The sequence below is a fragment of the Mauremys reevesii genome, unplaced genomic scaffold (genome assembly GCF_016161935.1).
Source record: "Mauremys reevesii isolate NIE-2019 unplaced genomic scaffold, ASM1616193v1 Contig43, whole genome shotgun sequence".
Classification (NCBI taxonomy): Eukaryota; Metazoa; Chordata; order Testudines; family Geoemydidae; genus Mauremys; species Mauremys reevesii.
Window position 1 is genome coordinate 1 of NW_024100855.1, and position 134,419 is coordinate 134,419.

Below are 134,419 nucleotides of genomic sequence, written 5' to 3' on the forward strand. Positions count from 1 at the left end.
ATCTGGCCTCACCCCAGCTCCACCGCAGACTCCCGGTATGACCTTGGACAAGGTCACTGTGTGCCTCAGTTTCCCCATCTGTAACAGGAAAGCGAAGGTGAGGATCCCTTCATGGACAGCTGTCAGGTGCTGGGATATAATGACAGGCACCAAAGGGAAGTTAGTGAATAATGCTTGTGAAAAGAGGGAGCAATTTATTTTGAGGGAGAAGGTATTTGTGGCAGCTTGGCCCTGATTCACCACGGTGCTAGGGAGGCAGCGTGGCCAACTGGCTAGAACAGGCTCATTTTAGGTGGGCTCAGCTGGAGCAGAGCTAGTGCGTGTACAAATTACAACGCTGAGCTGTAGTATAGACATGAGGCGAAGGGATCAGTGTTCACGTCACACTCCACGGCGGTAACCAGACCAGGCCAACAAATGATCCGATCAGCAAAGTGAATTCGGTGCTGAATCTGGTCACGTGCTGCCCAAGGCACGTTGCACATATGCTAACGTGTGTAGACATGCCTCAGACCGCTGGGCACCGTCCTGGCGGTGGAAAGGGGCCTCAGAATTGGAGCTAGGAGGAAATTTTTTAACACTTGGGGGGGGGGGGGGCAAAAATTGGTATTTTTGGAACATGGAAATGTACGTGATTTTCTCTAAATTTTCCCTTTTCAAAGAAATCCAAAAACGAACAAAATCATTTGGTTTTGCTCCCCCCCAATACATCAGTCTGAGGCAGACATCCAGCATGGGACATTTGACCCCAAAGGGCTAACATTTGGCAAAGGCCTACGCACCTGAAAACAGGGATTTACAGTGAGACCTGCCTGGCAACCTCAGCTATAGGCATCACTTGCAAACTTGTCTATGATACCCCTAGGTACCTTTCCCCATCATTGGCGCCCTGCCGCCCTCGTGCGGTCATTGCACAGTACAGCTGTCCCTGCTTTCCGCCCCACAGCCCCTGCCACCCCCGTGCGGTCATTGCACAGTACAGCTGTCCCTGCTTCCCATCCCATACTCCTTCCTTTCCCCCCTCTGGTCATTATATAGAATAGCCGCCCGTCACCTATGTCCCCCCTGTGGTCATTATACAGACCAGCGCCTTCACCTGGTTAAAATGATCTGATCCAGGGCGGGGAAGGGTTTGGAGCCTGGGGCATGACCCCCACCTTGGAGATGAGGCTTAAGAAAGGAACAGAGGCTAATGGCTTCTCTGTGCTGCGGCAAAGCTTTTTAAGAGCACTGTACTGAGGCATGACCTACCCTGCCCTCCACTCCAACCCTGAGCCAGCCCCCCAGAAAACACCCCCACCCCCGCTGCTAATGTTTACAACCCTTCAGCTCCTTAGGCACCTGATAGCACGTAACCCCCGACTTTCACTCCCCCTGCATCAAACCGTCCCATCAAACCGTCCGCTCACAATCTTCTCCCACCTACCCACTGGCAAGAAGATAACTGCTGTCCCGGGCTGGCCGGCCCTTTAAGGGGAGCTGGGCTCATCCCCACATCCCAGCCCCAGCTGATCCTCATCAGCCAGCCCAGGGCCCAGCTGGGAGTGGGCCTGAAAGCCCAGAGCCTATCAGGGACAGCAGCTGCTGGGATTACACCAGGCCAAGGGACCTAACTCTGGGAGAACAAGGGTGTGGTGGAACCGAAGCTAGTTCATGAGAAGCTGGGTGTCCAGGCAGCTGGCCCCACAAGGGAGCTGCTGCTGCTGGGGGAACTGAGGCAGGGTGGGGGCTGTGCAGTCCTTTGTGTTCAGTTTGGACTTCAGCTGCCCTGGGCAAGAGTTTCTGGCCGGAGGAGCTGCCTCACCAGCACCAAGGAGCAGTGTGAGCCAGAGCGGGGTGAGTGATGCTCTGGGGCAGTGTGTGATAATGGCATTGAATGGGGGGTGGGGGTGCTCTGGGGCAGTGCATTATAATGGCATTGAATATGGCCAGGAGGGTGCTCTGGGCTGGCCGGAGTCTCCCATCCTGGATAATGAAGTTTTTTCCAATGTAATTAAGGCCCAGCTCCTCCAGGGTTTTCAGATGCCCCTGGGGAGTTGGGCACCCACGTCCCATGAGGGGCTGGGTCTAAGAGCTGGGGTTTGGTACAGCCTGGCTGGGACCAGGGGGAAGCTAAACCATCGTTGGCCCTAGCCTGGCTCTCGCATCCTCCGTGCAGCAGCTGGTGGCCACCTGGCTGAGCTGGGCCAACCAGGCTGGTGTGAGTCCGAGTCTAGATGGGGAGGGCGCCCCCCACTCGCCGCATGTCGCTGCCCATGCCCAGGGCCTGTATCAAGACGAAACTATAGAAACCTCCCTGGGCGAGATCAAAATGAGTCTGTGTCAGCTGATGTTCACCACCACCGAGGAGCCCAGGAGGGGAGAGACTTGGGGTGGGGGTGGAGAGGGCCCAAGGAGGGGACACCCGTGGGGGTTCTGGTGCTCTGGGTCATTTCCCACTCTCAGATTTGCCCTCCCCCCGGCTGATGGGGGCAGGGCACTTTGCCAGGGGGATGGTCTTTCTGCTCTCCAGGGCCTGGTGGCTGCTCTGCCCCAACCCAGTCCCCTGTGGGGAGATTCTGTGTCTCCCCCCACGGTGCCCCCAGCCAGTGCCCTTCATCAGATCCCCAAGTGCTTTACTAGGCAGGTCAGCGGTGTTATCCCCATTTCACAGAGGGCCCTACCGGTCCCCCATACGTGAGGGGTTTGAGAGGAATGTAGCTCTAATGGAGACGTGTGGAGGGGGCTGCGTGTATGGGGGGAATCTGGCTGGGGGGGGCTGTTCATGTGGTGGGTGGGGCACAGATGAGGGAAAATGGGCTGTACAAGTCTTAAGTGTGGAGGGGTGAGGGTGAATCTGGCTGTACTGGGATCCCCTGTGGGGGATGGGAGCATGTGTGTGTGTGTGTGGGGGAGATAATCACACCTCTCCTAGCACTGAATTCCCAACTCAACACTGCACACCACGGGTGCCCCCCAGTGGCCAGTGCTTGTATTGCAATTTCCCCTCTTCAGGCTGTTTAAGGCCTGCAGCAAGGGCAGTGGCTGGTGGTTAGTATCCACCCCCGGCTCCATTATCTTGGCTGGGCTGTGTACAGAGCGAGGGCACCACCCACTGGTCAGGGCTTTTATTGCACCTCCTTCTCCCCCCCATTCGTTCCCATCTTCCTGGCTGTCTCTGGCTGCTGGTGGCAGAATCCGTTGGGTCTCCCTCGGCTCGTGCCAGCCGGGTCCCGAGAGCCTAGGCGAGAAGGAAGGTGTGTTAGGAGCAGGGGGTGGGGAGAGCCCTGCAGACACAGGCTTTGCCCTGGTGGAGGGGGGCTGGATGTAACAGCATTATGGGGGTGCCCCAGATGAGCCCCCCAGGCAGTGACTCGGCTTTGCTGTGGGGGGTGGGAAGGACGGATCCTCGGTTGTGTGGGCAGGGGTGCCCCAAGGGTTAGTGAGCAGCACACCCCGGTTCAAGGGGGTGTGATTCCACTCCCCTGAGCCGGCCAGTCCCCTGCCTTGGGGTCAGGGCCAATGCCCCCTAGAGGGGAAAGGGCCTGTGCCCCATTTCCCCACCCTCCTGAGCCGGCCAGTCCCCTGCCTTGGGGTCAGGGCCAATGCCCCCTAGAGGGGAAAGGGCCTGTGCCCCAATTCCCCACCCTCCTGAGCCGCCAGTCCCTGCCTTGGGGTCAGGCCAATGCCCCAGAGGAAAGGGCCTGTGCCCCATTTCCCCACCCTCCTGAGCCGGCCAGTCCTGCCTTGGGGTCAGGGCCAATGCCCCTGGAGGAAAGGGCCTGTGCTTCCCTAGAGGGGCCTGCCCCAGCCCCTCCCCTCAGAGGGAAAGGGCCTGTGCCCCATTTCCCCACCCTTCTGAGCCGGCCAGTCCCCAGCACTGAACATGTTGGAATAAAGACACCTGAGCAGCTCCGATTCCGGCTACCCCATCGGTAACTCTCCATTCCGGTTAATCTGCCTCCGGTTCTTACGCACCCGAACACGGGGGGTCCAGGCACGCCTTTGTGGGAGGGCACCGTGCGCTAAGGCGGGAGCATCCCCTGCCCCACACCCCTCTGCCCCACTGCGGAGCAGCATGCAGTTCAAGGTCACAACGTTTTAGCTAGTCACTGCCTTGGGGTTTGTTGTTTTTAAACTTACCAGACAAAACTGTTCGCTGCTGTGAACCGGTGACAACTGCTGCTCTCACATTCCTACCACCCTGTCTGCTTCCTGGGAGTTCAGCATCCACGCAGCAGGGTTTGCGGCAACGTCCTCTCCAGTGCGTCCCACCCCAGAGGTGGCTGCATTTCAGCAGCAGGGTGAGTGATCCCTGCCCCCCCACCTTGCAAGGCAGGCTGGGACCTTGCAGGTTTGGAGCTAGGAATCGGTGTCCCTGGAAAGCCGCATCTCGTTGTCATGGGGACTCCATGCCGAGGGCGCCCTGCAGGGACGGCAGCCATCCTGCTGCAGCAGAGGGGAGACGTGTGGCACAAAAGGGTACAAATAAGGCAAGCCCCCCCCCCGTGAGAGAGCCAGCCCTTGCAGGGGGACGTGTAGGAAGGGAAGATATAGGAGCAGCCCAGGGAGCAGCTGGCCCGTTATTCGTTCCTGTCAGTGCTTTGCCTCCGGTTCTTACGTGCCCGCTCAGTGCAGGGGACGGGCACGCCTTTGGGGGAGGCTACTGCAGGGAGTCCTGCCCCCTCCCCCTGGGGCATGGAGACCGAGAGGGGACCCAGGCGTCCGGGAGGGCAGTGCAGGGCGCTCACCCCTATGGGATCAGAGAGACGAGAGGGAATGGGATGCAGGGAGGACAGGGAAGGGGGACCCAGGTGTCCGGGCTGGCACGCAGGGTGCCCCTGTTCAGGCTCCTGCGGCTTCACTCAACCAGGCACCACAAAACCAACCCCAGTGCTTCGGGAGGAAGCAGCAACCCCTTAATCTCACGCCCTAAGGACTACAACTCCCAGCATGCCACGGGAAAGCCGGGGATTAACCCTTTCTCACCTTGGTGAGAAACAGGCAGCCCGCAATTCCCAGCCACAGTAAGAACATTCAAGGACACTGGGTTAAAACAGAACCCAGGAGTCCTGGCTCACCCCTGCCCTTAGGCTGACCCCCCTCCCAGAGCCAGGGAGGGAACCCAGGCGTCCTGGCTCCCAGCCCCCCCTGCTCTAACCACCAGCCCTCGCTCCCCTCCCAGAGCCAGGGAGGGAACCCAGGAGTCCTGGCTCAGCCCCCGCCCCGCCTTGGGGTCTCTAGCTCTGTCCAGCCGGGCCTCTCAGGGCTGATCTAGGGCCATGGTGACGGCCGGTGTCTCGGGCAGCCCCCTCGGCTCGGTCACCTGGAGATCGCTGGGCCCCGGGACGAGCCGCTCCGGAGCGGGGCTCCTGGGGCAACGCAGGGAAACAGCCGAGGAGCTGGGACCTAGGGCGGGGCGGGCGTGAGAGCCGGGATTTAGCGACGGGCAATTCCAGAGAGGAACTGGGGTCACCGGGACCCGCAGCCGCCGGCCGCGGGGTCTCGTCGTTCTGTGCAGCGCCGAGCACAGCCGCGGGCTGGCCCCCACCTCCCCGGTGCAAACCGCTCACCCCGCTGCTCTCGCTCAGGCCGGCCGCTCCCGCACCAGTCCCCAGGCTCCCCGCTGCCGGGCCGGGCCCCTCCCGAGCCGGGGCCCCCTGCCCCGGGGCACGATGCCAGCGGATCCTCCCGGCCCCCCGGGTGCCCCCCGAGCCGGCTCCAGGGCCGTCCGCGCCGCAAAGCATGCCGGGAGGGCGCGAGTGCCAACAGCAGGCAGGGCCCCTCCTCCCATTGGCTGGCTTCCCCGGCCTCCTGATTGGCCGGCAGCCGGGGGCGGGCTGTGATTGGGGGACGCGGGGAGGGAGGGCTCCGCCCCGCGCTGGGGCCGGCTGGAGCTGGGCTGGTCAGTGAACGGGAGGCGGGGAAGCGCCCCCCCCCTCCCCCGGAGAGACCCGCCCGCTGGGGACAGCCGGGGGGGGGGGGGGCTGGGCAGGCAGAGGGAGGGGGGGCTGGATGCAGGCGGGAAGGAGGTGGGGGCTGGATGGACAGGCAGAGGGAGGTGGGGGCTGGATGCAGGGAGGAAGGGGGTGGGGCTGGATACAGGCAGAGGAGGGGGCTGGATGCAGGAGGGAAGGGGTGGGGGCTGGCAGGACAGGCAGAGGAGTGGGTGGATGGATGGATGGAGGGAAGGGGTGGGGGGCTGGATGGACAGGCAGAGGGAGGTGGGGGCTGGATGCAGGGAGGAAGGAGGTGGGGGCTGGGCAGGCAGAGGAGGGTGGGGCTGGATGCAGGAGGAAGGAGGTGGGGGGGATGGACAGGCAGAGGAGGGTGGGGCTGGACAGAGGGAGGGAAGGAGGTGGGGGGCTGGGCAGGCAGAGGGAGGTGGGGCAGGACAGGCAGAGGGAGGGGGGGGCTGGATGCAGGGAGGGAAGGGGGTGGGGGGGCTGGCAGGACAGGCAGAGGGAGGGGGGGGGGCTGGATGCAGGGAGGGAAGGGGGTGGGGGGGCTGGATGGACAGGCAGAGGGAGGGTGGGGGCTGGATGCAGGAGGGAAGGAGGTGGGGCTGGGCAGGCAGAGGAGGGCTGGATGCAGGAGGAAGGGGTGGGGGCTGGGCAGGGCAGGGCTGGATGCAGGGAGGGAAGGAGGTGGGGGGCTGGGCAGGCAGAGGGAGGGTGGGGGGCTGGATGCAGTGAGGGAAGGAGGTGGGGGGCTGGATACAGGCAGAGGGAGGGTGGGGGGCCTGGATGCAGGGAGGGAAGGGGGTGGGGGGCTGGATGGACAGGCAGAGGTGGGGATGACTTTGTACTCAGAGCCCCCCCACTTTCCGATCCTCTGCTGCCATCTCGTGGCCCTTCACTCAGTCCACCCACCGCCCGGCTCCCCTCTGCCCCTCTCTCAGCCCCACACGCGCCCTGGGGACTCCCGGCTGCCGCCATGTCCCTCCGTGTAGCAGCTCCCCGAGGACCCGCTCCCAACCCGGGGGCCCCTGTGTGCTCGCTCCCGTCACCCTCTGCAGAGCCTGGCATAGAGCAGCCCCCTTTCCGGCTCCCATCAGCCCCCCCACTCACCCCTGAGCCGTGGGGCACGTCGCTAGCGAGCCGCAGCGCCTTGCGGTTCCCAGGCGCCGCGCCGTTCCAGTGCCACATCCCCCGCAGTCTGCAGGGACCAGCTCCCGGGTAGCTCCTGACCCGGGAGCTGGGGCCTGGCCTGGCAGCTCACTGGCTCTTTGTTCTTTTTGTACAGCACCTGACACAGCGGGGTCCTGCTCTGCGATGGGGCCTGGGGCTCTAGTGGGTCACACACACTGTGCTCTCACTCCTCCAGGTGACCTGACTTGAGGTCTGTCTGCCTCTTCCCCAGGGCACAAGGGGTCGCTCCTGCACATTCTTGGCACTGGGGCAGGAAGGGGAGGGATTTTGCAGCCACACTTAGATCTGTATATTGCGGGGGGGGGGAGTGTCACTGGGGTACATTTAGTTTATTAACAGGGATGGGGGCGTTACCTGAATTCAGCCCCCCCCCCCCCCCCATACACAGAGGCCAGGCCGGGTGAGACTGGAGGGATTTTTGATAGGAGGCAAAAATGAGTATGAATGTATCAGGGGGGACACAGGCAGGATGGACCCAGGGGTCTGATCCGGGCGGGGAGGGGGGATGCCGGGCCGGATGGACCCAGGGGTCTGATCCCGGCAGGGGGGGAGGGGGGATGCCGGGCCGGATGGACCCAGGGGTCTGATCCCGGCAGGGGAGGGGATGCGGGCCGGATGGACCCAGGGTTCCCGGCAGGGGAGGAGACACAGGCGGATGGCCCCAGGGTCTGATCCTGGCAGGGGATGCCGGCGGATGGACCCAGGGGTCTGACCCCGGCAGGGGGTAGGGGATACAGGCCAGAGGGACCCAGGGGTCTGACCCCGGTAGGGTGGGGAGGGGGGATGCCGGGCTGGATTGCCCCAGGGGTCTGATCCCGGCAGGGGGTGAGAGGGGTCTGTGGGTTTGATCCACACGTTATAATTTTGCATTGAAAATGGAGCCATGGGGATGTGGTGGCGCTACCTGATCTGGGCACCAGGGGTCACTCTCGAGCGAGAAACTTTGGCTGCTTGGTAAATCCCTTTGGGAAGAGGCTGCGGGTAGGGTCCCCGCCCCCACGCTCTGGGGCAGGGGTGGGCAACCTCTTTGGCCTGGGGGCTACAACGAGGTGGGGAAATTGCAGGCAGGGCCAGAGGGTGGGGGTGCAGGCAGGGGGTTGGGGTGCAGGAGTGTGGGGTGCAGCAGGGGCTCAGGGCAGGGGGGTGGGGTAGCAGTGGCTGGATGGGGGGAGGGGAGGTAGATCTTCCCCCGCTGCAGAACTGGCCAGCTGGCACTGGGCCGGGCCAGTCCCCGCCTCCCTGCCCCCGACCTGGATCTGAGCCAGGGGCTCCTGGGTACCCCCCCTCCCCGGGGCCCAGCCAGCCGAGGCCAACTCCGCTTTCCCACCCGGCCGCTCCCATGACCCCAGCCGAGAAACATCCCTGCCCAGGCCATGAGCCAGCCCCGGCCTGGGGCTGGGACCCCGGTGCCCGGCTGGTCCTTTGGGCACAGGGCCACGGTGGGCACAAATCGTCACTGAAGGGGAACGGGCCACCTGCTCTGCCCTCATGAGACCCCACTGCCCCACTCCCCTCCCAGAGCTGGCAGAGAACCCAGGAGTCCTGGCTCAACCCCCTGCTCTAATCACTAGCCCCCACTCCCCTCCCAGAGCTGGCAGAGAACCCAGGAGTCCTGGCTCAACCCCCTGCTCTAATCACTAGCCCCCACTCCCCTCCCTAGATCCTTGGTTCCATAATCCCACGGGGAGCGGGGCCTCGTCATGGGGCAGGAATTCCTGAGAGGCGCAAATTATCCTGCCGGGTGAGTGGGTGCGGAGCCGGCTCTTAAAGGCTCCCTGCCCTGGCACGGGGGGAGGGGGGGGGGGGAGCCCAGAGCCCTGGCTGGGAACCAGAGACATAACGAGCTCGTCAGCCAATGAGCCCATGGGGCCTGCAAGGGGGAGGGGACCCCCAGGAACTGTCCCGTTCCCTGACTCAGCTGGTCTCTCTGGAGCCTGGGGTTGGACCAGGGCTCCTGGGTTCTCTCCCCAGCTCTGGAAGGGGCGTGGGGCCTAGTGGTTAGAGCGGGGGCTGGGAGCCAGGACTCCTGGGTTCTCTCCCCAGTTCTGGGAGGGGAGTGGGGGCTGGTGGTTAGAGCAGGGAGGGCTTGGAGCCAGGACTCCTGAGTTCTCCCCAGCTCTGGGAGGGGAGTGGGGCCTAGTGGTTAGAGCGGGGGCTGGGAGCCAGGACTCCTGGGTTCTCCCCAGCTCTGGCTCAGGCACCTGGTGTTTCTAGGCAGCCCGTTCCCCTTAGGGGGCCCAGGGGACCCTGGCTAATGGCTGACCCGGCAGCTTCAGCCTCCGCTGATCTCCCCGCAGGGAGCCGCCTGCCCGTGACAGTCACGCCTGGGCCGGGAAACAAACGGGCTTTTAAGAACCCATCAATGTCAGTGCGGAATGGATGGGGGTGTGGGGGGTGGTGCTGACCCCAGGGCGGCGCTAGGTGGCGCTGTGCTGGGCAGGGGCACGGGGCGGGGAGGGGAGCGGGGAAGCCAGGACTCCTGGGTTCTTTTCCCACGCTGCGTTTGTGGGCTGGGTTTGGCCAGATCAGAGGACAGGGCTTTCCCCACCCCACCTCAGCTGTTTCCATCACCCCCCAGCTGCTCCCTGCGCCCCCCCTCACCTTGATCCTTCTACAGCTGTTCCTGAGAGACAACAGGGAGCAGCTGGAGCAACAGTTACGCCCCGGGACGGTGGGGGGTGAAGGGGGAGACTGGCTGGCTCGGGGGGTGGGGAATGGGGCAGGGGCCTGGCCCCTCTGGGGGACGCTGGCTCCCCTCTGTCCCCAGGGCAGGGACTGGCTGGCTCAGGGGGGCAGGGAATGGGGCAGGGACTGGCTGGCTCAGGGGGGCACAGAGGATGCGACATGGGGCCTTTCCTCTGGATAAAAATCTCCCCCTGGCCTTGGCCCTGTGCTGGGTCTTGGTTCCCTTGGCCGGTAGCCGCGGTGACCCCGGCCGGTAGCCGCGCCCCCGTTGGCCTGGGGAGCCCTGGAGCCTGCGGGTCTCTCTGATTCCCACCCGGGGCTCTTGGCTGGTTGATGGGACCAGCGCATTGTTTGGGGGAAGGATCCCTGTCCCCCGCCGGAGAGACTGGGATGGGGAATGGGACCCAGGCGTCCGGGAGGGCAGTGCAAGGCGGGACAGAGAACCGGACAGGACCCAGGTCTCCCTGCGGTTCTGATGTGCTCGGAAATCGATGGCTTCCTCTCTGCAGGGATCAATAGCGGCTGGAAGCAAAGCTGATTTAGTTACTTTTATTTGTGGAAGGGAGGAGAAAACACGGATAATCATTCGGAGCCCAGGGCTGGGCTGGCAGGGGCTGCGGGTCGGGAGGGCGGGGCCCCGGCAGGGCTGGGCTGGCAGGGGCTGCAGGTCGGGAGTGAGGGGCACCGGCAGAGCTGGGGAGGGCAGGGCCGGGCTAGCAGGGGCTGCGGGTCGGGAGTGAGGGGCATTCAGAGCCGGGGTGACTGCATTACACTGCTGCCCCCAGGTATTTTTAGCCTACGCTCTTGTTTGCACCGGAGGATGCAAAGGTCACTGCTGCAAACGAGCCAGTAGGTCACCGCTCATCCATTCCCGGCCCCCTGCGCTGGTGGCTGGGGGCAGGGCTGGGAGCCAGGACTCCTGGCTCTGGGAGGGGAGTGGGGTCTAGTGGTTAGGAGCGCGGGGGCTGGGAGCCAGGACTCCTGGGTTTTGGCTCTGGGAGGGGAGAGGGGTCTAGTGGTTAGAGCGAGGGGGGCTGGGAGCCAGGACTCCTGGGTTCTGGCTCTGGGAGGGGAGAGGGGTCTAGTGGTTAGAGCGGGGTGGGGCTGGGAGCCAGGACTCCTGGCTCTGGGAGGAGGGGGGTCTAGTGGTTAGAGCGGGGAGTGGGGCTGGGAGGCAGGACTCCTGGGTTCTGGCTGTGGGAGGCAAGTGGGATCTAAGTTGCTTCTCACCCCTCCTGGCTCAAGGGGGCAGGATGGAGCCAGCTGCCCCCCTGGCCTTTAGGGCTGGAGGCGGGGTTAACCCTTTGGCTGCTGCTCTGCCAAGAAGTGAAAAGGGAAAAGCGACTGTCTCTGTGGCTGGGCGGGTGCAGGGGTCGGAGGAGGGGTTCTGGGGGGGGGGGGGCGCAGCGGCTCATCACCTGCTCCGGGGATCTGCTGATGCAGAACGGGCGTTATTGGCAGCGCCATCGATCCATCGATCCCACCCCGCTCGCTTAGGTTCCCATTCGGCTCCTCTCTCTGTTAACCCTCCGGGGCTGCCTGAGCACCAGGGGCAGAGCTGGGAAAAGAACCCAGGAGTCCTGGCTCCCAGCCTCTCCCCCTGCTCTAACCACTAGCACCCACTCCTCTCCCAGAACCGTGGACAGAACCCAGGAGTCCTGGCTCCAAGCCCCCCTCCCCTCCCCTCCCCGAGCTGGGGTACCCAGGGGTAATGTGGTTGCCTTACATTGATTACCCATCATGCAGTTCAGTGTCTGTGTGTGTGTGTGGGGGGGGGGGGGAGATCAGAGCCCCCCAGGCGGATCCTGACCCCTTTGCACTGCCGTGCTAATATCACAGGGCGAGGGTGAGAAATTTCACACATGGGGCAAAATATTTCACAGGCGTCAGCGTGGCCTGGATCTCTGAGCCGCCGCCTTCTGTGGCCAAATTCCACAGCTCAGCAAGGTCCCCCAGGACTCCTGGGTTCCCGCCCCAGCGCTGGGAGTGAGCGATAGGGGTTAGCGGAGCCAGGACTCCTGGGTTCTATCCCCAGCTCTGGGTGGGGAGTGGGGTGGGGGGAAGGAAGCCAGGAGTCCTGGGTCCTAGCCCTGGGAGAAAGTGGATGGCGTGGCTGTGTGCCTCAGTTTCCCCACTGGGAGGGAATGGCACGGGGCTGCATCTGTGTCCCAGGCCCCTTCCCCGCCCCAGGCCGGTTCATCGATCGCTGGCAGCTGCTTTCCTGGGGCTTCTGAATAATTCACCAGCTCCCCCACTTCCCGTGGGGGGCTCATTTCACAGCCCGGCTGGTGAATAATGGATGAACGAGTCCTTGCTAATGGGGGCTGCAGACCCGCGGGGCGGGAGCTTCAGAACAGCCCCCCGCCAGGAGAGCGGGGGTGGGGGAGAGGTGAGTCCATTCCAGGGATGGGAGGGATCCGGTGCCGGGGTTTCCTTTAATCCCTCACCTGCCGGACCCTAACAGGTCTCTCGCTGAAGCTCGGTGGGAGGGAAAACCTGGACTGGATCCACTAGGAATCTGGAACCTGCCCATCCTGGGTTCTAGAACAGGTTCTAGGTGCCCTGGTCTGGAACGGTGCCTGGGAATTTGGTGGCCTTGAATGTGTGTGTTGTGTGGGTGTGCGGCCTGTAGCTGCCTGCCCCAGCTGGAGCTGTGGCTCAAGGGAGCGAGGGGTGTGTGTGTGTGTCCCTGCCTGTCTTTGTGTTCCCGTGTATGTGGTTGTTGCCTTGTGAGTCTGTGGGTCCTTGTGCCTCTGTGTTGCAGGGTACCCGTGTGTCGCACCGTGTGTTGCATTGCGCATCTTTGGCAGCGGGTGTGCGTTTCCTGCTGCATCGCTGTGGCCCGTGACGTGTCTCTGTGTGGGTTGGCTTGTGCGCCTGTGTGTGTTTGTTTCGTGTTGAGTGGTGCGTTGCACGTGTGTGTGTGTGTGTGTGTCTGTGTGTGTGTGTGTGTCTGACTCAGCCTGAGCAGAAAAACCGGACAAACCAGAAACTTGGGAAGGAAAACAGAGAAGGAGAAAGTGACTGAGATGGGGGTTGGGAAGAAATGATCTCAGCGGGGTGCGAGTCTGTGTGTGTGTGTGTGTGTGTGTCTGTGCAGGCATCTGTCTGTGTCTCTGTCTATCCCCCTATCGCCTCCCCCTCCCCCCAGCCTGTGTCTATATTTAACAGTCCGTCTCCAGCCGCCAGGAATCTCTGCTGATAAAAACCCACTTGTCAGGCAGGGCCCCCGGCTGCTGCCTCTCCCCCGCGCCCTGCCCGGGCTGGGCCCTGCCCCGTGCCCAGGGCTGGCAGCGCCGGGCACCAGCAGGGCTGCTGGGGGGCAGGAGTGAGGGGGGCTGATGGAGCTGTGGGGTGCCTGGGTAGCTCATTATCTGCCCCCCCATCACGGGCCGCATGTGTCCCCGTGGAGATGGGCGCAGATGTGGAGCGAGAACTAATGAGCTCGGGCCGCTCCCGCTGTCTGGGGACGGTGCGGATCTGTGGGCGCGTGTGTGTGGAGAGAGAGATCAGCGCTGTGCTCGGCCGCGGGGATTCGGGGCGGTGTCTGTCTGCAGCTGTACCTCTCGCTCCTTTTCTGCTTCAAGGTCTCCCCTTCTCGCTGGGAAAAATGAGTTTCAAAGCCCTGGGTTGAAAGGTGCTCCGCCACCCCCACCCTGCCCTGGAGGGATGTGGGGTATGAGCCTCCCTCCCCCAAATCTGGGTCAAAATCTCCCCCTTGCATCCTTTATTTAAAAATTCTTGCAGGGTTTTAGCTCTCTGCTCCCCACCGCCCCTTCATATCAGGGTAAAATGCATTTCAAATCCCCTTTCTTGCTGGGTTAAAAATCGGTTTCAAATACCCTCCTCCCTCTTCTTGCTAGAGAGAGAAGTGAGTTTCTAGTCCTGCCTTCATGCTAGGATAAAGTGAGTTTCAAATCCACCTTCCTGGGTTAAAGGTCAGTTTCAAATACTCCTCCTCTGGGAAGAACTAAATGAGTGTTACAGAGCCCCCCACCTCTCTTCTGGGGGACAAAAGAGTGTTTCAAATCCTCCCACAGGGACCATGTGAGTGTTAAATCCCGCCCACACCTTTGTTAGCACAGGCTGTATTCTGCCCCTGCCCAAGTCCTCCCCTCCAGTGGGGCAGGGATGTGTGTTAAAATCCCCACACCAGACTCACTGCTATCGCTAGCGGTGGCGGGGTGGGGGGAGCCTGGAAACAGACCCCGCTGTCCCCTCGCACTCGCACCACACTGCTCCCTGCCCCACTCCTCCAGCCCGGCAGCCAGGAGATCGCACCTGCTGGGGATGGGCCCCCGCACGCCTGCCACCGAACCCGGCACCTTCCCTGGCTTTATTGGCAAAGGTGCCCAGGGCGGAGCCGGGACAGGGCCTGAGCAAACAGCTCAGCTGGGGCCGAATTCCTATTAACCTGCTGAGTGCCAGTGCCGGGACCTTCGCCGCTAGGGGGCGCCGGCTCCAATGGCTGCGGCAGGGACGGGTGGGTGGGGGAGGAACCTCTCTCATCCCTGGCTGGGGGATGATCTTGCTGCCTCCTGCAAACTGGCACCAGCGCTGATCTCGCATCCGACTCAGCTCCGGGCAGCTGGGGGAGGCAGCCTGGGAGCTGGCCAGAGATAAGGGGGAATGTCGGTGCCTCTGCTGGTGCCCCTCACTCCCGACCCGCAGCCTCTGCCAGCCCAGCTCTGCCCCCCCCCAGCCCTGCCGGTGCCCCTCACTCCCGACCCGCAGCCCCTGCCAGGCCAGCCCTGCCCCCCCCAGCCCTGCCAGTGCCCCTCACTCCCGACCCGCAGCCCCTGCCAGCCCAGCCCTGCCGGTGCCCCTCACTCCCGACCCGCAGCCCCTGCCAGCCCAGCCCTGCCCCCAGCCCTGCCGGTGCCCCTCACTCCCGACCCGCAGCCCCTGCCAGCCCAGCCCTGCCCCCCCAGCCCCGCCGGTGCCCCTCACTCCCAACTTGCAGCCCCTGCTAGCCCGGCCCTTGGCTCCCCTCAGCACTGCCGGTGCCCCTCACTCCCGACCCGCAGCCCCTGCCAGCCCAGCCCTGGGCTGACCCCAGCCCTGCCGGTGCCCCTCACTCCCGACCCGCAGCCCCTGCTCGCCCAGCCCTGCCCCCCCCCAGCCCTGCCGGTGCCCCTCACTCCTGACCCGCAGCCCCTGCCAGCCTGGCCCTGGGCTCCCCCCAGCCCTGCCGGTGCCCCTCACTCCTGACCCGCAGCCCCCTGCCAGCCCAGCCCTGCTGGTGCCCCTCACTCCCGACCCGCAGCCCCCTGCCTGCCCAGCCCCGCCCCCGTTCTGCGGCTGCAGCAGACCACGGCCTGCTGGGCTATTCATGCCCCTTGTTCTTTTGAGCCCATTGAAATCTCAGCACAAAGCCCCCGTGTCTGGGATTCTGGGAAACCCGCTTTTCATGGCATCACGGCTCAGTGGCTAATCCCCCCCTTGCAAACCCAGCCCCCCCCCAGCGCTGCTGGAGCCTCCAGATTAACCCTCTGCTCTCTGAGGTTGGTGTCGGGGGTGTACAGCGCCTAGCGCAGGGGTGCTGGTCTGGGAGGGGGCCAGACGTTGCCCTGGCTGGGGGGGCAGAAGGGGGCACACAGAGCAGAAGCGGGTGAGGGGCTGCAGTAGAGGGGGATGGAAGGTGGCTTATGGGGGGCCTGCCCCCCCTCTGGTTGCCATGAGCACAAGCTCCGAAGCCTGCGCCCCTCTGGTCACTAAGGCCCTGGCTGGGATGCTCAGACGCTGGAATCGAGCCCCGTCCCAGGGGCCAGGGGGCACTCGCTTGCCCAGGCCTGTCCAGCCCAGGGTCTCCCTGCTGCGGCTGCCGGCCACGAGGGTCCGGAGGGGGCTGGCTGGGCTGGCAGGTGTCCTATGGAGAGCTGATGGGGGCAGGGCTGGGAGCCAGGACTCCTGGGTCCTCTCCCGAGTTCTGGGAGGGGAGGGGAGTCTAGTGGTTAGAGCAGGGGGGGGGCTGGGAGCCAGGACTCCTGGGTTCTCTCCCCAGCTCTAGGCAGGGAGTGGGGGCTGGTGGTTAGAGTGACGAGGGGCTGGGGCTGCATGCCAGGACTCCTGGGTTCTATTTCTATTTATTGTTTCCCTGTCTGGGCTGGGGGCTCTTTATCAACCAACCCCCCCTTTAACCCTGCCACCCCCCACTTTCCTCTCCTTCCCTAGGAACGCCCCCACCCCCACCCCCACCCCCTTGGCAGGAGCGCTCCCAGGGAGGACGCGGGAGGGGAACAGGCGTCTCTGCCGGGTGCCCAGCGCCAACGTGCCCAGACAGGGCCGGGCAGGGAATCTGCCGCACGTGGGGCAGCGTCTCCTGGCAGCTCGGACCGCGGGCGCTGGCACAAGTCTCAGCGCCTCCCTCCCGCTGTTTGTCTCTTTCTTCCCCAGCCCCTCCCCTCCCCTCTCTTCTTCGCTCCTGCCTCCCCAGGCCCTCCCCTCCTCCTCCCTGCCTGGCTTAGCACGGCCCTGCCCCGGTTTTCCCAGGTCTCCCGCCCGGGGCCAAGATTTCCACCTCACAGGACCGGGAGACATGGCCCCAAAATCTCCCTTCCCTCTGCCCACCCCCGGCCTCGCCCTGCTCTGAGTCACCCCAGCGCCAGGGCCCGGACCTGCCTCGGCAGAGCCGCCTGCTGGGAAAGGCGCCTCCAACCCGCTGGAGCTCCCAGCTCGGCCCCGGCGCCTGGCTGGGGACTGGGAAGGAATCTGTGTCTTCAGACCTGCCGCCTCCCCCGCCTGGGGCCGGATCGGGGCCGGCGCCCCCTAGAGGGGACAGGCCCCTGCCCCATTCCCTTCCCCCGAGCCAGCCAGTCCCCGCCCTGGGGCGGGTGGGCGGCGGCCCCCCCGAGAGGGGACAGGCCCCGGCCCCAATCCCGGCCCCGAGCCAGCCAGTCCCTGCCCTGGGGCCGGATGGGAGCCTGCCCCCCCGCGAGGGGACAGGCCCCTGTCCCATTCCCTGCCCCCTTGAGCCAGCCAGGCCCTGCCCTGGGGGCAGATCGGAGCCGGTGCCCCCTAGAGGGGACAGGCCCCTGCCCCATTTCCTGCCCCCCAAGCCAGCCAGTCCCTGCCCTGGGGGCAGATGGGAGCCGGCGCCCCCTAGAGGGGACAGGCCCCTGCCCCATTCCCTGCCCCCTTGAGCCAGCCAGTCCCTGCCCTGGGGCGGGTGGGAGCTGGCGCCCCCTAGAGGGGACAGGCCCCTGCCCCATTCCCTGCCCCCCTTGAGCCAGCCAGTCCCTGCCCTGGGGCCGGGTGGGAGCCGGCGCCCCCTAGAGGGGACAGGCCTCTGCCCCATTCCCTGCCCCCGAGCCAGGCAGTTTGGGTCCGAGTTGGTGCCCCCTACAGGGGACAGGCCCCCATGGCTGTAGGGAAAATCCTCCTCTGCTCTTGTGCTTTCTAATCCCAACTTTCACTCTTGCTATTTTCCTGTCCCCAAAGCCACGTAAGGCCTGGAGGGTGGATCGAAGCCAAACTGAAGGGCCAGCAGGAGCCAGGATATCCGAAGATTGACTCCTGCATGATTCACACCTTCAGCTCAGCTCTCACAAACATTGACTCCGGCCGTTGCCTCTTGCTGGGAATAAATGAGTTTCGAAGCCATGTCTAGTTACTGGGAAAATGTGAGTTCCCTCTCCCAGCTGTTGGCTGGGGAAATGACTTGTGATAGGAAATGTGAGTTTCAAGTCCCCCCCCCCTTCCTTCCTGGTGAACATGTGAGTTCCAAATCCCCCATCTTGTTAGGAGAAAGTGAGTTTTAAATCACACCTCTTGTGAGGACTACAGACTTTCAACCCTTCTGTCTTGCTTTGGGGGAAATGAGTCTCATATCCTCCTTTTGGCTGAAGGGAAAATGTGAGTTTTCATATAAAAGTTCCCAGCACAGGGACTAGAACCCAGGTGTCCTAGCTTCCAGCCCCCCGACCCCACTCCCTTCCCAGAGCTGGGGATATGACCTGGCACTACTGAATTCCAGTCTTGTGACTTGGTGACACAACAAGGCTGCAAAAGAGGGGGGCTCTTTTCCCAGTGGTGGCAAGAATTTGGGCTGGGGCAGACCCGAGGCCAGTGCTAGTGCACAGGGGCGACTCGAAACTCACATTTCCCCCCAGGCAGAAGGAGGGCGTGAAACGCTTTTTCCAGCAAGCGAGGAGGTTTTTCCTCACTTGTCCCATCAAAAGGGAATATTTGAAACTCACATTTTGTCCCCCAGAGGATGGACTTGAAACTCATTTTTTCCCAGTGGGAGAGGAGATTTATAACTGACCTTGTTCCCAGCAGGAGGAAAGAACTGAAACTCCGAATTTCCCCACAAAAACCACAATCATTCAGACAACAAGTGGGAGGGATTTGAAAGGGATGAGAGAGAGAGAGAGAGAGAGAGAGAGAGAGAGTGTACACAAAAGAGAGTTGGGGTTAAAACTCACTCCTTTTCCACAACAGGAAGGTAAGAATTTAAATTCCCTTTATCCCAGGAATGGGAGGTCAGGGGTAGGGGAGAATTTGAAAATCACTTGATCCTAGCATGAGGTGGGGCTGGAGTAGGGTGACCAGACAGCAAGTGTGACAAATCGGGACAGAGGGTGGGGGGTAATAGGAGCCTATATAAGAAAAAGCACCAAATATCGGGACTGTCCCTATAAAATCGGGACATCTGGTCACCCTAGGCTGGGGGGAATTGAAATGTGCCTGAGGCTAACATGGTGGGGGGGAATTGAAACTCACTTTATCCTGGCATGGGGCAGGGGGAGGAGGGAATTGAAACTCATTTGATCCTGGAATTGGAGGGGGGAATTGAAACTCACTTGATCCCAGCATGAAGTGGGGGTTGGGGTGCAGAGGGGGGGACCCAAACTCACTTGATCCTAGCAAGGGGGTGGGAGGAATTGAAACACTCTTTATCCTGGCATTGGAGTGGGGGGAATTGAAACTCCCTTGATCCTAGCCCTGGGCAGGTGAGCAGAGAGAGAGAGGCTCCTTTTCCCAAGCCAGCAGGTGGGGATTTTGCAAACAGCTCTCAGACCACGGAGCTGGGATCCCCCCCCCCTTCCTTTCTGTGCTCGGTGGCAATCCAGGGACCCCCCCGGAGAGCTGCCTCCTTTCGGCCCGGGGCTACTAGACGCAGCCCCCCCCCCCTGCAAGGGGCCCTCCCGTGGGAAGCCCGCAGCCAGCAGCTGGGCGGGGGGGGGGTGTTAATTCCAGAGCAGAGGGAGGCGGGGTGTGTGGGAAGGGGGTGGGGGGATTTCTGGGCTTTCTGCCCAGCCTCTGCCAGCGAATCGCGGCCCCTGCAGCAGGCACCAGGCTGCGGATTTGCATAAACGCCCGATGAGCTCAGGGGAGCAGCTGGGGAGACTCCGGAGCGGCAGGACTCTGGGCAGAGCCGGGCGCCGGGATTGTTCGGAGCCGCCGGGTGGATCTGGGGTTCGCTCCGGAGCCGGCTCCCGCAAAGCTGGATTTACACCGCGGAGTAAACCCGGATCTTTCCCTTCCCTGCCGAGGGATTTTCCCCTTCCTGGTTTCCAGGGGATTTCATGGTGTTCGGCGCCCGCCAGGCGGAAGATCGGCGCGGCCGGGAGAGGTACCGTGGTTGGGCTTGACCTTGATTCGGGAGGGCAGGAATCCGGGGGGATCTGGCGGCTCCCCAACACTTCCGGGTGTCTGACGGGGGGTGGAACTCCGCTGGCTTCTGATCTCGGTGATCCCGGTGTAAATCCGGAGTGACCCCGCTGCAGGTCCCGACTCCAGGCTGGATTCTGCTCTCAGTGACCCTGGTGTAAATCCGGAGTGACTCCCCTGTAGGTCCCGAGTCCAGGCTGGATTCTGATCTCAGTGACCCCGGTGTAAATCCGGAGTGACTCCACTGCAGTTCCCGGAGTCCAGGCTGGATTCTGCTCTCAGTGACCCCGGTGTAAATCTGGAGTGACTCCCCTGCAGGTCCCGAGTCCAGGCTGGATTCTGATCTCAGTGACCCTGGTGTAAATCTGGAGTGACTCCCCTGCAGGTCCCGAGTCCAGGCTGGATTCTGATCTCAGTGATCCCGGTGTAAATCTGGAGTGACTCCCCTGCAGGTCCCGAGTCCAGGCTGGATTCTGATCTCAGTGACCCCGGTGTAAATCCGGAGTGACTCCGCTGCAATGGGGTCCAGGCTGGATTCTGATCTCCAGTGACCCCGGTGTAAATCTGGAGTGACTCCCCTGCAGGTCCCGAGTCCAGGCTGGATTCTGATCTCAGTGACCCCGGTGTAAATCCGGAGTGACTCCGCTGCAATGGGGTCCAGGCTGGATTCTGATCTCCAGTGACCCCGGTGTAAATCTGGAGTGACTCCCCTGCAGGTCCCGAGTCCAGGCTGGATTCTGATCTCAGTGACCCTGGTGTAAATCCGGAGTGACTCCTCTGCAGTTCCTGGAGTCCAGGCTGGATTCTGATCTCAGTGACCCCGGAGCAAACTGAGCTCAGCGTCCGCCTGTTGCTATTTCAGGTTCCGCCCGGGCTGTGAAGTTCCCAGACGGCTCCGAAAGGGACGTGCGGGGGAGACGCCAGGTAGCGCCTCAGACCTGAGCCATTTTTAACCAGCCACTTCCAGGCGGGTCCCTGCTCGCCAGCCGCTGCGTCCCACTCAGCCGCTCCCAGCCAGCTGCTGGGGCCAGCGGGGTAACTGCAGGGGGGACCTGCAGGGTGACACCCGTTGTGCCAGGGTCTCTGTGTGGGTGTGTAGCGTCCTGCGGCATGTTCCTCCGCCTGCATCCGATGAAGTGGGCTGGAGCCCAGGGAAGCTGGTGCTCGGATACGGTTGTTAGTCTGGGAGGTGCCACAGGGACGCCTGTTCTTTTAGCAATGACAACAGCGTGAACAAGGACCCTTATCCCCTTGCTAGGAATGGGGGGGGGGGGGAGAAAATCCAGCACCCGTGGGCCCTGAGTCCAAAGGAACAGGCCCGAGAACCAGCCCTGCCAGTGGTGACGGCAAATGTGAATTAACAGCGTTGCTACTGAATGAATAGAGACAGTAATAACTAGAGCCGCTGCTGCTGCTAACAGTGAACAAAAGAAAGTAGGAAGAAAAGGGAATATTAACAGCGAATGCAGCAGCACCTTGTTATGGCATCACAGGTGAGACGAGACAATAGAATCGACTGTTCCTATTACACTCATGTATCTAAGTATTTATTACTATTGTTAATGTATTTATTTGTGTATATGCTGCAGCTGAGATCAGGGCCCTGTTGTGCCGGGCGCTGCACAGACACAGCGAGAGACAGTCCCTGCCCCAGCTGAGATCAGGGCCCCGTTGTGCCGGGCGCTGCACAGACACACAGCGAGAGACAGGCCCTGCCCCAAAGATCTTACACACAAGCCAGACAAGGGGTTGGGCTGGAAACTGAGGCCCAGAGAGCAGGGCCGGCTCTAATATTTTTGCCGCCCCAAGCAAAAAAAAAAGAGCGCTGCCCTGCCCCCGCGAGCGCTGCACCGCCGAACCCCCCCGAGCGTTGTGCTGCCCAAGCCCCCGCCCCCCCGAGCGCCGAGCCGCCTAAGCCCCCTGCTCCTCCTGAACACTGCACCGCCGCCCAAGTCCGCACCCCCGAGTGTTGCGCCGCCAGTCCCCGCCCCTGAGCATCGTGCCGCCCAAGCCCCAGTGCCCCAGTCACCCAAGCCCCGCCCCTCAGCGCCACACCACACCGCCAAGCCCCGCCCCAGCGCCACACCACCCAAGCCCCGCCCCCCCAGCGCTGCCCGGCCGAACCAAACAAAACCAAAACCAAACCCTGAGCGCCGCCCTGTCCCAAGGTGCCGCCCCAAGCACGTGCTTGGTAGGCTGGTGTCTGGAGCCGGCCCTGCCAGTGAGGGCACAGAGCCAGGAGCAGAACCCAGGTGTCCTGCCGCCCAGGGTGGAGCCCAGCCCATTGACTGTCGTCATGCAGATAAGCACTGATAGTAGCAATGACAACGGGCATAGTCAGTTAAGCCGTGGGGTGAAAGGTCGTGATCATTTCTGCAGCAAAGCCCCGTTTAGGAGTGAATCCACTGACCCAGCGGAAATGGTCTGCATGGGTGGTAGCCTGGGGTGAACACAAGAGGTGGATTTTTCGAATCTAAGTAATAGTCTCATTTTGATTTAGCTGAAAACAATTAGGAATTGATTTGAGTTTCAACCAAATTAAAACCCACACCGGGGTTTGGCACCCGGCTAACACAATTGTTTAACGGTGGCAGAATTGTGGGCAGATAAAGCTGGGATTTGAGAGGGGCCTTGAGACTCACTTTGTCCCCCAGCGAGACGGGGAGGTTTGAAACTCATTTTTTTCTCCAAGGAAGAAAGAGGGGGATTTGAAACTCACTTTTCAAAGGCCCAAATCCCATTTTATTTCAGCAAGAACCTAGTGCTGTCAGAAATCTGACCTGGCATCCTAACTGCTGTGATGCCACTTAAGCATCCATGGTCTTGTCCTTGTTTCTTGTGAATATATTCATTGCAATTGCGGTTGTGTGTGGTGTCGTTGTTCAGAAGTGTGTGTGTTGCTGTTCTAATTGTCAGGGGGCATTGTGGCCTGTTGTGTATCTTCACGTTGTGGTTGGCTGTTGCTACTGCGGACCTGCATCATTGTTTATCGCTTGCTGGAAGTACATACGAACATAAGAGCAGCCAGACTGGGTCAGACCAAAGGTCCATCTAGCCCAGTATCTGTCCACCGACAGTGGCCAATGCCAGGTGCCCCAGAGGGAGTGAACCTAACAGGCAATGATCAAGTGATCTCTCTCCTGCCATCCATCTCCACCCTCTGACAAACAGAGGCTAGGGACACCATTCCTTACCCAAGTTGTTTCTTGCTACTATTTGTGTGTGTTGCTATTGTAATTGTGTGTTCTCATTTATTGTGTGTGTACCTGTATTGGTGGCTAGCATTGTGTTTCATGCACTGGTTTCTCATCTTGTGGTTGTGTGTTGGTTCTTGTCCTGGTTCACGTGTGTGCGATATGGTTGTGCATTGTTGTTTATTGCAATGTGCGTGTTGTTGGGAAGTGTTGTAACAGTGACACATTTTGTTAGTTTTGTGTCATCGCCTCTTGTCACAGGTTTGGTAGATCTGGACAGGAACTGCCTTCTCCATTTTGTGGGAAATTCCACAATGTTGAATTTTTTTCCTGTTCTAAAGTGAAACAAAAACACATTTCTTTAAAATTTCCCATGAACCAAAATTCCCAAATAACGCCATTTTCAGGCCAATCAAAATAGTCCATTTCAAGGGCTGTGAAAGATTTCATTCTGCCTTTGAGCGTACACAACTTTTCATTATTTGTGTCTCTGAAGAAACAAGGCCCTGTGTGTCCAGGTGCAGTTTCCGAACGAGAACGCCAAACCATTCCGAAAACGTCAAAACCGGGACATTTCCGCAGGAGCCAAACGCTTCGTTCCGGGTGGTACCAAAATGAAATGTTGTTGAAATTGACACGTTTTTTTGAAACGTTTTGGTTGAGCCGAAAATTGTGCTGGCGATGAGGGTGGGGGTTTTGTCACCAAAAAGAAAAAAGTTTAGATGAAAAATGTCCAGCTTTGCTGATCGTCCTGGAGTGTCGGGGTTTATTGTGCGGATGTGAACAGCAAACGGCAGTAAGTTTATGCCGAGGACTGGTAAATGTCTGAGTGGAATGAGACACTGGGGCTGGCTGAAATAACAGGATTGGTCCCAGTGATCCTATGTTCCTCTTATCAGTAGCTCCTGTTGCCAATACAGGATCTATATTCTCCTCCTTGCTAGCATGCCAAGGTACGTGTTGCTGTTGTGGTTTATTGTGTGTATCCGTATCCGGTTGGCAGTGGCTGCTGTTGGTTTGTGTTCTTGTTAAATATATTTATCGTCGCTGGTGCGTGCGTTGTGGCATCTGTGTTTGGTTGTGGCTAAGGTTGCCGGCGGCGGGTTGTGTATTTGCTGTTGGTTTGTTAGTGTTGGGTCTGTGATTTCGATCCAGAACTCTCCTCTCTCCATCCCCGTCTGCGTCGCTCCGTATCCGTCCCTGCACGCCTCTCTCCCGATCCACCCCAAGCCAGTTTCACGCCCTAGGCCGGCCTCCCATCTGCAGCCCGTGGCCAAGCGCCAGCTGTCTGACACGGGAGCTGTCCCCCACGGTGCACGACTCCGCGGGCACCAGGGTCGGCTGAGCATGTCGGGGGCGGTTACGGGCGCTCCGGGGATGCGTGCGTGGGCCGGGAATCCCAGCTGAGGGGGCCCCGGGGCCGTTACGGCAGGTTTCGGAGCAGCACACCGGTCTCCTGGCTGCTCCGGCCGGTAGGGGCTGGCTGGACGGCTCTGATCCAGGCCGGGGGGAAGGCGGGAGGCTTTGCAGCGGTGCCTGGGGAGGGCCGGCTGGGAGGGGGCGTTACGGCTGCGTGGGGAGCACGTGGGAGGTGGGAAAAGGTGGCGATAAACGCTTAGATCAATAGATCATTAATTATTAAGAATTTGTCGACTGCCCAGCTGGCTGTGATTAACCCGCATTATGACGACTCCAGAGCCCAGATCAATACGTTCTTGGTAATACTCACTCTAAGGGCTGGATCGCGACGTTAGGAAGAATTGGTGATAATTTCATACTCGTTTACGGCAGGTTGACGAGCGAAAGCACAATTAGTGTGAGGAATGCCTAGATTAACACTTCATTAATTACACATGAACAGTTATTAACCACTTAATGACTAGAGCAATGCCTTAATACTTATTAATGACGAGATTAATCCTTAATAATTTGACTGCATTGATACATCATTAATTACTAGTTGAGTCTAATGCCTAGATCAATACATTAATTATCTAGTCATTGGTCATAATTATTAATCATTAATGCATTGAGCCAGGCATTAGAGTAATTATATATTACTCTAATATATTAATGTATTCATTAGAGTACTAAATATTAATGGGTTGCGCTAATCATTACAGGAATTAATGTATTGAGTCATCATTATTAATGTATGTATGTAGTCAGTCAGTTATTAATATATAACAAATGTATGTCAGAGTAATAATTAGTGGATTGCGCTAATCATTCGAGCAATAATTAATGTATATTTATCTAGTTGTTAATCATAAATATTAATAAATATATCACATGAATAATTATTCTAATGACTAGAGGGAGCCATTGTAATTATGATGCTAATGGCTAATATTTGATCAATGATATATTAATAATCACTCCAGTGCCTAGATCAATGCATTATTAATTACTCATCCGCTGACGGGCTCAATACTCTATCTCTTGTCACCCGACCAGCGGTTGGCAAACAAGAGCTGCACATCTCCGCAGTCAGCAGGTCTGTAGCGTGGGCCCGGGTCCCGAGAGGATCTAGGCACCTCACTGCCCCCTTAGCCCCCAAAATCCCAGCACCGGGCCCCACCTCGGCGCCCAGGTGTCTGCCGTAGATGCTCCCTGGGCGTGGCCGGCTCTGCGCCCGTGACCTGCAGCGCCCCCTCCCTTCGGCATCCGGACACCTCAACCCCAGAGCGCTGCCCCAACCTGCGGGGACACGGACGTTCCCTCACCGAACTCGCCTGTGGCCCGAGCCGGCCGGCGAGCTCCCAACACGCTTCCCGGATCGGGCCATAACGCAGCCCTACCTGGAGCTCCCTGGCTGGAGGGAACCTCGGTTCAATCCCCCCGGCCTGAAAAGCCGGGCTTTCCGGAGGGGATCTCAGGTGAGGGCTCCAACCACCGAGCTCCGGGGAGACTCGGCAGAGGGCGATTGGTTTATCATTTTGACAGACAAATCGATGTTTCTTTTTAAGCATCCCCCCCGCCCCCCAGTGTGGATTGATTGACACTTTTGCAGTTGTGTGCACTCCTGGGGGGTTCAGTATTTCCCCCCTCCCCTCAGTTTGGTAGCGATTTTAGCTGTTCACAGTTGCAGGAGATGTGGGGGGTGGATTTAATGCTGGCTTTTTACCCACATTAATGCAGCATTCTTCATACAATCCTAGAAACGTCGGGCGGGGAGGGACCTCGAGAGGTCATTGTCCAGCCCCCTGCGCCGAGGCAGGACCAGTAAACCTGGACTGTCCCTGACAGGTGTTTGTCCAACCTGCTGTTAAAAATGACGGGGATTCCACAGCCTCCCTTGGAACCTGGTCCAGAGCTTAACTCCCCTTGTAACTAGAAAGTTTTTCCTAATATCGAACCTAAATCTCCCTCAGAAGAAGCCAATTAACCCTTGTCCTGCCTTCAGTGCATACAGCAATTGATCACTGTCCTCTGTAACAGCCCTTAACAGATCTGAGGTCACTTTGACCCCCCTTTGTCTAGCTGGGAATTTGGATTGTTATCGGCGGGAATAACTTTTCTTGTCGGTTTCGCTGTGCCCGGATGGTGAAATTGACATTTACCGACATTGACTGAGAAAAATCGACTCCCTCCAGGCCTGGATGGCGTGCGGCTCCCTCAGTCTGTCAAAACTTGGCCACTAGGGGAAAATATTTGGAAGAAGCAGTTGGAGCGGGGGGGCGCTGGGGCCTGACTTTCCCATATGAGAGCTCCCGCCGCCGGATGACATGGTCGTTCTCCTGCTTGCTCTCCTGCTGATCCTTTCGCTCCTTAATCCAGAGTGGCACCACTTCCACAGGAGAGATGGAGGGAGCCGGGCAGACTACCCTGGTGCCCCGTGGTTCGGGCACCCCCTAGAGAGGTGGCAGAGTCCAGTTCAAATCCCGGCAGGCAGAGCGGGGAATTGAACCCGGGTCTCCCAGCTGAGTGCGCGAATGACCAGGCTAAAGGCTACGCGGGAGACTCTCTGCCCCCACCCGGCGGAGGCCCCCAGGCGTGGGTTTGCGGCTGAGGTGGCCGAGCGGCACTAGACTTTGTCACCTGTGTCGGGGAGAGGGGCGGGGCTTAGGCCACACCCCTCTGGTTGGTCTCTCCCATTGGCTGATTTAGGCTGCTTCCCACTGAGCCTACGTTCCGTTGTGAATCTGGCCCTTAGACGCTACGTGCCTCAGTTTCCCCGTCTATACATTGGCTCAAAGAGCACTGCCTGTCACAGGGCCTTGGGGAGGATAAATCCCTGAGTCTGTGAGATGAACGAGAGCTACGGGTGAGAAGTGCTGCCTAAGAACTAGGTATTCCAATTCCACATCTCGCCTGTTATCAACACCAATCAGCAACATCAACAATTAGAGAGATTTTATTGTTACAATCCACATATTCATCTGTGGCCAACAATGAATGCGATCAGCCGTTAGCAGCTACACGGTTCTTATAATCATTTCATGAAACCAGTATTATAACTAACCTTATTAGCAAGAACTCCTTTGACTGGGTTTTGTCGATTAGCGTTCAGTACGTTGCTGTTGCTATATCAGCTAGTGGGCGATAATTCCTAAATATCACCTTGCTGTTATAACTGTAATTAGCAAAGAGTCAGTCTGTATTTGTCACTATTTGCTCTTAGAAGCATTTATTCGTGCCAGGCAAAATTCTGACCCCGGTGTGAATCCGGAGTGAGCTGAGTGCCGTCAACGCAGTCAGAGCCGGCTTCTGATCTCGGTGTCCCCAGAGTGAATCCGGCGTGACCCCGTTGGGCTGGGTGCGGGGTGGTACCTAAACGGGGTGGGGGAGACAGACGTTAGAACAGGACAGAAATTGGTACGTTTGGATGGAGTTGCTGGTACCTGATCTGGTTCTGGAGTCAGACTTTGATCCCCATTTTTTTTCTTTCTTTCTTTCTCCCTCCACCTGCCTCCTGCCTGAACCCCAGAACCCCAACTGGAATTGGGGGCGGGGGTAGAGTCTGACCGCTCCCATGCAGTGACTGGCTGGCTAGTGTGCCGCTTGCCGGGCAGAGGTGTATTATACTGGGAAAGGGGCTTGGGGGTGGGGCTGGCGGGCGTCGGAAGCGGAGCTTGAGAGGTGGGTGCGTGTAGGTTGACCTGCAAGCAAGTGTGGAAAATCGGGAGGGTGCGTGTGTGTGGGGGGTGGGGGGACGAATAGGCACCTATATAAGACAAAGCCCTGAATATCGGGACGATCCTGATACTGTACGGCCGGGACGTCTGGTCACCCCGTGTGTGTGCCTGGCCTGGTCTCTGCACTTTCGGGCTGGTTGGGAATTTTTTGACAAAACGTTTCTTCCCTCCCCCGCCGAAAAATGTCAATTTGGTCAAGCTGATCCCTCCTGCCTGGAAAACGTGGGGAATTTTGTTCCCGTAACTTTCCAAAGCTCCGGTGTTGGTATTTTCGGAATGAAAAGTGTCGGGTTTTTTTTTCCCCCGGCGAGAAACAACTTGTTGCTTTTAACACAGAACTCGGCAGGACGTAGGGAGAGGTTGGACTGGGAACAAACCGTTTGGCTGCTTTCCACTCCCCCAACCCGCCACTTTCTTTGTTTTGGGCCCAGTTTTAGTTTAGTTTTGAAATTTTGACTTTCGGTCCCGATTCGGGTGGGAAAATCGGCCCGAATCTCAGGGTTGGGGTTTTTTTTTTGCGTGACGGGGGAACCGGGATAAGAAAAAGCCCTTTTGTGTGTGTGTCCGTGCGGCCGCGCCGAGCACGAGGCTCTGTCTGGCCCTGCCCTGGGCCTGGTTCCCAGCCAGGAGCCTTGGCTGAAGGTTAATGAGATACCAGGGGTTGTGTTTGCAGGAGCTGCTCGGGGGGGCGTGGGGGGGGGGGCATGTGGACCCACCTGGTTCCCCAGGTGCAGAGTCTAGCTCAGGCTGAGCGCACTCGCCCTGCCCCCGCCAGTGTCTGGGCTCCCCCCCCCCCGAACCAGCCAGGCCATTGTGCTGGTCTGAATAGAGCCGGGGGAGCGTGGGCAGCATGGCAATGAGATCGGGGGAGGGGAGACATAACATGCTGCTCACGGCACCGCAGGGCGCGCTCAGGGCCCCACTGTCCCGACCCGCGCAGAGCACTGGTACCTCATAGCCAGTCCCCCACACAGCCAGCCCCCGCTCTAACCACTAGGCCCCGCTCCCTTCCCAGTGCCAGGGAGAGAACCCAGGAGTCCTGGCTCCCAGCCCCCCCTGCTCTGACCCACCAGACCCCACTCCCCTCCCAGAGCCGGGGAGAGAACCCAGGCGTCCTGCCTCCCAGCCCCCGCTGCTCTAACCCACCAGCCTCCACTCCCCCCTTCCGAGAGCCGGGGAGAGAACCCAGGCGTCCTGGCTCCCAGCCCCCCCTGCTCTGACCCACCAGACCCCACTCCCCTCCCAGAGCCGGGGAGAGAACCCAGGAGTCCTGACAAGAAATCGCTGAAGTTCGGCAAGTCGCCTGTGGGCCCCTTCACCCTCCCCTGCTGTCTGCTGTGTCACCGTGGCTGCGCCCCACATACCCAGCTGCCTCTGACATTCAGCCAGGCCGCCAGCGGGAAATGCCTTGTGCTGTAAGGGCCTTTGCTTGGGAACCACCCGAGCCAGTCGCCCGCCCTGGGGCCGGATCGGAGCCGGCGCCCGGAGGGGACAGGCCCCTGCCCCATTCCCTGCCCCCTGAGCCAGCCAGTCCCAGCCCTGGGGCTGGGGGGGAGCCGGTGCCTCCTAGAGGGGACAGGCCCCTGCCCCATTCCCTGCCCCCCTGAGCCAGCCAGTCCCTGCCCTGGGGCCGGATCGGAGCCGGCGCCCTGAGGGGACAGGCCCCTGCCCCATTCCCTGCCCCCCTGAGCCAGCCAGTCCCTGCCCTGGGGCCGGATCGAGCCGGCGCCTGAGGGGACAGGCCCTGCCCCATTCCCTGCCCCCTGAGCCAGCCAGTCCCAGCCCTGGGGCTGCGGGGGAGCCGGTGCCTCCTAGAGGGGACAGGCCCCTGCCCCATTCCCTGCCCCCCTGAGCCAGCCAGTCCCTGCCCTGGGGCTGGGGGGGGGAGCCAGTGCCCCCTAGAGGGGACAGGCCCCTGCCCCATTCCCTGCCCCCCTGAGCCAGCCAGTCCCCGCCCTGGGGCCGGATCAGAGCCGGCGCCCCCTAGAGGGGACGGGCCCCTGCCCCATTCCCTGCCCCCCGAGCCAGCCAGTCCCCGCCCTGGGGCCGGATCAGAGCCGGCGCCCCCTAGAGGGGACAGGCCCCTGCCCCATTCCCTGCCCCCCTGAGCCAGCCAGTCCCAGCCCTGGAGCCAGGTGGGAGCCGGCGCCCCCTAGAGGGGATAGGCCCCTGCCCCATTCCCTGCGCTCCCCGGCAGAGGGGTGGGGGTGGGGGGAGGGGGGTCTCATCTGGTGCTCTTGGCAACTGGAAGGTCCCTGAGTTGCTCCGCCAGCATCTGAGGCTGGTGACCCGGCGACCTCCCCGGGCCCCTGGGCTGCGGGAGAAAAGGAAACTCATTGAACGGAGGCCAGGGCGAGGAATGGCAGCGATGTGCCAGGAATGCGAGGCAGCCGCGAGCAGCGCGCCAGCCCGCACGGTGCCCTGCGTGAGAGCCACCCTGCCCTGCGGTGCCCCTCACTCCCGACCCGCAGCCCCCCGCCAGCCCTGCCCTGCGCTGCCCCTCACTCCCGACCCGCAGCCCCGCCAGCCCAGCCCTGCCAATGCCCTCACTCCCGACCGCAGCCCCCGCCAGCCCTGCCCTGCGGTGCCCCTCACTCCCGACCCGCAGCCCCCCGCCAGCCCTGCCAAGGCCCCTCACTCCCGACCCGCAGCCCCCCGCCAGCCCTGCCCTGCGGTGCCCCTCACTCCCGACCCGCAGCCCCCCGCCAGCCCTGCCCTGCGGTGCCCCTCACTCCCGACCCGCAGCCCCCCGCCAGCCCTGCCCTGCGGTGCCCTCACTCCCGACCCGCAGCCCCCGCCAGCCCTGCCAATGCCCCTCACTCCCGACCCGCAGCCCCTGCCAGCCGTGCCCTGCGGTGCCCCTCACTCCCGACCCGCAGCCCCCCCCCAGCCCTGCCCAGCGGGGCCCCTCACTCCGACCGCAGCCCCCGCCAGCCCTGCCGATGCCCCTCACTCCCGACCTGCAGCCCCCTTTGGCCTTGGCAGGTAATTTGTGCTGGAATCCAGCTCCTGTCTAATGCCCAGGAATCTCCCCACCCCGCTGGGAGCCGCTCCAGCCCCTGCGTGGGACCCAGCCTGGATTTGAGCAGCTTCAGTGGGTACAAAGGGACCCGCCCTCCATGCCCTGATGGCTCCTCTCCCCGTCCAGCTTGGCACCGGCCCCCGCCCCAGCCTGTCAGCTGCTGTTTACCAGGGCAAGAGCCAGGCAGCTGTTGGGAGGGACATTCCAGCACCGCGTTGTCGGAGCAGCTGGCCCGGGGCGCCCCACACCCACCCCCTCCCCTCTGCAGCCAGGGGCTCCTGCTGCTGGGAAGGGGGTTAGTTTGGGACACTGAGCTGCAGGGAGTGGGGCTCACTAGGGGGCACTGGACTGTGGGGAGTGGGAGTGGGGTGGGGCTCAGTGGGGGTTGGGCTGTGGGGCAGGGGCAGCAGGGGTGCTGGGCTGCAGGGAGTGGGACGGGGCTCAGCAGGGGTGCTGGGCTGTGGGAGTGGGGCAGCGGGGCTGTGGGAGGGGGCGGGGGCTCAGTGGGGTTGGGCTGCGGGAGCGGCAGGGGCAGTGGGGTTGGGGCTGCAGGGGCTGTGGGGCGGGGGCAGCAGGGGGGGCTGTGGGGCGGGGGCTCAGTGGGGTTGGGCTGCGGGAGCGGGGGCAGTGGGGGTTGGGCAGCAGGGGCAGGGGCAGCAGGGGCTGTGGGAGGGGGTCCTGGTGAAGGTCCCATTTTTTTCCCCCAAGGTCCTGACTCCTTAATAGAGTCCAGGCGTGAACCCCGGTGTCCTGGTCAGACCCCAGTGGGGGTGAGGGTCCCATTCACGCCCGGGAACTTCCGCGCTGTGTCAAGCGAGGTTGGGAGTCACTTCCTGTCCTAAACAACTCTGCCGGGGTGTGCGTAGGGGGTTGTGTAGTGGGGTGTGTGTGTGTGTGTGTGTGTGTTAGTAGTTCATGTGGGGAGGAGGCAGTGTGTCTATGCGTTTGTGGGGGTCAGTGGTGTCCGTGCAGGCACGGTGTGTGTGTGTGTGTGTTGGGGTCAGCGGTGTCCGTGCGTGGGGGCGGTGGTGTCCGTGCAGGCACGTGTGTGTGTTGGGTAGTTGGGGCAGTGTGTGTGGGGGCAGGGCTGTCCGTGTGTGTTGGGGTCAGCGGTGTCCGTGCATGGGGCGGGGGCGGCGGTGTCCATGCAGGCCCGTGTGCACATCCCGCTGGCCGGTCTCTCCTCCGCCCGACGTTGCTCCAGGGCAGCGCTGACAATCGCCGGAAGCCGCGAGGCTCTGGCTCGGCAGCGTGTGTTACTCAGCCCTCGGGGATTCCCAGCGCGGGGACCTGCAGGAAACATCCTTGGCTGGGGAGGGGCAGGATTTCCCATTCATCAGCTTCCCCGGCCCTCTGCTGCACCCCAGAGCTGGCTGCATTTCCCCACCGGGGTCTACACGGTGTCTCTGCGTGGCTGGTACCCAGCTGCCGCACCCCAGAGCTGGCTGCATTTCCCTACTGGGCGAACTGCATCCACGCAGTGTCTCTGCATGGCTGGTACCCAGCTGCCCCACCCCAGAGCTGGCTGCATTTCCCCACCGGGGTCTACGCGGTGTCTCTGCGTGGCTGGTACCCAGCTGCCCCACCCCAGAGGTGGCTGCATCTTAGTGCTGGGCAAACCTTCCCTTTGCAGAGCTGCTCTGCGGGGCTGTTCCCCAGTCGCCCCACCCCAGAAGCAGCTGCAGCCCAGTGCCGGGCGAGCCGTCCTGGAGCAGCATTGCTGTGCGGCGGGTAACCCAGCTGTTCCGCCCCAGAGGTGGCTGCATCTTGGTGCCGGGGCGAGCGGTTCCCGCCGAAGTGACCCTGCTTCCTCCTTTCCGCAGGCATGACGAGCCTGTTGCCGGCCTAACCTGGCCTGAGGGGCTGAGACCGGGCGGAGCACGATGAGACCCATAATCCTTTGCAGCTTCCTCTTGGCGTCTGTCCGGCCATCAGAACTGGAGGGGCACTTTGATCTCGGTATCTCAAGGCGAAACCGGCTTGGGGCTTGTGCAAAGGGGCTTGTGGCCAGCTAGTGCCATGGCGGGGTGGGGAGGAGGAACGAAGGGATGGAGGGAGCGATAACCGAACGCAGGGGTGAAGGATCGAAGGGCAGCGGCAAGGCCGGGGAGGTGTGGATGATGGGGAGGGGAAGAATGGGGTGGAGCAGGGGATGGGGTGCGAGTGGGGATGGGGTGCTGAGGAGGCGAGGGACGCCGGTGAAGGGGTGCCGGGGGCTGGGGATGAGTTGGGGAGCGGGGGCTGCAGGAGGAGTGTGGGGAAATGGGATGGGGATTGGGGTGGGGATGGGGTGAGCAGGAGGGGTGCTGGGTGTGGGGATGAGTTGGGGAGCGGGGCTGCAGGGGATGGGATGGGGTGGGGAGGAGCAGGGAGGGTGCCGGGTGCGGGGATGAGCAGGGGCAGCAGGGGATGGGGTGGGGTGGGGAGGAGCAGGGAGGGGTGCCGGGTGCAGGGGAGGCGTTGGGGAGCGGGGGCTGCAGGAGGCGTGGGGGGGGAAACGGGATGGGGATTGGGGTGGGGATGGGGTGAGCAGGGAGGTGCCGGGTGCGGGGATAAGTTGGGGAGCAGGGGCAGCAGGGGATGGGATGGGGTGGGAGGAGCAGGAGGGGTGCCGGGTGTGGAGGATTTTGTATGTTCTGTACATGGTAACACACACGCACGAATATGCTGTGTATATGCTAAGCCACAGAACAGATCTGATTCCCACCAGCAGGGGGCGCTCACACACACACAGAAATGCCCTGCAGCTCCTCACCCCGGGCATGGGCGTGAGGTGCCCCCCCCGCGTGAGGAGACCCCCACACCTGCCCCTCCAGCTGTGCCCGGGCGAGCAGAGCAGCTCTGGGGTGTCAGGTGCTGCTGGTCGGGAGAGGGGCAGGGCAGGGGCGGTGCGCAGGCCATGGGCTGCATGAGCCAGGAAAGGAGGGGAGGGGAGAGGAGAGGGGATGGGAGGGGAGGGGGAATGTGGGAAGGGAGGAGGAGGAGGGAGAAGTGAGGAGGGGAGAAGAGTGGGAAGGGGGAGTGGGGAGGTCAAGGGAGGGGAATGTGGGAAGGGGGAGTGGGGGTGTGGAGGGCAGGGGAGGGGGAGAAGAGAGGGAAGGGTGAGTGGGGAAGGGGGTGGGGAGGACAGGAGGGAGGAATGTGAAGGAGGGGAGGGGAGGAGGGGAGTGGGGAGGAGGGCTGCAGTGAGTGTGAAAGGGGAGAGTGGGGAGAGGGGAGTGGGGAGGAGGAGGTGTGGAGGGTGGGGAGGGGAGTGGGGAGGGCAGGGGAGGGTGAGAAGGGGGTGGGGAGGGCAGGGGAGGGGTGTGGAGGGCGGGGAGGGGGCTGCGGTGAGTGTGGAAGGGAGGGGTGAGTGTGGAAGCCTCAGGACAGGGCCATGGCCAAGTGTCTTGGCTCATGTGTGGGGCTGCGGTGCCCCCTGGTGGCCGGATTGGGGCTCTCCCCCTCCTGCTGCTAGAAGACCCCCCCCCCCAGCTGGGCAGCGCTCCCCCCCTCGGGCTGGGGGCGGTGGAGGGGGCTGGGGCGGGGACCGGAGGACGGGGCGGGAGGAGGGGTGCAGGGTCAGGTGGGCACGATGAATAGGGTGTGAGGGGGAAGGCAGAGGAGACGGGTGCCTTATAGGGACAGGTACGGGGTGTCGGGGGGGTGTATAGGGGCTGGATGTGCTATATGGGCCAGGTAGGGTGAACATATAGGGGCTGGCTGGGTTATAGAGGCAGGCGAGCTATGGATGAGCTTATAGGCCCAGGTGGGCTATAGGGGATGTATAGGCCCAGGTGGGCTATTAGGATTTATTGGGGTTGGGGACTATAGGGGCTATAGGGGTGTATTGGGGCCAGGTGAGCTATAGGGACTAAGTGGACTATCAGGTATATTGGTTCTTGGTGGACTGTAGGGGGTATATAGGGCCCAGGTGGACTATCAGGGATGTGTTGTGACTGGATGGGTTATAGGGGGTGTATAGGGGCTGGGTGGGCTATAGGGGGTGTAGAGGTTATAGGGGTGGATGGGTTATAGGGGCTGGGTGGGCTACAGGGGGTGTATAGGGGCTGGGTGGGTTATAGGGGCTGGGTGGGCTACAGGGGGTGTATAGGGGCTGGGTGGGCTACAGGGGGTGTATAGGGGCTGGGTGGGCTACAGGGGGTGTATAGGGGCTGGGTGGGCTACAGGGGGTGTATAGGGGCCATTCTCCATTCGCTCTCTCTCTGCAGCCAAGTGTCGCTACGCGCTGGGCATGCAGGATCGAACCATCCCCGACGAGGATCTATCTGCCTCAAGTGCCTGGTCTGACTCCACGGCCGCCAAGCACAGCCGGTGAGAGTCCCCCCTCCCCCACTACGATAAGTCTCAGCCCTCCAGGGAGACCCTACAATAACAAACCAGCCCCAGATCTCCTGAGAGACCCTACAATAACAAAGCAACCCTGGTCCTTATCAAAGACGCTATGATAACAAATGGGCCTATGTAGGACTGCGAGGCAACCCTACAATAACAACCCAGCCCCAAATCTTACGGGAGACCCTACAATAATAACCCACCTTCAGATCTTATGAGAGACCCTACAGTAACAAACTTGCCCAGGCAGCCCCAGCGTTTCCAAGAGACCCTACAATAACACTGGGGCTAACCCCCCTGTGCGTGTCATGTCCCCCCCCCCTCGGGCGCAGGCTGGACACGAGCGACGGGGACGGGGCGTGGTGCCCGGCGGGGCCCGTTTATCCCAACGACGCCGAGTTCCTGGAGGTCGACCTGCGGCGCCTGCACTTCCTGACCCTGGTGGGCACCCAGGGCCGCCATGCGGGGGGCCACGGCAAGGAGTTTGCCCGACCTACCGCCTCCACTACAGCCGCGACCGCACCACTGGCTCGCCTGGCGGGACCGCTGGGGCAGCGAGGTACGGGGGGACAGACGGCTGGGGCAGCAGGATGTGGGGAGGAGCAGAGGGAAGGGGAGGGGACAGGGAGGGGGAGGCGTTGACGGGGTGGAGGAAGAGGGGTTTAGGGTGTGGGGAGGGGGCGGTGGCAGGGGAGGGGGCAATGGAGGGACGGGGGCAGTGAGTTGGGGAAGTAGGTTTCATGCCCAGGCTCTGTCATGCTGGACTTCCCCCTTCCATCGCCACCCCCTGTGACATCATAATCGTCTCCCCGTGATGTCACGGCTCCATGTGACATCACTGTCTGTGACCTCATGACCCTCTGCGAGGGCTCCTCAATGCGACTTTGACATCATGACCCCTTTGTGACATCATGACTTGTCTGTAACACCACAGCCCCTTGTATATTACATCACAACTGCCTGTGACATCACAGTCATCTCCGTGATGTCATCGCCCCTTCAGACATAGTCTTTGCCCACCTGCCTGTGATGTTGTCATGCCATGTGACTCCGATAACACCGGTGGTGGCGGGGTCACAATGTTACAGGGCTCATAAGGTTACCGCAAGAGCGTGACGACATTCAGATTGTCACAATCAGAGAACGATGACATCAAACGGGGGGCGGGGGTGGCAACACCGTGGTGTGATGTGCTGTGATGTGATAGGGCCCAGGGCTGTGATGTCCGGCAGTGGGGGAGGTCCCAGCAGGGGTGGGTGGAGCTGGCGCGAGGAGCGGGCTCGCCCGGCCCGGGAGTGATTAACCTCCCTGCCCAGGTGATCTCTGGGAACGAGAACACCAACGAGGTGGTACTGAAGGACCTGGGGCCGCCATCATCGCCCGCTACGTGCGCTTCTACCCGCGCGCCGACCGCGTCATGAGCGTCTGCCTGCGCGTGGAGCTGTACGGCTGCATCTGGCGCGGTGAGATGCCCCGCCCCCCACCCCCGACTTCACTCTCCCCTTCCCCCCATCGTGTGGGTCCCGGTGGCTGATGCACGTCCCTCTGTGTCTCCCCCTGCAGACGGGCTGCAGTCCTTCTCCGCCCCCCGGGGCCAGACCATGGGCCTCCAGCCGGAGCCCGTCTACCTCAATGACTCCACCTACGACGGCTACAGTGTCAGCAAGTGAGTTCTTACCACCCCCACCCCCTTCTCCCATCCCCGGTCCCCCACCCCTCCACCACTGACCCACCCTGCTCCACTCTCTGCTGACCCTGCCACCCTTGTCCCCGAGCCCCCATCCCCCTGAGCCCCATGTCCGCCCTGGTGAACCCCCCCCAACCCCTAAACAAACACTCTGCCATACCTGACCCCCCTGCCTGGTCCCCTAAACAATCCCCTTCCCCCTCGGCTAAATCTGAAAATGGGTGAGTAAATGGATAGGTAGGTCAGAGAATGAGTGGATGGATGGATCTGACAAGGTAGAACTGAAGATGGTTTGACAGATGAATGGAGAGATAGATCTGAGGATGGATGGAGAAATAGATCAGAAGATGGATGGATCTGGTGGGCGGATGGATAGACTGGAACATGGATAGATCTGATGGATCTGGTGGATAGATGGGTGGATGGTTGGATGGATCTAGTGGGTGGGTGGATGGATGGGTGAATCTGGTGGGCAGATGGATAGACCAAAAATGGTAGATCTAGTGGATCTGGTGGATAGATGAGTGGATGGTTGGATGGGTTAACCAGAAGATGGATGGATCTGGTGGGCGAATGGATAGACTGGAACATGGATAGATCTGATGGATCTGGTGGATAGATGGGTGGATGGATAGACTGGAAGATGGATAGATCTGATGGATCTGGTGGGTGGATGGATGGAAGGGGGGAATCTGGTGGGTGGATGGATACACTGGAAGATGGGTGGATCGGCCTCTCCTGTAGGTCCCCGTTCCTGTTCCCCAATGTACCAGCCCGATACACTGGTCTCCCCCATCTCACTCCCCCAGTGCAAGAAACCAGGAGTCCCAGCCAGTCCCCCTCCTATGGGACTGGAGGGACCCCTGGGGCCATCCCCCTCCCAGTGCAGCACCTGACTCAGGGCAGCTGGGGAGCTGGCATTATTACCTATGTCCCTGGTGCTTTGTCTCCTCCTGGCAGGCTGCAGTTCGGGGGGCTGGGGCAGCTGACGGATGGCGTGGTGGGGCTCGATGACTTCACCCAGACTAAGGAGCTGCGGGTCTGGCCGGGCTACGACTACGTGGGCTGGAGAAATGACTCCTTCCCCAAAGGCTACGTGGAGATGGAGTTTGAGTTCGACAGCCTGCGGGTCTTCACTTACATGAAGGTACCATCTGGCCCCAGGACAGGGACTGTCTGGCTCAGGGGGGCAGAGAATGGGACATGGGGCCTGTCCCCTCTAGGGGGCGCCGGCTCCCATCCGGCCCCAGGGTGGAAGAACTGGCTGGCTCAAGGGTGCGGGAATGGGAGAATTTGCCCTCTATGGGGCACTGGCATCCTCTCCACGGCTGACCCTCCTTCTCCCCCCAGGTCCACTGCAATAACATGCACACGCGAGGGGTGAGCATATTCCGGCAGGTGGATTGCAGGTTCAAACGCAGCCTCCCCACAGCCTGGGAGCCTGATCTCATCTCCCACGTCCTGGCTGTGGACGTCAAGGACCCCAGTGCTCGGTCAGTCACCGTGCCCCTGGAGGGGCACCTCGGGCGTTTCCTGCAATGCCACTTCCACTTCTCCGGCACTTGGATGCTCTTCAGTGAGATCGCCTTCCTCTCGGGTGAGTGGGCTTCGTTCGTTAGCTAGCTCATCCTTGAATCAATTAGTTTGTTAGCTCATTTGTTCATTCGGGGTTGTTGGATAATTTTTGTGTAGGTTCCCTCATTATTTATTTATTAATTCTTTCATTAATTGGTCAGTTCTCTTCATTAATTGGTCAGTTCTCTTAATTAGTTGGTTAGTTTGCTGGTTGGCTGGTTGATGGTTGGTTGGCTTGTTGCCTGGTTGATTGGTTGTCTGGTTGGTCAGCTAGTTCATTGGTTAGCTGTCTGGTAAGTTCATTGATTGGCTTGTTGGTTGGTTGGTTAGTTTAGTTCATTTGTTGAGTTCATTGGCTGGTCAGTTCCTTAATGAATTGGTTGGTTGGCTTGTGCTTTGATTGGTTGGTTATGCCATTGTTTAATGTGTTGGTTACTTTGGTTCGTTTGTGGTGGGTTAGGTGGTTGGTTAGTTTGCTGGTTGGTGGGTTAGTTCATTGGTTCAGTTGGTTGGTTGTGTTGATTGGTGCGTTGCTTTGTTGGTTCGTTAGCTCTTTATTTTGTTCTTTCGTTTGCTAATTCTCTCGCTCATTAATTAGTTGGTTCTTGTTGGTTGTTAACTCATTGGTTCTTCTTTTCCGCCCTCTCATTCTTCAGTTAGTGCGTTCCTGGGTTCATTCTTTCATCTGCCATCCATTAATTCGCTCCCTCTCTTCCCCAGATGTGGTGGACGACGCGTCCGTTTCTGGAACAAGTCACTGGCCCCCGATGGCTGGTCCCCGGCCCTCGGGCAGGGGTGCTGCAGCCCCCCCTGTCCTGGAAGACCCTGGCTCCACGCTTCACAGAGACACCGAGGCCACGTCCAACCTCACACTCCAGGGTAAGCCACTCGGCAAGGGGTGGGACAATGCAAGGGGCTACTGTGGCCTTCTTCCCTGGGATCCACCCACCGAGAGGCTGGTCCCACATCTTCTCCTTGCTTCTGTCCATTTCAGACCTCGAGATCCAAGGAGAGTCTAAATCTGGCCAGCCAATCGCCAAGGATGATAACAGCAATACCTCCATTCTGATTGGCTGCCTGGTGGCCATTATCTTGCTGCTGCTGGTCGTCATCTTCCTCATCCTTTGGAGGCAGTATTGGAAGAAGATCCTGGGGAAGGTAAGTGAGATGGGGCCGGGGGGCTGCAGGTCGGGACTGAGGGGCCCTGGCAGAGCTGTATAGGGAGGTGAGAGTGTGTTATATTTGCCATTCGGTGGCATTACAGAGCATATACCTATCGATCCCTTAACATGCTTGCTGCTCCTCTGTCTCATGGGGCAGACATGAGTCAGGACATCTGGGTTCTGGCCAAGCTCTGGAGGTTGGGACTGGGGTCTAATGGGTTACAGCAGCGGGGGCTGGGACCCCGGACTCCTGGGTTAATTCCTAACCCTTGGGGAGGGAGTGGGGTGTTGTGGTCCGTGCCGGGGGCTGGTGTGATCTCTCTGCCGCCCCCCTCAGGCCCAGCGGCGAATCTCCGACGACGACCTGACCGTGCACTTGTCGGTCCCGGGTGACACCATCGTTATCAACAACACGATGGGCTCCCAACGCCACTCGAACCGCTACGAGCGCATCCACTCGGGGGAGACCGAGTATCAGGAGCCCAGCCGTGCCCGCATGAAATTGCCCGAGCTGCCCCATGGTGCTGAGAACTCTGGTGAGAGGCAGGGGATCGGCGGGACCCACCAGCCATGCCGTGGGGAGAGAGGATCCATCCAAACATGGAGAGCCAAGGCCAAGGGGACTGGGAGGAACAGGATGGTAGAAGGAAGGGGTGGGAGAAAGAGGTGGATGGGTTGACAGGCAGATAGACAGATGGATGGACAGGCAAATGGATGGATGGAGAGATGGACAGGTGGGTGGGTGGATGGATGGATGGACAGACAGGCGGATGGTTGTATGGACTGACAGGTGGAGGGATAGGTGGACAGACAGGCAAATGCGCAGATGGATGGCAGTGTGGGTGAACAGGTGGATGAAGGGATGGATAGATGGATGGACAAATAGGTGGATGGATGGATGATGACCACTCGGATGGATGGACCAACAGTTGGATGAAGGGATGAATGGATAAATAGGCGGATGGATGGATAATGGACAAGTGAATGAAGGGATGGATAGATGGCTGGACGGGTGGGTGGGTGGATGGATGGATGATCACACAGATGGATAGACCGACAGGTGGATGAAGGGATGGATGGATGATCGACATGTGGATGAAGGGATGGATAGATGGCTGGACAAATAGGTGGATGATGATGATGATCACACGGATGGATGGACTGACAGGTGAATGAAGAGATGGATGGATAAATAGGTGGATGGATGGATGATGGACAGGTGGATGAAAGGATGGATAGATGGATAAACAGGTGGATGGATGGATGGACTGACAGGTGAATGAAGGGATTGATGAATGGATGGACAAATAGAGGGTTAGGTGGCTGGATGATGGCCATGCAGATGGATGGATGATGGACAGGTGGATGAAGGGATGGAGAGATGGATGGATGGACATGTAGACAGATAAACGTATAGAAGGATGATTAGCTGGATTGGCTGGCGGATCGAGGGAGAAGTAGAGAAGTGGGCAGGCAGGGAGGGAGGGAGGGAAAGGCGGAGACAGAGCGGTGGAGAGACGTGGGGATTTCAGGGGGTGGAGGAGGAGGAAAGAGCAGGAACGAGAGCGATGGGGGCCTGGAGAGATGAATGGGGAGGGCCGGCTGGAGGACAGGAAGCCCGTGGCAGAGAGCAGGAGGCTGCAGGAAGGAGGCAGGGAAAGCCAGGAAGGAAAGATGGATGGAGGGAAAATCCGGGGTGGGCAGAGAGATGGAAGGGGGAGGCGGTTTCCTCCCATGTCCTCTTCTCTGGTGCTGCCCCTCCCCCCTCAGCTGCAGATTTGGGACCCCCTCCCCCACCCTGCTGTGTTTCCCCCTCCCCTCCCATCTCATCCTGTGTGTCCTCCTCCATCCATGGCCCCAGAGAGTGACTGATGCCCGGCTCTGGGAGGGGAGTGGGGTCTAGTGGTTAGAGCCGGGGGGCTGGAAGCCAGGACTCCTGGGTTCTATTGCCCCAAAGGAGGGGCCTGGCTTTATTACCCTCATGTGTCGGGAATGTCCATCTCCCTTCCACTGTCTCCGGAAAGATGGGGGCTAAAAGGGGAGGGGCATAATGCAGCCCCGCCCCTTTCCCCTGCCCCACCCCTCTCGTGTGCGTCTGTCAGTCCGTTCTCATCCATCCGTTTGTCTCTCCCTCCCATCCCCGCCCCACATCCCCTTCTCCCGACAGCTCTGCTGCTCAACAACCCGGCCTATCGGCTCTTCCTGGCCACATACGCCCAGCCAATGGGAGGGCTCGCTCGCCCGCCAGCCGACGGGGCTAAGCCAATCAACACAGATGGTAAGGAGGGCGCCACCTGGCGGCCCGACCTGGGAGCGCAGCAGCTCGTGGGCTGCATTCCTCCGTCCCCCTCTAGGGGGCGCTCTCTGCTTCCCACCTGTCTGACCTTCCGCCCTGTCTGCATGTGTAACCCAGGTTGGCATTGACCTGTGGCCCTCTGCTCCCATGAACCTCTCTGCTTTGGCTTATGGGACCGGGAGGGGTCGGGGCTTTGATAAGAGATAACATTGTACCTTCAGCTCTGCAGGATTCTCCATCCTGGTGCCAGGATGCAGCTGGCTCTGGGGCGGGGCACGTTCACACATAACGATGCTGCAGAAGGATCCCTCGCCTGATTTGCAACCGCTTCTGGGCTGGGGCAGCTGTTCATACATGGATCCCTTATCTGGCATTGAGATGCAGCCACCTCTGGGGTGGGGCAGCTGTTTATACAGAGATCCCTTGCCTGGTGCTTAGATGCGGCTGCTTCTGGGATGGGGCGGCTGTTTATACAGGGATCCCACATCCATCACTGAGAGGCAGCCAGCTCTTGGATGGGGCAGCTGTTTATATAGGGATCCCAGCACTGAGATGCAGCCAGCTCTGGGGTGGAGCATATCGGGGTCTCCCAGCTGACAGGAACGTCCCCGCTAATCCCCAGTCTCTTTGCCCCCCGCAGCCTGCAGCGGCGACTACATGGAGCCAGACCCTGCCGGGGCCCAGGCTGCGGCGCAGAACAACGTCCCGCACTACGCCGAGGCAGACATTATCAACCTGCAGGGGGTGACGGGCGGGAACACCTACGCCGTGCCCGCCGTGGCCGTGGACGCGCTGGCTGGCAAGGACATGGCCCTGGGGGAGTTCCCCCGGGGGCGTCTCCTCTTCAAGGAGAAGCTAGGGGAGGGGCAGTTTGGAGAGGTGGGTCCCTGAACCCCATGTGCCCCTCTGGCCACCCCCAGCCCCCCTCCACCATCCCAACTCTCCGCCTGCTTTCAGCCCATTCTCCCACTGCATCCTTCGCGTTGTGCTTTCATCCATTCTTCCACTCGTCATTCCTTTGGTCCTCCCCTGGGCCTTTCGTTCATTCCTTCGTCCGTTGGTTTAGCCGCTCACGACTTCAGCCTTTGCCTCATTCACCTGGCCTCGTGTTCGGTCGCCCCTTTCGTCTTTCACGAATTTAGTCCTTCACTTGTTCATTTACACATTCGTCAGTTCCTGTGTTCTCTCTGTTGTCGGTGCATTCGTTTGTGGTTTTGTGCAGTCGTTGCTCCATTCATTCATTCATTCATTCATTCATTCATTCAGTTGATGGTGTTTTCTTTTTTTCATTACATGCATTTGTACTTCCATTGTCGTCTTCACTCATTGGTTCATTCTTTCCTTCAGTCAGACGTTTTTATTCGTTCTTTTGTTTCTTCGTGTGTTTGTTCGTCTGTGCATTCGTTTATACGTTCTTTGATCCATTTGTTCTTTCATTCTTTTTCCTCCATTCTCTCGTTTGTTCTTTCATTCGTTCATTCCTTTGGTTCAGCCTTTCATGTTATTTCATAATTAATTCTTTTATTCTCTTCCCTTCTTTGTTTTTCTTTCTCTCTATCCATCTGTCCGTTCTCCCTCCAACCAGCCTAGACTCTTCCGTTCTCTCTCTCTCTCCCTTTCACTCTCACCTTCTGTCTATCTCTTTTCCCAACCCCCCTTTGTTTCTGTCTGTCTTTCTCTGTAGACTTGTTTTCCCCTCCACACCTTCCTCCACCTCTTTCCCCATCCCTCTCTGCTCTGAGGAAGCGGGGGGACTATTTCATAGGCGGAAGGATCTGGGAGGCTGCGCTGAGTCCAGGGGAGGGTGTGTTAGTGGGCGGGTGATGTGGCTGACCCTGCCAGGTGCTGATTGGCTGCTGCTCTCTGCCCACCCTACCCCTACCTCCCAGGTGCATCTCTGTGAGATAGAAAGTCCCCAGGATCTGCCCATTCTGGAGTTCCCATTCAACGTGCGCAAGGGACGCCCCCTGCTGGTGGCCGTGAAAATCCTGCGCTCTGACGCCACCAAGAACGCCAGGTGAGTGCACGAGGGTTGCGGGGGGGGGGGGGGGCAGGGGAGGGGGGGGGGGACGGTGCTTGTGCAAATATGGAGCATCTCATTGCATATGGGGGGAGTGATTGTGGAGACACAGTATCTCCTGCTGCACATGGAGAGTTCCTTGGGAGACCTCAGGCCATCCCTTGTGAGTGCACGAGGAGGGGTACATGTGCAAACATGGCATGTCCCGATGCACAAGGAAGGATGCTTTTGCGAGTCAAGCCATCTTTTGTGAGTTCACGGGGGAAGGGGGGCAGTCGTGCAAACACAGACTGTCCCATTGCCTGAGGTGGATGCTTGTTCCACCTCGGACCATCCACTGTGAGTGCACAAGAAGGGAATGCACGTGCAAACTCAGGTCATCCTGTTGTACCAGGGGAGACAGGTGTGTCACCAGAGGCCTTCCTTTGCACAAGGCAGATGGTTGTTTCACCATGGCTCGCTCATTGTGAGTGCATGAGAAGGTAGCTTGTGTCCCCTTGGGCTGTCCCATTGTGAGCGTGCAACAGGGATGCTTATGCAACACCAGAATGTTGCACGAGGGGGATGCTTGTGCAGCCGTGTGTTGTTCTCTCGTGAGTGCACCACGGGGTGCTGATGAGACCTTTCCCCCCACCCCAAGGAACGACTTCCTGAAGGAGGTGAAAATCATGTCGCGGCTGAAGGACCCCAACATCGTGCGGCTGCTGGGCGCAGCGTGCGGGACGACCCCCTGTGCATGATCACCGAGTACATGGAGAACGGGGACCTCAACCAGTTCCTCAGCAGCCACGAGCTGGAGGACAAGCTGGGGGGCAGCACCAGCGATGCCCCCACCATCAGGTACCCCCCGGGCAGGCCAAGGACGCCTAGTCCTGCCAACCCTGCACCCTGTGGGGTCCCAGTGCATGCTGGGAATATCTCATGTTCCCTCCCTTTCTCAACCTCAGTGCATGCTGGGAATATCTCGGACATCCCCTCCTCCTTTGCTCAGCTGCCCCAGTGCATGCTGGGAATATCTAATGTTCCCTCCCTTTCTCAACCTCAGTGCATGCTGGGAATATCTCGGACATCCCCTCCTCCTTTGCTCAGCTGCCCCAGTGCATGCTGGGAATATCTTAATGTTTCCCTCCCTTTCTCTACCTCGGTGCATGCTGGGAATATCTCGGACATCCCCTCCTCCTTTGCTCAGCTGCCCCAGTGCATGCTGGGAATATCTGATGTTCCCTCCCTTTCTCTACCTCGGTGTATGCTGGGAATCTCTCTGACCTCCCCTCCCCCTCTGTCCAGCTACCCCACGCTGGTCCACGTGGCGGCCCAGATTGCCTCGGGGATGAAGTTTCTGGCCTCTCTCAACTTTGTGCACCGGGACCTGGCCACGCGCAATTGCCTGGTGGGGGAGGGCTTCACCATCAAGATCGCCGACTTCGGCATGAGCCGCAACCTCTACTCGGGGGACTACTACCGCATCCAGGGGCGCGCTGTGCTGCCCATCCGCTGGATGGCCTGGGAGTGCATCCTCATGGTGAGACCCCCCGGGAGGCGGGGCCTGGTGGAGAGGGGCGGGGCCTGGGGAAAGGGGCGGGGCTAGTGGAGAGAGGACTATGCCCGCATCCTGGGCCACAGTGTACGGCCCATTTGCTGGATGGCTTGGGAGTGCATCCTGCCAGGGACAGGAGTCGGGGCCTGTTGGGGAGAGGGGCGGGGCCTAGGGGAGAAGGGAGGAGTGTAGAAGTGGGGAGTGGGCAAAGGGAAAGGGGGGAGTGTGGAAGGGGAGAAGGAGGAAGGGAGCGGGGGAAAGAGGAGTGTGGAAAGGAGAGAGGAGTGGGATGGGGGCAGGGTTCTGTCTTGGGGTTTATCCCCCCCCTCCACTAACCCTGCCCCCCAATGCAGGGGAAGTTCACCACGGCCAGCGACGTCTGGGCCTTCGGGGTGACGCTCTGGGAGGTGCTGATGCTGTGTCAGGAGCAGCCCTACAGCCAGCTGACCGACGAGCAGGTCATCGAGAACGCCGGGCAGTTCTTCCGGGACCAGGGCGAGCAGGTACCGGAGACAGGGCATTACCCCCCACCCCGTCCCCCAGGGACGCCGGTTCCCATCCGGCCCCAGGCATTGGCACGGCTGGTTCAGGGGGGGAGGGGAATGGGACACGGGATCTTTCCCCTCTAGGGGGCACTGGCTGCCCTCCGGCTCCAGAGGTGGCTCAGGGGGTGGGAATTGGGCCTGTATCCTCTAGGGGGCTGTGACATCCCCCAGGGTACAACCTGGCCTGTGGAATCGCTGCGCCCCCGTAGCTCCCTAGCACAGGAGAACCCCTCCAGACTCTGCCCGCACACAGCCATCCGCATGGGACGCTGCACCCAGCAAAGTTACACGAATCCTCTCCCAACCACTCATGAACGGTACACGGGGAGACACCCCCAAATTCCCGCAGCCCCGTTCTTGCACCCCAGAACTGTGAGTCGTCTCCCTGCTCCCCACAAACACACAGTTCAATTATTCTTCTCTTTGTCGTCCAAACGATCTGCTGTCCATGTGTCCAGATGGTGATGCAGATACCATTGTCTCTTATTTTATACCCTCCTCCTCTCCTTGAGGAACATCCTCCACCCGCCCTGCGGGGGTGTAGACAAAGCAGTCCCCTGCGTACGTGAGGTTCGAAGCATCTCTCAGGTGCATTGTACATTTCTTGCTCGCACCTTCTGGTTCATGACATTTGGAGTGACGGGCAAGGCCTTTGTTTACAGTCCTTTGTGATTTCTGAGGAGCTAGTCCATGAGCGTTCCCCAGACTCACAATATGTTTCAGTAACAAACACGTAGCAACATCTCATAACTCAGTATACAATGACACACACGGCTTTTAATGGGACAATGATGTTCAGCAAGTTATGACTTTTCAAATGATACCTCACAAGGCGTACTTTGCACAAAATATATCATAACCATATACAAGGGGTGAATATGGAGGTATAGTATGTCACAGGGGTACTGGCTCTGATCTGGCACCAGGGCGGGACAGCTGGCTGGCTTGTGGGACAGGCACCCACTGACCCCTCTCTGCCCCCCAGATATACCTGTCCCGGCCCCCTGCCTGCCCCCTGGCTCTCTACGAGGTGATGCTGCGCTGCTGGGTCCGCGAGTCCAAGGACCGTCCCTCCTTCCAGCACCTCCACCGCTTCCTGTCTGAGGACGCCCTCAACATGGTGTGAACCAAGCTGAGCAGAGGTGGGGGGGGGCCAACCCATGTGGACCCCCAGGCGTCAGCTTCTATTCTGCATCTCTCCAGCTGCAGCTGTGGGTCGTCGGTGCGGGAGCTCGGGTGGGGAGCTGGATTTGGGAACTGGAAGCTTCTCTACTGGGGCGTCTTAAGGGGCATCTGTCCGTGTGTCTGGCCCTACCTCTGTCTGTCCATATCTGGCTGGGCCAGCCTGCTGGCCACCCCTCCAGCTAGCTCACCCCTCTCCAGGCATTCCTGAGCCTTCCTAGCCATCTGTGTCTTCTTCTGTTCATGCTTTCTTTGTTCTCTCTCTCACTCACACACACACACACACACACACACACACTCCATATCCCTCTCTCACTTTCTCTCTCTCTCTCTCTCTCACACACACACACACACACACACACACACACACACACACACACACACACTATATCCCTTTCTCTTTCTCTCTCTCCCCTACTCTCTGTCACCATCTCTCATCCCCTCTACGTCTCTCACTCCCTTTTTTCCCCATCTACCCTTCCTTGCTCCTTACTCCTCCTTTTACTCTCCCCCCCCCCGTGTCCCTTGGAGGGTGTCTCTTTCCTCCCCACTGCCGTCCTGCAGCGGGGCTGACTCCAAAGGGGCTGGGCAGAACTGGCTTGGGGGGTCAGACTTCTGTATTATTTTAATTTCGCATGGACTGGACTAACACTGGGGAAAAAGTAGCACCCTGGTCTCATGGCACCGGGGTGAGCTGAACACTGGATGTACGAGTGCTACTGACATGGACAGGGGAAGGGAGGGGTGGGGCGAAGCTACGGGAGAACAATGAAATAGCCTGGAGGCAACCAGGCCACCCCCAGAGGCGGGAGACTGGTCTGGAGGGGCCTGGGGGTCGGCGCTAACAAAGCAAGAGACACTGTTCGTTCTAACAGGGCCAGATCCCCAGCTGATGCCAATCAACAGCAACGCAACTACTGCTGGTTGGCACCAGCAGGGGATCCGGGCATCATTGTAATTTAATTTTTCCTTCCTCCTGAGACTCGGAGGAAGGGATTGTAGATACCGTACTGTAGAGTCTGGGGGCAGCGAGATTTTCACCGGGGCCTCGTGTTTTAGGGGGCGTTCATTTCTGTAGCGGGAAAGAGGCACCGCGCTAAAGGGCCGTCTCAGAAAAGCAAGTGCCTTTAAGGTGCGAAATCACGGACCACTTTGCAAAGTCTTGAGCTGAGTTTCTCAAAGCAGGCGAAGGTGAGTGAAGGGCTCAGAGAAATGAATGACCTTTGAGCACTAAATTGCCTTAGACGTCTCCGAAAGCCCCAGTCCTATTTTTGTTTCCAAGGAGTAAATATTGATGACGGTGATATAGATTTAATGATCCAGATGTGTATGTTTTTGTCTCTCTCCGCCCACACACAACCCTGTCAAATGCTTTTTATTCATTTTTTTTTAAATTCCTTGCTAATCTTGGTAGTTTTTCTCTTTTTTACTGTTGTTATTTGGAAACGGGATCTGTACATATTTGTAGTAGAGAAAAAAAGATTTTTACACTAATATATAGATTTTTGTTGTTGTTTAGCTGTTTCCTTTTATGTGGTGAATAAAAACTTTGCATTTTCTATACATGTCTCCTTGACGTTGCTTTCCTCATCAAAAGTTGTGGGAATTCGGTTGTAACGTTTTGTCAGACAAACTTGATATTGGGTTTTTTGATGATTTCAGAACTGCGGTTGAGTGTTGTAGATACACAATGTTGAGAAAGGTACCTCTGTTGACATAATACAATGAGACTTTTGCACCACACAACATCCCAATTTTAAAAAGTCAGCACTCTGAAAAGATCAAGGCAGCCCACGTGAAATGGGTAAAAACTGACATACCGATAAATCTCTAGACGTAGTTTTCAATGGGAAATCATTATTGAGTGAGGGGACGTCTAGTTGGAGCTGTTCTGGCACTTACACTGGTCAGTTTGAGGGGGAAATGTGGCCTTCTGTCCCCAAATTACGCCCATGTAAAAAAGTGAGCAGGCTCCTCTTCCCCCCCCCAGCCCCCCCCTGACCTCCCCAATTCTGGCACCCCTGGTTTCAGTAAACAGCCCCAAGATTCCAGGGTTGGAAAACCTGCATTATAGGGTTGGGAGGGGACTTTGGGTACTACAGGCTACACAATGGAGGAAAGTGGGGAAAAGAAGGCAGGGGGTCTCGGGGGTGGGCCACCCGGGTGACTGCCCAAGGTGCTGTGGTCGGGGGTGGGGGGCGTGGCAGCACAGGAGGTGTTTATGCTGCGGGTGTCGTGTCAGAAATTGCTCCCTGCTGCTCTCCTGCCCTCCCCTTATGCAGCCCAGGTGGGGGAAGTGACCTGGGTGCTGGGAGCCCTGACGTCGCTCCTCGCTCCCCACTCACAGCCCCCTGGGCAGGGCCGACTCCAGGGGTTTTGCCGCCCCAAGCAGCCCCCCCCCAAAATCCGCGATCGGGAGTGAGGGACCCTCCGCCGAATTGCCGCCAAATACCTGGATGTGCTGCCCCTCTCTGGAGGGGCCGCCCCAAGCACCTGCTTGCTAAGCTGGTGCCTGGAGCCGGCCCTGCTCCGGGGGGGCGGAGGAGCAGCGTTCGGGAGGGAGCAGCAGTGCATCCGGGCCAGCTCCCATGTGGGTGCAGGACGGGGAGCGGCAGGAGTTGGGGTAAAGGCAGGGAGTGCAGGGATTAGGGGCACAGGATGGGGTGCAGGGGTTTGAGATGCAGGGGGCACAATACAGGGGTTTGGGGCGCAAGGGATACGGTGCCAGGGTTAGGGGTGAAAGGGGAAGTGTGGGGATTAGGGGTGCAGGGGTTCGAGATGCAGGGGGCACAATACACAGGTTGGGGCAGAGGGGGCACTGTGCAGGGGTTGGGGTGAAAGGGGAAGGGCGGGGATTAGGGGGCAGGGGTTAGAGGGCTAAATATGGGTGGGGAGCCTGGGGCAATGGGGAGGCACCCACAGGGGGCCGGGGCAATGGGGGGACACCGCACGCACGGGCCAGGGGTGCCAAAACCCAAGTTCCCCCAAGGTGGCATTTTCCCTAAGGCCGGCCCTGGCGGAGGGAAAGAAAAGGAACGAAAGAAGCCGAGCGAGCGAGAGAACGAAAACCGGTGGGCTGGAGGAGCGGTTACCAGCGGGGAAAAGAGGAGGGTCGCACACAGAAAACCGAGCAAAGGGAACAAGGGCAGAAAGGGTCAAGGAACAATCGACTGAGGAAAACCCTGGACGGTTGCTGCAGGTTGGCAGGACCCGGCTGCAAACTGCGGGGAAAGAGGCTGGACCGAGAGCCAGCGAATACAGGTCTCTGGGAGGGCCACAGCCGCAAAACTGAGGCCGGAGGGATGGAGGCAGCCGGCGGCAGAAAAAGAGAAAATGGCTGAAGGTTGGTAGGAGCTGGCTGCAGACTGGGGCCAGGCTCCCAACGGGCGCACGAGGGCCGGGGGTGCGGAGAAAGAAAACGGACAAACGAAAGTTGCTGCAGGGCGGGACGAGCTGGTTCGGAGCTGGGGGCAGGCCAGGAACTGGCAGCGCCGCCCGGAGGATTCAGGGGGCCCTGGGACAAAGCAATTTCAGGGGCCCCTTCCACAGAATAGTCTATTCCCATGGGGGCCCCTGCAGGGCCTGAGGCCTGGGGCAAATCGCCCCCCCCCCCGGGCAGCCCTGGGACCTGGGGGGACGGGGTGGGGTGCAGAAGAGGCTGGAGAGAGGGGAGCGGGCGAACAAACGCGGGAAACCGAGTCACAGGAGGGACCCTGGAAACTGAGCAGCAGGAGGCGGCGGGGGCGAGTGTGTGTGGGGGGGTTATATAGCACCTGAGCGCAGGGCTGCACCCTGCTGGTGGAAAGCCCGAACTGCAGGCTCTGCTCCAGGAGGGATGGGGGAGGGGTTCTCCCGGGTGACCCCTTTCATGCAGCAAGTCTCTGAGCACGACCCCCCCGTATAAATTAACCCCCCTGGTTTGTATATTTAACACCATTAGAAATGCTGCAGGCGAAGCGGGGTTTGGGGTGGGGGTTGGCAGCTACCGACCCCCATGTAACAACCTCGCGACCCCCTGAGGGGTCCTGACCCCCCAGTGTGAGACCCCCTGGATTGGGGGAGGGGGGATTAGAAAGCTGCTGGGGAGTGGAAGTTTTGATCCTCCTCCCACCAAACCCCCCGTACACATTGGTTATGGGCGAGGTTGGCTGGGGGGAGAACAGGACGGCAGTGGGGAGGAAAGAAACACCCTCCAAGGGGTACAGAGGGGAATGGGGGAAGGAGGAGTAAGGAGCAAGGAAGGGTAGATGGGGGGGAAAGGGGTGTTCTCTCTCCAGCTCTGGGGCGAGTGGGGTCTAGTGGTTAGAGCAGAGGGGCTGAGAGCCAGGACTCCTGGGTTCTCTCCTCAGCTCTGGGAGGGGAGTGGGGTCTAGTGGTTAGAGCAGGGGGGCGCTGGGATCCAGGACTGCTGGGTTTTCTCTCCAGCCCTGTGAGGGGAGTGGGGGCTAGTGGGTTAGAGCTGGGGGGAGGGCAGGACTCCTGGGTTCTCTCCCCAGCTCTGGGAGGGGAGTGGGGTCCAGTGGGTTAAAGCTGGGAGCCAGGACTCCTGGGTTCTCTCCCCTGCTGTGGGAGGGGAGTGGGGTCTGGTAGGTAGAGTGGGGGAGCTGGGAGCCAGGACTCCTGGGTTCTCTCCCCTGCTGTGGGAGGTGAGTGGGGTTCAGTGGTTAGAGCGGGGGCGGGGGGAGCTGGGAGCCAGGACTCCTGGGTTCTCTCCCCAGCCCTGGGAGGGGAGTGGGGTTCAGTGGTTAGAGCAGGGGCGGGGGGAGCTGGGAGCCAGGACTCCTGGGTTCTCTCTCCAGCCCCGGGAGGGGAGTGGGGGCTAGTGGGTTAGAGCTGGGGGGAGGGCAGGACTCCTGGGTTCTCTCTGCAGCTCCAGGCACTGCTTATGACTCATGCAAAGGAGCTGAACTTTGGCCAGCCTGCGGAAGCGTGGGAGGCGGTGACAGCTGCCGGGTTCTCCCTTTCCTCTGGCGGGCGGGGGGGTGTGTACGGGTGTGCAGGAAACGAAAGCAAAAGCCCCCAGTGCCCGTGGCTCCGGCTGGCCGGGGGGCTGCGATGGCGTCAGCGCTGGACGTCTCCAGCCTGGCCGAGGACCTGATCTGCCCCATCTGCCTGGCCCTGTTCCGGGAGCCCCGCACGCTGGAGTGTGGGCACAGCTTCTGCGCCGCCTGCCTGGAGCCCTGCGCCCCCAGGGGGCAGCGCCGGGGGCTGTGCCCCGAGTGCCGGCGCCCCTTCGCCCCGCGCAGCGCGGCCTCCAACTGGGCCCTGGGCCGCCTGGCCGAGAAAGCCCGGCTGCTGCGGCTGGACGAGGGGGCCCAGCCGGGCGGGGGCGGGGCTGGGTGGCCCATCTGCCTGGAGCACGAGGAGCCCCTCAAACTCTTCTGCAGCCAGGACAAGGGGCCCATCTGCGTGATCTGCCGGGACCTGCCCCAGCACCGCGGCCACGTCTTCCTGCCTGTCAAAAACGCCGTCCAGAAATATCAGGTGAGGGCCTGGAGGCCTGGGGTCTCTGGGAGGGGAGTGGGGCCTAGTGGTTAGAGCGGGGGCTGGGAGTCAGGATGCCTGGGTTCTCTGGGAGGGAGTGGGGACTAGTGGTTAGAGTGGGGTGGGGCTGGGAGCCAGGATGCCTGGGTTCTCTTGGAGGAGTGGGGTCTAGTGGTTAGAGTGGGGCGGGGCTGGGAGCCAGGATGCCTGGGTTCTCTTGGAGGGGAGTGGGGCCTAGTGGTTAGAGTGGGGGAGGGGCTGGGAGCCTGGATGCCTGGGTTCTCTTGGAGGGCAGTGGGGACTAGTGGTTAGAGTGGGGAGAGGGGCTGGGAGTCAGGATGCCTGGGTTCTCTTGGAGGGGAGTGGGGTCTAGTGGTTAGAGTGGGGGGGAGGGGCTGGCAGCCAGGATGCCTGGGTTCTGTGGGAGGGGAGTGGAGTCTAGTGGTTAGAGCAGGGGGGCTGGGAGCCAGGACACCTGGGTTCTCTGGGAGGGGAGTGGGTTCTATTGGTTAGAGCTGGGTGGGGGGTGGGGAGCCAGGCGGCCTGGGTTCTGTGGGTGGGGAGGTGGTTCTAGTGATTAGAGCAGGGAGGCTGAGAGCCAGGACGTGTAGGTTCTCTGGGAGGGGAGTGCGATTTAATTGTTAGAGTGCAGGGGGGTGGGGCTAAGAACCAGGACACCTGGGTTCTCTGGGAGGGGAGTGGGGTCTAGTGGTTAGAGCAGGGGGACTGGGAGCCAGGACTCCTGGGTTCTCTGGGAGTGGGATCTACTGGGTTAGAAGATAGACGCTGGAAGTCAGGACTTGTGGGTTCTATCCCCAGAGCTGAACCCACAAGGGGTCTAAGTAGGTCGAGCTAGGCTGGGGGACACTCCTGGACTCTGTCCCCAGCACTGCTCCTGTCTCATTGCATCCCCTGGGTGGCCAGATCATGGTGGGGGGGGGGGGGGCTCCTCGCTGTGTCCTTGGAGAATGGGGCTGAAATCAAGGTGCCGTTCAGTAAAGACACGTGCAACGTGCTACACTTAGGAAGGAAAAAAAATCACACGCAGGCCTGCAAAGCCGGGAACCACAGGCCGGGTGGCCCTGCTGCTGGAACGGAGCCGGGGTGTCTAGTGGCTCAGAAACGGAAGAGGAGTCACCCGGGTGATGCAGCCCCAATAGAGGCTGATATCATTCGGGGGGGGGGGGGGGTTCACGGGTGTCGTATGTAAGACACGGGAGGGCAGTGTCCCGCTTGGCATTGGGGAGGCCTCAGCTGCAGGGTCGTGTCCAGTGCTGGGCGCTGCACGTTCGGGAAGACGGGGCCGAACTAGAGAGAGGCCACAGGGGAGCAACGAAAAGGATCCAAGGTTGAGAAGCCCTGGCCTGTGAGGAAGGGGTAAAGCCCTCGCTGACGGGTGGGTCTCTCTGCTGCACAGGACAAGCTGAAGGCATCTCTCGTCCCCCTGAAGGACAATCTGAACTCGGCCACCCAGGACCAGCGCCACCAGCAGAAGAACATGGCGGAGCTGGAGGTATGGTCCCGAGATGGGGTCAGGCTTTAACCCACGTTTACGGGGGGGGGGGCTCGCTGTCCCCTCCTAGTGGCTGGACCATGCATCTAGGCCTAGGCAAGCGATGCCACGTACTCTGGTGGCTCGAGCGCTGGCAAGGAATTCAGGACGCCTGGGTTCTATTCCTGGCTCTGCCACTGGATGACCTTGGGCCAGTCCTTGCCCCAATCCGTGCCTCAGTTTCCCTACCCGTCAGACAGGGATTATGACACCGGCTTCCTTCGGAAACCCCCCTTTTGAAAAATCAGCCTTTCCCGCAAGTCCAGTTTTTGGCCAGCGCTCGTTAACCAAGGGCCAGTAGCCAAGACTCAGGATTACAGCGCAGGCCCGGAGGTTGGCAGAGCCGGGAAAACTTGCCAAGGGCTGCTGGCTGTGAGGCTGAAAAGTGCTAGGTGTTGTTGTTGTTAGGAGTCAGTGACTGGCCCTAAGTTACCAGGGCCTGGCCTGTTACCTCACCTTCCCTGCCAAACTGGTCCCGATTTAGGAGAGTTGTCGCGTCCAAACCCTGTTTCACGCAGTTTCGATTGTTCTGAATTTTTTTATAAAAAACATTTTGTCAAAAAAATTCCCATCTCACCCCTCCCAGCCCCCCCGTGAGGTAAGGAAGTGCTGTTCTCCCCACTGTACAGTTGGGGAAACTGAGGCACCGATCGTCCTGCCTCCCGCACACGCTCCGTGGGTGGCGTGTTTTGAACCTCCCACTGGTTTCTTTGCAGAGCTGCACCCAGGACCTCTTGGGCTATATCACCAAGGAGTTTGGGGTTCTCCACCAGATCCTGCAGGAGAAGGAACAGGGCATGAAAGAGAACGTGGAGAGGCTGAAGGAGGAGAACCAGGCGGAGATGGAGGAGAGGCTGAAGGAGCTGGATGAAGAAGTGACCTTCCGTAACGAGACCCTGTCCAGAGCCCGGGCGGGGCTGGACACCTCCGATCACATTGCCTTCCTCAGGGTGAGGCGGGATTTCATCTGCCAGGCGCTGCATGACGGAGCTGTGGGATGGGAGATTGTGTAATGGGGCTGGGAGCCAGGACTCCTGGGTTCTCTCCACGGCTCCAGGACAGCAGTGGGGTCTAGTGGGTTAGAGTGGGGGGGCTGGGAGCCAGGACTCCTGGGTTCTATCCCCGGCTCCAGGACGGCAGTGGGGTCTAGTGGGTTAGAGCGGGGGGCTGGGAGCCAGGACTCCTGGGTTCTCTCCCTGGCTCCAGGACAGCAGTGGGGTTTGGTGGGTTAGAGGGGGGGGGCTGGGAGCCAGGACTCCTGGGTTCTCTGCCGGCTCTGGGAGGGGAGTGGGGGCTGGTGGGTTAGAGCAGGGGGGGCTGGGAGCCAGGATTCCTGGGTTCTCTCCCCGGCTCCAGGACGGCAGTGGGGTTTATTGGGTTAGAGCAGGGGGGGCTGGGAGCCAGGACTCCTGGGTTCTCTCCCCGGCTCCAGGATGGCAGTGGGGGTTTGTTGGGTTAGAGCGAGGTGTGGGGGCTGGGAGTCAGGACTCCTGGAGTCTCTGGGAGGGGAACAGGCTGTCGAGGCAGAAGCAGGTTAGGGGGGATGGGCAGGTGTATGGCGTGAGGAACACGCCGCAGAAGGGGTATGGAGGGAAAGCAGCTGGGGACAGGAGGGGTTGGATGAGGCAGGGGTGGGAATTGGGGCTGAGTGAGGGGGTGGGAAAGGACTGTCCCATAGGGCTGGCATCTCACCCACAAGGGGGCACTGGTGTTCCTGTGGTGGGGAGTTCCAGGGGCTAATCCTGTCGCCTTCTCGCACATCTAGGGCATCAAGGAGCTGATGAGAAGGTGAGTGTGGTTCCCCCCCCCCATGCACACTTCTTTTTAGGGCTACTCGGTCTGCGTGTTCCTCTCTTTGTGTTACTGACACACACACACACACACAATCGCACATGGAGTGTCACACACATCTGACCTCACACACAGAGATCTGTAACACACACACACACACACAATCACACATGGAGTCACACACACATCTGCCCTCACACATAGAGATCTGTACACACACAATCGCACATGGAGTCACACACACATCTGACCTTACACACAGAGATCTGTACACATACAATCGCACATGGAGTCACACACACATCTGACCTCACACACAGATCCATATGCGCGCACACACACACACACACACACAGATCTGTACACATGCACACACACACAAAATCGCACATGGAGTCACACACACATCTGCCCTCACACACAGAGATCTGTACACACACAATCACATGGAGTCACACACACATCTGACCTCACACACAGAGATCCGTATGAGCACACACACACACAAAGAGATCCATATGTACACAGAGGGAGAGGGGTGTGTGTGTGTGTGTGTGCACATGCACAGGTGGCTGGTGTAATAGCTTTCTCCCTCTGTAGAGTCCGGGAGGATCAGTCGAGCCACGGTGGGGAAGAGGACGGTGCAAGTGACGAAGGGTCCAGCAGCGACGACGATGATTGGATTGATGAAGATGAGGATGTGGCTAATTGCGAGGAGGAGGAGGAGAGAGATGAAGCTGAAGATGAGGCTCATGGCGAGGAGGAGGAGGAGGGAGATGAAGATGAGGATGTGGCTAATTGCGAGGAGGAGGAGGAGGGAGATGAAGATGAGGATGGGGACATCGTTGCTGTGGACCCGGCTCTCGAGGAATTCAAGGACTCGCTGGACTTTGAGGCCTGGCAGGAAATGCTGGGGACCATCCAAGCAGGTCAGGCTGGTTTCTCACCCTTGTCCTTGTGACGGGTTGTCACCCCCGGGCTGCAGTCCGGGAGCCGTGGGAACGGCTGTGCCCCTAACCACTCAACTGGGTTGGCCCTTCTCACGCGGCTCTGCTGGTGGCTCAGCCAGCCTCTCCGGGCCGTTATCACCCAGCACGACAGCAGGTGGTGCCACACGCCCAACTGAACTACCTGAGTGCTTTACCCGAGCCCCTCGAGGACCTGCAGGAGACAAGAGCCAATTTCCCAGCTCCCCAGCCCTGCACCGTTGCTGGATTATAAACCCAGAATTGTCCTGTCTTGCACTGCACGGGGATCTGCACCATGCAAGCTCAGTATAGTGGCTTTCCTCTCGATGTGGGAAGGATTTGCACAACAAGCCTGTGTCCACCAAGCCGAGATTTCCCCAGGCACTTCACTTCAAGACCCACTGGTTAAGAGAAAACCTTTAAACAAGTGTATTAACTGCAGGAGGAGAGATTTTAAGGGATTATAAATCCTTTGTCTTCCCGAGCTTCTTTCAGCTGTTGAGTTGTGGAGGAGTGAAAGCCAGTCATGCTGTCACTCCCCACCTCATATCGTCTCTCCACACGGCGGGAACCCCTTTGTTTCAAGCTAAGTTCCCAGCCCAGTTTCTGGCAAAATACAGGTGCCAAGCTGGAGTTTAATGTCACGTGTTCTGGTCACAGGCCCTTTCTGGGGCATAGAAGCCATCACTCATAGGCTTCTTGCCAACGTTTCAGCCGGCCTAAGCTCTTCCATGGGCCATTGTCTTTGCTGACGAGCCACCAGCCCTGTCTAGAGTCCTCATCCTTGTACCTGGAAGGCTAGTTGTGGGTGTTACCCAGAATAAGCCCATTTGAAATACAGCTACAGAATCAATATTCAGATACACAAATGATACATGCGTAAAAATAGGATAATCATATTCAGCAAATCGTGTCTTTTTCATAGACGCCTCACATGACACATCTTGTACAAAATACATCATTTTTATGTCACAATCATGCCACTGTGATGAATATGGGGTGCAGTGTCACAGTCCCTTTTGCAGACAACAGGGGGGAGCCGGGACCCACCCCAGAGCTGGCTGCATTTCTGCAAGGTATCAATATCCAACTATTTTTCTTTTCTAGCCTCTGTCCTTGATGGGGAGGTCACACCTATCACATGGAACTGACGACCGCCCGGGGTGCCTCTGTGCGGCCGATCCCAGCCCTCGGAGATTCTGATTCAGAGGAAAAGCTGCCATATATTTTGAGGAGGAGATCTGGTGGAGGGTGAAGGCACCAGGATCCAGCCTCTCTAGCCTGCCAGTGTGAGGGACACGCCATGGAAATGTACCCGGATTGCCCAGCAGGCAGGACACCGGCATTTCATTGCGTGTTGCAGGAGTAGCTGATTCTATCGAGTCTTTGGATGATATTAACCTGGTTACGAGGACATTTTCAAAGTGGTGTATCAAATAAACCAGAGCTCAGAAGAGAACCCAGGAGTCCTGGCTCCCAGCCCCCCTGGCTCTAACCACTAGCCCCCACTCCCCTCCCAGAGCTCAGAACAGAACCCAGGAGTCCTGGCTCCCAGCCCCCCTGGCTCTAACCACTAGCCCCCACTCCCCTCCCAGAGCTGGGGATAGAACCCAGGAGTCCTGGCTCCCAGCCCCCCCGGCTCTAACCCACTAGCCTTCACTCCCCTCCCAGAGCTGGGGATAGAACCCAGGAGTCCTGGCCCCCAGGCTTCATGGCTTGTTGTGGGGCAGTTTCAGGAAGGGGGGAGGAGGTGTTTGCTTAGACTGTCCCCCAAAATGACTTCACCATGACCCCCCCAACATTGCCGGGGCAGCTGCCAGAGCCAATCACAGAGGTGCCCGGTCATTGCCAGCAGCCCTGGAGAGGCGAGGGTTAATGGGGGGAGGGGGAGAAAGCAGATTGGTGCTGAGTCAGGGCTGGGTGGGGAAGGATGGAGGCACCTCGCAGCCGCAGGAGGAATCGCTGAGTCAGCAGAGGAGGTGGGTCCTGCGGCAGCTGCAGCCTGGCCTCATTGCACTGCAGCCGGCTCCAGGGCCTCTGGGCTTGGGGACAGAGACAGGGCGTCCCGGCCCCGGGGAGAAGGGACGTCCCGGCCCAGCAGCGTCCCGGCCCCGGGGAGAAGGGACGTCCCGGCCCGGCAGCGTCCCGGCCCCGGGGAGAAGGGACGTCCCGGCCCGGCAGCGTCCCGGCCCCGGGGAGAAGGGACGCCCCGCCCGGCAGCGCCCCGCCCCGGGAGAAGGGACGCCCCGCCCGCAGCGCCCCGCCCCGGGAGAAGGGACGCCCCGCCCGCAGCGCCCCGGCCCCGGGAGAAGGGACGCCCCGCCCGCAGCGCCCCGCCCCGGGAGAAGGGACGCCCGGCCCGCAGCGCCCCGCCCCGGGAGAAGGGACGCCCGCCCGCAGCGCCCCGCCCCGGGAGAAGGGACGCCCCGCCCGCAGCGCCCCGCCCCGGCGAAGGGACGCCCCGCCCGCAGCGCCCCGCCCCGGGAGAAGGGACGCCCGCCCGCAGCGACCCGGCCCCGGGAGAAGGGACGTCCCGGCCCGGCAGCGTCCCGGCCCCGGGGAGAAGGGACGTCCCGGCCCGGCAGCGTCCCGGCCCCGGGGAGAAGGGACGTCCCGGCCCGGCAGCGTCCCGGCCCCGGGGAGAAGGGACGTCCCGGCCCGGCAGCGACCTGGCCCTGGGTAGAAGGGACGTCCTGGCCCGGCAGCGACACAGCCCTGAGAAATAGCTTTTTGAATATTGCGAGGGCTGTGTCCTAGACACGAAAGCCCAATGGCACCGTGACTTGGACATAAACTGCAAGCTCTGGGGCCTTTTGAAAGCTTATTAAACACTGTTCTTGCCAGAGGTGATGCCAGAGGTGATGCTATGCAATGTCTGTGCCCAAGAACATTTAGCGCAAGGGGTGACCTTGATAAATGCAGTGCAATTCAGTGGAGACCCTGCCCGTGTTTATAGAAAATGACCAAACTGGAAGATGCCGGCTTCCAGTGTTCTATCGACCGTCTGGTGCGCGCAAAAAGTTACAGATCCCTGCTTAGGAAAAAGACTATTTGTCAGCAATCGAAAAGGATTCAGTTAGAGAATGGTGAGGGGACAAACATGTGATAGAAAACTTGGTAGCTGTAAATAAAATATATATATATATATATATATATATAGAAAAGGGCTTTGGGACTATCGGTGTTTTTGTTCGAAGGGCTCTGTGGCCCTGAAGCAAGCTAAACGTTGTGATGGAGCCGCCTGGTTTGTTTTCAAGGAGCTGTACGTCTTTTCAATTTAAAAAAAAAATTGTTTGTGAGGAGCTAGTTTTTGTGTCTTGTGTAAAAGAGACCCACTGACGGGAAAAAGCTGAGATGTATCTTGTAGAATCTTGCGGAGGGGGAAAAAACCAAAAATGTGTTTACAATAATAATAATTAACCCCCCCCCCCCAGGGATGTTTCAGACGTGTGTTTGAGTACAGTGGAGCTGGCCCACCCTATTGAACGGGATGGTTTTAACCACACCCCCACTGACTAGCCAGGGTGACTGAGATTCCCACCCTGTTGCCGTCAGGGTGAAGGTGTTAGTGATCAGTAATTACAGTTGATGGGTGCACACCCGCAGCAGGCAGGGGGGTGGGGGGGTGAGGATGGCGAGTTCTGATTAATATGAAATGAAATAAAACCTCAGGAGTCCACAGATGCTATTGGACAGTTTAAATCTGACCCCTGGAGTTGGTGGAACTCTATTGGACAGCCCCTGTGGGAAGGTCTCATGAGGCTGACACGGAGCCAGTGCCACCAGCAGGAGAACATAACAGTGCTGCAGGTAGGAGGCGGGCTACCGGGCTGGATGGGCACATGGGCTTGTTCCAGGGAGGGAAGGACTCCTGGGTTCTATCCCCAGCTCCAGGAGGGGAGTGGGGTCTAGTGGTCAGAGCAGGGGGGCGGGGAGGGCGGGCTGGGAGCCAGGACTCCTGGGGTCTATCCCCAGCTCTGGGAGGGGAGCAGTGTCTAGTGGTCAGAGCTGGGAGGAGGGGCTGGGAGCCAGGACTCCTGGGTTCTATTCCCAGCTCTGGGTGGGGAGTGGGGTCTAGTGGTCAGAGCAGGGTGGGGGAGCTGGGAGCCAGGACTCCTAGGTTCTATCCCCAGCTCCAGGAGGGGAGTGGGGTCTAGTGGTCAGAGGAGGGGGGGGCTGGGAGCCAGGACTCCTGGGTTCTATCCCCAGCTCCGGGAGGGGAGTGTGGTCTAGTGGTCAGAGCAGGGGGCGGGGAGAGCGGGCTGGGAGCCAGGACTCCTGGGTTCTATCCCCAGCTCCGGGAGGGGAGTGCGGTCTAGTGGTCAGAGCAGGGAGGGGGGGCTGGGAGCCAGGACTCCTAGGTTCTATCGTCAGCTCTGCAATGGACCTTGGTGTAGAAGTGGGTCTGGTTCCTGATGGATCAGACACACACTCAGGTCTCCATCCCTCCCCCCCCGCGTCGCCTAGAGCTGCTCCGAGTTACTGTTTGACCACATCTCGGGGGAGTTTGAGAAGATGCACCGGCTGCTGAGCCTGCGGGAGCTGGGCCTGCTGGAGCGGCAGCGGAAGAAGAACCTGGCGCAGATGGAAGAGAAGCTCCAGAAGCTGAATGGGAAAGTGGCCTCCTGGACTGAGACCCTCTCCAGGGTACGCGTGGGGCTGGAGCGCGAGGACAACATCAGATTCCTCAAGGTGAGGGGAAGGGCCAGACCTTGGTGGGGGAGGGTCAGGAGGGGGCAGGGAAGGGGCAGAGCTAGCCTGGGGGGCAGGACAGGGCTTTGCAGGGGGCAGGGGAGAAGAGCTGGGGTTTGGTTGCCAGCAGAGATGGGTCAAGGGGGGTTGACAGGACAGAAAGGGAACAGAGATGAGGATGGGGATCCAGGGAGGAAACAAGGGTCCTGTTCACTGGGGTGAGGCAGCAGTTATGGGGCTGGGGAGCAGAGTTTCTCCCATGGGCAGACGTGGGGGGAGGCAGAGGTAGCTGCTCTGGGGGTTGACTCATTCCCATCCCTTTTCTCCTCTCATCCAGGATGCCAAGGAGCTGATGGAGAGGTGAGGATCTTTGGGGTTCTCCCCACGCCCCAAATTTCCATGAGAAAGTTTGAGTTCATAGCTCACCTGCAAGGTTCAATCCAGGGTCCACCAGACCTAGGAGCAGGGGCCGCTACCGTGCGAGCGACAGGAGCGACTCCGTCTAGCTGGTCGCAGTGATAAGCTGTTCTCTCCCGTGGGCCAGCGCACGCTGAACTCTACCACTGGAGCTCCGGCAGTACCATCTTAAGTGGTTCCAGCAAGTTCCTGATTGTTATTGAACCGCCCCTGTTACCTCACCCAGGGAAAAGGGACCTGCTTAATCTGGGGCAAATATATCTGCCTTCGATCGCTCTCCTGTACCACATAGTCGCGGGACCTCCTAGTCAGTCTCCTCCTGGCCCTGGCTAAAATGGCCAGCTATAAAACCTGGGAGAGGAGGTTGGCCGGTGGGGTCTCCTGCAACTGTGGGGCCTATTTCCGCTCCTCCGTCCGCTCACCCAACTGGGCGGAGTTCCTGGGGGCGGCGTCCGCTGGCTCCCTTGACGCCTGCGAGGAGCAGTGGGCGCCGTCCGGGCTCCTCGGCTCGGTGTCCCCGTCAGGCTCCCTTCGTCTGACCTTTGACCGCACTCGCGTCCGTTATGTCATGACTTGTCCCCCGGAATCACTTGCTTCCAGCTTCTGTGGATCCTCCCCTTAGGCTGGGGGGGGGGAGGGTCCTTTAGCAGTGGGTCGGCTTCCGCCCGCCCAGTTCCTGGATCCCAATGGGATCACGCTCCTGAAGCCATCTGGCCTGACCCTGTCACACCACACAAGGAGATCGTAAACCAACATAACAGTTACATTATTAAAGGTTACAAAAGTCATATATAGAAAAACTATACCTGCCTGAGGTAGAAAAGAAAACAGAGAGAGAGAGCTGGGATCTCACCACTCCTTGAAGCTTGAACTGTTCGGGGTTCTCAGGTGATGGTGGTAGCTCAGAGTCCTGAGGGCTGGAGACAGGCAGAGCCCCCAGTATAATCAGTCAGGAGAAGATGAAACCCCAGTGGAAGTGATGCAGAGTTTGGGTCCAGGCATCAGAACACTGACTGGAGTGTGAGTAGGGGTTTTGTAAGGAAACAATGGTTCAAGGGAGAACACTCGATTTGTTTCTGGGTAAACTGATAACTCAAGGGTTTCTTTAGGTTAGACAATAGGAGCTGATCACTCCTAGCTATGGGTGATGTTCCTTCCAGGGAGCTCCCAATGCAATTAGGCAGCTTCGGTATTTTGGATTCAATCAAAGATTCATTACTAGAATTGGTCCGATAACTGCTGAGCTGGGTGTGTGCAGACGTGGGTTCATTGACATCTGGAGCAGAGATCCCCCATGATGCAGTGCTTCCCTGCTTTTCTGGTCCCAGAGTTCAGTGCGGTTCTTGCCTTGGAATCTCTGTTCTCCATTCTGTAGGCTAATGGAGATGCCTCCCTGTCCCATCTTTGATGCAGATGAGGCTGGGGAGTTGCCTTAATCCTGTCACCATAGTCAGGAGGGGTTTAGGTGCATCTTCCACTGCCCTTCACTGCTCTCTGCAGGACTTTTTTCTGATTGGTTTTGGTTCAAGCAGAGGCGGCGAGGGGGGGGGGGTCCTTTCATGAGTCAGACAGGCTGGATACTGCGCCCTGGTTCAGAGCTGACTGGTATCACCACACACACGCCAGACATTTCACCTGAGCTAAAGCAGTAACTCCGCTAGCTGGCAGCGGTACATAGGCCAGTACCCTCATGATGCTGTTGGTTGACAGTGGTAGGTAGGCGGTTATCCTTGTGACACTATTGGCTGGCAGAAGTAGGTAGGTGGTTATCCTTGTGACCTCATTGGCTGGCAGTGGTGGGTAGGCTGTTGCCGTCATGACCCCGTTGGCTGGCGGTGGTGGGTAGGCTGTTGCCGTCATGACCCCGTTGGCTGGCGGTGGTGGGTAGGCTGTTGCCGTCATGACCCCGTTGGCTGGCGGTGGTGGGTAGGCTGTTGCCGTCATGACCCCGTTGGCTGGCGGTGGTAGGCCGTTATCCTCAAAAACCACAGTAGGGCCACTCACGCCAACCCACAAGCTTCTCCACAGGGTCCGTGAGGGGCAGGGAGCCCAGGGGAAGGAGGCGGAGAAGCCAGACGAGGTGGAGGCGGAAGAGGAATTGAGAACCAGTGACAACGACAACGACGAATGTGAGAAAGAGGAGAACGGGGAAGAGGAGGAACCTGAGGTGGAAGAGGAGGACGAGGAGGAGGAACCTGAGGTGGAAGAGGAGGATGAGGAGGAGGGGGCCAAGGAAGACAAGCCTAAGGAAGAGGAAGACAATGGGGTGGTGCCTGTGGACCTGAACCTCGGGGCGTTTAAGGGACCCCTGAAGTTCTGCGCCTGGAAGGAGCTACCGGGGATAGTCCACACCAGGTGAGGTGACCGCACTCAGCCTCTGTGCTGTGGGGAGCGGGGCAGGAGATCAGCAGGGCGGGCTGGAGGCTGAGGAAGAAGAGGCAGAAGACGAGGGGGTGGTGCCATTCCCGTGGTATTGCTTTGCATGCCCCCAGTGTTGGCATCCCCCACTCTGCTCCCTGCAGCACAGCGCCCCCTAGCCCTGCAGTGGGGTATTGGGGTCAGCAGTGATTGGGAGGGGAGAGCTCCCCCTACAGGTCCCCCACCCTGCTCCCTGCAGCACAACGCCCCCTAGTGTTGCCATGGGGCCAGCACTGACTTGGGGGAGAATACCTCTCTTTAGTTGATGGGGAATCCCACTCCCCTGCTGCCAGTACAGGGCATATGAAACAGAGCCCAGGCATTAACCCCTTCCTCTCAAGTTCAGCCCTAATCCTAACCCCACCCCCTAACCCCAGCGCTTCACGGCCAGCCCCTGTGTGGTGGGGCGGGAGGGCTGCGCAGGCGGCCGGCTCTACGGGGAGGTGCGGGTGGGGGACAGCCCCGGCTGGGTGGTGGGCACCGCCCAGAGGTCTGTGAAATGCAAGAGACGTCTCAGCTTCCAGGCCAGGAAGGGGTGTGGGCCATGGAGCGGCGAGGGGGGCAGTACCGGGCCCTGAGGGACCCCCGCCTCGCCCCATCCGTCTGTGGGAGGCTGGAGAAGGTGGGGGTGAATCTGGACTTCGAAAGAGGCTGGTTGTCCTTCTACAACAGCTCCAGCTGGAGCTTGAGCACCCAGTCCAGCGAGCCCGTCTCCCTGTGGGACCTGGAGCTCTGACGCCCTGAGAGGGGAGAGGCTCCATGTCCCCTGTGCCATCGCCCTGGGCCAGCCAGTCCCCCGACCCTGCGGCCTGACCAGAGCCACCTTGCTGCCATGGCCAAGTTCCCTGAGTCCTACACCTGGACGGATTCTTCTCCACTCAGTACCTGAGGCCCCGGGAGTCCTGGCTTCTCCGCCAGTGACAGGGGGCCAGTTAACAGCAGGGTCAGTGACGGTGGCTTCAGAAACCCTTCCTCAGGACCCGCCAACATCCCACCACCTTGTTTGAGCCAACCCGACCGCCCTGGGATTCGAACCCGCAGCCTAGCGGCAAAGGCAGTTTTGGCTGTAAGTCCGTGACATCCCGACTTATCCGCGAGCTGGGGTGGTTCACACTCCCTGAGCCTCTAGCTTGTTGCTGGTCCTTTGTTCTCAGAAGCTCCTGGGTGCATGGTCCGGCCATTTCCCCGGTGAGATGTAACCTTAAATAGGAAGCATTCAATGGCAATTAGATTGGTTTCCTATGAGAATTGCTGGTTCATTCGTCCCTTTGGTGCTCCACAGAGGTCAGCAAAACACCCACACACACCCACACCCACACACACACACACACACACACATCCATCCATCCATCCATCCATCCATCCCTCTCTCACTGCCTTCTGCCAGCTCAGCACATTACCGGGCCTCGTGTGTCAAAAGTCTTCTGACTGTGGCATGAAAAGAGACAAATTAGTTTCTTTATTCAAGCAACATTACCAAGTTACAGTGGGGAAGACAGATGGCGGGGCGGGGGGGGGGGGCATGGGCCAGGAGGGATCCCGGCAGCAGGAGAGGCGGGAGATGTGGGGAGCGCAGGGCGGGGTGGGGGTCCCGGCAGCGGGAGCGGCGGGAGAGGGGGGGAGCGCAGGGCAGGGTGGGGATCCCGGCAGCGGGAGAGGCGGGAGATGTGGGGAGCGCAGGGCAGGGTGGGGATCCCGGAAGCGGGAGAGGCGGGAGATGTGGGGAGCGCAGGGCGGGGTGGGGATCCGGGCAGCGGGAGAGGCGGGAGATGTTGGGAGTGCCGGGCGGGGTGGGGATCCCGGCAGCGGGAGAGGCGGGATATGTGGGGAGCGCAGGGCGGGGTGGGGATCCCGGCAGCGGGAGAGGCGGGAGATGTGGGAGCGCAGGGCGGAGTGGGGATCCCGGCAGCGGGAGAGGCGGGAGATGTGGGGGGCGCAGGGCGGGGGGGGATCCCGGCAGCGGGAGAGGCGGGAGATGTGGGGAGCGCAGGGCGGGGTGGGGATCCCGGCAGCGGGAGAGGCGGGAGATGTGGGGAGCGCAGGGCGGGGTGGGGATCCCGGCAGGGGGAGAGGCGGGAGATGTGGGGCGCGCAGGGCGGGGTGGGGATCCCGGCGGCGGGAGAGGCGGGAGATGTGGGGAGCGCAGGGCGGGGTGGGGATCCCGGCAGCGGGAGAGGCGGGAGATGTGGGGAGCGCAGGGCGGGGTGGGGATCCCGGCAGCGGGAGGAGGGGGTAGGCAGACAGATTCCAGTCTCCGTGAGAGCTGGTGAGTTTTAGGGCAAATGGGTTTATAGGCTGGGGGAGGGGCAGTGGGGGGCGGGGACAGGTTTGCTTTAACGTCTGGAGATGAAGGATTTGGTGCAGTCGCCCAGGAAGGAGCCTGCCTCAGTTTCCCCACTGGCCTCTGCTCAGCGGTCACTATTTGCTGTAACTGTAACGCTGGATGGTTTGGCAGATGTAGGCGACCAGCTCCCAGTATTCCTCGAAGAAGAGGAGCTGATTCTTGTCTGTATCCAGCTTCTTGAACAGGTCCTTGCCCGCCTCCGAGCTCTGCACGTCCTGCAACGCACGGGAGACACGGCAAAGCCTCGGTGCGGGAAGCCGCTGGCCCGGGAAGGCTGCTACTGCTGGGGGGCAGAGGAGGGGATGGCCCCTGCTGGAGGGAAGCACACCTGGTGTGTGTGTGTGTGTGTGTGTGTGTGTGTGTGGCTGAGCTGCAAGCTAGCGGCAGAGGTGGATAAAGGAGGGTGAATTAAGGGGCATCATCAGAGCTGATGGCAGGAAAGGGGGATCCCAGGGCCAGGCTAGCAGGGGCTGCAGGTCAGGACTGAGGGGCACCGGCAGAGCTGGGGTGAGGGAACCCAGGGCTGGGCTAGCAGCAGGGGGCTGCGGGTTGGGTTGAGAGGCCCCGGCAGAGCTGGGGCAGCAGGGGGCTGCGGGTCGGGATTGAGGGGCACCGCCAGCCCCCCCCCCCTTTGCCATCAGTGAGCAGCTGGCAAGTAGCCGGGTCTCACCGTGAGCTGATGGCTCAGCTCATTGTTGAGCAACTTCTGGAAAGCCGCCTGGTCCAGCGCCTGTCCTCCGCCTTTTTCTTTGGCGTATTTGTAGAAGCTGCCCACGAGGGCATGGAGGCCTTGCTCCAGCTCAGAGCCTTTCCCAGCCATCTCGGCCGGCTTCCTTCCACCTGCAAAGCAAAGGCAGACGTCGCCTGTAGGGTCCACCAGCCCCCGAGACCTCAGCCAGGGGCCCGTGTCTGAGTCTTGCTGGGGAATATCTGCCTGTGCGGCAGTGCCCGCTGCTGGAGACAGCCAGACCCACTCGACTGTGGGATGGATGGATGGATGGATGGATAGATAGAGGGGGTGTTTGGGGATGTGTATGTAAGCAGAGTCAGGAGGAGCTCTACCCTGACATCTGGTGGTGAATTATGGTGAGAGTTTCAGGGACTGATCATGTTTGCATAGGCACACCCACCCCACCTAGCATGGCCCACAGCAGCCTGGGAGGGTGATTTTCACAGCTGTGGGATCCCCAATTTCTCTGTTATTGGGGCAGGAGGACTAAAGTGTTGTCACCCTGATTATGTGAATGAGGAACTATGAAACTGTTTTATGACAGAGAGTCTCACCATCAAGTAAATAGCACTCGCTAGACAAGGGACATGGGTGCCAAAACCCAGTGACTTGAGAGAGGTTGGGGACTGGTGTATGTACCTGATGGTATTGGTCCTTTTTGAGTGTCTGGAACACCCATTGCACATCCTCCTCTCTTCGCTGTTAAAGAGCAGAGCTGATTTTGAATAATTTAGGAGTCCATCTAGAGGCTGCTGACCTGAATTCATGTTGGGCCAATGGTGCACCAGCACCTGGGCTCCCCTACTACAAGCTGAAATAACGAAGGGTACGTCTATACTACCCACCTGGGTCGGCGGGTAGCATTTGATTTCTTGGCGTTTGATATATTGTGTCTAATCTAGATGTGATATATCAAACTCTGAACGCGCTCCCATCGACTCCGGAACTCCACCACTGCGAATGGCAGTGGTGGAGTCGACGGGGGAGCCGTGGACTTTGATCCCGCGGCGTCTGGACGGGTGAGTAGTTCGAACTAAGGTAGTTCGAGTTCAGCTACGCTATTTGCGTAGCTGAACTTGAGTACCTTAGTTCGACCCCCCCCCTTAGTGTAGACCAGGCCTAAGAGCTAAAATCACTGAAAGAGCTGAGCTGAGCTGAGATCACTGAGTGCTGTGGGGGGAGCCTGAAGATCTATTGCTAAGTGGCTGGCAGAGCAGAGCAGTTTGCAGCACGTTGGAGCAGCTCATGGCACAGTGAGCAGAGTGGAGCGGCTCACAGGTCGGCTGGAGGAGCGGCACAGCTGGTGGAGTGGAGCCGGTCGTGGTGAAGGCTGCAGCAGAACTCCACGGAGAGGCGGAGCAGTCGGCCCTGGCCCATGTAAGGTGCCCCTTAACACCCTGTGTGTGCCCCCCATTTCCACCCAGGCTGGGGGGTGGGGTAAAACTCTGCAGATAAACTTTTGAACTCTGGGGTGGCACTGACCAGAAACAGACTTTTGGGTTGTTGGACTTTGGGGCGATTGGACTTAGGATCCTAAGGGGGAAAGGACATTGCCAAACGTACTTGGAGGTGCGTTTTTGTCGCTTATGGTTCGTGTTATAATCCTCTTTGTGGTGTCTCTCCAACGTGATGCCGCATTGTTTCCCTCCTTTATTAAAAGGATTTTGCATCACTCGGATTCCGTGTTTGCGAGAGGGGAAGTATTGCCTCCTAGAGGCGCCCGGGGGGGGGGTGGTATGTAATTGTCCCAGGTTACTGGGTGGGGGCTGGAGCCGGTTTTGCATTGTGTTATTGAAATGGAACCCCTGGATACTGAACCTGGTCCTTGTTGCTGCCAACTCAGAGGGGCAGAAGGGTTACATGTAGATAGATTAGATAATCAGTGGTTCACAGTTAAGCTGGAAGGGCATATTGAGCAGAGTCCCGCAGGGCTCTGTTCTGGGTCTGGTTCTGTTCAATATCTTCATAAATGATCTGGATAATGGCACAGAGATCACACTTGTAAAGTTTGCGGACGATACCAAGCTGGGAGGGGTTGCAACTGCTTTGGAAATGCAAAGTGCTGTACTTGGGAGAATGGGCGATGCCGCCTAGGAAGGGGCACTGTGGAAAGGGATCTGGGGTCATAGTGGATCATAAGCTAAATGAGTCAACAGTGTAACACTGCTGCAAAAAAAGCAAACATCCTTCTGGGATGTATTAGCAGGAGTGTTGTAAGCAAGACACGAGCAGAAATTCTCCCGCTGTGCTCCGTGCTGATTAGGCCTCAGCTGGAGTATTGTGTCCAGTTCTGGGTGCCCCACTTTGGGAAAGATGTGGACAAATTGGAGAAAGTCCAGAGAACAGCAACAAAACTGATTAAAGGTCTAGAGAACATGACCTGTGAGGGAAGATTGAAAGAACTGGGTGTGTTTAGTCTGGAGAGGAGAAGACTGAGGGGGGACATAAGTCTTCAAGTATGTAAAGTTTGTTGTAAAGAGGAAGATGATAAATTGTTCTCCTTAACCTGTGAGGACAGGACAAAAAGAAAAGGGCTTAAATTGCAGCAAGGGAGGTTTAAGTTGGATATTAGGAAAACTTCCTGTTTGTCAGGGTGGTTAAGCACCGGGACAAATGATCTAGGGAGGTTGTGGGTGGGGATCCCGGCAGCGGGAGAGGCGGGAGATGTGGGGAGCGCAGGGCGGGGTGGGGATCCCGGCAGCGGGAGAGGCGGGAGATGTGGGGAGCGCAGGGCGGGGTGGGGATCCCGGCAGCGGGAGAGGCGGGAGATGTGGGGAGCGCAGGGCGGGGTGGGGATCCCGGCAGCGGGAGCGGCGGGGGGGGTGGGGGGCGCCGGGCGGGGGGGGGGTCGCGGCGGGGGGAGAGGCGGAGATGTGGGAGCGCAGGGCGGGGTGGGGATCCCGGCAGCGGAGAGGCGGGAGATGGGGGGAGCGCAGGGCGGGGTGGGGATCCCGGCAGCGGGAGAGGTCGAAGATGTGGGGAGCGCAGGGCGGGGTGGGGATCCCGGCGGCAGGAGGAGGGGGTAGGCAGACAGATTCCAGTCTCTGCGAGAGCTGGTGGGTTTAGGACAACTGGGAGAGGGGGACAGGTTTGCTTTAACTTCGGGAGGTGAAGGATTTGGGGGAGTCGCCTAGTGAGGAGCCTGCCTCGGTTTCCCCACTAGCCTCCACTGAACGCTTACCTTTGCTGTAATTGTTACACCGGATGGTTTGGCAGACGAAGGGGACCAGCTTCCAGTATTCCTCGAAGGAGACGACCTTCTTGTCTGCATAGCTCTTCAACAGCTCCTTCCCCGCCTCCATGCTCTGCACCTCCTGAAACACACGGAGACACGGCAAAGCCTCGGTGGGGGAAGCAGCTACCCAGTGAAGGCTGCTACTGCTAGGGGGCAGAGGGAGGGATGGCCCCTGCTGGAGGGAAGCACACCTGCTACATGGGGTGTGTGCAGTGATGAGCTGCCAAAATCATACCAACCGGTTCCCTCCTCACCCCAGGAGGGATAATGGCCCACCCCCACGTTCCTTGACACCCCCCCAACCCAGGGACCCCTGCCCTATCCACCCCCCTTCCCTGTACCCTGACAGCCCCTGGAACCCTTGCCTCTGACTGCCTCCCACCGCCCCATCCAACCCCTGATCCTTTCTGACTGCCCCCCCGGGACCTTTGCCCCTATTCAATTCCCCTGTTCCCTGCCCTCTGACCCCCCCAACCCCTATCCACCCCCGAACTCCCCTGCCCTCTCTTCAATACCCCCTCCCTGCCCCCTTACCACGCTGCCTGGACGTGGCTGGCGGCACTACAGTCCGGCTGCGGCTGGAGCCGGGAGCCTGGGGATGCGGGGCCGGGACAGGAGTCGTGTGGCCGGAGCCCGGAGCTGGAGGATATGGTGGGAGCCGGGCGGCCAGAGCCAGGCGGCTGGCCGGCCAGAGCTGGGGAGGGCCACGGCCAGAGCCATGCAGCCAGAGCTGGAGCCGGGCAGCCGGGGCCGCTGCCGCGCCCGGACCCCGGCATCTGGGTAGGTGGGGTCACGGCCGCCACCGTGCCCGGAGCCAAGCTGCGGCGGGGCCGGGGAAGACCGCGCCGGGATGCGGGCCGGGAGGGTCGCGGCCGCGCCGGAGCAGGCGCCGGGCGGCCGGAGAGGGTCGCGGGGCTGGGGAGGGTCGCGGCCGCGGCTGGAGCCGGAGCCGGGCGGCCAGAGAGGGATGCGGGGCCGGGGAGGGCCGCGGCTGGAGACCGGCCGGGGCGCACAGCCCCCCTCGTTCCCTCTACCCCTACCTCAGCGTCGTCTTCCTGGGCCTGAGCGGGAAGCCTGCTTGCTTCTCAGCCCTCCCAGGCTTCCTGCGCGAACAGCTGATTCGCGGGAAGCAGCGGGGGAGGAGAAGCTGGGAGGAGCATTCATGGGAGGAGGTGGAGGCAGAACTGAGGTGAGCTGGGGCCGCAGCAGGGAGCGCTTGTTAAATTTAAATGTCCTTTTAGAACAAGTTCTCCCAGGCGGGACAACCGGTTCTAAAAGGGCATCTAAATTTAACAACCACTTCCCGCGAACCGGCTGCAGCTCCCCACTGGGTGTGTGTGTGTGTGTGTGTGTGTGTGTGTGTGTGTGTGTGTGTGTTGCTGAGCTACAAGCTAGCGGCAGAGGTGGATAAAGGAGGGTGAATTAAGGGGCATCATCAGAGCTGGTGGCAGGAAAGGGGGAGCCCAGGGCCAGGCTGGCAGGGGCTGCAGATCAGGACTGAGGGGCACCAGCAGGGCTGGGATAGCAGGGGGCTGCGGGTCGGGAGTGAGGGGCACCAGCAGAGCCCCCTTTGCCATCAGTGAGCAGTTGGCAATTGCTGGTGCCGTGGGGTGCGAGTACCCGGGTCTCACCGTGAGCTGATGGCTCAGCTCGTTGCTGAGCAACGTCTGGAAAGCCGCCTGGTCCAGCACCTGGGCTCCAGGCGGGCCCTTGGCGTATTTGTAGAAGCTGCCCACGATGGCATGGAGGCCTTTCTCCAGCTCAGAGTCCTTCCCAGCCATCTCGGCCGGCTTCCTTCCACCTGCAAAGCAAAGGCAGACGTGGCCTTTAGGGTCCACCAGCCCCCGAGACCTCAGCCAGGGGCCCGTGTCTGAGTCTTGCTGGGGAATATCTGCCTGTGCAGCAGTGCCCTCTGCTGGAGCTAGCCAGACCCACTCGACTGTGGGATGGATGGATGGATGGATGGATGGAGGGGGTGGGAGGGGATAGATAGATATATGGGGTGTTTGGGGCTAGGTAGATAGTTAGATGGGGTGTTTGGGGCTGTGTAGATAGATTAGATAATCGAGCTGGAAGGGCATATTGAGCGGAGTCCCGCAGGGCTCTGTTCTGGGTCTGGTTCTGTTCAATATCTTCATAAATGATCTGGATAATGACGCAGAGATCACACTTGTAAAGTTTGCAGACGATACCAGGCTGGGAGGGGTTGCAAGTGCTTTGGAAATGCAAAGTGCTCCCCTTGGGAGAATGGGCGATGCCGCCGCGGAAGGAGAACTGCGGGAAGGGATCTGGGGGTCAGAGTGGACCACAAGCTAAATCTGAGTCAACAGTGTAACGCTGCTGCTGCAAAAGAGAGAACATCCTTCTGGGATGTATTAGCAGGAGTGTTGTGAGCAAGACACGAGCAGTAATTCTCCCGCTCTGCTCCACGCTGGTTAGGCCTCAGCTGGAGGATTGTGTCCAGTTCTGGGTGCCCCACTTTGGGAAAGATGTGGACAAACTGGAGAAAGTCCCGAGAAGAGCAACAACAATGATGAAAGGTCTAGAAAACATGAGCTACGAGGGAAGGTTGAAACCACTGTTTGTGTTTAGTCTGGAGAGGAGAAGACCGAGGGGGGACGTGATACCAGTCTTTGCGTATGTAAAAAGTTGTTGTAAAGAGGATGGTGATAAATTGTTCTCATTAACCTCTGAGGCCAGGACAAGAAGCAATGGGCTTAAATTGCAGCCAGGGCGGTTTAGGTTGGACATTAGGAAACACTTCCTAACTGTCAGGGTGGTGAAGCGCTGGGATAAATTGCCGAGGGAGGTTGTGGAATCTCCGTCATTGGGGATTTTTAAGAGCAGGTCGGACGAACACCTGTCAGGGATGGGCTAGATCGGGGTCGGCAGCCTTTCAGCAGTGCTGGGCCGAGTCCTCATTTAGTCACTCTGATTTAAGGTTTCACGTGCCAGTCATACATTGTAACGTATCCGTCTACAATATAGAACTAACCTATTGTTGCATGTAAAGTAAATACGGTTTTTAAACTGTTTAAGAAGCTTCATGTAAAATTAAATTAAAATGTAGAGCCCCCCGGACCAGCGGGCAGGACCTAGGCAGTGTGAGTGCCACTGAAAATCAGCTCGCGTGCCGCCGTCGGCACGTGTGCCGTGGGTTGCTGACCCCTGGGCTAGATAATGCTTAGTCCTGCCTCAGTGCAGGGGACTGGGCTAGACGATCTCTCTAGTCCTACGTCGCCACAGCTCTATGGTCGCTAAGGCCGGTATTCGGAGCTGTGCACGGGGAGTGAGGAGAGCGGCCGCCCTTTCTCCAGCTTTTCCTGCGCTCTTCGGAGACTCTCCAGCTCTTCAAAAACGGGGAGTAGGTAAGCCACAAAAGCGCCGCACGCTGCACTGGACGGATGGGCACAAGGCCAGGGTAGTGCTGAGCTGAGAACCCATCTCTTCAGCCTCCCCCAAGTCCTGTGCTCTGACCACCAGGTCCCTCCCCTGTCCCTCAGCTGGGAGTAGGAACTAGGGAGTCCTGGCTCCCAGCCCCGCTGCTTTAACCCCTAGGCACCACTCTCCTCCCCCAGCTGGGGATAGAACCCAGGAGTCCTGGTCCCCAGCCCCCGCTGCTTTCACCCCCTCTCCTCCCTGAGCTGGGGATAGAACCCAGGAGTCCTGGATCCCAGCCCCGCTGCTTTAACCCCCTCTCCTCCCCGAGCTGGGGATAGAACCCAGGAGTCCTGGCTCCCACCCCCCGCTGCTTTAACCCCCTCTCCTCCCCAAGCTGGGGATAGAACCCAGGAGTCCTGGCTCCCACCCCCCGCTGCTTTAACCCCCTCTCCTCCCCAAGCTGGGGATAGAACCCAGGAGTCCTGGCTCCCACCCCCATTGCTTTAACCCCCTCTCCTCCCCGAGCTGGGGATAGAACCCAGGAGTCCTGGCTCCCAACTCTAACCCCCTAATTGTTGCATCTTCTTGCTCTAGGAGTCTCTCCACCCCCCAACCTGAGGGGCAGGGGGGAACCTACCTCCAGAGGATGACAGCTGCACCCTCGTTCTCGTCTCTCTCTGTCCGGCCCTGCACAGGGGCAGTCACTTAATGTTGCCTTGCGTCTGGCTCTCGTTCAAGTCCAGCCTCTCGTTAGGTAACCGGTCCCACTTGCCTAGAAAACCCCTCCCCGTCTCCCGAGCCCGGGCACTAGCCGATTGCTGGCGTCTCTCCCAGCCAGAGATAACACCGGCGCTGACTCATTAGAGCACAGACGCACCTGGGGAGCCGGAGTTTGAACTCTGCTCGCCCCAGCACAGGGCTCGACCCTTCCCCACAACGGAGCGTCCCACGGCAGGGGGACCTGTGGCGCTGCCACTGGGGAGTGCCACGTGGGACGTGGTGGAGGGAGGCTGTGAATCCTGTGCCTTGCAGCTGCCGACGCACAGGGCTCTGCCCGTGTCAGTGAACGGAGGAGCTCCCCTCGCACTGCAGCAGTAGAAGGTTCCTGGGGGGCTCCCAGTGGTCACCGCTCGCTTCTCCTTCCAGCCGCTGGGAACTCATTGGGCCTTTGTCCGCTAGATGAAGGAGCCCTCAGCTAGCAGAGATCCTCTCCCCCTGTAGGACCAGAGATCCTCTCCCCGTGATCAAGCCACCGCTTAACCTTCTCTTGGGTCAACCAAACGGACTGAGCACCTCCGTCTTCCAGACCTCGAGTCATTCTTCATAGACTCATAGACATCTCGGGCTAGAAGGGCCCTTGAGACCTTTCCCGCTAAGTCAGGTTTTCTCCAGCTTTGATCGTTTCCGTCGCTCCCCTCTGGACTCTCTTCGACTTGGCCACCTCTTTCCTAGAGGGTAACGTCCAGAACTGGACACTGTTGGGACCGTGAGGCGGGGAACGGAGTTACAACTCTACCCACTTTAGGCTTCATCAGATTTTGCCCAGGCGATTAGACAGATGAGGTGGGGGAGGCCATATCTTGTATTGGACACCAGCAGAAGAGAACCTTCCACATCTTCTCTCAGGTAGAATTATTGTCGTGTCTGGACATGCATTGATGCCAGATGACTAATGACAGACAAGATGAAATAGGTAAATGGGTCTGTTACCACGTTCCGGGACATGGAGAAACCGTTCCACCTTCCATGACAGTCATGGCCTCGCAGGATCTCCTGGTCTGCTCCTTCGGACTGCTCTAAGTAAGGACTCCTGGGTTGTATTTCTAGCTGTTGGAATGGGAGGCTGGATCGAGGACGCTACAGCGAGGGCTGGGGCACCAGATCTCTGGGGGCTAGACCCAGTTCTGAGAAAAGAGGGGGGGTCTCATGGATCACAGCAGTGGGGGCTTGGAGTTAGGTCTCCTGGAGTCTGTTCTGGGTGGCAAGTGCGGTTGGTTGCCATAACTGGGCCTACACATGTATCCTAATTGGGAGCCCAGCTGTGAGAAAGTGAGTAAAAGTTCACAAAGAGCAGTGAGTGTGAAGGAAGCCTCATGTTAGTCTGTATTGTACAGATAGGGAAACTGAGGCCCACAGAAATGCAATGACTTACCCAAGATCACACGAGGCATCGGTGGCAGAGCTGGGAACTGAGCCCAGATCTCCTGAGTCCCAGCCCAAGGCTGTAAGGTCAAGAGAGGGGGACCAGGCGCGTGCTTAAGACATTAGGCTGGGAGCTGAAGATTTTCATTCAAGGCCTGGCCCTGACCCCGCTAAAAGATTCTGTTTGGGCCCCGTCCGCCATCCTGGGGGAAGTGTTCGGGGTGACGTCTCATTGCTCAGTTGTGTACTGACCAAGATGACCTTCAGCCATGCCCCTGACTACCCAAAACCAATCACCCGCTAGCCCAGAGGTGGGCAAATTATGGCCCGTGGGCCATGTCCGGCCCACGGGACCCTCCTGCCCAGCCCCTGAGCTCCTGGCCCAGGAGGCTCGCCCCTGGCCCCTGCCCCACTGTACCTCTCCCCTGCAGCCTCAGCTCACTGCGCCGCCGGCACAATGCTCAGGGGACAGGGAGCAGGGGGGTGGATGGGGCAGGAGTGCTGGGGGGGCTGTCAGGGAATGGGGGGGTGTTGGATGGGGCAGGAGTCCCGGGGGGGCATCAGGGGGCAAGAAGTGGGGGGCGGGGGCTGGGCCATGCCTGGCTGTTTGGGGAGGCACAGCCCCCCCTAACCGGCCCTCCATACAATTTCCGAAACCCGATGCCACCCTCAGGCCAAAAAGTTTGCCGGCCCCTGCGCTATCCCATAGGTCCTAGGAAATTCACTCTTTGAAAACCCTCCTGTTGTTTTATCTGCTTAGCTTTGTGGCAGAGGTGGGGTCAACAGAGCCGCCTGCTACCCCGAGTCACTGCCCCTAGGGGTGAATGGATTTCTGCCAACAGCAGCAGAAGATAGTCCATGCCTCAGATCGCTGCCTCCATTCGCGCACCTGTGGCCAGTTCCCAGCGAGCAGAGATACCCTGAGCAGAGATACCCTGATACCCAGAATGTGTTATTTCATGACAGGGAGTGACTTCCACCAAATTAGTTCATTTAACCTGCAGGTGCCGGGCCCTGGGCCCAGGAAATAGAGAGACACACCTTTCCCGTCAATCTTCTGCATTTGTTCCGGTGGCCCTGGCCCATGACTGGGATTACTGCAAGACAAATCATAAAACACTAAAAGGAGGGTGGGGATGTTTGTAAGAGGCAAAATGTTCACGCTGAAGCTGGTTGGAAAGCAGAAAAACCAGTTCACGCAAAATATTGACGCTTCCAATTTGTTAGCAGGTTCGCTGATATTTTTTCACAGAGAATTGGTGGTTATGAAAATTTTAGTTTTTTTCTGTTTTTCTTTTCCCCCATTACAATTCCTCCTTCTCCCCCAGCTCGCTTCCCCCACCTCCTTTTTATTGCTGCAGAAAAAGGAGGGGAAGAAAAACTGAAAAAAAAATGGGGGATTTTGTAGAAAAAAATGGAAAAGTCTAGGAAAACCCCCTTTTGTTGAGGAATATTATTAATGCTTTTTTTTCACATACGATATTCTCAACGGAAAAATTTCAACTAGCGCCAGTTCTCTGCGACCCCTTCACGCGGCTGGAGAGATGCAAAGGGGCCTTAGATTCAAGAAGAATCAGACACAAGGGGGTCTGATCCTTCCCTATGTTACTCCAGATACAGCCCGTGCAATGGTGCAGCCAGGAGGGTAAACGTGACCCTTGGATGGAGAAGCAGGGGGATACCTAGTAGGAGCAGGGATGTGGGATCATCTCTGCACATGGTGCAGGTGACACCATTTCTAGGGCCCACACCCGACCAAGGATGTTGACACACTGGAAAGGGTTCAGAAGGAGCTACAGTAATGAGATGAGATCTGGAAAACCTGCCGTGTAGTGAGAGACTCAGGAGCGAAATCTCTTTAGCTTCCTAAAGAGACGTTGTTACGTTGGTATAATACGGGGCTGGGCAAACTTGTTGGCCTGAGGGCCACATCTGGGCATAGAAATTGTCACCTTCCCACCCACAGGCCAGGTCCTACCAGCTCTTCATTCCTCTCCAGCGAAATGGGCAAAATCCAAGCAGGAGGCGAAAACTAAGGGCAGTTCTAAGGAGAGCTCAAGAGGGTGGGAAACCGTTAAGAGGTGCCCAGGGCTGGTGTGAGGCCGGTAGCGGCCCCCGGCACACCGGGACTGGGTCTTCTTGGAGTCGGGTTGCTTGGCAATGCAGCCCCAAGCTGGTGCTAAACTCCATCTAAGGAAAATATTTTTTTAAAATTCTGGCTTCTGTCTAGAGACGTTTCTTTGCTTGTTAAATTTACCTAGTCACCCCCAAACACTCCCTCCTCCATGAGATACTGTACCTCGGGGGAGCGTCTTGTAAGCTCCATATTCCTCATTTATAGCTAATCGTGACCTCGCCGGTAAAGCAGGCCTGGTGAGCTATCAGGGGAAAGTTCTGAGCTGCTGAAGGTCGTTTCTCTAGGCATGGATGTGCATCGTTCGTGCATATGAATTGATGAGAATTGTGTTGTACGGTGGTTGCTAAAGCAGCCTGTATGTTGGGGAATCAGCCAGATATTAGCTCCCCAGAGGCCACAGCAAGGAAAGCAACCAACACCCGGGCGGGGTGTGAAACAACCCCCAGCAGCCATTGTCCAGCAAGGGAGCTGCAATGCAATGACTCACCTGCATGAGGCCCCACCAGGGGAATTGCTCAACCTTGCCTGGAGACTCAGCAATGGCCCCAGACATGCCTGGACTTGTGTTCTACAAGCACATGGACCAAGGGTATAAAACAAAATGGGGGGTGGGGGACAGGATTGGCCTTTGCTCCTGGCCCCACCTACGCTGCAAGCAACCGGGACACTCTGAAGACTCCAACGCAGGGGACTGGCCCAGATTTCAAGGGTGAAATCTTGTATTCTAGGGATCTCCAGCAATATCCAGCACGGTGAGAAAAAGGGCTTAATCTAGATGTTGGCCAGTCTAATAGGGTTGAGAGTTTTACCAGAGGTTCTCAAACTGTGGTTCGTGGACCACCAGGGTCCGCGAGCTCCATTCGGGTGGTCTGTGGATCGTTCCCTCTAAGGTATGTGCCTGGGCGGCCGCACACGAGAGAATGAAGGGCCACCCACCTAATTAGTGGAACCGCACAGGCCTGGCTCCACTAATTAGGTGCCTGGACTCTGAAGAAGATGCACAGGTAAGGTAAGGTGGTGGCCTTGGGGGGGATGGGGGTAAGTGGGCGGGGACCGTGGGGTGAGAAGAGGGGGTGGGGGGACTGTGAGATGTGCTGGGCTGCAGTGGCCAGAGAAAGAGGCGACTTTCCCCAGCTTCAGGGCTGCGGCTGCCGGGGAGAGACCCGCCCTCCTTCCCAACACCAGCTCGTGGCGGGAGAGAGAGGGCACATCCAGTGATGAGCTGCCAAAATCTTAACAACCGGTTCCCTATAAAAAGTTCTGAGTTAAGGGATATTCATCCACAGTATGTATTTTTGTACCTTTTCTCCATAAGAAATGGCAATGCATTGAATCATTGGAAGTCATACTTAAGAATAAAAAAACATTTTTATAAGTTTATTACAATAGAAACAAAGTATTGCTTTATTACATGAATTTAAAATACATTTGAAAAGAAAAAATATATAAACATGTCTGAGTAAGCAAACAATAATAAAGAATTAAATGCCTTTTCTTGTATTTTAAAATATTACATGTGAACTACTTAAGTTATTAAAAAAGTAATATATTTATGTTGAAGTATACAATGCAACACAAACAACATTTTAAAGAATATTTAAGTACATTTATTACGAATTAGGTAGTAATTTCCAAATGGCTTCTTGATCTTCTCCATAATCTTTGGTGTTGGATACACGAACTCTGGTATCTAATGCAGATCGATGACTTCTCATCCATGATTTAACATATGGTATTGGGTTCCAGGAACTTAGTGGTTTTCCCAACAAATTGATGGTCATAACGCTTGAGATATGTTTAATTGTTAAATTTGCCCTTTTATCACTACAAATAATATTCATCAATGAAAAAGCTCTTTCTGCTTCTGCAGAACTAATTGCAATTGTGTTCATAATTTGCTTTGCTTTCCTTATTGTTTCCGGATCAGGAAGATTTTTTGATTGAATGTTATTGTCTACATAGTCACAAAAATCATTTAAATCGACTACAAATTTTATGAATTTATTTAATTCATGCACTTTTTCTTCTCCTGATTTCCAAGGTAATCTGAATTCAATATTCCATGAAGTGGGATCCATAACATTGAATAATTCAACTATTTTAGGTGTATTACGAGAATGACCTAAATTGTCTTCTTTATATTTAATGTGCTTTTCGTTTAATAATCTTGCCTTCATTTTTTCAATAATGCACTCTATTACTTTGTCTCATGGCAGTGATCTAAACTTTACATTATCTTCAAACTCTATGCATTTAAAAGCATCACTTTCTATCATTTCATTAATTTTATTTTCGTGTATACCAAAACTATCTTTTAATTGTATGAAAAAAACAATCGTTCGTTTGATTAGTTTATCTGCCTTTGTTAAACTCAATTGTCTCGCTTGCAGTGCATTTGATAATAATACAAATTCATCCAAAATGTCAATCATTAATGCCAAGTCTTTTAAAAATTCTTTGTTTTTTAATCTTTTTGCCATGCCAGAAAATTTCTGAGTTTTGGAAAAGTAAATATAAAGAGCTGGATACGCTCTCCAGACCGCTTTGACAGCTCTAAGGCTACAAGAAGCCCATCGTGGACCAAAAACACGGCCTGTTTTGATTATTGCAATATACAGTTCTTCAGAAACTTGTTTAAGTTCAAACTGACTTTTATTTGACTGATGAAAAATTGCATAAATCTTGTCCAAAAAAATCTTGAAATGGCTTATTTCATTGATATCATTTATAGCATTTATAGCATCAGTTGTAGCCGATGATTCAAACAATGCCAAATTATAACGTTTGGAAAATCTTCAATTAGTTTTGTAGCAACTCCTGATTTATGTCCAAGCATGGTGCTCGCGCCATCAGAACAAAATCCGATTAAATTTTTCTTTAAATATTCTGTGTCAAATCCTGTATCAGTTAATGTATGTCTCAAAGCATTATAAATATTTTCTGCTTTTGTTGATTCTAATTCCACCAAATCGAGAAACATTGTTGGTGAAGAATCTTGTAGTTCACATTTTAGAAGAATTACAAGCACAGTTTTACTTGAAATTGTAGAAGCTTCATCAATAATAATAATACAAATCTTTGAATAGTCTTCAATGATTTTACTAAAAATTTGTTTTTTTATTAATTCAGCAATATGTTCTACGATTCTGATGGCCGAAAATCGAGAATGTAGGCAGTTCCCTAAATCAGTTTCATTCTTAATTTGTAACTCTACTTCATCCTCCATATCTGACATTGGTCGGTTTCTTTTTACTAAGCTGTAAACGATGTTGAAAATTTTGCTGGTTATTGCAATATTTTGTTCAGTAAGTTTATCAATCACTGTAGTGAGAGGTTCTTTTTTAGATTCATTTAAAATATTTATAACTCTCAAATGACAGCTTGATTCGAAATGTTCCTTCATTTTTTTTCTTAATGATGCTTCCTGAACTTTTTTATCAGTTCCAGATGCTTTAATAGTACACTTTTGCCATTCTGAAGAAACGTGTAAAGATTTTCCTCCAAGGACCCCCAAATGTGATGCCTTTGCACAGTGGGAACAGCCAAGTTTTTTGCCTTCAATTATTAAGCCATTATATTTATTTTAAAAATATTGTGCCTGCTCGGAAGTCCAACAATCGGGTAGTACATTTTCACAATCATGTAAATCCTCTTCCATTGGGGACACCTTTTCAGATGATTGAACTTTTAAGATATTTTCATCACCAAAATTGTCATCGGCGTTTTCAGTAATTAAATCATTATTTTCACTACTCGAACTACTGACTAATGATTTTGTCATTTTACTGGAAAACCAATCACTAATGCTTTTCTGGCGTTTCATTATGAAGGGTAAATAATATTGAATAGAAAACTTTAATCTTCGAATAACAGTCCAGTTAGTATTACACACTGAAATATTACACGCAATTTACTAAAAACAAACAGACCGACTATGACTGGTCGTGTAGAAACAGTTGCACAAGTGCACGAACAAGGCAAGGGAGGCTACAATTAATTAACACCAGAAACAAGACGTTGTCTCTCTCTCTCTCTCAACAAGACGAACTTTGGGAGCGATGACATTTGACTCACATGTGTATATCAACTTAACGAACGAGGCAAGTGCGACCCTGTTAATAAAATAATAAACTAGACTGGGGTGAGCAAACATTGGCAGGGCCGGCTTTAGGCCGATTCCACCGATTCCCCTGAATCGGGCTCCCTTCCCTGGCTAGAGCCTCCTAGAGGTGCCTTCTTAATTTTTACTTACCCAGCGGCGCTCCGGGTCTTCGGCGGGTTCTTTGGGGTCTGCTTGGGGCTCTGAGAACTGCAACAGGCAGCTTGTTTGCAGAAAGTGACCTAGACAGAATGTGGGTGCAGATACTTGGACGACTGCAGCAACTGTCTGCAAACTCCACAGCGAGTTGCTGCCAGCCAGCCCCAGACGGCTGCCGGGCACAGGCTGCTCCATTTGGCTTACCCGGGGTAGGATGACCAGACGGCAAATGTGAAAAATCGGGACAGGGGGTGGGGGGGGTAATAGGAGCCTATATAAGAAAATAAACCCCAAAATCGAGACATCTGGTCACCCTAACCCAGGACCACGGACCCTGCCCCGCAAGTCACCGCTCGCCTTACCAAATGCTACTGCAGGAGAGATCTGAACCCACCCAGAGGCAGAACTGGGGGATGATTCTCCCCTGGAGGATAAAAGGAGCCCCCCCCCCCATACACACCCTGTCCTGGGTCCATCCTTCCCTCATCACACAGGCTCCTCCAGGAGCTGCATTGGGAGGTTTATAAATTACAGCTCAGCAAACAAGCTGCTGGCTGCCAGGAGCCCTAAGCAGCCAACCCAAGGTACGCCAGCTACACAACCACTGCACAACAACCCCCATCTACACCACACTCAAGAAACAATCCGTGGTGCTGCAAGAACCCTGTGCAGTCCCCGCAGAGCATACAGCACCCCAGCAACACAACACACTGTACACAGCCCTCCTCCTCCTCCCATACACACCATAAGTGACCTGAACTGCACAAGCCCAAGTATTATACATCCCTCCTCAGTGCACAACCCCCAGCCCTCACCCACTACTGTGCAGACCTTCTCCCAGCCGCACAGCTACCCAGCCGCCCTACAACACACAGCTCTGTCTGGCACACACACTATACACAGGCGGTCCCCACTACAGCACTCCCCTAACTAAAAAATGCACAATGCTCTGAGCCGGGGGATGGATGGGGGAAGGTGGAGTCAAGGGGGGGGGACATCCTCATGGGGCAGGGGGCCCCTATAGGGCCTGGGGCAAATTGCCCCACTCACTCTCCCCACCCCAGGTGGGCCCTGAAGCTCGCAGCCCCCCCTTTGCCAGCCGCTCAAAGCTGCAGGACAAGCTGGAGCTCCGCTGAGCTGCCCAGCTGCCTGCGGCTGTTCACTGCGGCTCTGCGGGGGGAAGGGGGCGGGGAGCATCTTCGTGGGGCGGGGGGCCCCTGCAGGGGCCGGGGAAAATTGCCCCACTTGCCCCCTGGGCAACCCTGGAGCTCGCAGCCCCCCCTTTGCCAGCCGCTCAAAGCAGCAGGACAAGCTGGAGCTCCGCTGAGCTGCCCAGCTGCCTGCGGCTGGCCTCTGCGGGGGGGGGGGGGGCGGGGGGGCATCCTCGTGGGACAGGGGGCCCTGCAGAGCCCGAGGCAAATTGCCCCACTTGCCCCCAGGCGGCCCTGGAGCTCCCAGCCCCCCCTTACCTTGGCCGCCGCTCCAAGCAGCAGGACAAAGCTGCGGCTGTTCACGGCGGCTCTGCGGAGAGGGGGGGGAGAGGGGGCGGGGGGGGGCCTCCTCGTGGGGCGGGGGGCCCTGCAGGGCCCGGGGCAAATTGCCCCACTTGCCCCCAGGCGGCCCTGAAGCTCCCAGTCCCCTCTTACCTTTTGGCGGCCGCTCCAATCATCAGCATGAAACTGGAGCTCAGCGGAGCTGGCGGCGGCTGACCACCATGCGGCTCTGCGGGGGTAGGGGGCAGGGAATCCTGGGAGCTGCTCAGGGGGGAGACAGGGGGGTCCTGCTGGCCACATCCGGCCAGCAGACCACCAGAGTTGTTCTCCTACCTGCCTGGCTCTTAACATCCCGTTCTCTGTCTGGCATCTAATTTTAGCAAACGGTTGGCGCGAACCGTCTGCAGCTCACCACTGCTTATATCTCCTTTTCTTTTGGTAACTCCCTCTGGCTTTTGTCTTTTACTTAATATCACTTCAAATCTGTCTTTTGTAGTCAATACATTCGTTCTACTGTTTATCTTTATCAGCGAGTTTAACTGAAGTGTGTGGTAAATCTGCTCAGGTTTTATACAGGCGGGTGTATGTCCACTTTCCATTGATGAAGTGGTGAACCAATTAACAAATCTGCACTGCTCATCTTGAGCAGCGCCAGACGGTATATTCCTGGGGTACGGTGCTGGGAGTTGGGGATTTGGCTGGTGACTTTCTCTGTGTGATTCATGAGTGGCTCTGGGGAGCATTCACGCGCTCTAGCTGGGTGTTGGGTCGCCACATGTGCTTGTGCTGAGTGATCACAGCACCTGGAGGGGTTTGCTGCTGGTCACTAGCAAGGCATTGTGAGAGACAGCCCAGGCTGGAGACAGTTCAGGGGGCACTGCAGTCCCACAGTCCCAGGCTGCACCCTGGGGATCCCCATCGCATCCCCATTCCTCCATCCATCTGCATACACTCCCTCCCAATCCATAGACATCCATCCCCACAGATATCCATCCATCCCCATTCATACCTCTCCCTCCATCCACCCCATCCATCCATGCATGTAACAGCCTAGGTACCTTCCCTGTCCATCCATCCATCCATCAACCCACCCGTCCATACACATCCACCCCACCTCACATATATCAATCCATCCATCCCCATACATACCTCGCCCTCTCTCCACCCATATGTACATCCTGCCACCTGTCACCTTTCTCCCCATCCATCCATCCATCCATCAATCAATCAATTCTCAGATATACCTCCCTATCCGTCCCTCCAACCCATATGCTGCCATCCATCCACGATCACACACCCCTCCCTCTAATCCAGGTACATCCCATTCCATCCAGCCATCCAATTTCTCCAAATCTATCTGTCGAGCTAATCTTGTGGCATGGAGTTCCGCCGGTACAAACTTTTTACAACCTTTTTATTTTTTCCAGGTATTTAAAAGCAAAGACTTTATTTTAAAAAAATCGGACCAAGAAACAAACCAACCAAGTGGTTACTGATTCAGTATTTTAAAAATCAACTATCCTAAACATTGACAAGGTGAGGTATTTACAAGCGACTGAACATGGAGTGGAAGAGGTAGGAGCCTATTTGGTGTCATAAGAGAGGCCTCTGGCTGGATGGGTGGTGGGTGCGGCTCTCGAGTATCAGGCTGTGCTGGTGTGTTTCACGCGGACGTCTTGCTGGGGTTACGTCCAGCTACGAATCAACGATCACCGGCCCGTGTCTTTGCCTCTCAGTGGTGAATGGGTGAGCACGGACCTTGATGAGCCAATCCCACATCAGCACTAGCACCGCCACGAACAGCAGACCCGGGATGACCAGGAGAAACCGGTAGAAAAACAGCGGCCCTGGAATTGCAGGAGCAGCGGGTTAAGGGCGAGGTCGGCTCACCTTGTTCTAGCTCAGTGTGTGTTTGTTGTCCTCTGATGGCCAGTTGGGGAATCGCTATTACAAGCACCCTGCAGAACCGTTACAGCAGACATTCAGGTCTGTGTTTTCCCATAGTAGGGTCAGTGGATGGGCAGATTTCCTTCTGCCCCGGCCCCCTCCCCAAAATCCCCCAGTTTACAGGAGTGGTTTGGTTTCTTTGAGCCACAATTATTATAGTACCTAGAAGTCTGACATCAGGACACCTTTGCACCAGATACTGCACAGACCCACAGGGAGAGACAGGCCCTGCCCCAGCTGAGATCAGGGCCCCGTTGTGCCGGGTGCTGCACAGACACACAGCGAGAGACAGGCCCTGCCCCAGCTGAGATCAGGGCCCCGTTGTGCCGGGGGCTGCACAGACACAGGGAGAGACAGGCCCTGCCCCAGCTGAGATCAGGGCCCAGTTGTGCCGGGCGCTGCACAGACACAGGGAGAGACAGTCCCTGCCCCAGCTGAGATCAGGGCCCCGTTGTGCTGGGCGCTGCACAGACACAGGGAGAGACAGTCCCTGCCCCAGCTGAGATCAGGGCCCAGTTGTGCCGGGCGTTGCACAGACACACAGGGAGAGACAGTCCCTGCCCCAGCTGAGATCAGGGCCCCGTTGTGCCGGGCGCTGCACAGACACACAGCGAGAGACGGTCCCTGTCCCAGCTGAGATCAGGGCCCAGTTGTGCCGGGCGTTGCACAGACACACAGGGAGAGACAGTCCCTGCCCCAGCTGAGATCAGGGCCCCGTCATGCCGGGCGCTGCACAGACACACAGGGAGAGACAGTCCCTGTCCCAGCTGAGATCAGGGCCCCGTCGTGCCGGGTGCTGCACAGACACACAGGGAGAGACAGTCCCTGCCCCAGCTGAGATCAGGGCCCCGTTGTGCCGGGCGCTGCACAGACACAGGGAGAGACAGTCCCGGCCCCAGCTGAGATCAGGGCCCCGTTGTGCTGGGTGCTGCACAGACACACAGGGAGAGACAGTCCCTGCCCCAGCTGAGATCAGGGCCCCGTTGTGCTGGGTGCTGCACAGACACACAGGGAGAGACAGTCCCTGCCCCAGCTGAGATCAGGGCCCCGTCGTGCCGGGTGCTGCACAGACACACAGCGAGAGACGGTCCCTGCCCCAGCTGAGATCAGGGCCCCGTTGTGCCGGGTGCTGCACAGACACACAGGGAGAGACAGTCCCTGTCCCAGCTGAGATCAGGGCCCCGTTGTGCCGGGTGCTGCACAGACACACAGGGAGAGACAGTCCCTGTCCCAGCTGAGATCAGGGCCCCGTCGTGCCGGGTGCTGCACAGACACACAGCGAGAGACAGTCCCTGCTACACAGTCTAAACAGACAAAGAATGGAAGGGGAAACTGAGGCCAAGGAGGGGACTTTCACCAGGCCACGTGGCAGATCAGGGCCTTCAACCCAGGCATCTACAGCCATTGCCCAAGGCTCTATGTCTCCGTGCCCCATCCTCGACCTCACTACTGGCGCTGCCAGCCTGGGAATAGCTGTTGTCTGGATCCCAGGGCTCTGGACTCAGACCCACCCACTGATATCGCACCTCTTCATGTCACGGCTTGATCTGGGCCGGATCAGAGCTGGCGCCCCCTAGAGGGGAAGGGCCCCGTGGCCCATGTCCTGAACCAGCCAGTCACCCCCCACTGCCCAGCCTGGAGCAGAACCAGCGCCCCCTAGAGGGAGACTCACCCACAGCCGTCAACAGGATGCGGGCCAGGCAGGTCCTGTTCTGCCCCGAGAGGACCCAGTACTCCCCCTCCAGGTCGCCCTTCATCTCCTGCACCACCAGGCCCGACGCGTGGAGGATGAGGTGGCCCTCGAAGGCCCGCAGGAAGTAGTAGAGGCGTCCCCGGATCAGCACCATCACCCAGTCGCAGCGGGGGCCGCGGGCATTCACCTTGCACAGGGCGAGGCTCCTCCGGGGCAGCCGGAGCGGGATGACGGCCGTCAAGCCGCGGGCGACAAAGCGATGCAGCAGGGGGCAGGCGCTGGGAGCTGGGGAAAAACTCGGGGTGAGTAACTCATAGCGGGACCCCAGGAGGAGGGTTTGTGCCATTGATTATCTGCAGCCACTAGGGGGTGGTAGGGTCCTATATGCACCACCGGGGATGGGGGGATGGTTCTACCCTGCTGATGATATGAGATTAGAACTGATTAGCAGAGAAAGGCCCCATGTATCATTCCCCACCCCCAAGCCAGCCCTTGCCCCACCCTGGGGCTGGATCAGAACCAGTGACCCATAGAGAAAGACCCCATATCCCACTCCCTGCCCCCTGAGCCAGCCAGTCCCCCGCCATGGGGTCAGATCACAGCCAGCGCCCCCCAGAGGGGAAAGACCCCATCTCCCATTCCCTGCCCCCTGAGCCAGCCAGTCCTCCACCATGGGGTCAGATCACAGCCAGCGCCACCTACAGGGGAAAGACCCCATCTCCCATTCTCTGCCCCCTGAGCCAGCCAGTCCCCTGCCATGGGGTCAGATCACAGCCAGTGCCCCCTAGAGGGGAAAGACCCCATCTCCCATTCCCTGCCCCCTGAGCCAGCCAGTCCCCCGCCATGGGGTCAGATCACAGCCAGCGCCCCCTAGAGGGGAAAGACCCCATCTCCCATTCCCTGCCCCCTGAGCTAGCCAGTCCCCTGCCGTGGGGTCAGATCACAGCCAGCGCCCCCTAGAGGGGAAAGACCCCATATCCCATTCCCTGCCCCCTGAGCCAGCCAGTCCCCCGGGATGGGGTCAGATCACAGCCAGCGCCCCCTAGAGGGGAAAGACCCCATCTCCCATTCCCTGCCCCCTGAGCCAGCCAGTCCCCCGGGATGGGGTCAGATCACAGCCAGCGCCCCCTAGAGGGGAAAGACCCCATCTCCCATTCCCTGCCCCCTGAGCCAGCCAGTCCCCCTCCATGGGGTCAGATCACAGCCAGCGCCCCCCAGAGGGGAAAGACCCCATCTCCCATTCCCTGCCCTCTGAGCCAGCCAGTCCCCCGCCATGGGGTCAGATCACAGCCAGCGCCCCCGAGAGGGGAAAGACCCCATCTCCCATTCCCTGCCCCCTGAGCCAGCCAGTCCCCCGCCATGGGGTCAGATCACAGCCAGCGCCCCCCAGAGGGGAAAGACCCCATCTCCCATTCCCTGCCCCCTGAGCCAGCCAGTCCTCCACCATGGGGTCAGATCACAGCCAGCGCCACCTACAGGGGAAAGACCCCATCTCCCATTCTCTGCCCCCTGAGCCAGCCAGTCCCCTGCCATGGGGTCAGATCACAGCCAGTGCCCCCTAGAGGGGAAAGACCCCATCTCCCATTCCCTGCCCCCTGAGCCAGCCAGTCCCCCGCCATGGGGTCAGATCACAGCCAGCGCCCCCATCTCCCATCCTCCTTAATATTTTAATACGTTCTCTGTAGCCCCCATAGCACTCTGGCAGACCCCAATACAGCCCCTGATTCCCCTGGCTATTCCCACCCCAATACACCTGTACCCCCCAATATCCTGCCTAGACATCCTAATACATCCCTGTATAGCCACCCCCTTACCTGCCGCCTTCCCAGCATAGGGCAGCGCCTGCGCCGCCATGCCCCCACCTGGGTAGAGCCCCCCCAGAATGAGCAGCATGGCCCCATAACCCCCACTCTGCCGCACCCAGTCCCCCCTAGGGCCTCCCTGCAGCTGTGTCCCACACCCCACCATCCTGACCACACGGGTGCTCCCAGCCTGGCTCGGGGTGTGGGTACTGGGGGTGCTGGTTCTATTGCGGGAGGGTCATAATGGCCGGGTGCATCGGGTTCTATGCTCCGCGCAGAACAGATGTGGCAGCAGGTTCCAACCGCTGGATCTCGCCCCCTAGTGGCCGCTGCCTGAGCTGCATCATCCAATACCACGTCTGGGATGCAGCCGTGGCAGGGGCACAGCCAGGGAATATCTTGACTGAGATGCCCAGGGAGTGGGACCTGGGATCTCTCCCCTCTAGCGGTCGCCAGTTCTGATCCAGCCCTGGGCGGGATGCGGGGAACTGGCGAGCTCAGAGAGGCGGAGAATGGGATACAGGGGTTTCCCCTTTAGAGGGCGCCAGTTCTAAATTTCACACCATCTACTGGGTGGAATATCAGAGCCCCTGAGGGGGGTGCTACCCTGCTGCCCCCTAGTGGCTGCAGCTGAGGATGGCTCAGGCAAGTGGTTCCCCACCGCTGCCACCAATAACTGCCCAATCATACTGGAAGCAGAACCAGCCTCTTCGGGTGAGCGACCTTGTGCTTTCAGGTCATTGTTGCCTGTTGAACCCGGGTGCTTCCCCCGGAGCCCAGTCAGTGCCGCTGTCCAGCCCGGGGCGGGGGTATAATTCATTTCCACATTTGAAAGGAGCACGAGACGGGAGAACATGGGGTGGAGAAGAGCCACCCAGCGGAAGCCCTGGCTCCATCCAGCCTGCCCAGGCTCCAGGAGTCTCCTCGTGCCTGGGAGGATGTGAGAGTCGAGGCGGGTTTGTGGACCGGCGAGGAGACGGGAAGGTTAGTGGTGGCGTTGGGTTGTGGTGGTGCAGGGAGCTGGCCCCCGGCGCGATGGTCGGGGTGTTCCTGCTCTGGGTCTTTGTGGGTGAGCAAAAGGGTTTTGGGGGGGGCATGCTGCTTCTACAGGGGAGGGAGAGAGATGGCTGGGGGAGAGGCTGGGGGAAGATGGGAAGGAAAAAAGGGACGAGTGTGAAAGAGAAAAATATTTTGGTTACTTCAAGAAAGAAGGGGGCACAGTACCAGGGTATGGTTGGGCATGTTTGGGGGCTGTGTGTGGTGGGGAGGTGGGGTGCAGGGTGCTCAGTGTGTGGGGCTGTGGTGGTGCTGTAGGGGCACAGTGTGAGTGGGTGGGTGGGGCAGTGAAAGGCTCTGTGGGTGGGGGCACAGTGTGAGGTGCAGGTGAGGCAGTGGGGTCTGGGCGTGGGGATGCAGTGTGGGGCTGCAGGTGGGGCAGCGGGGGTTGGGGGCTGGGGCAGTGGGGAGCTGCATTATAGGGGATGTGGGAGCCCAGTGCGAGGGTGCAGGTGCAGCAGTGGGGACTGGGTGTGGGGACGTGGGGCCCAGTGTGGGGGTGCAGGCGGCCCGCACAGCGCCCCCCGTCGCCCCCAGCCCTATGACACCGCCGCTGCCTCTCCCGCAGGCCGCTGCTCCCCGCTCTCGCTGGTGGTGCCGGCTGCGCCCGTGGCCGTGGTTCCCGGGGCACGGCCCTGCTCCCGCCGCCCTGCGGCTCCCGGCCCGCCGCCCGCTTTCTTCCAGGTGCGCTGGCGCTTCCTGGCCACGGGCCGCCTGGTGCTGCTGCTGGCGGCCCAGGACTGCGGCGGGGCGGCCCCCTGGCGCCGGTCCTGCCGCCTGGCGCTGGAGCACGGCCGGGCTACGAGCCGGGCCGGCCTGGGCCCCGCGACGCCGCTGCTGCTGCGGGACGCCGGCCCCGAGGACGCCGGCACCTACCGCGTCAGCCTGCTGGGCCTGGACGTGACGGCCTCGGCCGAGGTCAACCTGACCCTGGCCCCCGCCCCGCCCCGGCCCGCCACAGGTAACCGGTCCGGGGGAGCCCGCGCCCAACCCCTGCCCCATCCCCACAGCCCAGCCCCTCCCCATGGGATCCTGCTGCCCAGCCCCTCCCCAGCCCCTGCGTTCCAACCCTCCCCATCCTCTGTGGGATCCCACATCCCAACCCCTCCCCATCCCCACAGCCCAACCTCTGCCCCATCCCCTGCAGCCCAACCCCTCCCCATCCTCCGTGGGATCCCACATCCCAACCCCTTCCCCATCCCCACAGCCCAACCTCTGCCCCATCCCCACAGCCCAGCCCCTCCCCATGGGATCCTGCTGCCCAGCCCCTCCCCAGCCCCTGCGTTCCAACCCCTCCCCATCCTCTGTGGGATCCCACATCCCAACCCCTGCCCCATCCCCACAGCCCAGCCCCTCCCCATGGGATCCCGCAGCCCGGCCCCTCCCCAGCCCCTGCATTCCAATGCCTCCCCATCCTCCATGGGATCCCACATCCCAACACCTCCCCATCCCCACAGCCCAACCCCTGCCCCATCCCCGCAGCCCATCCTCCCCATCCCCTGCGTTCCAACCCCTCTCCTGTCCCCCTCCCCATCCTCTGTGGGATCCCGCATCCCACCCCCTCCCTCATCCCCACCTCCCAACCCCACCTGAGCCCCTCCCCATGGGATCCCACAGCCCGGCCCCTCCCCATACCCCACAGCCCAACCTCTGCCCCATCCCCACAGCCCAGCCCCTCCCCAGCCCCTGCTTTCCAACCCCTCCCCATCCTCCGTGGCATCTCACGTCCCAACCTCTCCCCATCCCCACAGTCGAACCCCTGCCCCATCCCTTCCCCTATCCTCCGTGGGATCCCACATCCCAACCCCCCCCTCCCCTGCAGCCCAACCCCTCCCCATGGGATCCCACAGCCCAGCCCCTCCCCATCCCCTGTGTTCCAACCCCTCCCCCATCCCCCATGGCCCAATCCCTGCCTCATCTGCCGCTGCCCATCTCTGCCTCCAGCCCCTGTGGGATCCCCCATTCCAGCCCCGCCCCCCTTCCCGGCTCCCCATCCTCACCCCCATCCCCTGTGGGATCCTGTAACCTTGTTCCCCCACATAATATGGGGATCCTGCCCCCCACCAGGGATCTGGCGTCCCCACTCCCCCATGGGGATCCCACTCCCTACCAGGGATCCTGTATCCCCGCTCCCTCCCCGGACGGGGATCTCACCCCCGCCAGGGATCTGACATCCCAGCTGTCCCCACGGACCCCACTGCGAAGCTGCCACCCCACCCTACTCTCCTGCCCCGGCCAGCAGGCAGCCGCTGCCCCCTGCCCTAGTCACGGCTCCTTCAGCCCCGGCCTCTAGTCCGCTCCCTGGGGAGGCCCGGCCAGCGCAGAGCTGAACTCAGAGCCCGGCAGGGGATCCCTCCCTCCAGCCGCCCCCCTCACCCACCCTGCTCCGGCTTGTCTCCCTGCAGACCCCAGTCTCCCTGCAGACCCCACCATCGTCCTGCCTCCCACCGCGCCAGCACCTGCCAACAGCACCGAACCGCAGGGTGAGGAAAGAGAACGGAGGGGCACCATGGGAGGGCAGGGGGGCAGGTCTTGGGGTTACAGCACCGAGCTGGGACTCGGGATTTCGGCTCTGTTCCTGGCTCTGTGTCACGTCCCACAGTATTCTTGCCGGCAAGGTAAAGAAGTCTGGGCTGGATGAATGGACTGTAAGGTGGATAGAAAGCTGGCTAGATGGTCGGGCTCAACGGGTAGTGATCAACGGCTCCATGTCTAGTTGGCAGCCGGTATCAAGCAGAGCGCCCCAAGGGTCGGTCCTGGGGCTGATTTTGTTCAATATCTGCATTAATGATCTGGAGGATGGTGTGGACTGCACCCTTAGCAAGTCTGCAGATGACACTAAACTGGGAGGAGTGGTAGATACGCTGGAGGGTAGAGATAGGCTACAGAGGGACCTAGGCAAGTTAGAGGATTTGGCCAAAAGAAACCTGATGAGGTTCAACAAGGACAAGTGGAGAGTCCTGCACTTAGGACGGAAGAATCCCATGTGCTGCTACAGGCTGGGGACCGAGTGGCTGGGCAGCAGTTCTGCAGAAAAGGACCTGGGGGTTACAGTGTATATGAGTCAGCAGTGTGCCCTTGTTGCCAAGAAGGCTAATGGCATTTTGGGCTGTATAAGTAGGGGCATTGCCAGCAGATCGAGGGACGTGATCATTCCCCTCTGTTCAGCACTGGTGAGGCCTCATCTAGAGTATGGGATTTGATAGCTGCTTTCACCTACCTGATAGGGGGGTTCCAAAGAGGATGGAGCTCGGTCGTTCTCAGTGGTGGCAGATGACAGAACAAGGAGCAATGGTCTCAAGTTGCAGTGGGGGAGGTCTAGGTTGGATATTAGGAAACACTATTTCCCTAGGAGGATGGTGAAGCACTGGAATGGGTTACCTAGGGAGGTGGTGGAATCTCCATCCTTAGAGGTTTTTAAGGTCAGGCTTGACAAAGCCCTGGCTGGGATGATTTAGTTGGGTTGGTCCTGCTTTGAGCAGGGGGTGGGACTAGATACCTCCTGAGGTCCCTTCCAACCCTGATACTCTATGATTCTATGATTCTTTCCGCAGGCCTCCGGTTCCCAGCTTCGCCCCCTGGGGCCCTGCATCCCGGCTCTCTGCTCCGGCCCCTCTTACGTACGTCGACCCTGCACTGTAAACCCGGATCTGTGGGCCCTGGGGCTTGTGGCCTGGGAGTTGTCTGCCCCATCTGGCCTTAAGGTGGTTGGCCACGAGGCTCCCAGCCGTGCTCACGCGGCTGCCCCGCGCTGTGCAGACCTTCTGTCTCCGGGCCTGAGCCCCGTCCGCACTGCAAAACAATCCTGATCGGGTGGGTCATGATCCAGGCTTCTCGGCTTAGATCCCAGCTCTCCTGTGCGGCATCATGACATTGAGGGCCCAGGGTGATCCATGCTTGATGCCCACCCCCCAATCCCGCGACAGGCAGGTGTATGGGGGGGCAGGGGGGATGCATCTGGGAGCCCTAGGGCTGTGCTGTTGAGCTGGGCTCTGAATTCGGTTTCCTGTCTGCAGGGGACACGGAGCCGCCCCTCGCCCCGGTATGGGCCACGCTGGATGGAGGGGGAGCTGTGGTGTCCAATGCTGTCCGGCTGGGCCTAGCGGGCCTGGTTCTCTGCCTCCTGGTGCTGATCGCGGGCGAGGTGAGCGGGTTCTCCCCTTCTGTGTGTGTGTGTGTGTGTGTGTGTGAACGCTGCCCCCGCTGCAGGAAATATGTTATACGTGCCTTGAACTGTGTGTGTGCGTGTGTGTGTGTGTGTGTGTGTGTGTGTGTGTGATGGCTGCCCCCTGCTGGTGGATATATGTTATTCTTGCCTTGATCTGTGTGTGTGTGTGTGTGTGTGTGTGTGTGTGTGTGTGTGTGTGTGTGTGAATGCTGCCCCCTGCTGGAGGAAATATGTTATACTTGCCTTGAACTCTGTGTGTGTGTGTGTGTGTGTGTGTGTGTGTGAACGCTGCCCCCTACTGCAGGAAATATGTTATACATGCCTTGAACTGTGTGTGTGGGTGTGTGTGTGTGTGTGTGAACGCTGCCCCCTGCTGGAGGAAATATGTTATACTTGCCTTGAACTCTGTGTGTGTGTGTGTGTGTGTGTGTGTGTGTGTGTGTGAATGCTGCCCCCTGCTGGAGGAAATATGTTATACATGACTTGAACTCTGTGTGTGTGTGTGTGTGTGTGAACGCTGCCCCCTGCTGCAGGAAATATGTTATACTTGCCTTGAACTCTGTGTGTGTGTGTGTGTGTGTGTGTGTGTGTGTGTGTGTGTGTGAATGCTGCCCCCTGCTGGAGGAAATATGTTATACATGCCTTGAACTGTGTGTGTGTGTGTGTGCACACACGTATGTGTGCGTGAGTGAGAGAAATAACACCGCCCCCTGCTGGAGGGAATGTCTCACACCCCATTTGCCCTCGTGAATCGCACTGGATTCTCTCTGTGTGTGTCCGTCCTCGTATCTATGAGTGGAAAGGTAGCTTAACACGGCCTCTGCCCCTTAACGCCCCCACCCCACCCACCAACTGGGCTCCTACTTGGAAATACTCCCTGTCGCCTGCCGAATGATCAGACTTAACTTCACACTGTGATTCCCTTCCCCAGTATGTTCTGTCCATGAGAAACAAGGACACCTCGGAGACAGATTCACCCCCAGATGCTGCTGCAACCATCACTACCCTGTCGACGATATACGTCCTCCAAGAGATGCCCATTCCAGATGCCTCAGAGGAATTATATGCCAGCCTAAGTTTCTGATCCTGCTGTATGATTGCACACACGTGCTGCCGTTTCTCCTCTGAAACCCGCACTCACCATCATCATTAGCTGGAATTGTGCTCCTGCAGCGGTGAGTTCCACCGGTCGCGGCCACGCTGCTTAGTAACCTGAGACACTGTGGCAAAGTCCAGTGCAAGCCTGCATGCTCTCTGCCTGAACGGTCTTTCGTTTAAGATTGGAAGGGGCTGATGAGACGAGAAAGAGCAGACGTCAAGCTCCCAGGTTAGAGCCCCAGCCGGTGTAAATGTGTGTCGCTTTGTTGGAGTCAGTGCGGCCAGATCCCCGCAGCTGTGAATGAATATTGCTCCGTTAGAGACAAACGCACTGGATTCCCAGCTGGTGTTACTTGGTGTCATGTTGCTGAAGCTAGCTCAGACCAGTGGATCCACCGAAGCTGGAATTCCCCTCCCCTGCCCTCCTTCACTTTTATTACAGAAGAGAAGAGCGTGATACATTAGCCAATACTTTCTTCCTCCTTTTCGTTTCCCCCCTCGCATTTCCCACTGCAGATTAAAGCTGCCCAAGCTTTAAGCATAATATCACATGGGAGCTTCTTGCATTTCGTAGTCATCCTGTTTGCGTCACCAATGAGATTTGGATCCAGAGACCAGACAAAAGTCCCCTCTGATAACCACTGCGAGGAATTCTAGGGCCCGGGTTACACTAGGTGACTTCATTTTCCCTTCTGGCCTTAAAATCTATGGGTCTCCTACACCTTGTGTTGTCATTTGCACCAGAGCTGGGCAAACAATCGATTTTTCAGGTTGGTGGCAAGTCAGAAAATCGGGGGAAACATTGTTTAGGGCTTTGAATGTGAAATGTTGCAATATATTCATTGAATCAAAAAGTTGGGAAAAAAAACGTCATTCGGGTCTGAACGAGATCTGCGTGCGTTCAAACAGGAATTCATTCAGGGAAGTGCTCTAGGCTGCGTTATGCAGGAAATCAGCATGGATTATCACCACCTTGCCTTGGAATGTGTGAATTTCTGGATCTATGAAATCTTGGAATCGATGAATTTCTGGCTCTATGAAATTGTCACAATCAAACAATTCACCTTTTTCAGATTTTTGTTGTGGTTGAGGTTTTGGTTTTGGTTTGTGACTGAAACAATTGGCCAAAATTGACAAAAAAACACAAAATGTTTCGGTTGAGCCAATTCTGTGGTTTTTTTCACCGAAAAAAGTTTTGGTTGAAAATTTTTGCCTCGCACTAATTTACACCAATAGATGTAACACATTGCCAGCATTCCACATGCATTTTGCACTAGTGTAAATAACAACACAAGGTGCAAGTCGAGGGGGAATGAGGCCTCAATGGACTTTCATTGCTTAAGGTAAAGCTGGAACTCCACTAGCTGGTTACATTATTAGGTTTTTATCCTCTACTAGTCCCTGAATGAGAACAAAGCTATACCTTGTCCTAGAGCGGATTACACAGGCACAATTAGAGTTGGCTATTTTTTGAACGACAAGCTTTTATCTCTGCAAATTGGTCTTTTTAAAGAAAATGATACTTTTTGCGGAAAATGGTATTTGGCAAAATTTTCCATGACCCTTTTCACCGATATTTGAACTAAAATGTTATTGAGGTTTGACTCAAAACAATTCTAGAAATGCTTCGTTTCTTGAAAAGCGTGTTTTCAGCCCATTACAGTAACAATGAGCTCTGAAATCATGCAGCAGTGGCCAGGTGTAACCAAGATAATTAATTGCACTTTCGCCTAATGGTAAGGGTTGGTCGAAAATTTTCCATTGACGTTGTTTTCTGGAGTGAAATTGGGCTTTCGACAAAAGGAAATTTTTCGCAAACAGTGTCTGTTTTCTGCCAAAAACTTAGCTTTTCCTTGAAAAACCCAAGAGCCCCCCAAATGAAATATTTTCATTCTGGAATGCTGCTGCAGTGGTGCCTCATGGGAGTTGTAGTTCAGGTGCATCACACAGCCATTCTCCTCTATAGACTGGCTAGTTTCTAGTCGAACTTCATCTCCCATGATGCAGCGACTGCTGTGATGCCCAGCACTCCCTCACCAAGAGGGAAGACCATGGTACATCATGGGAGATTGTGACGTTTCATCTGGTGTTATCTGGACCGGTGATCTGCTAGGTCACTCCAATCCTTGACTCTGGGAGCCAGCCTGACCCTGCTCTGCTGTGAGAACCCCCACTCCTGGGCTGTTCACGCACAGCCTCTGGCATGTCAGCTGCTCCTTGGATTGTGCAACCAAATGACACTAGCCAATATCTCTGGTCCCAGACACAACCCTAGGAACCTCCGTCTTGCAGCGTCCAGTTATGCCCGCTGGACACTGCAAGCTTATATGAGTTTGTCAGATGGATATGTACCAGGCGTGTTATCCCAAGGGGAGTCTCTGACATGCTTCAAACCAAACGCAGGGCTTCACGTAGAATAAACAAACAGATTTATTAACTACAAAGATAGATTTTAAGTGATTATAAGTCAAAGCCCAAGAAGTCGGATTTGGTGAAAAGAAAAGAAAACATAAGCACGCAGTCTAACCTCTCAACCCCATTAGACTGGGCAACATTTAGATGAAGCGGTTTTTCTCACCCCACTGGATATTGCAGGCCTTAATATACAGGTGTGTTCCTTAAACCTGAGCCAGTCTCCTCTGTTGGAGTCTTGTTGTCTTCTCAGTGTCTTGGTTGCTTGCAGCATAGGTGGGGGCCAGAGAAGGGCCCAGTCTGTGTCCACCCTGCCTGTTTTATACCCTCGGTCCATGTGTTTGGGGAGCACACGTCCAGGCATGCCGGGGGGCCATTGCTGAGTCTCTCCAAGCAAGGTTGAGCAATTCCCCTGGTGTGGCCTCATGCAGGTGAGTCATCGCATTGCAGCTCCCTTGCTGGACAATGGCTGCTGGGGGTTGTTTCACACCCCGCCCGGGCGTAGGTTACTTTCCTTGCTGTTGTCTCTGGGGAGCTAATATCCCCAACTTACAGCATGTTTTAGTGACCACCATACAACACAATTCTCATCACTTCATATGCATGAATGATGCACATCTATGGCTAGAGAAACGACTTTCAGCAGGTCATGACTTTTCCCCTGATACCTCACCAGGCCTGCTTTACCTGTGAGGTCACGATTATATGAAAATGAGGAGTATGGGGGTTACAGCGCACCCCCTGCCCCAAGGTATAGAATGTCACAGAGGTGTTGTCCGATCCAGGTGTTCGGACTATAGATGAGCAACATGAGGCTTCAGAACTACAACCCCCATGTGGCACCGGGGTGACATTTCCAAACAGAAATATTTCAGTTTTTGATTTTTTTTGGCCCCAAACTTGACATTTTCTGGGGAACCACCCCTCCCCAGTGCATGTACATACCCATCACACGTGTGCACACCCCTCTCACACGTGTTTACACACATGACATGTGCGCACGCATCACATCACCCGCAGCCAACCAACCAACAATGCACCTGAACTACAATAATCTCTAACATCTTTGAAAGCATCCCTGCGTTTTACGCTGGTTGAAACGTCTAGGGCTATGTTCATAGCGGGAAGTGTGTTTGTTATCTTCAACCCACTGGCAGCAAGCATTTATCTGATCCTTAGTAGAACATCTCTCAAATGGAATTTCCTTTATTCTCAGCATTTGTTCTGTTTGCAGACTGGGCGGTATACATCAAGCAAGATTGCGTATGACTGTATACATAAGTGACACTGAATTTCAGTAGTTGGTCTTAATGACTTTATGACACAGACTTTTCTTTACTCCTCAGTGCATAATAAATACATGTTGCAGTCATAGGCGGCAGGTTTGTATAATTTTTGGTGGGGCCCAAAATGGTGGTGCCCCCCCGCTCCCGCCCTGTAAGCCGATATAAAATGAAGCTACAACGCGTCAGCGCCACAAGATTACAAGGGTCAATTAAAAGTGGAAAGTCAGAAGCAGCACTTGCCTACTTCAATATACGGTATTATATTTTGTTGCATCTGTTGTGATGAAGTGGGAATGTTCTTAATATTTTCTCTGAATACTGTGTGGGTGCCTCAGTTTCCCCTGCAAGATGCCAACTGAAGGTGTTGGGGACAAAGAGATCAGGTGGCCTCCTTGTCCAGAAGAGACACAGAGGAGGGAGTGTCAGTTTGGAGCTGGCTGGGGAAATTGGGAGAGACCCAGAACTTGGTTCTGGGCTCCCCACCCCCCAAGATGGACCTGACAGAGGGGTTCTGTTTTCTGTACCAACAAGCTCTGTTTAAACTGTGTTCCCGTCATCTAATAAACCTTCTGTTTTACTGTCTGGCTGAGAGTCACATCTGACTGCAGAGTTGGGGTGCAGCGACCTTTGGTTGCCCCAGGACCAGCCTGGGCAGACTCACTTTGGAAAGTGCATGATGTGGAAGGGCATGCTGAATGCTCCGAGGTCAGACCCAGGAAGGTGTAAGCTTCTTGCCCTGGAGACAGTATGCTCCGAGAGAGGAGGCTCCCCCAGAGTCCTGACTGGCTTTGTATGGAGTTGTTCCAACGCATCACAGCATCCCCTTCCACACCGTGCACTTCCCAGAAGTCCGCACAGGCACTGACACTCCCTCCTCCGGCCTTTGTCTCTTTTCCAGGCATTAGGAGGCCACCTGATCTCTCTGTTCTCCAACACCTTCAGTTGGCACCTTGCAGGGGAAACTGATTTGGGAGAAATGAAGTAAAAGCTGCCCAAACCGAGCTTGAGCACTCCTGAATTTTGAGGTGTTCAAATCTGGACGGGAGGTGCTGGGGTGGGAGAGGGCTGTGGGCTCCATGGGGAGCATGGCAGCAACTGTCTGGAGCGGCCCGGCGCCAGATCCGCGGGTCTGCGTGGCACAGTACGCAGTTTGGGGGTTGGAGAAGAGGTCGGGAGTTCCGGGGGGCAGTCAAGGGACACGGAGCAGGGGGAGTTGGATGGGGCAGAGGTTCGAAGGGGCAGTCAGGGGACAGGCAGCAATTGGATAGGCATGGGAGTCTAAGAGGTTTATCAGGGGACAGGTAGGGGTGCGGTCCTGGGGAAGTTGGGTGGGGTCTCAGGAGGGGGCAGTTGGGGACAAGGAGAAGGGAGGCTTAGATAGGGGCTGAGGTCCCTAGGGGCAGGGGTCTCGGGAGGGGGTAATTGGGGAACAAGGACCAGTGGGGCTTAGATAGGGGGTGGAGGTTCTGGGGGGCAGTTGGGGCAGGGGGCGGGGGAGGGGGCACTCAGCGGACAGAGGCTGGGATTCAAAGGGCTCTGGGCTGCTGGCAGCCGCGGGGATCCCAGAGCCCTTTGAATCCCAGCCCCGGCTGGGAGTCAGAGGACTCTGGGCTGCCTGCAACCGCAGGGAGCCCAGAGCCTTTTAAATCCCAGCCGGGGCCGGGAATCAGAGGGCTCTGGGCTGCCCGCTGCGGCGGGGAGCCCAGAACCCTTTAAATCTCAGCCGCTGCTGGGATTTAAAGGGCTCTGGGCTGCCTGCAACCGCGGGGAGCCCGCAGCCCTTAAAAACTCAGCCGCGGCAGGGATTTAAAGGGCTCTGGGCTGCCTGCAACCGGGGGGAGCTGAGACCCTTTTAAATCCAAGCCGCAGCCGGGAATCAGAGGGCTCTGCGCTTCCCGCTGCGGCGGGGAGCCCAGAGCCCTTTAACTCTCAGCCGCGGCTGGGATTTAAAGGGCTCTGGGCTGCCTGCACCCGCGGGGAGCACAGAGCTTTTAAAATCCCAGCCGCGGCCGGGAATCAGAGGGCTCTGGGCTCCCCGCCGCAGCAGGCAGCCCAGAGCCTTTTAAATCCCAGCCGCGGCCGGGAATCAGAGGGCTCTGGGCTGCCTGCTGCAGCGGGAAGCCCAGAGCCCTCTGATTCCCGGCCGCGCTGGGATTTAAAGGCTCTGGGCTGCCGCCGCGGGAGCCCAGAGCCTCTGATTCCCGGCCGCGGCTCGGATTTAAAAGGCTCTGGGCTCCCGTGGTTGCAGGCAGCCCAGAGCCTTTAAATCCCAGCGCGGCCGGGAAACAGAGGGCTCTCGGCTGCCTGCTGCGGCGGGGAGCCCAGAGCCCTCTGATTCCCGGCCGCGGCTGGGATTTTAAAAGCTCTGTGCTCCCCGCGGTTGCAGGCAGCCCAGAACCCTCTGATTCCCGGCCGCGGCTGGGATTTAAAGGGCTCTGGGCTCCCCGCCGCAGCGGGAAGCCCAGAGCCCTCTGATTCCCGGCTGCGGCTGGGATTTAAAAGGCTCTGGGCTCCCCGCGTTTTCAGGCAGCCCAGAGCCCTTTAAATCCCAGCCGCGGCTGGGATTTAAAAGGCTCTGCGCTCCCCGCGGTTGCAGGCAGCCCAGAGCCCTTTAAATCCCAGCCGCGGCCGGGAATCAGAGGGCTCTGGGCTGTCTGCTGCGGGCAGCCCAGAGCCTTTAAATCCCAGCCGCCGCCGGAATCAGAGGGCTCTGGGCTGCCTGCAACCGCGGGAGCCCCGAGCCTTTTAAATCTCAGCCGCTGCTGGGATTTAAAGGGCTCTGGGCTGCCTGCAACCGCGGGAGCCCAGAGCCTTTAAATCCCAGCCGCCGGAATCAGAGGGCTCTGGGTTTCCCGCTGCAGCAGGCAGCCCAGAGCCCTCTGATTCCCGGCGGCGGCTGGGATTTAAAGGGCTCTGGGCAGCCCTGGCGGCGGCGGCGGCAGCGGCGGGGGGGCGCTCCAAGCAGGGGAGAAAAAACATTGGTGGGGCAGAGCCCCTGCTTGGGATTTATTCATGGGGCTAAAGCCCCAGAGCCCCATATAAGTCGGCGCCTATGGTTGCAGTCACATCCTTTGAAATGCTTTGTGTGACGGCTTGGGTCACAGAAACCCCCTTGGAACTGCCACCTGATGTGCTGAGACTACGTCTGAGCCCGTTTCCCCTGCCAGCTTGGGACTCCAGCACCCTGCCTTGTTGAGCCAGACACGCCAGCCTGCTGCAACACAGACCCAGGTCTGAACCATGTCCCCCAAAGCTGCAGGCTTTAACTGAAAGCCACTTAGCAGGTATTCCTGTCTCCAGCACCCAGATACCCAGTTCCCAATGAGATCGAACCCCCCAATAAATCTGTTTTACTCTGTATAAAGCTTATACAGGGTAAACTCATAAATTGTCCTCCCTCTATAACACTGATAGAGAGATATGCACAGCTGTTTGCTCCTGAAGGCATTAATTACTCACTCTGGGTCAATTAATAAGCAAAAGTGATTTTATTACGTATTAAAAGTAGGATTTAAGTGGTTCCAAGTAATAACAGACGGAACAAAGTAAGATACCAAGCAAAATTCAACAAAAACACGCAAGTCTAAGCCTAAGACAGTAGGAAACTGAATACAGATAATAATCTCACCCTCAGAGATGTTCCAATAAGCTTCTCTCACAGACTAGACTCCTTCCTAGTCTGGGCACAATCCTTTCCCCTGGTACAGCCCTTGTTCCAGCTCAGGTGGTAGCTAGGGGATTTCTGTTCTGTTCCACCCCCTTATATACCTTTGGCACAAGGCGGGAATCCTGTGTCTCTCTGGGTTCCCACCCCCTCCTTCTAAATGGAAAGCCCCAGGTTTAAGGATTCCAGTACCAGGTGACATGATCACATGTCCTGTGAGACCCCCCCAAGCCTCCATTCTCCCCGGCCTGACTCACAGGAAGGCCTGCAAGCAAACAGAGCCATCCACAGTCAATTGTCCTGGTTAATGGGAGCCATCAAGATTCCAAGCCACCATTAATGGCCCATAATTACAATCGGCCCTCAGAGTTATATTTCATGTCTCGTTTAAGATACAAGAATGATACCATCATACAAATAGGATGACCACACTCAGTAAATTATAAGCTTTGTCATGAGACCTTTTGCATGAAGCATATTCCAGTAACATTATAGTCAACTCATTAGCATATTTTTATAAAATCATAAGGAATGCAACGTCACCCTCTGCATCACCAGCTGATCTGAGCAGGGCAGCGTGGTGGCCAGGTCCCATTTAGGAGCAATTTATATCTTCTGTGATGACAATGCTCCCTCTCCCTTATTATTTATATTATGGTCATGCCAACCAGGATCAGCCATTGCACCAGATGCCATAAAACCTTACTGACAGGCTTTATCCTGCAAGACTTATAATCTAAATACACGAAAGGCTTATTATCCTCATTTTACAGAGGGGGAAACTGAGGCACTGAGCAATGCAGTGACTACCCATGGCTACACAGGGAGGCTATGGCAGAGCTGGGGATGGACTACAGTCCTGTCACCACAAGGTCAGCCTCCCTCTCAAATGAAGTTTACCAGCCCCAAGTATCATCATTAGCGCTCAGAGTCAACACCCCAACGGGTATTTTGGCTTGCATGACTCCAGAGACCACCCCCACCCCACCCACTATGCCAGCACTGGTTTACTGTTTCAGTAGGACCTGGAGCTCCATATTCAGAGATCAGTTTGGAAGTGGCATGCACACCAAGTGAATTCTGGGATATGGGGAATGCGGGCAGGAGGAAATGGTGGTCCTTTGATCCCTCTTCTCACAAGTGCTCCAGGTCTCTGGGAAGTGTCCCACAATGCACTGCAAAAATTACTGAGGTAAATTCTGGGATACAGCGCGGAGGCAACTCCCCCTGGCTTCCTGGAACTATCCCACAATCAGTGCAAAATTTACCCAGAATTCAGTGGGCCATGGAGCGCCTGGGTTAGCTACCCACAATGCAATGCGCCATGCACGGAGGCGCGGCTCAGAGATGAGGCCGCTTGCACCAGCGCTACTGGAAGTGTGTGACTATGCACACACAGCTGTGGTTTCACCACTGCGTGGGTCACCCAGGTAGAACGCCTACGGAGACCAGCCTTCAGCTGTGTGGATACTTAAGGGAGTTGGGGGGAGATCTTTGTGTCCCAAACACACACAGACAGCGACAGGCTGATTTTGGGGGCGCCCATGTCACATCCACAGTCTTCTGTCTCCATCTCCTTGGTCGCCCACGGCTATGCTCGCCGACACGAGTCCTTCAGCTTCCAGACCACAAGGGCTAGAACCAGCGAAACTGGAATGAGAAGCAGCAGGTACCATCTCCGGTCCACGGGCTCTGCAAACAGAGAGAGGAAGGACGTTTGTTCCGAGGTTGGCTCCTGGGGGTGGGGGTGGGGTTCTTTTACAGAAGAAGTTAATTTGCATCTCATGGTGCGTGCCCTAATCTCCAGCCCTATTGGCTACTCGGTGTTCTTGCGCCTCCTCCCAGAAATTCCATCTCGCACCGAGGCCCCCAGCTCCTGGTCACTGTTGTCCATTGATACATTTCTCTGAAAAGTTTCGAGGCATCGGCAGTTTGCTCTAGTAGCATCTAGGGTGACCAGATGTCCCGATTTTTGGGTCTTTTTCTTATATAGGCTCCTATTACCCCCCACCTCCATCCCGATTTTTCACACTTGCCGTCTGGTCACCCTAGTAGCACCCTGGCCCTCACAGAAGTTTCGGGATGAATAGGTGGGGGGGTGTTTTACGTTTCCATTCAAGGGCGTGGGTTGGATTGCTCTGCCCGGGACTGAGCTGGAAAATTCCCCCACCCCTCACCAAACCCTCCGAGCAAACAGTGATGCTGAGCCACCCCCAGGCTGAATTTACCCAGCACCGTCAGATGGAGCCAGGCCAGGCACGTCGCATCCAGATCTTGGAACATGTAGACTCCCCCGTCCCCGCGGCGCACGTCCTGCATCGTGAAGTCGCCCCCGGACACGGAGACCCGCCCTTGGAAGGAACGCAGCAGCTGGTGTGCCGTCCCATTGATGAAGGTGTAGACGTGGTCCCATGTCAGCGTGGAATTGTGCGTCTTGTAAAGGTCCAGGGTGGCGGGCAGGTGAAGTGGGACACGCAAGGAGCCCCCGCTGGACACAGAACAGCCAGTGTGAGGACAATCGCCAGCGCCTAGACGGGGGAGCAGACAGGGACCGGCGCGTGAGATAGGAGAGCGCGAGGTGGTAGGACTGTGGAACGATGAATGGGAATGTGATGTAGGGCCGCCCAGGGGGGGCAAGTGGAGCCATTTTTCCCAGGCCCCGGGGCCCACAGAGGCCCCCGCGAGAATATAGTATTCTATAGTATTGCAACTCTTTTTTATGGAAGAGGCCCCCAAAATTACTTTGCCCCAGGCCCCCTGAATCCTCTGGGCAGCCCCGTGGACTGGCGACGCATGCAGAATACCCAAGCTCCACCCCCAGATTTGCGCAGGGAGTGGAGTCTAGTGGTTAGAGCAAGGGGGCTGGGGGGCCAGGACTCCTGGGTTCTCTTCCCGGCTCTGGGAGGGAAGTGAGGCTGGTGGGTTAGAGCAGCGGAGGGGCTGAGAGCCAGGACTCCTGGGTTCTCTCCCCAGCTCTGTGGAGAGCATGCACCTGTAATGCCTGAGCTAAAAGAGCCATTTGTGTAACGCCAAATCCTGTAGCTGATTTATCAACCGCTATGCAGTTCAGCCACTAGAGGGAGCCAGAGGGCCACACTGGGTTAGCATAGGTTACAGTGTGCCTGTCTCATATAGAGGATAACAACCTACTACTTCTGTTATCAAATGGAGTAGTTCTTTTAGCTCAAGTTGTAAAAGGCTCTGCTGGAGGTCCTAGGTTCAGATCCTGCTGGCGATCTGTGTTGATGGGCTAGTTATATCAATCATAAATTTGCTGGCAGAAAGTTGAAAGTTTCAACAGAGTAATAGGCTTCTCGGTTACCTGATGGCTCAGGTTGGCATCGGGTGGAGGTAACAGCCCTGGAAATCAGCAGGAGGAGAAGGCAACCACGTCCCGCCGTCCTCCAGAGATGCCCTGCGAGCCTGGGAGCCATCGCGACGTGTAGGATCAGCGCGTCTGCAGAGGCCAAACCTGGGAGAGGAAACCCGGTGAGATGGATAAAGAGTGAGATGGGATGGGAGGCAGATAGACAGATAGAGCAAGGAGAGAGCCTGGGAGGAGGAGATTATTGAGAGAGGGAGCCCTCCTGGGAGTGAGGGATGGGAAGAGTAGGAGAGACAGATGATAGAGAGAGACACAGGAAACCTCTAGCGGGAATGCAGGGAGATAGCGTCACTCCACATTGACCCTCGATCCAAATCGAGCCCTGACTCCATTGAGGTCACTCTGGTTTTACACTGGGGTCACTGAGATCAGAATCCGGCCCTGACTCCATCGACATCAGTGGGGTCACTCCGGATTTACACCAGAGTCACTGGGATCAGAATCCAGCCCTGACTCCATCGACATCAGTGGGGTCACTCCGGATTTACACCAGAGTCACTGGGATCAGAATCCAGCCCTGACTCCATCGACATCAGTGGGGTCACTCCGGATTTACACCAGAGTCACTGGGATCAGAATCCAGCCCTGACTCCATCGACATCAGTGGGGTCACTCCGGATTTACACCAGAGTCACTGGGATCAGAATATAGCCCAGATGCCATTGATATCAATGGGGTCACTCTGGATTTACACTGAGGTCGCTGAGATCAGAATCCTAACTCCATTGATATCAGTGGGGTCACTCTGGATTTACATTGGATTCAGAGGTCAGAATTTGGCCCTGATTCCACTAGAGCTGGGTGGGAATGGGGTGTTTCCATTCCGTGGGAAATCCCGACATTTTGTTCTGAATTGGAACCAAAAGCCAAAATTTCCCGCAAAATGAAAATGTCGAGAAATTTCAGCTCAGGGCCATCGAATTATTTTGTTTCAAAAGTGTCAAAACTAGACCTGGGTAAATAATGATTTTTTTTCCGGTTGCTGACAATTCTGAAAAATTGGGGAAGGGGGATTTATTTTGGGCTGAATGAAAAATGCAGTTTGTAACATTTCTGGCACGTCATCAAGTAAATAAGCGTCAGGCTAATTATTTTGAGGCCAGCGAAACATTTGGTTTGCCCTGAAATGAAATGTTTCATTCCACTTTGGGCCCTTCTTCAAGGGTTTGGTTTCTCAAAACAAAACCACAGGGACTCTCTAAATGAAAAGTTGTTTCAAACCAAAAAAACCAACAGCCAAACATTTTCGTTTAAAAAATATCCAACGTAAACATTTTGATTTGTTTCAAAAACTGGTGAAGGTTTTTCTCCCCTGCCCCCCAACAATTTAACCAGACACAAATTCCTTACATGTTTTGGGGTCACCGCAGCTGCATTTTCCACCAGAAAAATATTTTGCACAGAAATTTCAGCAGCTCCAGTCAAGATGTTTTATTTCAAAGCCGCTGTCAAGTTTCATTTTGACTTTATCCTCTGATCTTTCTATTCTACTTATTCGTAACCCGATTACGTTATATACATAATAGTAAAGAGAATATCTAAAATATAATAACATGAAAATGAACATTTTACTATAATATACACATCCAAATAAAACGATAACGTTGAAATGCTGTGGTAGCCATGGCTCTCCTAGAAGTTGGTCCTATAAACGATATTACCACATCCACCTTGTCTCTCTAACGTTGAAATGAAACATTTTGACTTTTGCCCATGGAGAAGGCCACCAGAATCAGCGTGGTCCCACAAAACAATCGGACGCTGATGAAACTGTATTTTTCATCCCAATGCTCCCAGCGAAAAGAAATGGACCAGCTCAGTTTCTGAACCTGTGCTATCCAGAATCAAGGCACCTTCGGACTGAAATCGGGAAGGGGAGCAAGGTTTCCTTACAAAGCTGCTTTTCTAGACTCAGAGTAGGGGAGACTTTGCACAGGGAGCCGGCCCTGACATCAGGGAGGAAATTCACGCAGCCAGGAGTCGAGAGACACCCTCCTCAAAGCAATGCCTTGGATGTGAGCCAGAGAGATGAACCCGGCGTAAATAACCAGCGGGGAAACTGGACTCTTCCCTGCCATCCCCAGATGGGGAATCCCTGAGAGTGGGGACACCATCCTCTCTGGATTCTGGATGGGGATGCTCCAAGCAGGACCTAGCAGTGAAAAGGCAGCTGATCTCCAAAGACACCCAGCCTCCCCCAGGTAGCTACTCACCTGCTCAGTGATCCGGCTTCTCAGCAATTTCCCTCCCCTCGCTGCTGATGGAGGCTGGATCCCAACCCTTGGCCTGCGGCGCAATTCTGGGTCCAGGGCCCTGCGGCGGGAGGTGAGCTATTTATGCTCCCGGCGGTGGATTTTCCCCTTTGTCACATGGCTGCTCCGCTCGCAAACCGCAGCTCTGCAATGAGCGGGTGCTGCAAAACCACCATGCGCTGCAAAGCTGCTAGGCCAGAAGGACATCACACATCCTGGAAACCGCAGAGGCACTCGGGGTTGCTCAAAGCACCACACAGGGACTAGACAACTTGCCCTGACAGGATGTTCACCCCACACCGGCTGGGGTCGGGGAAAGGAGGCTGAGAAGGGGGCGGATTAACTTGAGAGGGAATGAGGGGGGATAAGCAACCCCGGATTTGGGAATGGAGCCCAGCTGAGAAGGAACAGGCAGGACGGTGGCAGAGCCAGGAAGCTGGCGGCAGAAGGGGCTGCAGCGCGGAGGCCTTGGGTGATTCTCCAGCCATGGACTGGGAGATGAGGAACTAGGGGGAGATGAGAAGCCCTGGGGTCCTGGCCCTGAGGGAAGGACGTACCCACAGGAGGGTGGAGAAAGAGCCCGAGAGAGGCACAGTAGGAAGCAGCCCAGGGAGACCATAGCAAGGTAAGGGGCCGTGCAGACCTCGGCTGCTGGCTGTGGGGTCCCTGGACTGACCTGGAGTAAAGGGTGGGCCCGGGTTCCCCTACCAGCCATGGGGGACGTGGCCCAGGCAGTGGGGCAGAAGGTGTCCAGGACGGTCGTCCAGTGGGACCCCAGGAGGTGACTAAGCCGTGAAGAACGAGAACCCTGAGCCGCAGCGAGAGGTGGCTGGGTGTGCGGACGAGTGTCCGAAGGAAACGCCGGATCTGGCAAGAGCTAATCTCCAGAGCGGCCAGCAGGGGGCACCCGAACGGTGCGTGAACTCCATGACACTGCCCCCAGGGAGCATTTCTTCCTGACCACTGCAAAGAGATTGAGTGATGCCCTGAAGCATGAGAGTTTTAGATCTCAACCCAAGCTCTTATGTTGGCACTTCAGTCATCGCTAAGAGCAGGGGTAGGGAGGTGGTGTCAGTGACACACAGACCTCTTGGGAAAGCCGGCAACGCTTGTCTCAGACCCGGCAAACTCACGCCATCAAATGCCTTGCTCACAGGGTGTTTGTCCATCCAGGGTAAGGTGTAAGGTCTCTACTGAAGTTAGGCGTGTTCAGGATCAGAGCGAGATGCGCACAGGTAGCTTTTATGGACCATTGTAACTGTGTTGACATATGTGCCCTCATGGTCTTCAGTTTAGAAGGCGTCTGCAGGGCTTGTCAGTGCAGGGGGCTAGTGGCCACCCCTCCCTGGCTAGCCGGCGATGTCGTATAAGGCTCAATTGGCTGCCTTTGTCCCGGTCGTGAAGTCAAGGGAAAACCATCACAGGTAACGGCAAACAAGGCATAAAAGGAACATTACAGCAGACCGGGATCGCCCGCTCTATGGGTGAAGACAACCGACTGTTTCAGCATAACTCAGAGGGGGCTTCGAACCCACCCATGGGGGTGCCGCGGTGAGCGGGGGTGTTCTGGGCAGAGTCGGATCCTGAAGCCAGTTAGCTCTGCAACAAACTGAACGCGGGGGAGGGGGGGACTCTCCTGTCCTCGCTGGGGAAGGGAACTAGGGGTAAGTGCAAGCCCTGGTTTGCGCGTTGTGGTTTTGTGTGGTAACCGTGTGTTTCCATCACGCTCTCTTCTTTCCAGTGGAATCTCCGTTCTTCCTGAAACAAACTCACTTGTGATTCTTTGCGTGGTTTCCGGGAGCGGTGACGTCAAGGGAAACTGGTCAACGGGGACAGAGGAGCCGGGATCTCTGTGAGTGGCCAGCGTCAGGGCTGGATGTCACAGGGGAGCACTGCAAAGGGAGCGGACTGGGGTCTGCCTATTGTTAACCTGCAAGCCAGAGACAGGACTGGTGGGGTCCAGAGGAGGGCGCTTGAGAAGCGGAAAGGCTGGTGAGGGTAGGGAGCCGCCAGGCGATCCCCTGGCCCCCCGGTTCCAGCACCTCTGGATCTGCTTCCTGGCAGGGGGGCTCCCTAAGCGCTGGCCTATGGGAGAGTCTAGCACGGGGCACCCACCGTCTCCTCTGCTGATGCTGTTCCATTAATGAAAGACTCATTGGGCCAGAGAGGGAGCAAGCTGGCGAATGACCCTGCAGCCTAGTGGTTAGTGAACTGGGTGGGGGGAATTGAACTCATAGAATCATAGAAGATCAGGGTTGGAAGGGAGCTCAGGAGGTATCTAGTCCCACCCCCTGCTCAAAGCAGGACCAACCCCAACTAAATCATCCCAGCCAGGGCTTTGTCAAGCCTGACCTTAAAAACCTCTAAGGAAGGAGATTCCACCACCTCCCTAGGGAACCCATTCCAGTGCTTCACCACCCTCCTAGTGAAATAGTGTTTCCTAATGTCCAACCTAAACCTCCCCCACTGCAACTTGAGATCATTGCTCCTTGTTCTGTCATCTGCCACCACGGAGAACAGCCGAGCTCCATCCTCTTTGGAACCCCCCTATCAGGTAGTTGAAAGCAGCTATCAAATCCCCCCTCATTCTTCTCTTCTGCGGATCAAACAATCCCAGTTCCCTCAGCCGCTCCTCATAAGTCATGTGCTCCAGCCCCCTAATCATTTTTGTTGCCCTCCGCTGGACACTTTCCAATTTTTCCACCTCCTTCTTGTAGTGTGGGGCCCAAGACCGGACTCCAGATGAGACCGCACCAGTGCCGAATGGAGGGGAATGATCACGTCCCTTGATCTGCTGGCTTATACAACCCACCTCCCAGCAGAATGCTTTAACCACGGGGCTGAAAGTTACATGGCAGCTCCCGTAAGCAAGACTCCCTCTCACTGGAGGCAGGGTTAACGAGGTGGGGTTAACGAGATCCAGCATCCACAGCCTTGGGGAGACCCTTACTGGAGACTCTCTGGCGTCCGTCATTCACGCAGGCTCTTGCCAAGTGGGACAGGGCTCAGATAAGACCCACACAAAGGGCTCGAGGTCTGGGAGAGCTGCCTTCCAGCGCCTGATCTGTTTAGCTCACCCACAGCCCGGATAAGAGGTGGCTGGATCACAATCTATAAGACCCAACACGGGGGAGAAGATTTCTGCTTGCCAGGGGCCATTTAATCGTGGCCATTACCATGGCAGAGGGTCCCGAAACAACGGGTGGGTTTAGGGGAGGTCGATGGGGTTCTGTGATTGACCTTGTCTCAGGGCACAAGAACCCACGGGAGAGTCGATGGTGTGGAAAGGAAGGGACTTGAAACCGGATCAAAGGGTGCACGTAGCCTGCGGAACTCTCTGCCACAAGATTTCAGTGAGGCCAAGGGCATAAAGTCCACACGCCAGGCTCCAGGCCTTCCTGGCACAACGGGGCCATGATCTCAGCTGGGGCAGGGACTGTCTCTCCCTGTGTGTCTGTGCAGCGCCCGGCACAACGGGGCCCTGATCTCAGCTGGGGCAGGGACTGTCTCTCCCTGTGTGTCTGTGCAGCGCCCGGCACGACGGGGCCCTGATCTCAGCTGGGGCAGGACCTGTCTCTCCCTGTGTGTCTGTGCAGCACCCAGCACAACGGGGCCCTGATCTCAGCTGGGGCAGGGACTGTCTCTCCCTGTGGGTCTGTGCAGCACCCGGCACAATGGGGCCCTGATCTCAGCTGGGGCAGGGACTGTCTCTCCCTGTGTGTCTGTGCAGCACCCAGCACAACGGGGCCCTGATCTCAGCTGGGGCAGGGACTGTCTCTACCTGTGTGTCTGTGCAGCACCCGGCACAACGGGGCCCTGATCTCAGCTGGGGCAGGGCCTGTCCCTCCCTGTGGGTCTGTGCAGCGCCCGGCACAGTGGGGCCCTGATCTCAGCTGGGGCAGGGACTGTCTCTCCCTGTGTGTCTGTGCAGCACCCGGCACAACGGGGCCCTGATCTCAGCTGGGGCAGGGACTGTCTCTCCCTGTGTGTCTGTGCAGCGCCCGGCACAACGGGGCCCTGATCTCAGCTGGGGCAGGGACTGTCTCTCCCTGTGTGTCTGAGCAAAAAGCCCCCACGGTCAACACAGGAAACTTACTATAGTCCAGCTGTCTTGGTTTCACAGGTTTAGTTTTGTGCAGATGAAATGTGGGGTAGCTTGGTTTGCTTTTTCACTCATCTGCTTGTTTGTGTTTTCAGGCTGGTCTCCCATCCCCCCCCCCCCCCCCATTCTTCCATTTTCTCTCGTTTCAGGGTTTTTCTATTTTTTTTTCAGATTTCTGAGTTTTTCCCATTTTTTTCCTACCTTTTTTCATATTTTCATGGGTTTGTTTGTTTCTTTTCTCTCCCCCCCCCCCCCCGCAAGTTTCTGAGTTCTTCATTTGATTTATTTATTTATTTTTGCCGGCATCAGATTATATTTTTCAGGTTCTTTCTTTCTTTCTCCTGTTCTTACCTTTCTGGAGATTATTTGGGCTTTTCCTACTTTTTTTGTGGGGGTATTTCTAAATTTTTTTTGGTCCTTCCTTTTCTTTATTTCCTTTGCCTTTTTCCCGTTTAAGAAATGGCTGGAAATTGTGTTTCCTCCTTTCTGCCACTTGGGAAATTGGCCCATTTTGCAACCAGGGAGGGAAACCCTTTGATGTCTCTGTATTTTTTTCAAATTAAAAACAAAATCCCCAATAATTCGCTGAGTTGGAAAACCGCGAGGTGACATCAGTTTGGAATTTGGGGATGAAATTTGGTTTCATCTCTCGCAGCCGGCTCTAGGGTGCCGACCTCTGGACGGCTTCCCTACCCTGAAATCGGGGGGGGGGACGAACCCCACAGAGCCCCCATCCTGCAGCCAAGGGGTGATGCACCCCAGGAAAGCTCCCCCCACAATTAGGGGTTCAGCCAGCCCCCCAGTGTTTATCAGGGTGCACTCTGGACACAACATCTCAAGGAGGAGGTGCCCCCAGACACAGACATGGGGGAACCCTGCAGAGCTGGGATGGGGGCCCAATCTGGGGTTGTCCCCCCAAACACAGACTCAGGGAGGTCACCCTGCTTCAATGCCTTCCCCATGGAATTGGGGTGTAAATTGACCAAGACCCCAGCATTGCGAATAAGCCCCCGCTTGCCCCCTCCAACCCCAAATCAGGCAGCATGCAGAATCCCCCTCCCCAAGGGATTGGGGTGTGGGGATCCCTCACAATTAGGATCAGGATCCCCCTTTGTAGCCCCCCCCCACACACAGAGTCTCCCCTCTCCTCCACCGAGATACCCAGGAACTGCCGAGCCCCGGGGCTCCGTCAGCCGGGGAGCGGGTCTGCCTTGCACTGACCTGGCTCCCAGGGGCAGGGGGTTGGGGTGGGGGCTTTGGGGCCTGGTGGTCAGGGATTGAGGCCGTTTGAGCTCAGATCTGCAGAGCAAGACTCTGATTCAAAGCTCCCACACGGCCAGAGACCTCCTAGCTGGGTTGATGGGACGAAGGCCCTGAGCCAGAGGGGGGAAGGGCTGGGGAATGGAGGAAACGGGGGTGGGGTTCTTGGGAAATCCTCCCCCTAAGGGAGCCCAATGGCTGGGGGTGTTTCAGGCCCTAGAAATTGGGACAACCGGCTCCGGGGGTGGCTGAGCCGGGCGCGCAGGGGGTGCCTGGGGGGTGACTCAGTGGGGTTGTCGGCCTGCCCGGCTGGGAAAGGAGAAACGTGTGTGTGAAACGCAAACCGCCAGCCGTCCCGTGAGCCCTCGCTGGCTGGGGCGGAGAGGAAACACCGGTTCCTCGTCCTCAGAGCCGGGGCGGGCAGAGGGAGTGGAAGGAAGGAGGGGAAGGGGGAGGGTGAATGCGACGAGAAGCCAGGGACTGGGCAGTGAAGTCAGTGGCTGTGGGTTATGGGCCGCAGCCTGGCACCTCGTGGTCACAGGTTGGTTTCTGCCCAGATGCAGGAAAGTTTCTAGCTCTGCCAACCACAGCGATTGTGAACCCCTCCCTGTTAGAACTCTGGAGAGTCTCATTCTCCAAATCAAGGTGTGATCCTCCTCGAAACGCTGCCAGGTTGTGGCCCCAGTGAGATCTTGTGGCAGAGAGTTCCACAGTCTGTCTCCACATTCATAGCTTCTAAGGCCAGAAGGGACCATTATGATCATCTAATCTGACTTCCTGGATAACACAGGCCAGAGAACTTGCCCAAACGAGCAGATCGTATAGAAAAACATCCAGTCTTCATTTTCAAATGGTCAGTGATGGAGAATCCACCACAATCCTTGGTAAATTGTCCCAATGGTTAATTACGCTCACCGTTAAAAATTTACACCTTATTTCCAGCCTGAATTTGTCTAGCGTCAACTTCCAGCCACTGGATCGTGTTAGATCTTTCTCTGCTCGATTGAAAAGCCCACTGTTAAATATATATTAAATATTAAATAACTCTCATGCTTCAGGGCGGAACTCAACCTCTTTAATATTGTGGTCAGGGAGAAATTTTTCCCTGGGGGCAGGTTAGCCAAATCGCTGCAGGATTCCTTGACTCATCCTCTGGAGGAGTTGTCACCGGCCAGAGGAGACCGGGTGACATGCTCACCTGGTCTGATCGGTGTGTCTTGAAACGATGTGGTTGCCTGAGTTTTGACTCAGCAAAGCCTCTGCAGATGGATAGAAAGAGGATGCAGCCCTGAGCGCCTGTGGTCGTGAGGCTCTTTAATCTCCTTTCTCGCTTCCTCCCCACAAGCTTTGCACCTCTCAGTGGTTTTGCAGCGCGAGCTCCTGGTGAAGCTACGGTTTCCAGGCACGGTGTCAACGTGACTTTGGGGAAATGCAGCACACAGGGAGGTCAGCTGTGCCACAGGGTCAGGACTTGACAAAGCCCTGGCTGGGATGATTTAGTTGGGTTTGGTCCTGCTTTGAGCAGGGGGTTGGACTAGATACCTCCTGAGGTCCCTTCCAACCCTGAGATTCTATGATTCTATGACTCCCCATCATTCCTGCGGGGAGCGGGTTGGGCTCAAATTTACACTGGCAGTGAGCTGAGAAGTCTCCTTCTCCATACCAGTGTCCGACCCCCCTCTAAACCCATTCCCGATCGGGGTGGGAATGGGGTTTTGCAGGGCTGGGCAGCACAGGGGTCCCGATCCTCAATTCTTTGACGAGCCTGGGCCAGACAGCTTGTGGTGGCTGCAGGAAAGAGGTTTGACTTCCCAGAACCGCCAGTGCCCTCCTCGAAATGCCTCATCTTGTGACTGAGGGTGTCAGCCAGGCAAACCTCAGACCTCGGTCACATGCTGAGCAGCTGCTCCTGCGTCATCGGGCAGGGCAGTCACCGGGCACGCAGCGTGGCCACAACTCGGGGTGGCCAGATGGGCAAGTTCCAGTCCCCCCGGACCCCCCCCCAGCTGGTGTCAATAGGCCACAGCTCCTAGCGCGGCCAGATCCCCAGCTGTAGCAAATCAGAGTCAGTGGAGTAGATTCCCAAGCAGTGTAAACGGGTGGAACTGGAGAGCGGTCACTCTGTATTTTCCACCAGGGTCACGGAGATCAGAATCCAGCCACGATTCCTTTGATTTTCAGGGGGCGGGGGGGTTATACCGGTGTCACTGAGCTCAGCATCCGGCCCTGCAGTGGGGTCACTCCGGATTGACGCTGGGGTCTCTGAGATCAGCTATTCGGTGTCTGTGGCATTTTCATTTGTGAGGCAGGACCATACGGGCGTTGTGTGTCACTACATGAAAATCACAGCCCTTTTCTAACAGACAGGCAGCGAGACCGATCAACAGCCTGAAAAAACCCTCCTGCGAAGAGCGATTGAACAGACTGGGATTGCTCTCTTGGAGAGGAGACGGGTACAGGGGGAGCAGGATAAACTTCTAACAAATGGGATGGAGAAGGGAGAGCGGGAATTATTCTCTCTGTCCCAAGAACCAGAGGACAGTCAATGAAACTCATAAGTACATTCAGACTGGATCCAAGGAAATATCTGTACCTCTAACATGGCATGAGACTGCGGAACTCACTGTCACAAGAAATCACGGAGGCCAAGAACTTAGTAGGCTGGACGAGTCCATGTTCATGCAACCCCTTTGATCTGCCCCCCCGAATTCTTCCACTCTCCCGCTCCTGGATGGCGAGCTGGGCAGGAGACATGGCCTGGGAAAACCAGTGGTGTTTGCTCCCGGGCAGCAGCCGGTGAAGTGGGCTGCATCTGCACCCGGATCCATCCGCTGGAGGAAATGGGAGAACCAGCGTTAATTGGACGGAAAGTTCCTCTGGATCAGTGCTGAGCTACAGCTAGGCAGGCACGGGGGGTGGGAGTGAATCGCCAGTGGGTTTCCTTTCTGCCTCCCAAAATTCACCTGGCAGTTTCAGGCGGATACAGGATTCCTCTCCACCTCGGCATTGCTGTGTGCTGGTGAACAGCGGCCACGACCCACCCCAGAGGCGGCTGCATTTCAGGGCTGGATGCAGTGAATTCTATAGATCTCCTTCCTCCTTGTACGTTGGGGTCATTTGGGCTGAAAAGAGGACGGGAAGAGGACCGTAAAGCGCTGGGATTCAGTGATCTGGGTTCAATTCTCAACTCTGCCACAGCCTGCCGGGTGACCCTGGGCAAATCACTTAATCTGTATGTTAAGCCCTGCCAGAGATTAATTAGGTCAGTGGTTTTCAACCTGGGATCCGCAGACTATGTGTAAGATTTCCCCAGGGCTCTGCACCTCCATTTGAAAAAAAATTAGGGGTCCGCAAATTTAAAAAGGTCAAAACCCACTGGATTAGCAGGCCCTGGTCTGAGAATTTCTGTGCCTCAATTTCCCCATCTGTGTAATGGGGATACCAATCCACCCTTTGTCTATCCGGAGGATCATCTCTGGGGCAGGGACTCACAGTGTCTGCACAGCACCCAGCGCAGCAGAGGCCTGGGGGAAGTGCCGGTGGTCTGGCTAAACGCCCAGACGCCAGGCGGTTTGTAAAGCTGACTGTATTCGCTCCCCGGGAGTCCCCGAACTGGCCACTAGGTGGCACTTCTGCTCTGCCAAGCCCCAGCTGAGTTTGCCTCAGAAGCGACTCAGTTTCCCACAGCGCTAGAGATGGGTTCAAGGCCTGGCGACCAGCTCCAGGTTTCTTACACCCCCCACATCAGCCGCCTTTGGCTCCGGCCTGTCGGTTGCTGGCCCATGTGTGCCCGGGAAATCCCAGCCTGCAGCGGGGTTTGCCATGCGAGGGGGCCGGCGGGAGCTCTCCCAGGGGCTGAGTAAGGGGGACACGGGGAGCTGATGACTGGGCCACACAGACTGTTTCAGGCAGCTCCCCGAGACCCTCAGCCCGGCCCTGCATTTGCTTCCCTTTCCGGCCGTCAGATTGACCCCTCACCCACTGATCCCACCCGGCTCTGCCATTCCTGGGAGCGGCCCGGGAAACCACCCAACGAGCCTCGGTGTCCTGGGGGGTTAGGAGCCTACCTGGGGGGGGGGGGGCAATGCGGCTGAGACCCAAGGGGATCGAGGGCAATTGGGGAACCGGCTTCTTCAGCCCCGGACACGACCCCTGGATCTTCCCTGCACCAGCCGGAATGGCACAAACCCTGGGCCCCGTTCCTGTCCCCGCGGCGCCAGCAGGGAGCCCGTCGCATTGAGCGGGGCAGGCAGAGGGGGGAGCCGCGCCCGGTGCCCCCAGCCCACGAGAACACGGCCTGGGATTTGTTTCTGACACGGGGGCCCCCACGCGCCAGGTGGCCAGACGGACACATGGCGCAGACGGATCTGCTCTGCGAGCCCCTTCTCCTCGCCGTGACTGGGGGGCCCAGGTGACTAAAGGGGTGAAATGGACAAGGCCCGAACCTGCATTTCCTGCGCAGGCCACGGCCCCTTGGAGTCAGTGTGGCTGGGGGGGGGCAGGATCCTAGGCAGAGGGCCCCAGCCGTGGGGAGTTTGGTGTGGGGGGTCTCTCCCCAGGCACTTCCCCACCCGGCTCAGCACGATCCCACGCGCCCCTTCTGGGGCCACAGGTTCAGTGCTGGGGACCCTCCTCCTGCTGCATCGTGCTGGAGAGAGGAGACGGGGGGCAGCCAGGAGCTGGGGGGCAGGTGCTGGGGGCAGTGAAGGGCTGTGGTGTGAGATCACAGAGGAAGCTGCAGCTGGTGGGGGTGGGGGCAGGGGAGCGATACTGGTCAGAGCGTCCGGCCTCAGGGGCTCGCTGCTGCTGCAGCAGTCGGCTCAGGCAGGCAGGGGCTGGTCACAGCCAGTGATGGTCGCCCCTGTCCCCAGGGCCGCCCAGAGGTGGGGGGCAAAAGGGGTAATTAGCCCCAGGCCCCGGGCCACACAGGGGCCCCCACGAGAGTATTTCAGGGCCCCTGGAGCGGGGTCCTTCACTCGCTCCGGGGGGCCCGGAAAACTCTTGCAGGGCCCAGGCCCTTGGAGCTTCTTCCGCTCCCAGTCTTCGCCGGCGGGTCGTCCTGCGCTCCGGGCGGAAGGACCCTGCTGGTGAATTACCGCGGCGGGACCCGCCAGTTCAGCCCGGTTTCGCGGTAATTCGGTGGCGGGGGGGGGCCCTTCCGTTCCGGGACCCGCCGCCGAAGTTCAGCTCGGTCTTCGGCAGTAATTCGGCGGCGGGGGGGGGCGGGGCCCTTCCGTTCCGGGACCCGCCGCCGAAGTGCCCCGAAGACCCCGGTGGGGCCCCGCGCCGAATTACCACCAAGACCCGGCTGCGCTTCGGCGGCGGGTCCCGCTCCGGCGGTAAATCGGCGGCAGGGGGCCCCCCCGCCGCGGGTCTTCGGGGCAGTTCGGCGGCGGGTCCCGGAACGGAAGGGCCCCCCTCTGCCGAAGACCCCGGGCCCCCGGAATCCTCTGGGCAGCCCTGCCCGTCCCGCCCTAATGCAGCCTGCAGCTGCCCTGATGCCAGGGTGAGGGGCACAGCCTGGCTACGGCTATTCTGGCCCCGGTCATTTCGCTTGGGGATGCAGGGCGGTATCATGGCAAATTGTCCCAGCGGAGCCGCACACCCCGTGCTCTCCCCTTCCCCACGGCTGGCTGCCCCCTAGGGGCACAGCTGGGAACTGCAGGCCCAGAGCAGGGATGGGGCTCACCCCAGCGCTCTGAGCTGTTTCCCTCTGGCTATAAGGGGTTTTCAGGCACTCACTGGGCCCGATCCCGGCCTGGGGTGGATCAGTGGGACTGATTCTGAGCGGCACCTGCTGAGGCTCTGACCCTGTTCACAGAGCTCAGATTTTTGACACTGCGCCCCTCACCCTGGTGTCAGGGCAGCTGATCCCCCTCAGGGCATGGAGGATGGGGGGTGTCCGGGGCTGGCTGGGAGCTCTCACGTGACAGGGCCAACATCTGCCAGAGCAGAGAGAGGAAATTCAGGACGGATCCTGTGACCGTTCCCCCACAAACCACACGGCTGCAGCCCAGCATCAGCTTCCTGTGTGATCTCAGCCCAGCCCCTCACCCCCTGCCTGCGCCTTCGCCAGCGCCTCTCACTCGGGCACAATGGAGGACGAGGAGGGCTACATGCCATTCAACCTGCGGCCCAAGCAGGGCGGCTCCGGTGGCCCATCCCCAGCTTGGAACCAAGGTAGTGATTTCATCCCCCCTCCTCCCACCCTACGGGTGCCAGGCCATGAATGTACCTGCCTCAGCCGGGACCCCAGAGACGGGCCAGGGGGCAGCAGGGTCTGGTCGTGTGGTTCTATCACAGGGTGGGGTAGTGCTGCAGATGGAGATAAAGAGCCTGGGGGAGCCCCCACGTGACAGAGCGAGAGTGGGGGCGAGACTGGGGAGCTTCCCCCTCTGGAAGCCAAAAAGGTGGGTCAAATGGGGGAAACTGAGGCACAGATCCGGAAAAAAAATCTTTCACAAGGCCACACCCACTACACCCCATTCCCCTCCCCCGGATGGAAATATAGTCCAGGCGTCCTGGCTCCCAGCCCCCGCCCGCCCCCGACCCCTAGACCCCACTGCCCTCCCAGGGTTGAGACTATAACATAGGAGTCCTAGCTCCCAGACACATCCTGCTCTAACCACTGAACCCCACTCCCTTCCCAGAGCCAGAGAGAGAGAACCCAGGCATCCTGGCCCCCAACCCCCACTGCTCTAACCCATTAACCCTCACTCCCTTCCAAGAGTTGGGGCTAGAACCCCGGAGTCCTGACCCCCAGCCCCTGCTGTTTTAACCCATTAACACTCACTTCCTTCCCACTAGGCCTCGTTTCCTGCCCATATCTGGTAATAGAAACCAGGGTTTCAGGTGGGGTTTGCAGAGGTTCCAGAACAGTGGTTCTTGCGATTCGTGGAGCAGAGCCCTGCTCTCAGAGCAATTGGTGCAGGCTCTCTGCAAACTCAGGCAGTGTTACTGTATCAGTAACACTTCGGGAGGGTCACATTTTCAATCTTTTCTCCCCAGCCATGGGGGCTGAAAACTGCCTTTCTCTTCTAAATGAAAGCTGAGATCCCAGTACAATCGCCTGACTCCTGGAGCTGGGACCTAAGGCCAGGATCTAGAGTGGCTGGGCCTTAATTCAGCCTGGCTCTGCTCGTGTTTCCTTACAGGCTCCCGTCAGTGTCCTGGCTGGCTTCAGGTCGCTCTAGGGGCTGGGAATCTCATCCTGGCAGTGACTGTGCTATTGCTGGCGGTTTGTGGTGAGTCACCAAAGGCTGTAGCTTTATCTGTCCGGGTGCGTCAGTCTGCAGCGTGGATGTGACACCGGGGCAGGGACGGCCAGTGACATTGAGAGGCTGCACATTTAAAATAGATGCTCAGTCACAATGAGCCTGTGGAACTCCCTGCCACAGGATCTCACTGGGGCCATGAGTTTAGCAGGGCTCAGTGAAAGATCAGGACACGTATAAGAGGAAAGAGACCCAGGCAGAGGGCCAGCAAGTACCAAGTGCTTTGGCAGGGGCTATAAACCCTCCTGCTTCAGGGCATCAATCAACCCCTAACTGAGGGGCAGGCAGGGTCTGACTTGGGGGACAAGTTCTCAGTGTCCACTAGGGGGCGTCGTGCTCCTTGCTCAGAGGTAGCTGGGTCTGTCCACCCTTGGAGCTGGGATCGCGGGTTCATAGAATCACAGACTATCAGGGTTGGAAGGGACCTCAGGAGGTATCTAGTCCACCGTCCTGCTCAAAGCAGGACCAATCCCCAGACAGATTTTTGCCCCAGATCTCTAAATGGCCCCCTCAAGGACTGAACTCACAACCCTGGGTTTAGCAGGCCTGGGGGCTGCTCTGGAGCTGCTCCCCACCAAGCCAGGCAGGACTCTGGGGAGCCTCCTCTCCCTCGGAGCAGCCTGTCTCCAGGGCAAGAAGCTCCCACGGCTTCACCTCCTGGGTCTGACCCTGGAGTATTCAGCATCCTCTGCCCCTCCGTGTGCTTCCCACAGCGAGTCCGCCCAGGCGGGGTCCTGGGGGGGCCACAGGGTCCTGCCCCCCCACTGCGCAGTCAGACGCGACTCTCAGCCAGCCAGGAACACAGAGGTTTAGTCGATGACAGGAACGGGGTCTAAAACAGAGCTCGTAGGTACCGCGAACGGGACCCTTCAGCCAGGTCCATTCTGGGGGGCAGTGAGCCAGAGCCCCACGTCTGCCCTCACTCCTCGTCCCCAGCCAGCTCCAGACTGAAACCCCCTCCAGCCCCTCCTCTCTGCTCAGCCCCTTTCCCGGGCCAGGAGGCCACCTGACCGCTTTGTTCTCCAACACCTTCAGTTGGCACCTTTGCAGAGGAGGGGCCCAGGCCATCAGTTGCCAGGAGACAGAGTGTCAGGCATTAGGTGCACTGGCCCTTTGCTCTGCAGCAATCACACACCCTGATCCACCACCTAGATACTAAGAACTGCCTAGAGGACACTGAGGCACCAACACCGTATTCAGAGAAAACATTAAGAACAGTCCCAGTTCCTCACACCGTGCTCAAACCCCTGAGCTGTGTGCCCGAGGGCTGATTCAGTCTGGCCAGCCCCACGCAGCCAGTTCTGGGGTGTTTTGTTGGTGCAAATGGGTGGAAACATGGGCTGGGTTGGCAAAGAAGCCCAAGGGATTTAGGCACCTAATTCCTAGTGATTTTCAATCCCGGACACTTTTGGGGCTGCTCCGAAGTCCATTGGAGTCAGTGGCGATGGGGCTGAACAGGGTCTGGGGCAGGCCCTGTGTCTCCGCAGGGCTCGGTGCTGGTGCTTTTACCAGCAACTCCCTCGTCACATTGACCCGTCACCTCACTCCCACTGACGCTGCTTTGCAGTTTCCCATTTGGTGTCTGAGAAGGGACAGACCCTGGCAGCCCCTGATTGCGAAGGAGCTTGGAGCAGAGATACAGTCACACCCCCTGGGAGCGACAGAGCCAGGAGCAGAGATACAGTGACACCCCCTGGGAGCGATGGAGCCGGGAGCAGAGGTACAGCGACACCCCCTGGGAGCGACAGAGCCAGGAGCAGAGATACAGCGACACCCCCTGGGAGCGACGGAGCCGGAAGCAGAGATACAGCGACACCCCCTGGGAGCGACGGAGCCAGGAGCAGAGATACAGTGACACCCCCTGGGAGCGACAGAGCCGGGAGCAGAGATACAGTGACACCCCCTGGGAGCGACAGAGCCGGGAGCAGAGGTACAGCGACACCCCCTGGGAGCGACGGAGCCGGGAGCAGAGGTACAGCGACACCCCCTGGGAGCGACGGAGCCGGGAGCAGAGATACAGCGACACCCCCTGGGAGCGACGGAGCCGGGAGCAGAGATACAGCGACACCCCCTGGGAGCGACGGAGCCGGGAGCAGAGGTACAGCGACACCTCCTGGGAGCGACGGAGCCAGGAGCAGAGGTACAGTGACACCCCCTGGGAGTGACAGAGCCAGGAGCAGAGATACAGTGACACCCCCTGGCAGCGACGGAGCCAGGAGCAGAGATACAGTGACACCCCCTGGGAGTGATGGAGCCGGGACTAGAGATACAGTGACACCCCCTGGGAGCGACGGAGCCGGGAGCAGAGATACAGTGACACCCCCTGGGAGCGACGGCGCCAGGAGCAGAGATACAGCGACACCCCCTGGGAGCGACGGAGCCGGGAGCAGAGACCCCAGCACAGCAGAATGCAGCGCCCGCCTGGAGCGTTTCCGATCCCAGCTGTGCCCCCCGGCCCCGCCCGGCCCAGCAGGTAACCCCAGCGCGTGTGTCTCTGAGCCGCCCTCCGCCCCAGGCCCGGCCAGTGGGAACCCAGCTGCCGTCCAGGGGCAGCTCTAGGTATTTTGCCGCCCCAAGCGCGGCAGGCAGGCTGCCTTCGGTGGCTTGCCTGTGGGAGGTCCCCGGTCCCGTGGATTTGGCGGCCCACCTGCAGGAGGTCCGCCGAAGCCGTGGGACCAGCAGACCCTCCGCAGGAAGCCGCCGAAGGCAACCTGCCTGCTGCCCTCGCGGCGACCGGCAGAGCGCCCCCCGTGGCTTGCCGCCCCAGGCACGCGGTTGGGGTGCTGGGGCCTGGAGCCGCCCCTGCTGCCGTCCCAGCCCCTGGGGATCCTGCAGGGCAGGGACACGCCGCCCCCTGCTGGCTGCACCGATCTGCCACCAGCCCCGCTCGGTGCCAGGCTACGAATGTACCTGCCTCAGCTGGGACCGGGCCTGGGGCAGCGACATCTAGTGGCTGTTCAGGGTAGTACCCAGCCATGAAGATTTGAATAACAATGTCATACAAAGCTGTTCAATTGTTGTTCAGTGTGTGTGTGTGTGGGGGGGGGTGTTTCACCTCTTATTAGTGAGATTGTCTTATGGTCCCACCCCCTCCCGTTCCCTGTCATCTGGGCCCCATGTCCCCTCCCAGTCCCCATCGCCCCTGGGTCCCAGCCTCCCGTCCTGTTCCTAGCTTAACACCACCCCTTCCCCCCAGTTCCTCCATGACCCTTCTAGGCCTTTCTGGCCATGTAAAGGGGCCTTAAAGTGCGTCCATAGGCCCCTGAGACTCTCCCCTGTCCTGGGGGGGGGCTCTCCGGCTGGTGTGGAGCTGGGGTAAGGACCCTCCCCCATTCCATTCCCAACCCCCAAAATGGGGGGCAGATTGGTAGTGTGGCTACTCAGAGTGCTGTGCGCTATGGGTGTTCTCTGCTCCCCAGGGCCCATGTGGGAGCACTGGATAAGGCAGAGCAGCCCCGAGGCTGCTGTAACTGATGCCAGGAGCCAGGCAGGGCCTGATCCAGCCCCAGATTTCTGGGAGCACAAAGGGGTCTCAAACCCATTTGAACCCCGTTCCTGCCCCAGTGGCAGGCTGGGAGTAGCCGGGAATGAGGCCCAGAGCGCTCAGAGCATTAATGACGCCTGTCTCTCTGCAGGGGGCTCCGGGTGCAAACTCTGCCCCACGGACTGGCAGCTGCGCGGGGACAAGTGCTACTGGGTCTCCAGAAGAGGTAAAACGTGGAGCGAGAGCCGCGCCGACTGCTCAGCGAGGGGCTCCCAGCTGCTGGTGATCCAGGACCCCACGGAGCTGGTAAAGGGGCTGGGCCCTGGGTGCAGAGTCCAAGGGCCCATAGGCTACATGGTAGGGGTGGGATTTTCAAAGCTGCCTAGGGGATTTGGACACCCTGTTCCCATTAATTATTGATAATGGGGTGTCCAACCCCCCTAGGCAGCTTTGACAATCCCAACCTAAATCACTATCCCCAGGATTAGGGGCACACAAAGGCGGCTTAAAGCCACCAGTACCTCCCCCTTCTGGGGTGTGCCCGACACAGCTCAGCTGGAGAGAGGGGTTGGGGGTGTGTGAGGACGGGTGGCTACAGAGAGACAGGGGCTGGATGGGGATAGATGGATGGATAGAGGGGTGTCTATCGGGGATAGTTGGATGGATGTCTATGGGGATAGATGTATGGGGCTGGATACTGGGTGTGTATAGGGCTAGATGAACAGACCTACAGATGTTCTGGTCCTGAAGTTGTTGACAACCTGGATTCACAAGACAAGAGTCCAACAGCACATCTGGTCACCAGCTGCCTGTCCCACACTCCCTGCAGGAGTTCATAAAGGACCTGACAAAACATTCACATCTGTTCTGGATCGGACTGTCTGTCCCCTCCCTGGAGAAGGCCTGGACCTGGCTGGACGGCTCCCGGCTGGATCAGACCCAGTGAGTGATTCCTTGAGTCAAACCCTTTCCCTCCCCTCCGTGGGCAGAGGGGGCCAGGGCCAGGGCTGGGGGAGGTTTGGGGGGAAGGTCGGGAGCTCGGGGGGAGCCGTGTTCAGTGTCAGACAATGCTGAGACCCCAGGAGGGGGGCTGGGGAGCCCGGCTGAGAGGGGGGCTGGGTGGGAGCAGACAGGGCCATGGGGCAGGGAGAGAGTTGCCCATCCCCCAGCACAGAGATGGTGGCTGGAGCCCTGGGGGTGGGGGAGGTCACTCAGAGTCGGGGTGTGGAGGCAGAAGAGCAAAGGGGCCAGGCCAGAGCCCTGGGGACCCCCCAGACAATGGGGCAGGGGGGAGGGGGAGACACAGAGCAGCCAGAGGCAGGAGGGGACCAGGAGGGGGCAGCGTCGGCCCAGCCCGGTGGGGAGGAGACGCGGAGCAGGGGAGGGAGCTGGACAGGGTCTAGCCCGGCAGGGAGGAGGAGGCTGGAGCAGGTCCCTGGGCTCTGGGCAGGGAGAGGCCGTTCAAGACCCTGGCCAGGGCCTGACAGTGGGGAGAGGGGGCAGCCCCCAGGGCAGAGCTGGAGGAGACGACGACTGCGGATCCCGTTGGAACAGGGAAGAGCTGCTACCGACTGTGTGTGACGGACCCACCCGCGCTGACAGGGCCCCTCTCCTTCGTCCCACAGGTTTCTGGTGTCAGACCCGGTTGAGAACAGCTGTGGGGCGGTGTGGGGGAAATGGATTCATTCTGATGCCTGCAGCTCTGTACTTCACTGGATTTGCCGGAGAGACGCCGTCCCGCTCTGAATGGGGCATCCAGGGCCTTTCATCAATAAAACCATCATGAATGATCCTTAACACTTCATGTGGTGCCAGTCACGTGAGGATCTCAAAGCACATCAGTGCTCAGTGCCTGGCTTCAGTACCGGGCAAACTGGTTGGAACTACAGAAAAGAACAAAATGGTCAGACACGTAGAGGAACATAATTTGTTGGGGAAGAGTCAACATGGATTTTGTAGCGGGAAATCACGCCTCACCAATCTACTAGAATTCTTTGAGGGGGGCAGCGAGCATGTGGACAAGGGGGATCCAGTGGATATAGTGTATTTAGATTTTCAGAAAGCCTCTGACGAGGTCTCTCACCAAGGGCTCTTAAGCAAAGGAAGCCGTCATGGGATAAGAGGGAAGGTTCTCTCATGGATCAGTAACTGGGTAAAAGACAGGAACCAAAGGGTAGGAATAAATGATCAGTTTTCAGAATGCAGGGAGGTAAATAGTGTTTCCTCTACACCCACCTCGGCCGCCTTTGGCTCCGGCCTGTCGGTTGCTGGCCCATGTGTGCCCAGGAAATCCCAGCCTGCAGCGGGGTTGGCCATGCGAGGGGGACGGCGGGAGCTCCCCCAGGGGCTGGGTCAGGGGGACACGGGGAGCTGATGACTCGGCCACGCAGACTGTTCAGGTAGATCCTCAAGACCCCCAGCCTGGTGGTGCAGCTGCATCCGTTTCCAGCTGCCTGATCGACCCCTCACCCTCCGATCAGACCCGGCTCTGCCATTCCTGGGGGCGGCCTGAGATCCCTCCTAAAGAGCATCGGTGTCCAGGGGGGTTAGGAGCCTACCTGGGGGGACAATATGGCTGAGACCCAAGGGGATCGAGGGCAATTGTCAGGTGTCCGGTGTCAATGCAAATTGTCACACCGGAGCCGCACACCCCGTGCTCTCCCCTTCCCCAGGACTGGCTGCCCCCTAGGGGCACAGCTGGGAACTGCAGGCCCAGAGTGGGGATCGGGCTCACCCCAGCGCTCTGAGCTGTTTCCCTCTGGCTATAAGGGGTTTTCAGGCACTCGCTGGGCCCGATCCCGGCCTGGGGTCGAGCCCTGTGGAAATCGACTCGCTCTCGCACATGCTGGGCCCGATCCCGGGCTGGGGTCGATCAGTGGGACTGATTCTGAGCGGCACCTGCTGAGGCTCTGACACTGTTCACAGAGCTCAGATTTTTGACACTGCGCCCCTCACCCTGGTGTCAGGGCAGCTGAGCCCCCTCAGGGTGTGGAGGACGGGGGCTGTCCGGGGCTGGCTGGGAACTTTTGCGACAGAGCCAACATCTGCCAGAGCAGAGAGAGGAAATTCAGGACGGATCTTCTGACCGTCGCCCCATCAACCACAAGGCTGCAGCCCAGCATCTCAGCTTCCTGTGTGATCTCAGCCCAGCCACTCACCCCCTGCCCGCGCCTTCCCTGCATCCTCTCACTCGGGCACGATGGAGGACGAGGAAGGATACACGATATTGAACCTGCGGCCCAAGTGGGGCTGCTCGGGCGGCCTGTCCTCACACGGGAACCCAGGTAACGATTTCAGCCCCCTCCTCCCACCTATAGGCTCCATGTCCTGGCAGCAGGGGCAGAGCCGGGGCTGGGACCCCAGAGACGGGCCAGGGGGCGGCAGGGTCTGGCCATGTGGTTATATCACAGGGTGGGGTAGCGCCGCGGACAGAGGTAAAGAGCCTGGGGGAGCCCCCAAGAGACAGAGCGAGAGTGGGGGTGACACTGGGGAGCTTTCCCCTCTGGAAGCCAAAAAGGTGAGTGAATGGGGGAAACTGAGGCACAGATCAGGGAAAAAATCTTTCACAAGGACACACCCACTGCACCCCATTCCCCTCCCCGAGCTGGCAATAGAGCCCAGGTGTCCTGGCTCCCTGCACACCCTGCTCTGACCCACCAGACCCCCACTGCCCTCCCAGGGTTGAGACTATAACATAGGAGTCCAAGCTTCCAGACACATCCTGCTCTAACCACTGAACCGCACTCCCCTCCCAGAGCAAGGGATAGAACCCAGGCATCCTGGTCCCCAGCCCTACTGCTCCAACCTGCTAGACCTCGTTTCCTGCCCATATCTGGTAATAGAAACCGGGGTTTCAGGTGGGGTTTGCAGAGCTTCCAGAACTGAGGTTCTTGCGATTCGTGGAGCAGAGCCCTGCTCTCAGAGCAATTGGTGCAGGCTCTCCGCAAACTTGGACAATGTTGCTGTATCAGTAACACTTGGGAGGGGGGTCACATTTTCAATATTTTCTCCCCCTCCAGGAAAGCTGAAAACTGCGTTTCTCTTTTAAATGAAAGCTGAGATCCCAGTACAATCACCTGACTCCTGGAGCTGGGAACTAAGGCCAGGATCTAGAGTGGCTGGGCCTTAATTCAGCCCGGCTCTGCTTGTGTTTCATTACAGGCTCCCGTCAGTGTCCTGGCTGGCTTCAGGTCGCTCTAGGGGCTGGGAATCTCATCCTGGCAGTGGCTGTGCTATTGCTGGCGGTTTGTGGTGAGTCACCAAAGGCTGTAGCTTTATCTGTCCGGGTGTGTCAGTCTGTGGCATGGATGAGACACTGAGGGAGGGACATTGAGAGGAAGCACATTGAAAACGGATGCTTAGTCACAATGAGGCTGTGGAACTCACTGCCACAGGATCTCACGGGGGCCATGAGCTTAGCAGGGCTCAGTGAAGGATCAGGACACGTATAAGAGGAACAAGACCAGGCAGAGGGCCAGGAAGTACCAAGTGCTTTGGCAGCGGCTATAAACCCTCCTGCTTCAGGGCATCAATCAACCCCTAACTGAGTGGCAGGAAGGGTCTGACTTGGGGGACAGGTTCTGAGTGTCCACTAGGGGGCGTTGTGCTCCTTGCTCAGAGGTAGCTGGGTCTGTCCACCCTTGGAGGTGGGAGAGCGGGTTAGATGGGCCCCAGGTCTGACTCAGTCTGGCCAGCCCCATGCAGCCAGTTTTGGGGGATGTTTTGAGGATGAGAATGGGTGGAAAGAGGGGCTGGGTTTGCAGAGAAGCTCAAGGGATTTAGGCACCTAATTCCCAGTGATTTTCAATCCCAGACACTTTTTCAGACTGTGTCCCTTTGGGGCTGCTCCGAAGCTCATTGGAGTCAGTGGCGATGGGGCAGAACAGGCTCTGGGGCAGGCCCCGTGTCTCCGCATGGCTCGGTGCTGGTGCTTTTACCGGCAAGTCGCACAACATTGACCGGGCGCCTCACTCCCACCGATGCTGCTTTGCAGTTTCCCACTTGGTGTCCGAGAAGGGACAGATCCCGGCAGCCCCTGGGAGCGACGGAGCCAGGAGCAGAGATATAGCGACACCCCGTGGGAGCGACGGAGCCGGGAGCAGAGACCCCAGCACAGCAGAATGCAGCACCTGCCTAGAGCGTTTCCGATCCCAGCTGTGCCCCCCGGCCCCGCCCGGCTCAGCAGGTAACCCCAGCGCGTGTGTCTCTGAGCTGCCCTCCGCCCCGGGCACGGCCAGTGGGAACCCAGCTGCCGTCCCAGCCCCTGGGGATCCTGCAGGGCAGGGACACGCCGCCCCCTGCTGGCTGCACCGATCTGCCACCAGCCCCGCTCGGTGCCAGGCTACGAATGTACCTGCCTCAGCTGGGACCGGGCCTGGGGCAGCGACATCTAGTGGCTGTTCGGGGTAGTACCCAGCCATGAAGATGTTCATAACAATGTCACACAAAGCTTCTAATTTTGTTCAGTGAGCGTGTGCGAGGGTTTCACCTCTTATTAGTGAGATTGTCTTATGGTCCCACCCCCTCCCGTTCCCTGGCATCTGGGCCCCATGTCCCCTCCCAGTCCCCATCGCCCCTGGGTCCCAGCCTCCCCTCCTGTTCCCAGCTTAACACCACCCCTCCCCCCCAGTACCTCCAAGACCCTTCTAGGCCATTCTGGCAACGTAAAGGGGCCTTAAAGTGGGTCCATAGGCCCCTGAGAATCTCCCCTGTCCCGGGGGGGGGCATCTCCAGCTGGTGTGGAGCTGGGGTAAGGGCCCTCCCCCACCCTGTTCCCAACCCCCCAAATGGGGGGGCAGATTGGTGTGTGTGGCTAGAGTGCAGTGCACTATGGGTGTTCTCTGCTCCCCAGGGCCCATGTGGGAGCACTGGATAAGGCAGAGCAGCCCCAAGGCTGCTCTAACTGACGCCAGGAGCCAGGCAGAGCCTGGCCCAGCCCCAGATTTCAGGGAGCACAAAGGGGACTCAAACCCATTTGAACCCCGTTCCTGCCCCAGTCGCAGGCTGGGAGTAGCCGGGAACGAGGCCCAGAGGGCTCCGAGCATTAATGACGCCCGTCTCTCTGCAGGGGGCTCCGGGTGCAAACTCTGCCCCACGGACTGGCGGCTGCGCCGGGACAAGTGCTACTGGGTCTCCAGAGGACGTAAAACGTGGAGCGAGAGCCGCGCCGACTGCTCAGCGAGGGGCTCCCAGCTGCTGGTGATCCGGGACCCTGAGGAGCTGGTAAAGGGGCTGGGCCCTGGGTGCAGAGTCTAAGGGCTCATGGTAGGGCTGGGATTTCCAAAGCTGCCTAGGGGATTTAGACACCATCTTCCCATTAATTATTAGTAATGGGGTGTCTAATACCCCCCCCCCAGGCAGCTTTGACAATCCCAGCCTAACTCACTAGCCCCAGGATTAGGGGCACACAAAGGAGGCTTAAAGCCACCAGTACCTTCCCCCCTCCTGGGGTGTGCCCAGCTCAGCTCAGCTGGAGAGAGGGGCTGGGTGTGTGTGAGGACGGGGGCTACAGAGAGACAGGGGATGGATGGATAGAGGGGTGTCTATGGGATAGATATACTGATCAATCTCCTAGAGCTGGAAGGGACCTCAAAGGGTCATCGAATCCAGCCCCCTGCCTTCACTAGCAGGACCAATTTTTTTTTGCCCCAGATCCCTAAGTGGCCCCCTCAAGGGCTGAACTCGCAACCCTGGGTTTAGCAGGGCAATGCTCAAACCACTGAGCTAGACAGATGAGTGTGTATCGGGATAGATGTATGGGGCTGGATACTGGGTGTGTATAGGGATAGATGGACAGACAGACGTTCTGGTCCTGAAATTGTTGACAACCCGGATTTGGAAGAAAAGAGCCCGACCGCACGTCTGGTCACAGCTGCCTGTCCCACACTCCCTGCAGGAGTTCCTAAAGGCCCTGACACAAGATTCAAATCAGTTCTGGGTTGGACTGTCCATCTCCTCCCCGGAGAAGGCCTGGACCTGGCTGGACGGCTCCCGGCTGAATCAGACCCAGTGAGTGATTCCTTGAGTCAAACCCTTTCCCTCCCCTCCGTGGGCAGAGGGGGCCAGGGCCAGGGCTGGGGAAGGTCGGGAGCTCAGGGGGAGCAGTGTTCAGTGTCAGATGATGCTGAGACCCCTGGGAGGGGGCTGGGGAGCCTGGATGAGTGGGGGGCTGGATGGGAGCAGCAGGGGCGGCTCTAGGAATCCGGCCGCCCCAAGCAGGACGGCATGCCGCAGGGACCGTGCTGCCGGTCCCCGGTCCCGCGGCTCTGGGGGACCTCTTGCAGACGTGCCTGCGGAGGGTCCACTGGTCCCGCGGCTCTGGGGGACCTCCCGGAGGCATGACTGTGGAAGGTCCACCGGAGCCGCCTGCCGCCCTGCCGGCAAAATGCCGTCCCAAGCACGCGCTTGGCGCGCTGGGGTCTGGAGCCGGCCCTGGGGAGCAGACAGGGCCATGGGGCAGGGAGAGATTTGCCCATCCCCCAGCACAGAGATGGTGGCTGGAGCCCTGGGGGCAGGGGAGGTCACCCAGAGTCGGGGTGTGGAAGGAGAAGAGCAAAGGGGCCAGGCCAGAGCCCTGGGGACCCCCAGACAATGGGGCAGGGGGGAGGGGGAGACACAGAGCAGCCAGAGGCAGGAGGGGACCAGGAGGGGGCAGCGTCAGCCCAGCCCGGTGGGGAGGAGACGCGGAGCAGGGGAGGGAGCTGGACAGGGTCTAGCCCGGCAGGGAGGAGGAGGCTGGAGCAGGTCCCTGGGCTCTGGGCAGGGAGAGGCCGTTCGAGACCCTGGCCAGGGCCTGCCAGTGGGGAGAGGGGGCAGCCCCCAGGGCAGAGCTGGAGGAGACAACGGCTGCGGATCCCGTTAGAACTTTGAACAGGGAACAGACTGAGTGTGATGGACCCAGACGTGCTGCCAGGGCCCCTCTCCTTTGTCCCGCAGGTTCCCGGTGTCAGGCTGGGATGACTGGAACCGCTGTGGGAAGCTGTGGGGGAATTGGATTCAATCTGACACCTGCAGCTCTGTACGTCAGTGGATTTGCCAGAGAGACGCCGTCCCGCTCTGAGCAGGGCATCCGTTAGTAATGGCAAGGAGCCTTTCTTCAATAAAAGCATCACGAGTGAGCTTTGACACGTTATCTAGCGCCTGTCATGTGAGGACCTCAAAGCACCTCCCAGCGCTCAGTCAGTCTCATCATCCCCACCGCATGGATGGGGAAACTGAGGCACCGACAGCAGAATTGACCCAGGGAGGGTTGCACAGAGAGTCAGTGGCAGAGCTAGGAATTATGCTCCCAACACCGAACTCCCAGCCCCCCTGCTCTAGCCCCCACCCTTGCGTAGAGCTAGGAGACAACCCATCCCCCCAGCTCTGACTCACTAGACCCCACTCGCCTCCCAGAGCAGGGGATAGACTCCTACTGGAGCAATGGGGCAGCTGCCCCCTCTCAGCTCTCGGCAGACTCAGGCAGCATTGCTGGCTCAGTTCGCTCGGGGCAGCTCACACCTGTCAGGGCGACTGGCTCAGGCTCTCGGCAGACTCAGGCAGCGTTGCCGGCTCAGTTCCGCTCGGGGCAGCTCACACCTGTCAGGGCGACTGGCTCAGCTCTCCGCAGACTGAGGTGCTAATGGCCCACAGGAGCTGGGGCCCTGGGCTCGGGGCCACACGGGAGGCCTGGTTACATCCTCTGACCTTTGAGGGTCTGGGCCTTGCTTTCCTGGCCACGTTAACGCCCTTGTGGGGGCAGCTGCACTGAGCACGGTCAGGCTTTGGGGACACCAGTAACCTCAGCTCCACCATAAGGAGGTTTCTGAAAGGCGCAGCAAGTTTGCCATGCGAGGGGGCCGGTGGGAGCTCTCCCAGGGGCTGGGTCAGGGGGACACGGGGAGCTGATGACTCGGCCACGCAGATTGTTCAGGTAGATCCTCAGGACCCCCAGCCCGGTGGTGCAGCTACATCCGTTTCCAGCTGCCTGATCGACCCCTCACCCTCCGATCAGACCCGGCTCTGCCATTCCTGGGAGTGGCCTGAGATCCCTCCCAACGAGCATCGGTGTCCAGGGGGGTTAGGAGCTTACCTGGGGGGACAATGCGGCTGAGACCCAAGGGGATTGAGGGCAATTGGGGAACTGGCTTCTTCAGCCCCGGACACGACCCCTGGATCTTCCCTGCACCAGCCGGAATGGCACAAACCCTGGGCCCCGTTCCTGTCCCCGCGGCGCCAGCAGGGAGCCCGTCGCATTGAGCGGGGCAGGCAGAGGGGGGAGCTGTGCCCGGTGCCCCCAGCCCACGAGAACACGGCCTGGGATTTGTTTCTGACACGGGGGCCCCCACGCGCCAGGCGGCCGGACGGACACATGGCGCAGACGGATCTGCTC

The 134,419-nt window shown here is 58.4% G+C and overlaps 5 protein-coding genes and 1 long non-coding RNA gene across 11 annotated transcripts; 4 read left to right on the forward strand and 2 right to left on the reverse strand.

Annotated features, from left to right (window-relative positions):
* Nucleotides 1–12: 12 nt before the first annotated feature.
* On the reverse strand, nt 13–5,717 carry LOC120394229. 3 transcript variants are annotated; one of them, XR_005592212.1, is made up of 4 exons: nt 5,553–5,717; nt 4,123–4,425; nt 3,117–3,220; nt 13–78 (listed from the first exon to the last, which is right to left on the reverse strand). It is a non-coding gene; the product is annotated as an uncharacterized LOC120394229 (long non-coding RNA). The 3 variants fall into 3 exon arrangements; XR_005592214.1 differs by having other exon boundaries at nt 13–129; XR_005592213.1 differs by lacking the exon at nt 13–78 and having other exon boundaries at nt 3,093–3,220; nt 4,123–4,428.
* LOC120394228 (epithelial discoidin domain-containing receptor 1-like) lies at nt 4,183–48,583 on the forward strand. The gene is given in 23 exon segments (XM_039518455.1): nt 4,183–4,283; nt 17,256–17,437; nt 32,608–32,743; nt 34,996–35,098; nt 35,452–35,609; nt 35,612–35,635; nt 35,638–35,678; nt 36,436–36,490; nt 36,493–36,582; nt 36,683–36,785; nt 37,767–37,953; nt 38,157–38,403; nt 39,102–39,260; nt 39,376–39,539; nt 39,882–40,080; nt 41,712–41,822; nt 42,481–42,719; nt 43,730–43,857; nt 44,501–44,571; nt 44,574–44,700; nt 45,148–45,382; nt 45,751–45,900; nt 46,928–48,583. Coding segments are annotated over 21 exon segments (2,808 nt in total). The 5' UTR covers nt 4,183–4,283; nt 17,256–17,437; nt 32,608–32,667; the 3' UTR covers nt 47,069–48,583.
* Nucleotides 48,584–52,106: 3,523 nt separating this feature from the next.
* LOC120394243 (nuclear factor 7, brain-like) lies at nt 52,107–58,378 on the forward strand. Its single transcript, XM_039518479.1, has 6 exons — nt 52,107–52,608; nt 54,026–54,121; nt 54,877–55,110; nt 55,926–55,948; nt 56,552–56,880; nt 58,027–58,378. The coding sequence occupies exons 1-6, from the start codon at nt 52,180–52,182 to the stop codon at nt 58,068–58,070; spliced, it is 1,155 nt and encodes a 384-aa protein (XP_039374413.1). The 5' UTR covers nt 52,107–52,179; the 3' UTR covers nt 58,071–58,378.
* Nucleotides 58,379–104,847: 46,469 nt separating this feature from the next.
* On the reverse strand, nt 104,848–117,876 carry LOC120394238. Its single transcript, XM_039518473.1, has 5 exons — nt 117,784–117,876; nt 116,916–117,122; nt 106,615–106,764; nt 105,521–105,820; nt 104,848–104,984 (listed from the first exon to the last, which is right to left on the reverse strand). Exons 2-5 carry the CDS (start codon nt 117,043–117,045, stop codon nt 104,884–104,886), a joined length of 681 nt encoding a protein of 226 aa, XP_039374407.1. The 5' UTR covers nt 117,046–117,122; nt 117,784–117,876; the 3' UTR covers nt 104,848–104,883.
* A 2,469-nt stretch (nt 117,877–120,345) lies between these two features.
* Nucleotides 120,346–127,330, forward strand: LOC120394232 (killer cell lectin-like receptor subfamily F member 2). 4 transcript variants are annotated; one of them, XM_039518460.1, is made up of 6 exons: nt 120,346–120,471; nt 121,446–121,535; nt 123,133–124,038; nt 125,201–125,275; nt 125,879–125,991; nt 126,675–127,330. In XM_039518460.1, the coding sequence occupies exons 1-6, from the start codon at nt 120,387–120,389 to the stop codon at nt 126,696–126,698; spliced, it is 1,293 nt and encodes a 430-aa protein (XP_039374394.1). In that variant the 5' UTR covers nt 120,346–120,386; the 3' UTR covers nt 126,699–127,330. The 4 variants fall into 4 exon arrangements, with proteins under 4 accessions (XP_039374394.1, XP_039374391.1, XP_039374395.1 ...); XM_039518457.1 differs by having other exon boundaries at nt 125,201–125,355; nt 126,675–126,846; XM_039518461.1 differs by lacking the exon at nt 123,133–124,038 and having other exon boundaries at nt 125,201–125,355; nt 126,675–126,846.
* Nucleotides 127,331–128,074: 744 nt separating this feature from the next.
* Nucleotides 128,075–133,148, forward strand: LOC120394233 (killer cell lectin-like receptor subfamily F member 1). Its single transcript, XM_039518462.1, has 6 exons — nt 128,075–128,333; nt 129,211–129,300; nt 130,043–130,234; nt 131,117–131,271; nt 131,945–132,057; nt 132,985–133,148. The coding sequence occupies exons 1-6, from the start codon at nt 128,249–128,251 to the stop codon at nt 133,106–133,108; spliced, it is 759 nt and encodes a 252-aa protein (XP_039374396.1). The 5' UTR covers nt 128,075–128,248; the 3' UTR covers nt 133,109–133,148.
* Nucleotides 133,149–134,419: the final 1,271 nt, after the last annotated feature.

Coding starts and splice junctions, on each gene's coding strand:
- LOC120394243 (XM_039518479.1), top strand. CDS start 52,180: ATGGCGTCAGCGCTGGACGTCTCCAGCCTGGCCGAGGACCTGATCTGC. Junction 54,122..54,876: donor AGAACATGGCGGAGCTGGAG/GTATGGTCCCGA, acceptor GTTTCTTTGCAG/AGCTGCACCCAGGACCTCTT. Junction 55,111..55,925: donor ATCACATTGCCTTCCTCAGG/GTGAGGCGGGAT, acceptor TCGCACATCTAG/GGCATCAAGGAGCTGATGAG.
- LOC120394238 (XM_039518473.1), bottom strand. CDS start 117,045: ATGTCTCCTGCCCAGCTCGCCATCCAGGAGCGGGAGAGTGGAAGAATT. Junction 106,765..116,915: donor CTCCGTGATTTCTTGTGACA/GTGAGTTCCGCA, acceptor TTCCTCTCCCAG/GTTTGGCCTCTGCAGACGCG. Junction 104,985..105,520: donor GCTCCATCTGACGGTGCTGG/GTAAATTCAGCC, acceptor CTCTGTTTGCAG/AGCCCGTGGACCGGAGATGG.
- LOC120394233 (XM_039518462.1), top strand. CDS start 128,249: ATGGAGGACGAGGAAGGATACACGATATTGAACCTGCGGCCCAAGTGG. Junction 128,334..129,210: donor GTCCTCACACGGGAACCCAG/GTAACGATTTCA, acceptor GTTTCATTACAG/GCTCCCGTCAGTGTCCTGGC. Junction 132,058..132,984: donor TCCCGGCTGAATCAGACCCA/GTGAGTGATTCC, acceptor TTTGTCCCGCAG/GTTCCCGGTGTCAGGCTGGG.
- LOC120394232 (XM_039518457.1), top strand. CDS start 120,387: ATGGAGGACGAGGAGGGCTACATGCCATTCAACCTGCGGCCCAAGCAG. Junction 121,536..123,132: donor GCTATTGCTGGCGGTTTGTG/GTGAGTCACCAA, acceptor GCTGCTTTGCAG/TTTCCCATTTGGTGTCTGAG. Junction 125,992..126,674: donor TCCCGGCTGGATCAGACCCA/GTGAGTGATTCC, acceptor TTCGTCCCACAG/GTTTCTGGTGTCAGACCCGG.